The 144179-nt window shown below is 31.1% G+C and overlaps 3 protein-coding genes across 8 annotated transcripts; all 3 read right to left on the reverse strand.

Annotated features, from left to right (window-relative positions):
- Positions 1-4735: 4735 nt before the first annotated feature.
- On the reverse strand, positions 4736-72846 carry LOC141534865 (solute carrier family 7 member 14). 3 transcript variants are annotated; one of them, XM_074254471.1, is made up of 11 exons: positions 72205-72846; positions 49416-49582; positions 46724-46877; positions 46195-46425; positions 39254-39462; positions 27748-27919; positions 27490-27673; positions 26797-27418; positions 11972-12210; positions 11764-11891; positions 4736-11685 (listed from the first exon to the last, which is right to left on the reverse strand). In XM_074254471.1, exons 2-11 carry the CDS (start codon positions 49560-49562, stop codon positions 11360-11362), a joined length of 2412 nt encoding a protein of 803 aa, XP_074110572.1. In that variant the 5' UTR covers positions 49563-49582; positions 72205-72846; the 3' UTR covers positions 4736-11359. The 3 variants fall into 3 exon arrangements, with proteins under 3 accessions (XP_074110572.1, XP_074110570.1, XP_074110573.1); XM_074254469.1 differs by lacking the exon at positions 72205-72846 and adding an exon at positions 50738-50850; XM_074254472.1 differs by lacking the exons at positions 46724-46877; positions 72205-72846 and having other exon boundaries at positions 49416-49496.
- A 14052-nt stretch (positions 72847-86898) lies between these two features.
- LOC141535371 (uncharacterized) lies at positions 86899-88896 on the reverse strand. The gene is made up of 3 exons (XM_074255267.1): positions 88113-88896; positions 87352-87948; positions 86899-87164 (listed from the first exon to the last, which is right to left on the reverse strand). Exons 1-3 carry the CDS (start codon positions 88588-88590, stop codon positions 86899-86901), a joined length of 1341 nt encoding a protein of 446 aa, XP_074111368.1. The 5' UTR covers positions 88591-88896.
- A 6125-nt stretch (positions 88897-95021) lies between these two features.
- Positions 95022-141584, reverse strand: LOC141534981 (very long chain fatty acid elongase AAEL008004-like). 4 transcript variants are annotated; one of them, XM_074254669.1, is made up of 8 exons: positions 141129-141584; positions 120791-120923; positions 104610-104800; positions 103347-103427; positions 102622-102705; positions 100609-100665; positions 100431-100536; positions 95022-96948 (listed from the first exon to the last, which is right to left on the reverse strand). In XM_074254669.1, the coding sequence occupies exons 2-8, from the start codon at positions 120846-120848 to the stop codon at positions 96485-96487; spliced, it is 1041 nt and encodes a 346-aa protein (XP_074110770.1). In that variant the 5' UTR covers positions 120849-120923; positions 141129-141584; the 3' UTR covers positions 95022-96484. The 4 variants fall into 4 exon arrangements, with proteins under 4 accessions (XP_074110770.1, XP_074110772.1, XP_074110771.1 ...); XM_074254671.1 differs by lacking the exon at positions 102622-102705 and having other exon boundaries at positions 141129-141583; XM_074254670.1 differs by lacking the exon at positions 103347-103427 and having other exon boundaries at positions 141129-141581.
- Between the last annotated feature and the right edge of the window lie 2595 nt (positions 141585-144179).

Consider the following 144179-nt stretch of genomic DNA (forward strand, 5'->3'; position numbering starts at 1 on the left):
AGACACTCAGCTGTAATAGAATTTTGCCGTTGTCGTCAATGAATAAATAAATATGGGCAAATTTTTATAGTTCTACTCCTGCGAACCGAAAAATAATTTTGATTAATTTTTTTCAAGAAAATGGCGCTAATTTTTATCAATTTAAGAACAAAGTTGATTTTTACTTTAATACCAAGTAAAATTATTTACTTAATGATAAAATGCATTCAAATATCTTATTCACTATAACAAAAAAAATTTTTTTTTTTTTTACAGAAAGATATAAAATAAAAAAATTAAAAAATGTAAAATACAAGCATTTCTTACTGAGATATTGGTGTTTGAATAGAACAAGATCACCTTTAAGGAGTACTTTTCTTAAAGCTGAAAGGGCGTATATCTTGAGATACGCTCTTTCAGCTATAGGATACCAACTTTTTTTTTTTACAGATTTTTACGTTTCAGACAATTTTAAAACGAATGGCAAAAATAGAATATTCTACACCGAGGGAAGTAAAGTAAGAAATGTCTCAGATCACAAGCAATTGTTGGCAGAGGCGAAGCCGAGGTCAACAAACATGTGATCTGAGACATTTCTTACTTTACTTCCCTCGGTGTGTAATATACTATTTTTATACGCCCTTTCACCACAAATCCCGATTAACCCTTAGTTATAAGCCCTTTTACCTTTAAGCACGCGATATACTATGCATTGGCGGGGTGGAATGGTAATAGAGAGAGAGAGAAGGAATGAGAGAACGAAAAGAAAGAGGGAGAAAGAGAAAGATATTATACACTATTCGCTGTGTATACGACTGTGGCGCCTGCGCACGTCTCATTTAGCGGTTTTATTCCACGCACTTTTTCTTACGGTTTTACTATCACTTTTTTTTCAGTTCGGTCCCCCAGCAAAACCCCTATCTCCTCCAAGCCTGCCGTAAGGAACTTCGTTCCAAAAATACAAAAAAATTTTTTCGAATTTGGTTTTTTTGGAATAACTTTGTAACGGAGTGATTATTACCCCATGAAAATTGGTTCATTCATTCAAAAGTTGTTGCGGTTTGAAAATTCAAAAAATTGTGTTCTATTAAACTTCCATCTGAGTTTTGAGCTCGAAGAGCTCAAAAACGTAATGTGCAATTTTGAACGCTTTACAAAATGAGCGGGAAGTTGCAGGGATGGCCTCTAGGGTCAACCGTCTTCCTAATTTTTGTGCCTTAATGCCAAAAGGGCGTATACAAAAAAAAATTTTTTTACACGCCCTCTTGGCTCTGTAGAACTAAAAGGGTATAGATTTTGAGATGCGCCTTTTGGCCTTAGTATCGTGATACGGGATTCAAGAAAAAATTGCTAGCTTTATATCTTGCGCCAATAGGTCTTTTGCTGAGGATATCTGCCTGAATTACTGCTTCATAAAGCAGGATTTTTAGTTTCTCTTTTTAGTTTGTGAACCCATCGTGTTTTCCATGATTCTCGATAGGATGGATATTGTCAGGCTGTCTTTTACGCATACTCTTTCTAGGTGCTCGCGAAAGAACAGTTTTTCGTCGATAATCATTTTCAGATAGCGCAGTGCCCTGGTTGACCATAATGGAGCCTTGTAAATGTCCACGTTAAAGGGTTTTGAAAACCATTTTTGGCGGGTCAATTATCTCCATTTTATTTTTGGCTAATTTCAGCTGGTGTTGCTCAAGCTAGCTATAGATGATGTTAATATTCGACTGAACCAAGAGTTCGGCCTCCTTAACGTTGACCGCCATTACAGTAGCGACGTTATCAGCGTAACCCGCTAGATGTACTTCCTTCAGTACAAAAATTTACCCAGTGGATCTCGAATGTCATCCCATCCTGCATTGTTGAAGGCGTTTTTCACGTCGAGAGTAAAAGGATGCAAATTTTGCGCGATTTAAGGTTACCAGACCACGCTTTAGCTGTAATCTTAATTAGCTCTTAACCGTGAAAAACCATGCCGATCGGCTCCAAGAACATTAAAATCGGTTCATTGGTTCGAGAGAAATCGTTGACGAAATACTTGGAAAAACGTGTTTTTCTTACATAACTTCGACATTTTTTTCGGATCGTTTTTGATGTAACAAAATAATTATTAGTGCTCAAGAAACTATGTTCATCGTTACCAAGAACCTGAAAATCGGTTGATTGGTTCGAAAGATACAGTTGACGGAAAATTTGGGAACAAGTGTTTTTTTTCATATACCCTTGCAGCCTTGAGTTCACGGTGAATTCACGGTAAACTCACGGAGAATTCACGGTGATTTCACGGTGATTTCACGGTGAATTCACGGTGAATATACCGTTTGTTTGTGCCATTTATAAACGGTCGTTTTACGGTGAATTCATCGAGAATTTACCGTAAGTTCACTGTGAATTCACCGTGAGTTTACCATGAATTCACCGTGAGTTCATGATGAACTCTTATTGAAAAAAAAAATTTTTTTGAATTTGAGCTGAAATTTCGTGAAATTATTTATTTATTTTTATGGTAATGGTTATCTGAAGATTAATTTCATATTTGATGGTGCATGGGAGATTGATGAGCCTGAAAAAATTTAAAGATTACCCTTGCGACTTTCAAATCATTCTGAAATCAGTCTGAAAAAATTCTGGAAACATTATGGAATCATGATGGTTCCAGTCTTTTCAGAGTGGTTTTGTGCCTATTTTCCAGCATGAAACCAGAGTGCACCCAGACTAAAGCCAGAGTGGAATCAACGTGAACTCAGAATAAAATTAAAGTGGAACCAAAGTGAACCCAGACTAAAGCCAGAGTAGAATCAAATTGAACTCAGAACACAGCTTAATTAAGCTGTGGCGGGATTCGAACCTGGTCTGCCTGCGTGGAAATCTCGACCCCTACCAGTTGCGTTGCGTGCTGTTGTCAACGGTTACAATGTAGTTTAGCTATTTAAATTATCAGCAATAGTTCTGTGTCAATACATCCAATTTGATTATATATGTCTATTTATTCTTGAAAAAAAATTCTCCCCAAAGAGTAAATTCTAACATTCTAATTAATAATCTAAATCCGCCTTTTTTTTGCATATGAACTCCACACTAAAAAAGTACGGTAAAAGCACTTAAAAGTAATTAATTTTTGCAACACTGAGATTACCGTAAATTAATGATACTTTCACGATAAATTCACGATGAATTCACGGTAGTTTCACGGTAAATTTAAGGTGTTTTCACGATAAATTCAGGGTGATTTTGCGGTTGCATAACGATCGTGAATTTATCGTGAAAAGACCGTGAATTCACCGTAAAACTATCGTGAATTTCTATGAAATCTACTAAAAAATTTCATTAAAACAATGCTATTATTTCTACAATAAACGACTAAAGCTAATGTATAGATATGGAAATTGAAGCTTAATTAATGAGCTTTAAGAAACAATTTACACAAATAAGATAATGTGAGGCATTCAAAAGTTATTGAACCGAGAACAAAAAAAAATCACATTTTTAGCGAATTTTTGACAGCTTAAATCAGCTTTAATGAGTGATTTAATTAGTAAAAGAGATCAGATTGGCACAGAAATTAAAGGTTATTGAATAAGCTTTAAGATACAATTTACAGAACTGAGAAAAATCGACGCGATTTGAAGTTATTCAAAATGATTTAAAGAAAAACTGAAAAAAATTATGTTCATTTGGCTGCGAAAACCATGGATAAACATAGGCTATAACATAGCTCACCACAACATATATATATGGAATTTGAAGCTTTTTTGATAAGCTATAAGATGCATTTCACAAAATTTAAAAATTGTAATGCATTCAAAAGTTATTGAAGAGAGAACCAAAAAAAATCGAATTTTAAGGAATTTTTTGAAATTTTCAATCGGCTCCTATTTCTAGACTAACCTACCGATTTGGCTCATCTAAGAACTTAAGTTTAGTAATTGTCGGTAGAATATTTATACTGAGTTTTATAAGGATCGGTTGAGAATTGTTAGAGTGAGCGTGCCCACAAGGCCAATATCGTATATATATATATATATATATATATATATATATATATATATATATATATATATATATATATATATATATATATATATATATATAAATACATACATATATAAACTTTTGAACCAATAGTGTTTTCTGACTCAGCTCGGCGAGCTGAGTAAGGATTCATGAAAATTTTTTGTAAATTCCGACATGAGAACCGCTGCAATAGTTAGATTTTTATGAAATCTAATAATCAAAGGCAAAATTTTTCGTCTAAAGAGTTAAGCTTTGTATAACTTATCTGCTTTTCACTATTTTGAGGTATTTTGCAAAATATCCACTTAAAGTTGTGATCAGTCTTAGAAGCGGAACGATTCTGGTGCGGGAGATCTTAGGAACTTCCTAGAAACAAATTTTTTTTTCGAGTGTACTTATTGACCTAACATCTACATTATAATCTTCACCGATTTAACATTGTCAATGCACTAAGATTATACCATATACACATCGTGAACTCATCGTGAAAACACAAAATTTTCACTGTATATATACAGTACGTTAATCATATATTCACCATACATATACTATATACTTACAGTATCCCCTTCCCGTTTTAACACGGTTTATTCACTATAAATCTACTGTATATTCATCGTGAATTTACTGTGTAAACATAGTATATTCACCATTTAAATACCGTTTACGAATGTCACAAATAGACCATATATATACGGTACATAAACGGTGATTGATGAAAAAATAATTGACTCAATAATTTTGAATAATCATTTTTATTTGAATTATTATCAATATAAATAACGCAATTATGGAAGGTTATATTTTATAAGAAAAATTATCATCTCCATTGACTCACATACTCTATAAAGTTGTCAACTACATAAATTTGAATGCATTTAAGAAAAAATCTTCATAAAAAATAAATTTATCAAGATAATAAATCATAAAAAATAATCTATCTATTTTAGTTAATGTTATTATGCACTTTCTCTGTTAAACGAACATATATTGTGATAGATGGAGATGAACATTTTTTTTATTTACTTTTTTATCATTTATGTTCTTACAATTCAAATTTATTCATTTTCATTACTTTCTTCTTCTGTTCAATATTCGCTCATTAATACACTATTTTAAACGATTTATATATATATATATATATATATATATATATATATATATATATATATATATATATATATGTATATATATATATATGTATATGTATATATAAATATATAAATATATATATAGTAACGTTAATATAACTTGTATACTAATCAATTTCATAATATCTGTGCGTTAAAATTCAGAGACAACATAATCTCTTTACAATGAATAATAATAGATATTCAACGCGATAATTCACGCTTTCAATAATCTATAACTATCTTTCCAAACATGTACAACCATTCGAATGTAAAGGAACAGTGGCTATTGTACAGACGTACATGCCATAGTATAAAATTATATTAAATTAAATTTAAATAATTTAATGGAAGTACGATACAGCTTCTCTTAGCCCCGACACAGTTTAAATTACAAAAAGGTATTTACTCGATTCGTTTGCTTACGTGCTTCAATTTATTTTTTCTCACTATTATTAATAACATAATTTGAATAAATCACGATATTTTTCTCATTTTTTTTTCTTTCTTATGGTTCATTGAAATCAGGGATTATCAATTTGATATTCTATCTAATCTTTTAATCTTTTATAAGAATATTCTTCGTCAAAAAAAGGAAAAATTCCATCTCCGTACTCGAACTGTAAATTCATTAATTTAGGTACTTTTCAAATTACTCTAAAAAATTTAAGTTTAATTTACCAATAATGTAAATAATAGTCATTCCAATAAATATACTACACATTAATTGACGAAAAATGTAGAACTTATATTTCTAATTTATCTACTTTAAAAATAAATTAATTTCTTTTACATTGTTTAGGGACACGGTAGTGTCATGCACTAGGAACATAATGTTCCTACTACCATCTGGTAGTATCTTGCGTCAAATAGAAGTTCGGAAAATATGAAATAAACAGTGACCCGGTACGCTACTAAAATGAATGACAAAAAATTTAGCAAGACTTTTATTTTATTAAATGCATGCGCAGAACAACTCCTATACAGTATAGATTAGCAATTATACTCGAGTCAATTACCGTTCTTTAAAAGTAATAGCTACATTGAACGATAGAATTAATGAAAATTAATATTTACAAAAAGTACACGCCCTCTAGCGTATGGGTCAGCCATCATGTTACGAGTGATGAGTGAATAAATTAGGATATTACTACGTGCCAACAAAACAGAAATAATAAAAGTTGTATTTATTTATGGAGCCACCTAATTATTAATTCTCGATCATAAATTTTATATTTCGTCAAAACCACTTGATAAATGAAGTATTATTTTTTTTCTTTCTTTAACGAATATTTCTTCTCCATTCATTCGTTAAGAAATTTTATTTTTTATAATTATATTTAAATAGGCCTCTTCCTCCTACCTAAGAATTTGAAAATCTAACTAAAGTATCAATGCAAGTATCAATTACTGCGTACAGTCATATTTTGTAATTATATTAATTTTTTCGCGACAGCCAATTATACAAAGAAAATTTCTGTTTTTATGATCATACTTTATGCATACACTCTAATTAACAATCTGATAATAATTGAAAGATAAATATTCGTTTTTTGAACTATTTTTAGTTTTACTTAAAATTATGTTGAAATGAAAAATTAACGTATTTTTTTTCTATAATTAATAATTACGTATACACCAATTATTATTAGTAAAAGAAATATATGTATGTATGTATGGAATATTAAACTTTAAATTATAAAGATCATGACTCTAAGCATAGCCATACTACACGGAAAAAAATAAACTGTAAAATTTACTCGGATTCCGGTTAATTTTTATAGTTTCAAACAGTAAAGCGGGCATCGGAGAGGCAAAAATATAAATATTATAGAACTTAATTTAGAAAGCGTAAAAACCACAATTTATAATTTCATATTGAAAATGAGTGATTAGTATACATTTAAAAATTTTGCGTCATTGCGTCAAAAATTTTTATGTTAAAATTTAACACGTTTTTGTGTAAATTTAACATTTATTGTGTTAAATTAACACAAAAAAGTGTTAAATTTAAACAAAAAATTGTTCAATTTTAACATAAAAATTTTTAACACAAAATTTTTCGACGCAATGACGCAAATTTTTTTACTGTACACTACAGCTGTCACTACAGTAAATAACGACTTTCTCATCTTGAAAAATTACAGTTTCAAACAGCAAAAATATTGCCGTTTCAACATACAGACTATACTACGAGAAGAAGGGGAACTCAGATGAGGACAAGGAGTTTTCACTCTGGGAAAATTTAACATTTGAAAAAGTAAAAATTCTACTCTTAAAATATATATTTTACCAGTCCAAGTAAGTCAATAATTATAGTTTCATTTTCAGAGTTGCATTTAAAATTTACCATTTTACTTTGTAAATATTGACGTTGCTTGTATTGAAAATTTAGTAACTGTATTTTATACTTTTTACATCTCATGCGATCATTTTTTAGGTACGAAATGATAAATATCAAAGTCAAAATTCTTAATTATTGTACTTTAACATTTTCGACATTTACGTAGCAAATATTACTGTTTGAAATAGTATTTTCTTTCATGTAAAGAATAAATTGCAGCATTTAATTGATACATATTACATAGTGATTATTAAAATCACGATTTTACTGTTCGAAATGGTAATTTTTAGTAGTTGATCATTACTCATTATAAATCGACTATTGTTTATTACAGTTTACTTCTTTCCGTGTAAGGATAACAATTGTTCTGATATGTTTAGTTACAGTTTAATAGAAAGAAGTAATTTCACCTATGCAATGTCGCGTTGAAAAAAGAGATTTATAGAGAATCTATTTTTAATGGCTTTTCTTCATTATTAATTAGTTTTATTAATCAGTGTGTTCACGTACTAATTAGTAGTATGAATCAGTACCATTAATGACTGAAAATATTTTGTTTTTTATTTTCTCTCACCATTTCAATTTTAATTGAGATTTAAACAGTACTTATTGTCATATCCACTAAAAAATGTGATTTCCCTGATAACTTAGGCTATTTTATTCGAATACGCCGTTAAAATAATAATAAATGCAAATGTTAAAAAACAAAATTGGTTAAAAAAAACCCAAATTGGTGAAGTAACTAGAAGGTGCAGCAAGCTTGACCGTACAAAAGGCAGAAATCAATCATTATCAAATTAGTGGGTTAAAAACTTTCATTCTTCATTTCCCGTTGCACGACTAAAAAATAAAAAAAAATTTGGCTGCACATGTTTACACTGTAAAATTGTTGTAATGGAGAAATGATCCAAGTGAAACAATTGCTTTTCAATTTCTAAAAAGCGAATGACAATATTTAAATTTAATTAGGTCATGATCTGAATAATTTTTGAAGTAACATATATATGTATAAAAAAAGCTTAAGCGCATTGTAAATCTTGACAGGTATCTTAATAAAATCTGAAAAGTTAAAGTTTCTATCTCAAACATTTTCAAATTAATAAAAAAATTCGACAGCGAATTTTTTTATTCAAATTATAATTTAACCAAACTGGAATTATAGTGGAATAATTTAACATATTTTATGATCATAAAAATGAAAATAAAAAAAAAAAACGTGTAGTCTTAGAATACCTTAAAATTTTGAAATGAGTATCATTAACGACTACATGTTACCATTTTGCCTGAATTTCGATTAAACTGTACACAGAAAGAAAGAAAGTTTTGAGTTAAGCGTACATTTTCTTAAATCAAGAAAATTTTAAGGAAGATTACAAATTTCTTGAATGAAGTTAAAATTTTTTGAACGAAGTTAAATGTTTTTAAGCCATGAAAATTTCTTCTTGCTCCAAAATAACTTCGGTCTTCCTTATAATTTTCTTGGTTCAAAAAATTTTTTTTTCTGTGTAGTAAACTTGAATTTTTCATGCCTAAACTAAAACACTTGTATATTTATTACATCGTTTTGTTTTACTAAAGTAATCCAGAATGGAAGATTTAACACAATAGAATTAAGGTACAGGCACTGTTTTCTTCAAAGATAAAATTTTGTGGCTTTTTAAAAATATTCTGTCATAAATGGAATAATATTTTTCATCAATATGTTCAAACAATGAACAATCTAACTATTATAAATATTAGTTCAGAAATTTAACTTGATATGCATATTATTTTTTGTTTTATGTAGTTTAAAAGAAAAAAATCACTTTTAAAAAATGTAAATTCGCCACTAAAAATAATACTGTCGTCCCAGCCAACAGTATTGATATGCTGAATATTTTATCGGTAAATTATATAGAATCAAAGCTTTCAAATTTCAATAGTAATGGATGTGCGGTAATATTGGGCAGTATATCTACGTAGATTGTTTATAACAAATAGTTAATTATTATTTTATTAATATCGGCGATTAAAATTTTACTTGTTTAATATTTTTTTATATCGATTATATTAATATATTAATTTTTCTGTCGACATGCTGTATAATCATGACTCACTCTTTAATAGACATAAAACGTGCTTAAATGTAGAAAATTCATATAAGTTGTTTCCAAAAGTTAATTATTATTTTTTTTTGTTTTAATTGTTTCGTTAATTCAAAAATTGTTGCATTTCAATAAGAAGCTTGATTATAAGATTATAATTTATAATATTCAAATTTATGAAAGAGATTATGCATAATTATGTAAAACTTAATGTAAAAAGTTTAATAACATTTTATCGTTCATTCAATTACGTTCCACATTATTCTTATAATATATTACGTTTCAAGTGCAAACAGTCAATTGCTTTTACTTATTTTGTTGTTTTTAATTAATTTAATTAACAATAAAATTTATTTAACAGTTTATATTAAGGGCGACGCAAAAAAAAAAATTATTTTCAAGTTTGGTATTAAAAAATACTAGTTTATCATGTTCTATTACCACGCTCAAAAAATCAGTTGTAGTTAAAAATTTTCAAAGATCGTTTGAGATTCTTTAAAAATTTTTGGAATCGTGAAAAATTGATTTTTTTGGAATTTATTTGGAAATTAGGAAAATATTCCTGATATTTTTAACATAATTGGAAGTATTTTTCACAGAATATCAACTTCTTAATTAAGGTACCCGCGGGTAATAAGGCCTAAGTTATAGAAATGCTATTTAACATAACCGCTTCCGCTAAAGACTTCTCTAGTAGAAGCGTCTAGAATAGAAATGTTGCTTTAAGTTTATAGAGTCCCGATACAACGTTCCTTGTCTTCTATATTTCATTAACCGTCATATGCTGAAGTAGCGCAGAAGAATTTCTAAAAAAGTTTTGAGTAAATGGTAAACATTTTTTATAATTTAAAATCATTGTTCTATTTTTTATCAACATCTTAAAAAGTATTGTTGCTCAATTTAAGTGATAATCGATCTCTACTACCAATTTTATCAAGTATAGTATAACTATTTCCAGTATGTATAATCCGCAGGCCTTATTACCCTACCGTAGTAAAATAAGGCCTATTCGCAAGGTTTTTGAAAAAATTTAATTTTGAGTTTGTTTATGGTGAAAATTCCTATTACTCCATTATATTTTATGGCTAATGTATTAATTTTAAAACCAATGATACATTGCAATAATTAAATGCAATATTTTCGATTTTTTTCAAAATCTCCCTTAGCTAGGCCTTATTACCCGCCGGTACTTTATATTACCTATAAATGAGAGTTGAAAGATTTTAAATTTATTTATTTGAAATTAACATTTTAAATAAACGATGAGATCTAAATTTAAGAAAAAAAACCTTATAAGATTTATATATGACAGAAAGACAAATAATTATTCAGCAAATGATGCGTTCAATTCAAACAGCTACCACAGTTTCTAATCACTTGTTAATTGTTATTAGTACATTTCTTTGAACAAAAAAAAAGTTTTCAAGCATCCTCAATAATAAAAATGCTTTATTTGGGCTCATATTTAGAAAGGGCTTCTAAAACATGATAAACCAACATATATTTTCATTGGAAACTCAAAATAAACTATTGTTTTTTTTTTTGCATTATAAAATAAAAATTGACAATAATAAACTGTATTTGTTACCATTATCTTACATCAAGTGAAAATCAATGGAAGTCGATGGATTAATTAATGAACTCCTAGGCATAAACTTTAATCTCATTTGGAGTAACATCTCATTAAGAAAAACCTTTCTGCATTAATATAAGACTTGGTTTTACGTAAAACAATTATCTCGTATTTTTTATTATGACCACAACGTTAACGCGTATAATACATGCTAGCCCGCGTAAATATTTTAATTTTATCCTTAATCATCCCAAGAGGGAAAATTATTTTCAGGAACAAAAAAACCTTGGGATGTAGAATGTGATTGCATTGTAGAACCGGAATTACTTGGTTTACCACCAAAGTTAGTGCTACCAAATACAGGCTGCCCAAAAGCATCTAGTTGCTGTCCCTCGTAAATACTGCGGTCTGATTCATTCGCGTGTCGATGAGATGGAGATACGCCTGCATGATCAGTAATTTTTAATTCTATATTTCCAACATTTTCGCTGGAATTAATAATATCATCCGAATCTTTTTGCTCTAAAGTGCTGTTCTTTATTCCGTAGTAGAAATACACAATAAAACCTAAAAAACAAAAAAAGACGAAAACATTATTTAACTATTCCATCAAAAATAATCATAAACATAATCATTATAACTTACCCAACGTCATCCAAATAGTAAATCTAACTAGAGTCAAAATACTGAGTTTAAATATGAGGTAAATGTTAACTGTTACTGCTATCGCTGGTACGAACGGAAGTCCTGGAGTCATAAACATAACTGAGCTTCTAAAAGTTAATTTTATCGTTTATTAGTTCAATTATCAATTGTCAGAATAAAAGTTTAAATTTTTATAAATGACCATTACCTATTCTGGGGTTTTCTACTTATTGCTAACAATACTCCAATAATGGCAAACAAAAAAGAAAACAGAAGAATTGTCGTAAAAGTGCCCATATTGCCCATACCGACCACTACAATGAAGTCGAATATCAAAATAAGTAAATAGAGTATCGCAACCATCTTCATGACGTAGCGACCCGAGGCTTCAGTCGCAGGTCCTCGATCTACCCATGGAAATATTGCTGGACATAAGTATTGAGCAGCCTATAAAGTAAAGAAAAAACAGTCATTAATTAAATAAGTCAATATTTGACAGACTATTTTGGATTAATCATACTTAAAATGGATATTATTAAAATCAGAGTGAGTTTAGGGGAGGGTAGCCTAAAGTGAGTACCTCGTCCAAAGCGGGTAGTTGCTGTTTTATTGTGGCATTATGTGTGAATGTCAAAGTATGTATTTGTAAACATCATGGGAACACTCCTGAGTATTTGCAAGTTCTGATTGGGTGTTCAAGTTCGGACAGAAAGTTACAAAATACAAAATAAAGAAATCGCTAAATTTGTTAAAATTACGAATGGAATGTGTCATCGGGATATTCAAAAACTAGTATACTTATGACAATGTTGATAAAACCATATTATTTTGGTACCATTTACTCTTTGTTTTTTTAATTTTATAATTGTTTAGCTAAAAAACATGTAATGGGGCAAAGCGGGTAGGGAATGGGTACCTACTTGCGCTGCTCTGATCCAATTCTATACTCATTTTGTCTTATAATATTATTAAGTATTACATAAATATGAGAAAAAAGCGGAAATACATTCTTGATTGAATACTTAATATCAATTTCAATAGAAAAATGCTTATTTTGCGTAAAATTAATGAAATAAAAATAAGATCATTATTTGAATAATTGCAATGCCTAAAAATCTTTTTTTTATGTTAGTTAAATACACAATTTTATTATCCAAATTAGTTTTATTATTAGATTCATCTCTTTGTAGTGCTTATCCGCTTTGGGCTAAGGGGTAGGGCAAAACGAGTTTTTATTTTTTATTGATAATAATTGTTAGGCCCAAACTAAGACAACATTCTTATCTAATATTGAAGTTCGATCACTACTATATCGGATAGAATAATATTTAGTTAGTAAGTCGAAGAAAAACTAAAACTTCTAGGCCTTCTTCGTTAGCTTACCCGCTTTAGGCCGCCCACCCCTAATGTTCGAAATGAAAAAAACTTTTAGTAATGTTACCAATAAATGTGTATACTGTTTTGCAAGCTATTTTCTGTTTTTTTTCTTTTTAATTATCAAAGCTGTTTTAATTTTTCAGTTATTTAAGTTTTTGCTTTTTGATTTCTCAAACATAATACATCCTTAATTGAGTTTGAATGATACTACTCTAGATCAAAATTGCTATATATATATAAAACAAATTACAATTGTTTTTAATCAGTATTACACTTTTTTCACTTGTAAGCCATAAAAGTAATTTCAAATTATTTAATTATACGTCGTCGAATCATTTTTTTTTAGTTTTTTGAAGTCAACAAAATTTTTTATTGCTAGTATATGTATAAACTTTTGAACCGTATGTATTTTCTGACTCAGCTCGTCGAGTTAAGTCGCAATCTAGCAAAATTTATGAAAAGTCATGAGGACAAATACAATAGTTATTTTTATGAAATCTACTAAAAATATGCCAAAAAATCAAAGCTAAAGAATAAAGACAAAAACAATATTACTAAAAGGAAAAGAAATTTGAATTTTATAATTTGTAAACAATTAAGTGTTCAGCTTCAACTGACACATATATTTTTAGAAAATTCACTGATCTACAAAAAAAAGCCGGTATGATGAAACTACTAAGAATAATAGAAAAGTAGTCTCAACATTCTTCTAATACTTTCCGATTACAGATAGATTTAAATCCAGTTGTCTGAGGCAAAAGCCTTTCTGTTATTAATTCATCATACGGAGGTATTTAAATTTTGTCAGTACATGAAAAAAAATAATAAGTGAAATTCTTATACAATATACTTATATAGCGTTGCTGTCAGGAAAACCCGGTAGACTTGCTTTATAATTTGATTATAAACTGTCATGTAATTGCCTCGGCAGATGCGATTAACGAGCAGTCGGAATTAACCAGCCATTGGTCTTTAGTATTTGATGACAATAGTTATCAACAACAACATAGTTATCCAGAACAGATATATCTGCCATTCAAATTATTAAGTTATACGTTGATTGATATTATTAGATTACTATCCCGGGTCAAAAAATTTAATCAGTTTTATGATAGATAAAATTTTTTAATGTTTTTCATTCAATTTATTTTTATTATCTGTATCTATTTTATATACCAATTTGATCTGTTTTAGCCCGTACTATTTCCAATTCAGACCAATTTCAGACCATTTTTAATGTTATAATAAAATTATTTTCTATTATTTCAATAGCAATATCAGACTTTTTTCACAATAATTTAGCTGGTTTTGATCGCATCAAAGTCAAAAAACAGACCAAAACGTTCCATAATTTTTAGTCAGTTTTTGATCGCCTGTAGATTAAAAACAGAGCTTTTACGAATTTGATAATGATAATGATAATAATAATAATAATAATAATAATAATAATAATAATAATAATAATAATAATAATAATAATAATAATAATAATAATAATAATAATAATAATAATAATAATAATAATAATAAGCGGTGCTTGTTACGTGGCCTCCTAGTGGCGCACCGCGGGAAACGCAGACCGCAACATCTGGTCTGTAGGCTAACAACGTAACCGGAGCAACGGGCCAACTACCCGTTGCACCGTAATATCTGAGTTCCAAAACAGTATAATCTCAGAAGTGCTCCCCACAACCGGTCCTCTTCGGATGAGGACCAGTCATCAGGTGGGAGGAGCACACCGGACCCGATGACTTATGACGACCCCGGCGCTTATAGGATTAAGTTTAAGTGGACGGAGGAGCTTCGCGCCGATCTCTTGGTGTGCTGGCAGAACAGCGAGCCGGAGGTATCAGGGTATATAGCCCGGATGCACACACTTTGGTGTGGCATGCATCCGGAGCACAGACATTTTACGCCCAAACACCTGCGTAATTACGCCTCATACCTTCGGCATAATCGACGATCGCTGCTGCCAAATAGAAGGCAGTCTAATCGGCCTTCATTTCCAGCACCGCTACACCAAGAACGGCACCGTTTCTCCGAGGACAACGACAACCTCTTTACAGGTCGACAAGTGAGCATCTCCAAAAAGATGACTCACTCAAAACAACAGCTCGACACGGTGAACGAAGATCTCCCCACACAGCTTCAAGAGGGACTCCACTCTGCTCACTGTCAACCAAGTTGTCTACGGTGCCGCGGCTTCGCTTCTGCCGATAGAGAGAAGACATTCTCTCTCCTTCGAGGCGAAGTTGAAGCTGCGCATCGCTCAACTTGGACACAAAATTGACATTTCTCGGAAACAAGTCTCCCGCATTCAGTGTGTGATAGAGTATGTTAGTACTCAAAGACCGTACACGCCAAAGTTCGTCGCCTGGCGGCAGAACTTCGAAGGCGACATCACACACTGAACAAGAGTACTCTTCTTGTCATCAAAGAAGAGTCTCTTAACAGGTTGCGGGCTCTGGTGGCTTCCAAGAAGTCACTAGAGAAAAGGCTGAAGCGGTTGATCGACAACTCTTTGTTTCGATCCAACCCTTCACGCTTTCTGTCACCTAAGACCGCTGTTCCCGAGAATTATCCATCATCTGAGCGAGTGGAAGCCTTTTGGAGTGAATTGTACGGAGATCAACCAAACGTCAACCCGGATACTCCAGCTCTGCACGACTTCGAGGCATTCTGTCGAGAACACCGACGGCAGGATATCGCCGAAGAGAGCCCTGCAGTCAGTGTGGAAGAGGTTCGTAAAGCCCTGAATGGCAGCAAGAACTGGGCTGCCCCGGGTCCAGATGGCATAAACATCTTCTGGTGGAAGAAATTTTCTTCTACACATGCTCATCTGGCCCGGATTTTTACATCATACATTCAGGGCGACGAACCAATTCCAGACTGGCTGGTAGAAGGGCGAACCGTACTCATCCCTAAAAGGGTGACTTGTCCGACCCAAAGAACTACAGGCCTATCACTTGCTTGAATGCGGTTTACAAGATTTTTACAAAAATCTTAAATAACCGTATCTTGCAGGAGATAGAGCCTGTGTGGCAACAGATATACGAACAACGTGGCAGTAAACAGGGCGTGTCAGGTTGCAAGATCAACTTGTTGGTAGATAGATGCGTCATTCAAGACGCAATCTACTACCAACGCAACCTGTCTATGGCCTGGATTGACTACCGTAAGGCATTTGACTCAACTTCACATGAGTTGATTCTCTATCTGCTCAAATGCCTCGGAATCAATCGCCAAACAGTGGGATGCATACAACGTACGATGCAGCTCTGGCGAACGCGTTTTCACATAGGAAGTGGAAATGCATTGCACGTAACCGGAACTGTTCAGTACAAGAGAGGCGTCTTTCAGGGAGATTCTCTGAGCCCTCTGTTGTTTTGCATCTCACTGCTGCCAATATCTGTTGCCCTCCGACAAACTCGTGGGTACTCTGCGGGGCTACCGAGTGATCGAGTATACTCGATCACTCACCAACTGTTTATGGATGATCTAAAGATATACAGTGCCAACAAAGATCATCTACAAACGGCCATCAACATCGTAGCAGAGTACACACGAGATGTCGGAATGTCTTTTGGGTTGGACAAGTGTGCGGTCGTACACCTGGCGAAGGGTAAGTGCTCTGATACGGGTGGAGATGTCGAATTAGTGGATGGGAGCGTCTTAAGAGAATTAGACGCCGGAGAGTTGTACAGATATCTAGGGATTGAAGAGCGGCAAATGCATGCCGTCTCTGAAGTCCGAACAACTCTTCGCAGTGAGTATATTAGGAGACTCCGGAAGATCTGGTCATCAGAACTTTCCGGCAAGAACAAAGTCTCAGCTACTAACATGCTCGCTGTCCCGGTCCTACTTTACTCTTTTGGGATCCTGAAATGGCCTCGAAATGAGTTGAAAGATCTCGACATCAAAACCCGTAAAGTCATCAATATGAATCAGAGCATGCACCCTAACTCATCAGTCGCCAGGATGTACCTCTCCCGGAACATCGGAGGGAGAGGATTGCAGAGCTTGGAGCGGCTTCACGATCGTTTGGTTCTGGGTTTAACATACGAGGTTGCCAATTTCACAGTAGACGAGGACGACTTCCTGATGCAATTTGTTCATAGTCATGAAAATGCGCGGAAGGGGTCGTTCTTGTATAAGGCAGCAATCTACGCGGCAAATACCTTAGGTCTCGGAGAAATAAACGCTCTCATTGAACTCCCGAAAAAGGAGTTCAAGAGCGTCGTCAGGATAGCCGAGGAAAAAAAACTCCTCGGTGAACACATGGACAAGTCCATGCACAGCGTGTATTACAAACACGTCCGTGACCATGGCTTGTCCACCCAGCTGACATTCACCTTCTTGAAGTCAGCTGGCCTGATGTCCGAGACCGAAGGGTTTATATTTGCCTGCCAAGATGGTGTTATCAACACTCTCGAATACCGTAGCAAGGTGCTCCAGGCGCAGCTTCCGGACACGTCCTGTCGGACGTGTAAACAACATCCGGAGACGCTGATGCACCTTTTGTCGGCATGTCCTGTGCTGGCAAGAGGTGCCTACATACAGCGTCACAATGCTGCCTTGCGAGTACTCTATTATCATCTCAGATATAGCTGCGGTATCGATGAGACACCAGTGCTGCCTTATCTGCCAGGAGATATTCCGCAGGTTGTTGAGAATGACAGTTCCAAAATTTATTGGAACATACCATTCGCAACAACCCGGCGGATTGACCACAACAAACCTGATATTGTGCTCTTTGACAAGGCTACTCGTGACATTTATGTCATTGAGTTTTCGGCCCCAGCCGAATACAATATCTCGGCCAAAGAAGAGCACAAACACCAGATATATCAGGATCTCCTGTTTGAAATTGGCAAACTGTACCCAGGTTACCGTGTCAAGCTCGTCGTTTTGGTTGTCGGCGTCCTTGGAGGGATGAAACAGTCTTTTGTGTCTTCACTTGCGAAGATACCGGCTTGCAGTTCAGCAGCCGTGTCTCTAGCAGTGCGGATGCAAAAGGCTGTCATTTTGGGATCCCTGCGTCTACTTAGGCAAATGAATTTGGCCTGCTGCACTCACTAACCGCCTTGTTGTGTGGAGTGGTGCAGCAGTAATGGATGGCGCTCAGGCTGGGCCCTCGGAGAGTCGGACTCCGGGGAAAACCCCCCTGAGCAATTAATAACAAATAATAATAATAATAATAATAATAATAATAAGCGATGCTTGCTACGTGGCCTCCAAGCGGCGCATCGCGGGAAACGCAGACCATAACATCAGGTCTGTAGGCGAACGACGTAGCCCGTGTAGTGGGCCAACTACCCACTGCATGGAAATAACTGAGTTACCACAAGATACCAACTCAGAAGTGCTCCCCACAACCGGTCCTTTTCGGATGAGGACCATTCATCAGGGGGGAGGAGCATGCCGGACCCGATGAATGATGACGACCCTGGCGCCTTAAGGACTTACTTTAAGTGGACGGAGGAACTGAGAGTCGATCTCTTGGTGTGCTACCAACGTAGTGAGCCGGGGGTGAGCGGCTATATGGCCCGGATGCACACTCTTTGGAGTGATATGCATCCGGAGCTAGCGCATTTTACGCCCAAACACCTGCGTAATTATGCCGCTCATCTTCGGCGAAATAGAAGATCGCTTGTGCCGGACAGAAGGCAGTCTAATAGACTTTCCTTTCCGGCGCAACTACACCAAGAGCGACGCCGTTCCTCCTTGGACAACAACAATCCCTTTGTAGGACGGCAAGTAAGTATATCTAAAAAGATAACTTACTCCCAACAACAGCTTGACGCGGTAAACGAAGATCTCCGTGCAGCCATCCTGGAGGACTCCACCCTGCTCACTGTGAGCCAGGTTGTGTATGGTGCAGCAGTTTCGGCTTTTCCGAGAGAGAGACATTGTCTCTCGATCGAGGCAAGGTTGAGACAGCGCATCTTACAACTTGGCTCCAAAATTGACAGATCCCGGAAACATGTCTCCCGCATTCAGTGTGTGATTGAGTTCGAAACAACTCAAAAAGCATACACGCCCCGAATTCGACGCATTGATGCTGAACATCGGTGGCGTCATCACACACTGAACAAGAGTACTCTTCTTGTCATCAAAGAAGAGTCTCTTAATAAATTGCGGGCTCTAGTGACTGCCAAAAAGTCACTAGAGAAAAGGCTGAAGCGGTTGGTCGACAACTCGTTGTTTCGATCCAGCCCTTCACGGTTTCTGACAGCAAAGACCGATGTTACTGGGACTTATCCAACACCTGAGCGGTTGGAAGCTTTTTGGACTGAGTTGTATGGAGATCAACCAAACGTGAACGCCAATACTCCAGCTCTGCACGACTTCAAAGCATTCTGTCGGGAACACCGTCGGCAGAATGCTGATGAAGAGAGCCCTGCAGTCAGTGTGGATGAAGTTCGTTCAGCTCTAAATGGCAGCAAAAATTGGGCTGCCCCGGGACCAGATGGCATTAATGTCTTCTGGTGGAAGAAGTTTACTTCTACCCACCTCCATCTGGCACGCATATTCACATCATACATTAGAGCTGACGATCCGATTCCGGACTGGCTTGTAGAAGGGCGAACCGTACTGATACCTAAAAAAGGTGACTTGTCTGACCCTAAGAATTTCAGGCCTATCACCTGCTTGAATGCGGTTTATAAAATTTTTACAAAAATTTTAAATAACCGTATCTTGCAGCAGATAGAGCCTGTATGGCAACAGATATATGAACAACGTGGCAGTAAAAGAGGCCTGTCAGGTTGCAAGGAGAACCTGATAGTGGATCGATGCGTCTTACAAGATGCGATCTACTATCAACGCAACCTGTCAATGGCTTGGATTGACTATCACAAGGCATTTGACTCAACTCCACATGAATTGCTTTTATATCTACTCAAATGCCTGGGAGTCAATCCCGAAATAGTGGAATGCATTCGGCGTACAATGCAGCTCTGGCGAACGCGATTTCACATTGGAAGTGGAAACGCATTGCACGTAACCGGAGTTGTAGAGTACAAACGAGGGGTCTTCCAAGGCGATTCCTTGAGCCCTCTGCTGTTTTGCATTTCACGGCTGCCTATATCTGTTGCTCTCCGTAAAACTCGTGGGTACTCTGTGGGGCCTCCGGGTGATCGAAAATATTCGATCACCCATCTGCTTTACATGGATGATTCGAAGCTATATAGTACTGATGAAGATCATCTACAAGCAGCCCTCAACATCGTAGCAGAGTACACACGAGATGTCCGAATGTCTTTTGGGTTGGACAAGTGTGCGGTCGTACATCTGGCGAGGGGTAAGTGCTCTGATACTGGTGATGATGTCGAGTTAGTAGATGGGAGTGTCTTAAGACAATTAGACGCCGGGGAGTTGTATAGATATCTAGGAATGGAAGAGCACCGCATGCATACGGTCTCTGAAGTCCGAACAACTCTCCAGAGCGAGTATATTAGGAGACTCCGGAAAATTTGGTCCTCCGAACTTTCCGGAAAAAACAAAGTCTCAGCTACTAACATGCTCGCTGTCCCAGTCTTACTATACTCTTTCGGTGTCCTGAAATGGGCCCGAAAGGATTTACGAGATCTCGACATCAAAACCCGTAAGATCATTAATATGAATCGGAGCATGCACCCCAATTCATCAGTCGCCAGATTATACCTCTCCGGTCCATCAGTGGGAGAGGTTTGCAGAGTTTGGAGCGGCTTCACGACCGTTTGGTCCTGGGTCTAACACACGAAGTTGTCAATTTCACTGCAGACGAGGATGACTTTCTTATGCAAATTGTACATAAACATGAAAATGCGCATAAGGGGTCATTCTTGTATAAGGCAGCAATATATACGGCAAAAACCCTTGGTCTTGGAGAAATAAACGCTCTTATGGAACTCCGAAAGGAGGAATTTAAGAGCGTCATCAGGAACGCCGAGGAAAAACTACTCCTTGGCGAACTGATGGACAAGTCCATGCACAGCGTGTTCTTTAAACACGTGCGTGATCATGGCTTGTCCACCCAGCTGACGTTTTCCTTCTTAAAGTCAGCGGGCCTGATGTCCGAGACTGAAGGGTTCATATTTGCCTGCCAAGATGGTGTCATTAACACTCTTGAGTACCGTAGCAAGGTGCTCCAGGTGGAGCTTCCGGACACGTCCTGTAGGAGGTGTAGACAACATCCGGAGACGCTTATGCACCTTTTGTCGGCATGTCCAGTGCTGGCGAGAGGTGCATATATCCAGCGTCACAATGCTGCCCTGAGAGTACTGTACTGCTATCTTCATCATTGCTACGGTATTGACGTGACACCAGTGCTGCCTTATTTGCCAGGAGATATTCCCCAGGTTGTTGAGAATGACAGTTGCAAAATTTATTGGAACATGCCATTTGCAACAACCCGGCGGATAGATCACAACAAACCTGATATTGTGCTCTTCGACATGGCCACTCGTGACATTTATGTCATTGAGTTCTCGGCCCCGGCTGAATACAACATCTCAGCCAAAGAAGAGCACAAAAGACAAATATATCAGGATCTCCGGTTTGAAATTGGCAAACTTTACCCAGGTTACCGTGTCAAGCTTGTCGTCCTGATTGTTGGCGTCCTAAGAGGGATGAAACAGTCTTTTGTATCCTCACTTGCCAAAGTTCCAGCTTGCTCATCAAAAGTGAGATCTTGGCAGTTAGGATGCAGAAGGCTGTTATACTTGGTTCTCTCCGTCTCTTAAGGGAAATGACTTTGGCCTGCTGTGATCACTAACCGCCTTGTTGTGCGGAGTGGTCCAGCAGTAACGGATGGAGCTCAGGCTGGGCCCTCGGAGAATCGGACTCCGGGGATAACCCCCCTGAGCATTTAATAGCAAAATAATAATAATAATCAGGGCCTGGAAGTTGGGGCCAACAATTAAACTTAAAAATAAAGCAAATTTAAATTAATAATCACAAGCGAAATGACGATCGCGATTTTATTGTGTAAAATTTTTTGAGCTTGTCTGAGCCAAAAATATTTCGAGACTATTTTGTAGAGAATATGTTTTTCTAGATCTACCAGCGAAAAGTTAAGCCTAATCGAAAAAAGTGTAAAAATATAAAAATTATATTTTTTATAAATTTCAAGTATTTGACCGGAATTATTTTAAGTCAACTATTTTTTTTATCTACTGTTGTCTACCACACAAGTATTAAAATCCGCTTCTAAAACTTTGCTCCTCTTTCGTCTAGCCTAAATCTGTACGCGGAGACTTTTGCTAAAAATTATCTGAAATTTCATGAAACATTTGTAAATATTTCACATTATCCTGTACTTGTGATTTTTATTCTATAGTTTTGTCGTTGATGTCAGATTGTATTGTTCAAGCCCACGTGTTTTGATGCCAACCTCATTTTTATTTTGACATTTTATGCTTAAAATATAGTATAGTATTTAAGCGCTTGAACTTGCTCGCGATCATCAGTTCGCTTGTGATTATTAATTTAAATTTGCTCTATTTTTAAGTTTAATTGTTGGCCCCAACTTCCAGGCCCTGATAATAATATATTTATTTATTTATTTATTATTACTTTATTCATGTCTTCGAAGATCCTCTACAGGGTACGGCTTATCATTCTCTGAAACTGAAATAGTGACTATTCACTATTTCGTGGTGCAATGTATACCAAACGGTATACTTCGTACTACCCAATAGTGAATACCGTTCATTGAATGATGTGTGAAAGTATAAAGCTTAATATTAATCTTGTCATCTTGTCAACATTTTAATCTTGTCGATGGATTGACATTAAGTTTAATATCGATAATTAGAAAACTCTAGATTTAGATCCAATGAAACGATGAGAACTATTTTACGTATGTTATTACTAATTTATTAGTCATCACTGCAACTTAATATTCGCAGATTTAAAACTTTTATAATCCATGAATTGTTAAGTTATAACAAATAAATATGACAGATGTAAGATTATGTTCAATTATCAGTTCACAAATAAGAGAGCGCATGAATACATCGTAAATTATTTTATTTTTTCAAATAAATGCAACTTAGAATAATTTTTAATAAGATACTTAAGACAAAAAAATTATAAGTCGCCATCTTAGTCGACTTTTGGCCTTCGAACATTTAGAATTAAAATGGCAGATCAAAAATAGTATAACATTTCATATTGAATTTGAAAACAATACATAAAGTCCAAGTACAAATTATCTAGACTAAAAATCTATCAAACTTTTTAGTCTCATTAGATTAGAATCAGCATAAAATATTCATAGCTGCTCAATTCTTTTACTAAAATGTTGTTTAAACTTAAAACAGATCAAAAATAATAAGAACAGTAGATTAAATACAAATGAAAATGTTTTTGATAGTTCAGATACTGATCAATAAGTTTAAAAATGTAGATCATTTTGCTCAAAATCAATTTAAATTTTTTGACCCGGGATTAGCAAAAGAAAATGATAAATTTATTCACGAATTTTTAAATTCATATTGATTAATAAGCACGGCCAAATTAAAGTTTTATCAAATAGTCTTTGTAAAGAATAGAAATCATTTTTTTATCCTCCTTGATATGAGTGATATTTTTGTTAGTGCTAGTTTCTCGATATTCAACCTCAGATTTTTCTTTCATTAATTTTAATGTTAAAATAATAATTAGTTAAGAAGTTAATTCAAGATGCTAGCTATAAAAAAGTTCTGAAACCATCTGTTTTGAGAAACATTTGGCAACTCCCTCTATTAATATCTTTCCTCAATACTATCGTCTGGTCTGAAGTAGGGGGAATGATCAGATTTTATGACTTAGTATCATATAAGAGTTCAGTAAATCATAGATTGCTCTCAGATACAAAGCTTTATCCTCAATTCATCACATCTGCTCAAGTATCTAAAAGATTAAAAGCAAATCACATCATCAATTATCAACGCTTTGATAAATCGTTCGATTGTAATTAATCAGAACTTTTCTGTCACCAATAATACGTATTCAGCATGTTCGGAAAAAGCATGTTATTTTAGGGATCATTCTTGTTTCTAACTTTTGAAAAAATTATTTTTTTTTTCACATTTTTCGAAAGTACATATATATATTTACTTATATTAAAACTTCGAACGCATTTATTTCAGAACTACGTTTTTCTGGTTTACGTACGTAATATCTCCGGAACCACTGAGCCGAACTTCATATAATTAAAACTAAATGTTGGACATGGAAGTAGCTGTGGGCCGAATTACAACCAGATCGAAATTTTGATTTTTACTATTTTTTAAGGACTAAAAACTGTAAAAAAATCTAGATGGTGGTTAACCCTCGACACCATCCGTATAACTTCCCGCTAAGTTGAGTTGTTCTAAGCTATAGGCATTCAAAAATGTTACTGTGTTTATTTTTAAGTTTTTTGAGGTTTTTGATCTCTAAACTTTAAAAATCTAAAAAAAAAATTAGGAAAACGGTTGACCCTGACGGCCATCCCTGCAACTTCCCGCTACTTTCGTAATTAAGCGCTCGATATTGCACTTATTATGTTTTTGAGCTCTTACAGCTCAAAAATCTAATTTTCGTGTAGTTTTGAGCTCTCCGAGCTCAAAAGTTTGATAGGAGTTTATAAAATCAATATTTTTGGAATTTTCAAATCGTGATAACTTTTGAATGGTTCAACCGATTTCCATGCGGTTGGCGGCATTCGACGCAATTTCATCATCCTCATAAGTTATTTTCAAGTTTTAATTGATCGAACCGAAAATTTCAGAGTAACCCCGAAAAAACACTTTTTTCGGTTTTCTTTCGTTCACGATAACTCACGAACGAATCAACCGATTTTGACCGGACTGGCGGCAATCGACGTGGTTTTTTGATGTTAAGAGCTGAATAGCTTTTGGAATTTATCGGTAGAGCCGTTTAAAAGTTATTCCAAAAAACCACGTTTCAAATAAATTTTTTTTGTAGTTTTTTTACAATTTCTCAAAATCTACTGGTCCGAATCGGTTCAAATTTTCAGGAAATCTAAGTTTGGTTAAGCCCTTTCGAATGGCACCAACCGCGATGAAATCGGTCAAGCCGTTCAAAAGTTATAAGAGGCACACACACACACACACACACGCACACACACGGACATCATCGCGGGAACAGTCAGGGAAGCTTCCTAGGACCTCACAACGTCAAGATCTGATGAGAACTCGATTTTCGAAAAACGGGGTGAAACCAATAACTTTCCGATTTTTGAAAATTTTCAATTTTCTTAGCGGGAAGTTAAAAATCCTAAAATTACTGGTAAAAACATCACTTCAATTTTTGAAAAACTATAATTTTTGAACACCTTGATAGATTTCAATTTTTAACACGGCATCTGACGCAGTATTTTGGGCTCTAAAGATATTGTACGAAGTGAAAAATCGATTAGTTAAGAAATCCTGAAGTTATTATCAACGAGTCGAACAAAAAAATAATTTTTTCGAAATCTGCTTACTACAATATTTCACTAATGAATGAACTGATTTTGATTTGTTAAATGGCATTCGACGTTATTTTTTAAGATTAAGAGCTGATTAGGTCATGAAAACGATTTGTTTAGCAGCTCATAAGTTATTTAAAAAAAGTTAGGAAAACGGTTGACCTTCAAGGCCCCCCCTGCAACTTCCCACTAATTCCATACCTCGGCGCTTGAACTTGCACTTATGATGTTTATGAGCTCTTCGAGCTCAAAATACAATTTATGTGTTATTTTGAGCTCTCCGAGCTCAAAGAGATAGCCTTAATATGTTTTTGAGCTCTTTGAACTCAAAAGTCTGATAGAACACTATTTTTTGAATTTTCAAACCGCAATAACCTTAGAATGAATGAAACGATTTTCATGTGGTTGACAAAAATCAACTCAGTTTTTTAAGCTTCATAAAGAATCTTCAAGTTTGATTTGATCGAACACGGAATTTCAGAGTAATTTCGAAAAAACACTTTTTTCGGTTTTCTTTCGTTCACGATATCTCTCGAACGAATCAACCGATTTTGACCGGTTTAGCGGCGATCGACGTGGTTTTTCAATGTTAAAAGTTAATCAGTTTTTTAGAGTTGATCGATAAAGACGTATAAAAGTTATTCCAAAAAAACCATATTCCACGAAAACAGCACTGATGAAGGGACAGTTGAGCAACGTTCTTCTGAAGAATGAAGAACCTATCGCGTCCTTCACTGTTCATGCATAAAGAAAAAGGATTAGCTCTCTACCGACCGTCACTAAACCAAAATGCTTCCTTCGCTGGCGCTTGCAAAGCATTCCGTAAAATGTAAGTTAAGTTAACACACACCAAGAAAACAAAAATTTTGAATTTTAGTAGACGTCATAATAGTATTATGAGTCAAGAGTGAAATAAAATGAAACAAATCGTGTAGCTGTTCCCGCCAAACGGAGCCTCATGATAAAAATGTAGCGCGTATGGATTTGTGTGCATGTAGTGAATGGAGGATGAGATCGTTTATCTAGTTTTCATGTTTAGAATTAGTTTTCGTCCGTATTTCGGGCGATTAATTGTGTGTGTTATTATGAATTATCTGTTATGCTATGAGTGTTCGCTGGATATGCTGTCGGTGGTATCAGTTGTCGTAGGATCACTTATCGTGATATTCAGATTTCTAAATAAATCTAATGGAGAGAATGAATTTTTAATTTACCTGCAATCGTCTTTGAATGTAATTCAATGGAGGTCCAATAATTGGAGTGGTTCCAGGATACTGATGAGCGCTACTACAACTAGAAGCAGCCGCGGCAGCATGAACGCTACCATAAAATTTATTTTCTGTCCTATCGCTGACTAGATATTGGTCATCTTTACCCAAGCCAACGTCATCTTCTTCTGCACCGTATGTATCGTCTGATTCTGGTGACGAACTATTCGCTCTTCGAACACGTCGGACAGTAACCCGCTGACCATTACTATTCGTTGTAAGTTCTGTTTGAGTTGCATGTATTGTGTTCAAAGCACTGGTAAGTTGATCAGAACGTAATTCTTTGCTGTACGTGGTTGAGCTATTATTTTGGGTCTCTTTTGGTGGTGATCGACAAGGTGTACGTAGGCTTTGAGGTAGCAGCTCAATTAAATTTGTTGAGTGGGGCTGATAACGGAGAATAAGGACGCATGTTGATACGAGTGTATAAGCCAATAAAGTACCGATTGACATCATTTCCACCAAGACATCCAATCGGATTAAAAGTGCAACAAAAGCAGCAGCAACTCCAGAAGTGAAGGTCGCTAAGGCTGGAGTGCCTGTCAAAGGTAAGAGTTGACTGAAAATTCTGAAATCATAAAATTATGTTAACTATATATTGGATTGTGTGTTACATCTAATTGGATTGTATGTATTTACCGAAAAATAAGTCCATCTTGAGCCATAGCATAGACTATTCTAGGCATTGGGAACATGCTACCAAACATAGAAACTGTTAATCCTGCTACTGCTCCAACTGCAACAATATATTTGCATTTGTTTGCTCCAACTTGGCCAAACATGTCTACTAGCGCTGAATCTGTATCTACTTGATCATATGGAACTGAAAAATTTACATAGTATAGATTTTATTGAAAATTGTAGGTGGTAAACAAATACACCCTGGATGATTCTTACCAATTAATGTCAAAACCATGCTGCTTGTTACGTATGCAGTTAAGATGATAAGAAGTGATGTAACTATCGCTAGTGGAATACTTCGTTTTGGATTGGTTGCTTCTTCGCCCGTTGTCGCAATAATATCAAAACCGATGAAAGCATAAAAACATGTGGCGGCACCAGTAAATACCTAAGAAAAACGAAATGAGTTAGTCATTAGATAAAAATAGTTCAACATAATAAGAAATAACTGCTTTTAAGAAAAAGACTACTTGATTTAGTTTTTAAAATTTTGCGAATTCGATTTAACAAAATATTATTTTTAGTTATACATAGACTAATTATCTGTTACCCCGAAAAAAAATTTTTTTTTAAATTATCGTTCAAATTTACAGAAACCGTGGGATAGATGGCATGACCTCATCATTTTTCGATAAGCGAGATCATTTTTTAAGGCTTTTTCAACAAATTTCACCGTAGTTTGCCGTAAAATTTATTAGGTTTTCCATAAATTTTATTTCATTTACCATATACTAAATTAATTTTTTACGTAATTTTATTTTAAAAATGGTAATAACTTAAGGGCCGCATTTTGTCCCACAATTACAGTGAATTCAACAGTAATTTTTTAAGAATGCTTATTTCTGTATAATTTCTAAAGAAAACGGTTGGTTTTGTAGGTCAATACCCACAGAAAAACAAATTTGATTTTATACGTACACATTCTCTCGACTTTTGAGTATCACGCGACTGCCTTTCTTAAACCTAACATAACTTATTACAAAAATCTGAGATAAGCTAATGATAGTTGAGATTAGCTAATTAAAAATCGAAGAACAGTTTCAGGAGAGCATTTTTGGAGTTTACTCCTTAAGAATCAATTTTCATATAAGGCCCCCGGTATGAAAAAAATATGAAGAGTAAAATCTACTGAACAAATGACCTCGTTACGTTTTTGTGCACAACCTATTCTGCATACCTTTCACTTTTCAGGCGTGAGTATTAAGACGTAATAGGGTATGTAGTCTGGTCAACAAGTGCCTTTTTAGTAAACTTTTTTTAGCAGTCTCCGAAAATTATATGACAATTGAAGTATCATTCAATTTGGAATGGCATCTAGATAGTTTTTGAAAAAAATTAAGTTCCGCTCGCGAAAGTTGCAAAAGTTATTAATAATTAACTAAAAAAAAAGGGTTTAGTTTTTTGCAAATATCTCAAAAACTAATAAAGATTTTAAATAAATTATAAAAAAGTTTAAAAAAGAGGAGGAAATTTCCTTGAAAAAGTCCCGAATTTCGGAACTCTAAGTCCAATATTTATAATTTTCCCAGGAAGATGAAAATACAGCCGAAAACGGGTGCTCTGTCTTGCGTAAGCTACGCCTATTTTGGACACTTTATTAATAAAAGTTATTCTAACCTATTAAAGATAAAATTTAAGAAATGAAAAAAATCAGGGGTCGACTGGATAAATAATTAAACCATCATCTGCCTAAAAAAAATTTTTATCTCATTTTTTCAATTAGTTATGCAATAGTTAATTAATAATTTTTTCTGTGCAACATTTACATTGCGTGTGATAATTGTTAAACTATAAATTTGAAGATTTTTTCCTCTCTTGGAGCAATTCTTGGAAGGCTTCAGAATAGATTCCCGTTCAAAAAATTAAAAAATTTCGATTTTTCAGTTTTTTATCAATAACTTTCGTTGTTTCAGAATTAAAAACTTCAATTAATCATCGAAAAAAATTACTTTTTCAAAATATTATTAATGATCCGTTTTTATGTTGTCCGAAGCTGCATGAAAACAATTTTCAAAAATTTTTATCTCTTATTGTTTAAAAAATTGTTATTCATAAACAAATGCATTGTTCATAAGGTAATTGAAAATTTATTGATGGAATTTCAATCTTCGATACAAATAATGATTATTAAAAGAGAAATTGTCCCTTAAACAAATTTCCGGAGTTTATTGGAGTTTACACACAACTTTTTTATTTACATTTATCGATATTGATTTGTGATTTAAAAATATTAACAAGTTAATAGAGTGAACTATTTGAATGAATTAATTGTATAATTAATGTAAAAAAATATATCATGTATGTTTCGAGTAAATAATAGTTAATTTTATTTACCGTACTTTACTAATCTATATACACGATATAATCGTTCATAAAGAGTAAACTCCAGCCGTGCGTCGGAGCTAACACACACAAATTGTTTTTTTTTTTTTTTTCTAATTTTCAAACTGCAGAATGTTTTCCACGAGTCGTTTAATTTTGATTTTCTTGACAGCATTCGATGCAGTTCTTTAAGCACAAAAAATTTATATAAAGTCTTGAGTTAATTGGTCAAAGAATTTGAAAGTTGTCTAAAAAATAAAGAAGTATTATTTTAGATTTTTATTTTTTAATTGTTCAAAATCAGAGTACAATAAATAACTGTCTATTTTTGATAATTATTTATTTTCAAATCGGAAGATAAAAATTTTTGTATAAATAAAAAAGTCAAGTTTGTTCAAGTCATTTGATGTAGCAATAAACGTTGCGTAATTATTCAATAGCAAAGACTGTCGTTAATGTATCAATTTATTTATAGACATATCATTGTAAAATTGCTATAGTCTTCAGATGTAGTTCTTGTTGAAATTACTAATATATCATTATTACAATACATCCATTTAATAAATAGTTATTGACTATAAATTATCTCAGTAGAACTGTGAAAGATTCTATAGTCTGGTTGAATGATATTTATGTGCATGAAAAAAAAAAGATGATTTAAAAATTGCACCACTAATGACTTAAAAATCCGATTGTACGAGTGGCGTTAGTTTTGGTTTGAGGTGATAAGATAATATATAAGAAGGTATTCCAATCCTGCAATGCATGATGGGAAATGTGTCAAGCGGTTGCGCCACCACGAGTGTGTCAGGCACACTAACTGGCAACTAAAGTACTTTCATGCTAACTCCGATAATAATGAAATATTATTTTTAATAATAAATCAACGTTTAAAAAAATTATTTCCACCCTCCAATAACAATAATAAATGATAATAATTAATTAGAAACTATTAATTCAGTTTTTTTATTGTGTCCTCAATTTCTCCGGTTAAACCGGCTTCTCTTAAATGCGGCTTATCATTTACCTTTGATTTCATTCTAAGTGCTCATTTAGTAGCACGAATGATTTTTGCTTGATTGTCTATCCATCAGACTGGGTTCGAAACCTGGTCACTGCACGTTTTTTTTTTTTAATAATTACTTTTAACTCCTATAAATAATTTTAATTATTAATAACACTATTATAAAATTATAATAAGTATTATGATAAATATTATTACTTATAATAATTAGAGCATGGATTATTGTTTATAACCGGTGAGTAATTAGGGTATATATTCATGTTAATTATTCAAACAAGTAATACAGTATTAATTATATTGAACAATAAACAATTGAAGTACGTAAAATTACAATAAAAATTTGATAAATAATAGCAGTATACATAAAATATGTTTAAAATTTTCAAATCTCAATTTTATTGAGAAAGAATATAAACAATTAATAAAAAGTAAATAATGCATGCACGGACATTTTTTGTAGAAGTACGCATGTATGCACTTCGAGAGCTGAATATTACTAAATTCGGATTGTCTGGCTGCACCGTAATATCTTTAGCAAGAATATGTAGTCGCAATGAAATAAATTTTCCAAGTACTTTATCACGAATTTCATGACACTTTGGAAAAATTATGGAGTCATTAACAGCTTCTTGGACACTCTTCATTAAGACCTGATGGACAGACTGCAAATGTAGAAGTGATTTTCTGTACGTCGTAAAAACTTTTTCAGCAGTCTTCAAAAGCTGATACACTGCTTCAGTCGGATGTTTCAAATTTCCCCGATTTATTGCATCCGTCCAAGCACTGCTCGCATTCGACAAAGGTACCGGAGAGATTATTGCAGTTTCGCAATCACTGCAACTATTCGCAGAAACAAACACTGCCCAACCACAAAGATAATAAAGTCCATAGTTCTGGATTTCAGATAATTCACTATTCTGTGGTATTTCGATGCAACTTTGCGTTTCATCATCATCAGTTTGAAGTTCAGTCTTCTTTTGTTTGAGGAACTCTACATAGTACGGTTCATCATCATCTTCATAAGATGCAGATGATGGAACTCGTAAATACTGAGCCACTGCAATCAAGCGCATTCTATAGCGTAATTGACGAGGTTTAGGGTGAATATCACCACCAGCTCGAACCTGAGAAAATAAATTTTCCACAGAACTAGAAGTTAGTCGCCCGGTAAGAAGATACTGCAATTTTCCAGAGATAACTAAATCTTCTCGTAAATTCAATGCAGTAGTTGTAGCAAGAATTATGCCTCGTTGAATCGGTTTCCATTTATTGTCAGAGCTAAATTGAAGTTGTCTGATAATTTCAATGAAACTCTGTAGAAACTCTACTCGTTCTAATGATGCTTCATCAGTTCCAAGTGAGTTACTTTTATGTCGATATACCATTGACTCATACCACTGACTGCACAGTGTAATAAACCAACCGGTTGTTACAGCTTCTTGAGGAAGAAGACCAGTTTGAGCAGACAGAACCAACGCATGCCCCATTTCATTGCTAAAATTTTTTCTAGCAAGTCCTACATGCATTTTATCAAATTGTGATGGATCCAGAATTGCAGCAGTAAGACCTTTGACCAGTACAGGCCCACCAACTGACTGTAATTCCATAAGTCGCCGAACATGCGTTATATCCACTTCGGATGATGGTAAGTTGTTTGCTTCAACTGTAGCTGCGCTTAAAATGAATTTAGTCTTTAATAATTGTGACCAAATTCGTTTTAGTACGTGCGGAACATCAGAAGTCCAATGAAGACGTTCCTCGGAGTTTGATGGATGCTGACTAAATGAAGAGATAAAAAAGCGACTGGATGATATGCTATTAAGTGTCCACATTCCAACATTGGTAGATCCTTCATCCGTAGCAATGCATTTTACAACAATTCCGTGTTGGTATAGCAATTTAATTATTTCTTGAACATAATTCCAGAGAAGTGTCGAAGTAACAGATTTTCCAGTCAAAGCATAACCAATTAACTGCTTCCAATGACTTTTCAATCCACGAGCGACAAATGCTATTGCATGATAAGCCATTGAGTCAGCCCCAGCTGAATCTCTCGCTAGTTCTGGAGTCACTAACCCAATAAATTTTCCTAGAGCACGATCATACTCAACAGCCGGGTGAATAGACATCTCATCTAAAGCCAATATACAATAATGAGCAGTCTGATCGTGTTCTTGTTGAATTTTAACCCCTAGCCATTCAATTATATTATTGAAAATTCCAGGAGCAAAATTAAAACCAAACAATCGATCATATAAGGTAGAAAAAGCAGGTAAGGGAAACCCTTCAGTGTCCCTTAAATTTTTGTAGGCTTTAGTACCCATTAATAATCGAATTCGTAGACCTTTCTTTATGGTTTCTTCAGACCAAGGTTTGGAGTTTGTAGCAGCATTACCTTTTAAAAATGACAGCTGATCTGGATTTAGGAACTTCTTCAAATTCTTATCGAATGTTGTCGACCTTTTAGTCATGTGAATAACCTGAAATTAATATTTTACAGTAATTAATTAGGTTTTTAATATAATAAAATGTATATTAGATTACTTTAAAAACCTTCAATCGCGTAACAAAAAAAATCCCACTGAGTAAAGGTCCCCCCTTTCCCTTTATCCTTTATTTCCCCAACTCCAAAAAGTTTGTCTTTAATGACAAATTTAGCTATGAATTATAGCTAAATTACATTGTACTCATTAATAAGTTTTTAAATAATTAAATTAAAAAAAATTTTAATTTTAATATTTTATTACCTGGCTTTTCAATGAAGCATTTTCGTTGAGAAGCTTATCAATCTGTTGCTCTAGCAGCAACTCTCGTGGTGATTTATGTAGATTGTGAGGTGAGTGGATGTCAGTGAAATTATTTGAAGCTTCATCTAGTAAACCTTCTCGAATGACTTCAATATTTTCATCTGCTGAGATGCCCAATCCTAAATTATAGACGAAATAATTATTAGTTGAATAAATGAGTAATAAAATATAACATTAAAAGATCAGAAGTTACATTTGACAGAGTAAAATAAATCTCAAGTATAAGTGCAGATAATGAGTGTACATTGAATGTTATAAAAATAAACAGAAAAAAGGTACACTTGAGCCAAGAAAATATTTTTCTTCTTAATTATTTTTTTGAGCGAAAAAAAAATTTTTTTGACAAGAAATTTCACTTATTTAAACCAAATTAATTGTATTAAGTATTTATGATAATTTGAATCAAGAAAAAATTACTTCCACTAAAAATAAATGTTGGAAGTAACGCCTAACGGTCTTACCCCATGAGTAGTGGGGAGGTCATGTGATGTCATGATCCCTGCCTGAGATGAGATTTGAGAACTGTACCACCACTTACTTCCGATTGAGTTTTGGTAACGTGCGGATGCACATATTAATAAATACTCTTAACTATTAATTGGTATTGTTTATTTAACAGGCCCTACCTAATTCTAACAATAAAATTTCAAGAAAAATTTTTACTTCAGCCAAAACAACTTCGGTCTTTTTTCAGACACCAGAAACTTTTCTTAAACCAAGAATTTTGTTCTCCAGTCAAAAAATTTTTCTTTCTGTGTAATAAGTATATTTGTTTATAAAAGCCCATACCAATAACTTTCCAAGAAATATTACTGCCAGATTTAATATATTTTACGTTTAGCCTTTTATTTTTATAATTAGAAATGTCATGCTATCAAAAATGAGAAGATACAGATATAAAACAAAACAACAGTTAACATTTTTCCTACTGATATTTCACTTACCCAACTGACATTTAAATATATATCAAAAATTTCCAAAGGCTAGCTGCTTTACATGAAATAATATATTAAATTTTAATAAATTGTTATGTTATCCTATAAAATATATTATAATTTACTGAGAAAATAGTGCAGACTCACCTTCAGCCAAATCAGACACTCCAGATTTGCGTCTCTTACTGCTGAATGAATAATTATTATCATTATCATCATCAGCATCATCAGTATCAACAGCATCGAAAGGTTTAGGAGGAGATGGATTCAAAATATCTGGGACAACATTTTTCCTCAATTTATATGAATGATTGTCACAATCAAATAAGCCTTTACTAAAATGGCCCTGTCAACAATTAAAACAAAAATTTACCAAACTAATTATTTCAATTATTAAATTACCTGAAAAAATATTATTAAATAAAACGACAGCTTTGTAACTATTGCAATGTACCTCACACAGGCGGAAATTATCGGTAATAGGTTTCGAAATATTGCAAGCAGTTGCCCATTTTCTTCTCATGTCAACTGATCGAGAAAACCGCAACATTTTGAAACCTTTTTCGCTGCTGTTGTGACAATTAGAGAAGCTGCATCCACCCATGATCTATTAATAAATCTTAGTTCTTAAATTGTTATAAACAATGTTAAATCACCGTACAGCTGATTAATTGAGAAAAAATATCCATACTTACTTTATGTTACTTCGCTAAAAACACTATCAACAACAAAACGCCATTAACAACGACTTGAACTTTTTAAATAAATGACGATCGCTAAATTTTTTACTACTTTCATCAATTAAATGAATTAAAAACTTTTATATTAATCCGTTGACATAAAACAAAACGTATATTTTTAATGCTTAATACTAAAAAAAAATCATAAATAATTATGATAATATTTTATGATTTTTATTATTATAAATCTATTATTAATAAAATTTATGTTAAACATTTATGATTAACGTTGTATTCTAAATATTTCCCGCCATTCATAATCGTATGTTAGTGAAAAATTTATTATTTTTACAAATAATTATAGTTCATAATTGTGAAATACAATTTCCACAAATTGAAAAATGTTGCTTTTCCCATAAAAAAAGGACATAAATAAAAAACATACCCTAATTACTCACCTGTTATAAACAATAATCCATGCTCTAATTATTATAAGTAATAATATTTATCATAATACTTATTATAATTTTATATTAATGTTATTAATAATTAAAATTATTTATAGGAGTTAAAAGTAATTATTAAAAAAAAAAAAAATACGTGCAGTGACCAGGTTTCGAACCCAGTCTGATGGATAGACAATCAAGCAAAAATCATTCGTGCTACTAAATGAGCACTTAGAATAAAATCAAAGGTAAATGATAAGCCGCATTTAAGAGAAGCCGGTTTAACCGGAGAAATTGAGGACACAATAAAGAAACTGAATTAACAGTTTCTAATTAATTATTATCATTTATTATTGTTATTGGAGGGTGGAAATAATTTTTTTAAACGTTGATTTATTATTAAAAATAATATTTCATTATTATCGGAGTTAGCATGAAAGTACTTTAGTTGCCAGTTAGTGTGCCTGACACACTCGTGGTGGCGCGACCGCTTGACACATTTCCCATCATGCATTGCAGGATTGGAATACCTTCTTATATATTATCTTATGAGGTGATACAAATATTGTAATAAGGCCCCGATGTTGGCTGAGCGGTTCAATGCGTTGATCCGTTCATACAACTCTAGTGGCAAGGCGCGGGTTCGAATCCCGGCGAGTCGAAAGATTTTTCACATGCTGATATCTTTCGATTCTCTGAAGTTCGCTCCAGCGCCGCCTAGGTTTAAGGCAAGTTCTTAACCAACACAGCTCCCTTACCACAAATCACCCAACGGCCGTATGAGAACATACTCTCGGTGCCAGTATAATATAATAATATAACAAATATTGTAATTGCTACACAAGCATGCGCTTGAATATTGTATAGGTTATATCTGTTGTTAATGTTTTGTGTCGTGTATATTTTTTTATTTATTAAGAATTTGTTGTAAAAAACGTGAAAATAACATGGCCGATGATTTTGTATATTCAATACTAGACGAATATTCTCTTGAAAAATTTATTTCAAGGTCAAGAATACGTATATTACCGTCAAGTTAGTCCCATTTAAAATACATTAGATTAAAAAATTATATCACCGGGTGATGTAAATTTAGGTTCACCTCTGTTCACTTCACAGGTGATACAATTTTTATATCGCTTGATGAGCTTTTAAAGCCACTTTTTGTCCGTGTAGTAATCGAATCCACAAAGTTGTATGAACTTTGTATTTTTAACAAGGGTATTAATTTGAAACTTTTATTTGAATACTCACATATGAGTACATTGAGTAGGGTCATTCCATGTCAAATCGACCAATAGTTGGAATCGACCCCTTTCGCTTTGGTCAAATCTTGGTAAGAAGCTTTCTTTTATTATAAAATGAAGTTCTGTCAAAGGAAAATAAATGAAAAAATTTTTTTCAAAAGATATGCAAATTAAAAATTTTGTGATATTTCCAGTTTTTCAATTTTTTTTTGTAATATCTCGAACGCTAATATAGATATAAGAATGACCTTTTGTTTGTTCGAAAGGGGACACTTGGAGTTATTAAAAAAAAATATTTTAGAAAAATATTTTGAAAAATGCCAAATTTGTCAAATTTTGAATTTTTGAAAGTCGTCAAAAATGACGGTCAACAGTAAATTTTTGGCTCAAATTTTTTTGTGTACTACCTTGTACCAATCTTAAAAGATCCTGAAATTTTTAAAACTGTGTTTTTTAAAAAATGTGAATTTTTGAAATTTGTTAAAAAAAATTTTTTTCTTAAAATGTTTTTTTTTTATTTTTATCTTAATTGAGTTTGGCAAATCGCTTAATTTTGATTTTTGAACAGTTAAAATTTCATTTCGTGGTATAATAATAAGAAAAAAGAAATTTTTTTTAATTGTGTGTCAGCTCCGACGCACGACTAGAGTTTACTCCTTACGAATATCGTGTATATAGATTAGTAAATGATGGTAAATAAAGTTAACTATTATCTTACTCAAAGCATGTATGATATTTTTTTACATTAATTATACAATTAATTCATCAAAATACTTAACTCTATTAATTTGTTAATATTTTTAAATCACTAATTAATATTGATAAATATGAACAAAAAAGTTGCGTGTAAACTCCAATAAACTCCGGAAATTTGTTTAAGGAACAATTTTTCTTTTAAAAATCATTATTTGTATCGAAGATTGAAATTCCATTGATAGAAGAGCTACCATTTCTAAACTTATTGACGGATTTCGCTCATCTTCGAGCTTATTGAAGGTTATTATCTATAGAATATGTGTGACCAATTTCATCTAGATCCGTCAAAAACTGTAGACACAATCGTGGCAACATCCCGCGTTGTATTTCATATCTTAATGTATATAAATCTCCTGTCACGATGTTTGTCCGCGATGGACTCCTAAACTACTTAACCGATTTTAGTTATTTTTTCTTTTAAATGTGTGTTTTGTTCCAACTTGAGAGATAGGATAGTTTTCATTTCAATTCATGGTCGCAATATTTATTAATTAAGAATAAAATGATTACTTATGTTGATTATTGTTATTAATTGTAAGTTTCATAAGTTTGAAACAGATGGTGCCTTACAGTTAACTGTAGTACTGCCTGACATAAATATATCATAGATGGTGGTACGTTTTAATTCAAATTATCTCAGTGTTGTGCACGTTTTCTAAATCACTCAGCCAGAGCAACGCGTGGCCGGGTCGCTAGTATATATGTATATACAAATTTAAGTCGCTAGTAAATATATATATACAAATTTTTTAACTAACGTTATTTTTGAGGTTTACTCTACTAGTTAAGAGATATTACGAAAAAATTCTGAGTAAACTCCGACATGAGAACCAATGCAAAAGATTGATTTATATGAAATCTATCTAATTAAATCAGATGTATCAAGAAGATAAGTTTTAGAATTTTTATTAAAAAAAAGTGATCATCATTTGATGCAACTCAATCTGAAACAAAATCATCAACTGCTCGCTACCACCATATCCACCTGCATACTATGTACGTGTAAATTTGCAACAGTTTTCGAACAGTTTAAATGTTCAGTAAACTTAAAAATGCTAACGAAAATTTAGTCGTTTGAGTCGGGTGAGACCCAATAGTAGAACTTTGAGGCTATCCTGTAGAATCAACTGTTCTTGAGGATTGTTTGTTGCTTTCAAATACGTGCAGGACTAATTAATTATAAAAAATATGACCTAAATTATTCTTTTTTAACGGTTTTTATTTAACATGTGAATATCGGTTAATTATTGTCTACATGAAAATTTTTGAAATTAGTAAAATCACTTATAGACCTGCAATTATAACATATAAAACGATAATAGTTTGAAAAACTTGAATATGCTTTGGAAACTTTTTTGTTAAGTTATTGAGCTGAGAGTTTCCTCTAAAATATTGGCGCTCGTAATGCAAAACATATTTCATGTGTTTTTTCGCCTAATGTTAGAAAAAGACTTCGGTAACAAAGTTTTTACAATAAATTCAAAGAAAATATAATAAAAACTTACCCCACTCCAACCATAAGGTAGAAATCCTTTATGTTCAGACCAGTTACTTGAATCGACGTAGAACATTCCGGCGGCCATTATGAATACCCAGGAAGCGAGATTAATAGCATTTAAAATATTGTTAAATACTAAGGATTTTCTGACTCCTGCTACTAATAGTAACATCATCAATAATGTAATTACAAAGGCAATGAAATCAGGTGGTCGTCCTGAAACAGATTAATGATTAAATTTAATAGTTGGATTTTACAATGTACTGTTTTAACGTTTTTTTATAAAAATTAAGATAGCCGGTATCAAAAAATTTTTAGAATTGTTTTTCTAATTGTAAAAATTAGTACAAGAAAATGAAAAAAAAATTTCATTCATTAAAAACTATGATTGCAATTTAAAAAAAATATCATTTAGTTCTAATTTAATAATTAAAAAAAACTAAAAAAATTCAAAATATAGGCTAACTTTAGACAGAAAAAAAAATTCTTGAGTACACAGAAAAAAAAATTAATTTGAATCAAGAGAAAAATTCTTAAACCAAGAAAATCATTTTGAAGAGTTTCACTGTCTTGGATCAAGACGAAAATTTTTTAAATCAAGTAAAATTTATTTGAACCAATAAAAATTTCTTAGTTTAAGAATTTTTCTACTCAAATCAAGAAGATGAAATTCTTCAAAATTATTTACTTGATTTAAGTAAATTTTTTTTTCTGTGTATTTTTTTTTTTTTTTTTTAACTTCTCGCTAAGAAAATCGGGAAGTTATTGTTTTCATCCCGTTTTGCCAAAATCGAGTTTTCATCAGATCTCGACGTTTGAAGGTCTCAGGAAGCTTCCCTGACTACTTTCGCGATGCTGTGTGTGTGTGTGTGTGTGTGTGTGTGTGTGTGTGTGTGTGTGTGTGTGCCTCTTATAACTTTTGAACGGCTTGACCGATTCTATCGCGGTTGACGCTAATCGAAAGGGATTGACTGAACTTAGATTTTGAATATGGTTTGGACCGATTCGGACCGCTTGATTTTCAGAAATCTCGAAAAAACTACAAAAAAATTTTTTTCAAATGTGGTTTTTTTTAAATAACTTTTAAACGGCTTGATCGATCAATTCCAAAAACTAATCAGCTCTTAACATCAAAAAACCACGTCGATCGCCATCAAGCCAGTCGAAATCGGTTGATTCGTTCGTGAGTTATCGTTGACGAGAAAAATCGACAAAAAGTGTTTTTTTCGAATAACACTGAAATTTCCTGTCTAATCAATTTTTTTGAAAGTATATCATAGAATTTGTAAAACTGCGTCGAATGCCGCTAACCGTGTGAAAATCGGTTCATTCATTCAAAAGTTATTGCGGTTTGAAAATTAAAAAAATAGTGAATTATTGAACTCCTTTCAAACTTTTGAGCTCGGAGAGCCCAAAACTACACGAAAATTAGATTTTCCAGCTCGAAGAGCTCAAAAACATAACAAGTGCAATTTCGAGCGCTTAATTACGAAAGTAGCGGGAAGTTGCAGGGATGGCCTTCAGGGTCAACCGTTTTCCTAAATTTTTTTTCTTTTCATGTAAATTAACTCTCTTCATAATATTTTCATAAAAATTTGTTTAGTAAAAACATTTTAATTCATTAAGTTATAAAAACTTTCTTTGAAAATCAGCACGTTTAAAAATTTTTTAAGGATCGTTCAAAATTCTTAAAATTTTCAAAATCATAAAAAAATGAATTTATTGTTTATAATCCTATGTCTTCTTTTCAAACCATTTTTCATCTCAAAAGTCATGTAATGCATTATAGATATCATAAGGAGGACCCAGTATGTATAGCTTGTATAAAAAAAACTCTGTAAAAAAATAACTCGATGCCACAATAATACGGTTAAAACAACTCAGTTATTAAACAACCCCGGTTAAAAATACTCCAAACAAAATATCTTGGTAAGAAAATATCTGAGGAGAAAGTGATTCCAATGATGAAGTGATAATATTGCTATACAAATGTTGATGGAAGTATTTTCATTTTTTTTAGTTCTATTTTTATTGTGAATTGGAGCATATTTTCATTTAGTTCGAAATTTAATTTTCTGCCAATTCCCCTATTTTCTTATGCTACGGTCATTGGTTTTGGGTTACCTCTCTTTTCATCTCAGAAAAATTTGTCTCAGCCGAAATATTTCAATAACAAGGCATCAGTGAAAAATATCTCAGGACAAAAATACCTCTTATGTTTTTACTTATTGGCGATATCGGGGTCCATCATCAGTCATCATCATCATTATTTTTTAGTCCTTGAAATATTTTGTCGAAGAATATTTTGTTGGTGATAAAGACGCTCATTACCAAATATTTCACAAAAGTATCGATTTCAATAAATTTTAGCAAAAAATGCACATGAATATTATCCCAACGATAAAATTACCCATTTAGACATTTTTACTTAAAGTAGGAAGGGATCCACCCCCTTTCCTAACTCCCCACTGGATATCACTTCTGGACTCTCTATTGCCCCTAATATGGATATTAAACTCATTGGAATTTTATCACATTGGAGATTTTTGCAATGGATATTTTGCCAATTGGGTAATATTGCACTGAATATATTTTGGACGGCTACCCCTCTTTACATCTCTGAAATTACGTCCCGAGACAATAATATTTCAGACATAATAATGTCTCGGTGCAATTTTTAATTTGTGTGCAGATTTTATGTTCGAAAATAGGCCAACACAAACGCGCGTAATAGTGTTGCGCCTTTTTAACAAGGTTTTTGGGTGTATTTATGCTCGAAAATAGGCCAACACAAACGAGATATTATTGTCTGAGATAAATTTGCCAAGATATTATAGGCTGAGAAATTATGAGGGGTCACCATTTTGGACATCGACGGATGAAAATTTCAACATCGACATTATTCCCTTGGATATTCCGACCGGTTACTTGGCTCACCTCGAAAAGTTTTATACGAAAATCGATGCACCACACGTTTCAAGCAAACACATCATAAATTCAATTCGAAAAACTTTTAGCGGTAGATATGAAACAAACTTTTTGATATATCGATACTCACGTTCTAAAATGCCGTAACCCTTATTTGAAAAATTTAACAGCTGACGGTAAATGATTCAATTCTAATGTTAGTTGAGTGAGATTTGACATTATTAAATTATTTAACTTCTAAATTTTTAATAGGAAGTCAATAATAGTATTATAATTTTTTCATAAAAAACATTAAAAAAAACTTACATTGTAATCACCGAAAGTTTCAGCTGGGTTACATTTATAAATTGGGTCATAAAACTTTTTTTGATTTATAACTTTGATTGATAAATCGAAACAATCTGTTTATATTCTATAAAACGATTTCGATCAAGAGTTTTAGTAAAAAGAAAAGCTTCCTAATATTATGGGAATCATTCCTATAATCATAGTAATTGTTCCTATAGTCAGTATAGGAAATTCTATAATATAAAATTGATGATTCAATTGAAGTTAGTTTAGTATTGAAGATCTCAAAAATTTCAAAAGAATGGTTACTGATTTTTTATTGGTTAGGATTAAAGCCCGTGCGTATGCGCGCAATTTGAATTCCTATTAATCCTATAAATTTACATGAATAACATCTATATTTTTCTTTCCGTATATATTTACGTTTTTGACAGTAATTTTTAAACGCTGATGTTTAAATTCTACTTACTACCTTAGATAGCCACTGTTATAATTCCTGATAGTAGGGGAAAGTAGCCTAAAGCGAATACCTCGCCTAAAGTGAGTAGGTGCTGTTTTATTATGACATTAAGTGCGAATGTCAAAGTATGCATTTGTAGTGATCATGGGAACACTCCTGAGTATTTGAAAGTTCTGATTGGGTGTTCGAATTTTGACAGAATGTAACTAAATACAAAATAAAGAAATTGCTAAATTTGTTAAAATTACGAATGGAATGTGTCATCAGATGATTCGAACACTATTACACTTATGATGATATTTATGAAACCATATGATTTTGGTACCATTTAGCTCTAAAGAACGATACAAGTTCGGACGGTTCTTATAGTATATATATATCTTAGTATATAGGATATATCTTATAGTATGTCTTAATTATTAAGGAAAAACATGTACATAATAGGTGAAAAAGAGGATTATTTTAATTCGAAATTCTTTTGATAAATTTGAATGAATACGTCGTGAAATGATTATTCTAGAACTAACTAATGGTTTATAATATATTAATAAAAATCTGATCATAAATTTTTAATTTCTATACCCAATGAGATAAAGATGATTGCTCTTTCAAATAATAGGATATAAATGGCTCTTGATATTAATCAAGTTGACGGTGTAATTTCGAAGAGTGAATCGATTTATCAAAGCAAATGTAATTCATTTTTGGTTCACTGTGGTTGGGATTACTCCATGTACAATTCTAATGGGGGTATTTATAATTTAATTATTTAATCAGCGCATTACAGTTCAATAATTACTTTCAATAAAGTTAGTCATTGTAGAGCGGTAAAAAAAGAGGAATCAAGAATGAAAATATATTTTAGTAAAAAGACAATGACGAAATGACATGAACAAATGTAGTGATAATCGATATAACACTTTTCTTGTATAACCGAATCGGATCGATGAGGTCCACAGGTGCTAGACATTGAGTGTCTTGCGCAAGCGTTCGTCTCTCTTCTATTTTTTTCGACCCCATTGCTTATACTCAATCATTTTTGGAAACAATAACTAACCAATTACAAAGAATTCAATTCATCTAATTATTCACCTTGTTATATATTTAGTTATAATTTCATTTATCAATATCTAATGTAATTTTACATTAGATAGTAGATAGACAATTCATATTTAGAATGTCTATCAAAAATAATAATTCATCCTCGTTATAATTTTCTCAAATATGTTCAATTTTGAGTCATGTTACGTACGTTATAAACCATTTACTATAGTGTAAGCTAGAGCATGATCATATCTTCAATACCACATGTTTTTTCTTTTTGATTAAGACGAGATATTTTTTAATATTGAAAGATTTTTAGGGCAGTTCCATCCCTGAAACTTTTCAGTTTTGAGCTCTTTGAGCTTGAAAATTTAATGGTTGTAAATACATACTTTTTCAAAAATTTTAAATTGTGATCGAATTAATCGTTTTTCATAGGATTTGCAGCATTCAACACAGTTTTTTAATCAAAAAAATATTATTTATTAGCTGCTAAATGATTTAACGTAAAATTTTGAAGTTATGTAAAAAAAAAAAAACACTTTTTTGGAATTTTTTAAAATTGAATATTTTTTGAACAATTTGAACGATTCTGATGCGGTTTGTGGCAATCCATGCAGTTTTTTGAATACAGAAAGATTATGTATTACTGACTAAGTGATCTGGAAAGAAATTTCAAAGTTATATAAAAAAAAAAATTAGGAAAACGGTTGATCCTGAAGGCCATCCCGGCAACTTCCCGCTAATTCCATCCCTAGGCACTTAAAATTGCACTTATCGTTTTTAAGCTCTTCGAACTCAAAAATACAATTTCTGCGGTATGAAATTTTATGCGTCACTCGAGTGGTTCGAAAGATTTCATACTAACTTTACCATCTTTCTATACCTCTGCGTGTAAATTATGTAATTTCGAAAATTAATTACTCAAAAACGGTGTGGTGAATTTATTTGTAATTTTGGTGGTGAATTATTAACATATTTATCTTTCAATAAAAGAAATTTTATAATTTTCTTGAAATCTGCCTTGCAGGACCTAACTACTTTAATCATTTTTCGTTTCATGTGAAGTGATATATTTGGATTAAATAAATCCGAAACAGTATTTTTCACCAGTTTAATACCACAGATGGTTTTTGAATTTGTGCAACATTACCTCAAAAATTTTCTTATCAGTCACCCTGTATTGATACACAGTCTTGATATAATTTAAATCTTGGTATGGAGCTGATGCTGCAAGAGGTGCCACAAACCAAAATGACACAAATAAATACTACACCTATAAAAAATTTAACTTGACTCAAGAGCAAGAATTTTGAACCAAGAACACCATTTTGAAGAAAAAAAATTTCTTGAGTTAAAAGGAAAAATTCTTTAGTCAAGATATAATTCTTGGTTCAAAAAAATTTTCTTGATTTAAGAATTTTTCTTCTTGACTCGAGAGTGTTATTTTCTTTAAATTGGTGTTCTTGGTTCAAGATTCTCAATCTTGAGTCAAGTTAAATTTTGTATCCGTTTATAAATAAACAAATATCCAAAAGAATTTGTTGGGTTTCAAGATCTACTTCGAAAATGTCTCGAAAAATTTATATTTTCAGCAAATTTGATTTCATCGACACTCTAAGAATGCGACTAAAAATTACTTAACAAATAAATGTGAATAGATAGAAAAAGTACAAATAAGCGGCAATATTATTAAAAATATATTTAATACATAGCATCGTTAATGTTACTGTAACTGTTAATATTTTTAATAAAATTTTTGAAACATTTATAGATGAAATAAATGACTATAACATATGAAACTTCGTAGCAAGACTGAAAAACTATGATAATAATTAAAAACACAACTTAAACCACAAATAACTTTTAAAGGATTGATTTTATCGAAAAATTATAAGATAACTTCTTTGTAAAGCATTCAATTTCCCATTAGAATATCCATCAGTTATAGTCGTAGTGGCATTTTTTTGGAAGGAAAAAAACTAAATCCAAAAAGTTCCAAATTCCCATATTATTTAAATGGGAAATGTAACTCGATTTCGGCATGGTTTAATTTGGTAATTAAGAGCTTATTTATGTAAGATATTTTTTTTAGGTCAAGAACTAAAAATCCAAGAGGTGGCATTGAAAAAAAAAATCAACTTGAGAAATCATGGACACCCTAGTAAACACGACCTAAACTTAGTTTACTTTTTTTTCTTTTCATTATTGTCTTTCCAGTTACTCACCAAAAAATGTTCCAAATCCATTGCCGATTGCGCTAGAAATAGCGCCATCCACCAGGGCATCCAAGCAAGCACTCAAGGCACAAGCACATGCACTTGTACCAATAAGATATTCGAGAACCATATTCCATCCGATTATAAATGCTATTAACTCTCCAACTGTCACATAACTGTACATATATGCACTTCCAGTTGTATGAGGCACTCGGACACCGAATTCGGCATAGCACGCACCTGAAAAGCAAAGAAGAGATTATCAACAGGATCTTTAATTTTTTTATAGGAAAATTAACAATATTCCTTATTAATCTATAATCTATAATCTATAATCTTTATATATAAATATAAAATGCTTCGTTAGGATATGTTAAGCCGGGGTTTTCTCTATCACTACCAATTCTAATTAACTTCCCGTTGGGCAGGTAAATACAAAATAAGTTTTTATCCCCGGGAGTGATATTGAACTTTATTACTTATTAGTTATCATAATTGCATGAGAAAGAACTAATTTATGGTTTTATTTTGTACTCGCCAGAAAAAATAGAAGCGATTGCTGCTATTATGAATGAAATAACGACTCCGGGTCCTGCGACACTTCGAGCTACCATTCCCGCTACCAGGTACATTCCTGTCCCAACGCAGGAACCAACTCCAAGGGACGTCAAGTCTAAGGTCGTCAGGCACTTCTAGAATGTTAAACATTTTTTATGAATTATATGGTAAATATGTTGTATACGTTAATAATTGCTTCTTCTCATAGCTTTTACTAATTTTCTTTAAAACTTAATCACTGCTCAAGGAAAAAAAAATATTCTTCCAAGGCGGTTCTCAAAGTATCACTAAGCTAATTATGTTTCAATCAAATACGTTTTGTAGTTGTAATAAGAAAGAAAGTAGCGCAAAGGATCTTCCTAACAAAAATTTCATACTTATTAATTACACTAAAAATGTGGTAAAAAACTGCAAGAATTTACGAGTTCTGCATTCATAAAAGAAAATATCAAAGGAGTTAAAAATAAATTGAACAAACTAATAACCATAATTTACTTTCATTGATATGAAAATTATCTAAAAAACTCAATAAAAATTTTTTATTCAAAAATCTACGTATAAATAAACTTCTTTTTCAATAACGGCGATCAAAACAAAAGAAAATTTTTTTCTCAAAGAGCTAGTTTTCGTACAAAATTTCGTACAAATACGAAATTTTAATTTCTGAGACTACGGCAGTTGATGTTCGGATTACTTTGACATCGATTAGTGCTTTGCGATTGGTACCTGAACTATGAATCTGAGCTAGGATGTGGAGTCTACCCTAATTTCAATTTCGAAAAATTAAGTTTTTGAATAGTCATTTTTTTTTTTTTTATGTATTCAAGTCCGTGAGTTTATAACTTTACAAAACTTCAAGAGCCAATTAGTGAGTTTATCGTATTAACTTAAAAAATATAGATTTTTTCGTATTTTCAACTAACCAATTTTTGTGAATAAAATGGTCAAAGACTAATAATGTTCTAAAATTTGAACAAATTGAAGAACGATTAATTGAGCAATAAAGTATAAAATTCACAAATAAAAATACAAGAGTGCACTAAAAAGAAAAAAAAAATTTTGCTATCGCAACTATATCTAAAGTATTGTTACAACACAACAATAATAGAGTTTCATCATGGGAGTGATTGGTAGAGATGTTAATAACAATTTCAATCACTACCACAGCAATCTATTTCAGTGTTCAATTACTAACTAACCTCTCGATAACTAAACTTGTACAGCGTTACAGCAAATCGTATTGTGTGGATCATGATTTTTTTTCGCAGTTGCCAGAGTTGAATAAATTAAACAATATAATAAAATATTAAATTTAAGCCCATCTAAGTACATTTTATCGACTCGGGTGTTCAAAAATTTTGATCATATTAGTAAATAACCATTTTGTGCAATTAAAAAAGACTATAGTTAAATTTTGAAAAAAATCTACCTTAAAACAAAAGAATTATATATATATATATATGGTTGCCATGGTTAACGTTGCTATGGTTACCGTTACTACGGTTACCGTTGCTATAATAACTGTCAAAATAAATAAATTGTAATAACAAATTCGATTGTTAACTAAATTCAGAGAAATGATTAGAACGAAAGTATAAAGTTACTAAATACTAATATTCTATACAATGTTAGGTAAATATATTTTGATTTCAAATTTTATCGATTGATTGTTGGGACAGTAGGAATTTATAATCATAATTTTTTTAAGAAAGAATAGCTAAATCATTAATAACTGAAATAGCTAATATGTATTTTAATGATCATGAAAGATAAGCTCCATCATATTATAACACAGCTAAATATAACATAAATATTATGAAGTTGATATTGATTGATTGATTGATTATACTGACTTTAATGATTAAAATGAAAATGGTGAATTGTGTTTGATATATCTTCTCTAAAATTTCACAAGGATATCGTTAAATTATGATAAAAAACGGTCGATTTAAAGTAATTCTTAATAAAATGAATAATCGGGATTGTGTCAACTCATACGTCACATGTCTTAATATCCTGATAATGTTCTAAAAGTGGATGTTGGATAGGAAGTATGTATCGGATAAGCATATTCAATATTCCAAAGACAATGACAAATCCAATTAAATAATATATCATGAACATACAATAACCTGTGAAACAAGTCCATTAATATTTATAATCATTTGATCAATAAGTATTGATTTATTGATACTAAGTGCTTTACTACATGTGATTAAATATATATTTATATAAATATATATTTATATAAATATATAAAATATATTAAATATATATATATATATATATATATATATATATGTGTGTGTGTGTGTGTGTGTGTGTGTGTGTGTGTGTGTGTGTGTGTGTGTGTGTGTGTGTGTGTGTGTGTGTGTGTGTGTGTGTGTGTGTGTGTGTGTGTGTGTGTGTGTGTGTGTGTGTGTGTGTGTGTGTGTGTGTGTGTGTGTGTGTGTGTGTGTGTGTGTGTGTGTGTGTGTGTGTGTGTGTGTGTGTGTGTGTGTGTGTGTGTGTGTGTGTGTGTGTGTGTGTGTGTGTGTGTGTGTGTGTGTGTGTGTGTGTGTGTGTGTGTGTGCGCGTGCGCGTGTGTGTGTGTGTGTGTGTGTGTGTGTGTGTGTGTGTGTGTGTGTGTGTGTGTGTGTGTGTGATTAAATTTATGGTTTTTATTAGGTTACCTGTAATTTCTGTTTAGCATCACTAGAATCAGCAGGTTGATGGCTTCTTTGTTGTTCACCTTGTAGATTTTCTATCTTTTTTGTTCTGATGAGCTTCCCAAAAAGTTCAAGATTCTTCTCTCGGTTCATGATCATTTCCAGCTTCATTTTTGAAATATTCTGTAAGTCTAGTCACAATCATTTAAAAAGTCTGTATTTCATTAAGGTTTTTAAAACAATAATTTGTTTAGCACGTTATGATAAAATAATGAGAGTGTGTTTTCATGATGCATGCAATACTGTGAGATGAAACGAGTGGTTTAAAAAACGAAAGATAATAATCTAGATGATGTTTGCCAATTTAATATCTAATTTTGACTCGAAGTTGTTAGTAGTTAATAGATTTAAATCCCGAATAAAATTAAATCATTGACTAAAACTTTAACCCCTAGTACAAAATAGTACATTTATACTAAAGCAAACATATCTTGGCTAAGTTAACTCGTAAATAGAAGATCGGAGATGCAACCATAATAAGATTAAGGAATGTAAAGTTTGATTAGCATATATCATTGTCAAAACTTGTGGACAAAACAACGAATTTGAGCAGACTTGAATTTAGAAAATTGGTTTAAATTTATGATTTTTTATAAATTATATGAATCATGAAGGATGTCTAAATCATACTTCGTCTCCGATCAGTCTCAAGATAACCTTATTTCTAGGTGGGAACTTCCTGCTATCTCCATAATTATACCTTACGAATATCTAAAGATATGAAAATATCAAAGCTTTCCTAGCTCAAAAATATTTATGCATATTTCTAAGATCTTTGAGCACAAAAACCTAAAAAATTTTTTTGAAAACACCTGTTTTAAAATTTTTTAAATTGCGACAGTTTTACAATAAATTTACCGATTTTTATATGATTTGCAGCATTCCAGGCAGTTTTTCAAGTAAAAATGAAGTTTCAATGGAGAAAATTGATCTATCCTGAAGTTCAGAAGTGATTAATGAAAGAACGCTTTTTTTTTTTAGTTTTTAGAGTGATATTAATAACTTCCTGATTTTCTTATCATTAATTTTCAAAGTGGGAAGTAGAAAATTATCTTTTAGAATAAATTTATTTATTGTAATTGATTTGGACAGTTTTAAAGCGCAAACTCAAAAAACTAGAAACATTTTTATATGTCTTCTTGAAAATATAGAAAGCTAGCCCTTTTAAAATAGTTAATTTCTGAAATGAAACTTAATAATTTTAAAAAATTAGGAAGTTATTAATTCGGTATCATTAATTTAATGAATAGAATTTGGATAGTGTAAAAAAAAAATATTGAAAATACTCATTTCTTCATGCTTCGGACCACCCTTAATCCTATAAGAGAAATTTATGAGTTGCACATCAGAAAATGTTATTCTTGGTTAAAAATACTGATTGAAAAGAATTTAGAAACGGTCACTCCATGCAAACTATATATCTATGTATACAAACAAAAGAATTGAAATTATCGAACAGAATTCGAATTTCATCATTTTTAATTCTTTTCAATCAATATTTTTAAACAGGGATGAAAGTCAAATCGTGGAAAGAATTAATTTCGAAATTAATAATTGATCAAATTTTTCAACACTTTTTGAGTATAATTAAATTGTTAATAAATATTTTTAGGAATTAAAATTCACAAACTCTTTAAATAAGTATATTTTTTTGAATGGACCTAATAATATATTTTTTACTCAATTAAAAAATTAAAAGAAGAATCAAATGAAGGTGATTTATGATTAACGAACGTATCATAGAATTTATTGAAAAAAAAAAAAAAAAAAAGATAATCTTAATGTACCTTTCAGTTCATTGCTCGTGAGAGCATTGCCAACTTCAAAGCACGTAACCTTGACGATGTTATGTCCACCCCAAAATTTTTCCGTAAATTTAAATCACCCGCGCAGATGGAAGTCTTCTCCATGCGCGAAAGCCACAATAAAATATAAGCTACGCGACTGCTGGTTGACTAGCGGGGACTTCTGCAATCTCAGCACCGCGAGTATTTAAAAAGGCGATCAACAGCCAACGCCTGGTCTTTGAGCAATTAATTCGACTTCCGCGTTTAATTGACGGACCCGTGCCTTGTAAAAGTCCCTTATCTTAATTTGCGCTGCACTTAAGACGAGTTCAGACTCGGTTCAACCGGCAGGCCACGTATTAGTTATTAATTACAATCTTAGAGAACCGGAATCTCAAAATTCTAATTTGCTCTGCACTTAGGCGAGCATCCGGGCAGTAAGTTAAAATATCATTAAAAAGCTAAATTTGCGCACTTTATCCTACGGGGGACTGCAGGACGTTAGCTAAATCAATTTATTAAAATTCATTAAATTAAACGACATAAGAATCAATTTGTGAAAGTGTAAGTTTTAATGTTTATAAAATAAATCTCAATAAAAGTAAAATCAGTTTTCAATCAGTTCATTTCACGAAATAAGAAGCCTTTAGAATAAGCAGCCCAAATCCATCCAACTCCATCCGCTGCGAGAACCAACAAAAAGGGCCCAAGTCAGGAAAAGGCGCTAACAGCAGCCCCCAGAATCACGGATCCAATAACAACTAAAATTCCTGCAGAGAGTAAGTACATTTATTCTCATAAAAATCCGAACAGTCTCAAACGAAGGCGTGGTAAATTCGTACTTCGAAAACGTCCCACATAAATAATTAAAACAACGGAATTAAAACCTCTGTTGCGTATTCTTTAAACTGTTAGTCCAAACCTCCACCGTTTACGCTACCGCTCTAATAACGCCCTTGGACATAACAACGACAAGGAAAACTAATACTGCAGTATACTCTTTGATCTTTGATTCCTACACTACTATTGTGACGTCTCTATCTTTATATCTACAATGAATCTCAATAGTCGACATCAGCATTAAAAATAATGAGTTCGTTGAATTCGTGCTTTGAGCAACGATTAACAAAATAGATTTATGCTATCTTACGCATATATCAATCATTTTTAGTAAATTTCATAGAAATCTAACTATTCCATTTGTCCTCATGATGCAACTCTTGAAAAATTTTGCTATTTTCTGACTCAGCTCATCAAGCTGGTTCAAAAAATACTATCCATTCAAAAGTTTACATATATATTTTATATAACGCTGCTTATCCGGACGATAGCGTCTCTAATTAATCATGGATCTTTTTCAAACTCAACATACCTACTCTTTAGACGAATACCAAGGTCAAGTTAAAAAAATGAGCTTAATTGATCAAATAGTTTAGTAATTACAAAGTTTCAAAATTTTCAAAATCAGATAAATTCGTATTTTTTCATATTCTTTCGCGGATAACTTTTTAACGAAATAACTTATCTAATTTTTGTAAATTTCATTTTAAAGCCCATCACACGAGCTTCATTTTTTCTGCCATTTCATCCTTCTAAACTGATTATAACTTATTTGTCTGTACATGAGAAGAAAATTGAAGAAATTTTTACTATTTTACTAAGGTAATTTTTATTTCATAAAATAGTAACGGTAGACTATACTTTTCATTTACTAATTTTTACGATCTACTATTGTAAATTTTATCCAACAAACAAGATCAGCGAGAGACTCAAAAAGTCCAATAATATAGAACAAATTATACAATATGTGTTTGTGAACTTTACAATTAAACTATTGTAAAAATTGATAGTCGGTTTTTTTTTTAAAGAAGTTTTAGAGAGAGAGAGAGAGGTTGGACTAATTGCTACTTTTACAGTAACCGTTATCCGAAATAAACTACAGTCAAGCCCTCTTAGTGTCTCTCTCTTATTAACGCGAGTCTAGTTAGGAGATGAAGACAACTAGCCGGGCTCATAACGCAACTTAACTGTACTACCAAAGTCCTTCAACATTTAGATAAACTCGGAGTTTAGCGCTGTGCATGGTCATCACTCACAAGAAATTCGATCTTTTTGATGATTTTTTGTTTTTTTTTTTTTTTTTTAAATCAAATATTTTGCGAACGAATCCAGCGGTTTTAACGTACTTAGCGGCGTTCGACAATGTTTTTTAACATGCTTACCGAGGAAGGATCAGTTCTTTACCGACCGTCACTGGCCAACAATTGCCAATAGAGCGACTCGGTAGCAAAATGGACGAGTTAGTCAACTTCATTAAAGACAAGAAGAATCTCCATCATGAGATAAAACACCAACGATATCGGCGTCAACCACCCAAACATTTCCGTGAATGACAACAAACCCTCAGCCACATCTGGTTACTTCAACCAAACCACCATGGCAAGAAAAAAACAACAGGAAGAGGCAGCTGTCCACGCCCAGCCCTTCTTTAGCAATTGCCAAGCCAGCATAGAAAAAGACAGCCCGAGAGGATACCTCGACCATAGTGATTCGGCAAAAGAAGAAGGAAACAGAACAGGAGCCAGCGGCTCAATCTACTAAAGCCCAAAATCAGCCAAGTAAGGGTGGCTCTAAGAAACTGAGGAGGAAGAAGACAAGAACTAAGACTATCCTTGTCCAACCAGTAGAAGGCCATAGTTATGCAGATCTCCTGAAGAAAATCGAAGCTAAGGTAAACCCTGTTGAGACTGGTGTAGACAAAGTCTATTAAACGGACGAAGCATGGAGGCGTTCTCGAAATGGCTCGAAAGAACAAAGACAGCAGTGTTTTTGCCAACGCGGTAAAATCAGCTACTGCTAATATTGGTATGGTCAAGACGCTCATACCAATAACAACGATCGGGATCCTCGACTTGGATCGAGTCTCTACTGAGGGCGACGTCCATAAAGCACTTAAACGCGACTTCATCAACAGCCCAGAGATCAAACGTGTAAATTTGACAACACTTACGCCATAAGGCCAACGGGTAGCCTTCAGTGAGATAGACGAGGCCAGCGCAACCAAGGCCCTTGGCAAAGCCCGTATAAAGATCGGATGGGTTAACTGCTGCATTCGCCCAGTTGCGAAAGTAACTCGTTGCTTTAAAAGCCTTGGTTTTTAGCCATCAAACGCGTAACTATACAGGACCTGACAGAAGCAAGTGCTGCAAATGTGGCGGAGAAAACCACATGTCTGTAAATTGTCCAGAGAAGCCGAAACGCTTCCTTTGTACACCGGACAAAGATGCTCAGGGTGGCTTATGTCATATTTAAGGCTCCGAGGCTTGTGAGGCATCCCGCACCGCACTTGCCGAAGTTAACAGAGGGCAGAGATGACGCTCGTACTACAAGGAAACCTGAATAGATGTGTGCAAAACTTACTGCGTTCGCGATTCTTTGGAAAAAAAGATCGACGTTTGCTTTATCTGCGAGCAACATCTAAACCACCAAAATAGAATAACATGGTTCGCAGACAAAACTGGAACGGTAGCGATTTGGATTGTGAAAACAAAGAAAACAAAGGTAAAGGAAATCCTGTAACATCTTCGTCGTTTAGACCACTCGGCATATTGGGCATTGCTAGAAAACTGCTCGAGAAGTTCATACAGGGAAGACTTCGTAACAATATCGATCGTGTCGGAGGATTTGCCACTAACCAATATGGCTTCCAGAACGGTCGATCCAAAAAGTCATAGAGACAGTCACAGAAGCATAGTCTAGTAGCCTCAGAGCTCGCAAGGTGTGCCTCCTCTTTACGCTAGACATCAAAAACGCCTTTAACAGTGCGAATTGGGAAGATATTTTAGATGCTCTGGAGTACAAATTTGACACAAACCCAGAAAATCTAATAATACTCGATGATTACCTCGACGAAGGACGTTGATTACAGAAACCACGGTAGACTCATAGAAACATGATATAACGGCAGGCGAGCAGCAAGGTTCAATTATGGGGCCTGACTGATGGAATGCGGACTACGACGAGCTCCTAGAAATCCCGTTGCCGAAACAAGTAGAGGTTACGGGCTTTGCTGATGACATCGTGGCCACGATAATGGAAGACAGTGGCAAAACTCTATCCCGCTAAAATGAACGGTGACAAATCTAAGGAGACAAGAGTGAAGATGAAGAAGGAAACGTTACATGAGCGGCAAAACCGATCGACACCGGGGGAGACGGGTAGATGGACAGCACGCCTGATCCCAATCATCAACGTCTGGCTTTCACGGAAGCACGGGGACATAAACTTTTTCCTTACCGAGCTATTGATGGGATATGGACAGTTTAACACCTATCTCTTCAAGATGGAACTGCACTGCACGCCTATGTGTAAATACTGTCCAGACCAAATCGTCGACGCCGATCACACGTTTTATGAGTTTATACGGTAAAAAGACTATAGAATCAGCGCTGAAGAAATTATAGGCATAACACTGTCCCCTGCAAGCTTGGTAACCTGCAAACTCGAACAGAAAGATAGCTGGTCAGCTGTCGTAGCTTACGCTCAGTGCCTTTTAAAAGAAAAAATCACTGAAAAAGAGCAGTGCTCAGGAGCAGGTGTCGTGAGACAAACCACGGGCTGGATTGAAGTAATGCTAACGCGGTTCCAATCCAGTTTTCCTTGCACCTGTTCGGTGAACTAGGAATGGGATAGTTTAGTGGATAGAAATTCCATACTACCGACTACGTAAAAGCGTGTCTGTATTGGTCGACCGTCTAGTCTCAAATCGTCTTCTCCACGGAGAAGTATCCGCTTCATTCTTCGTTGAAGTTGGCGGTGCTGGAAGTCGTTTCCCTTAGAATTTATTCCAGTCGATAGTTGACTTAGGATAAGGACCTCCTCGACAGTTTTTAGTCACCTCTACTCCAGCAGTACTGACTAAAGAACTGTCATCGATGGTGATCGTCGTATTGGGAAATGCGGTAATGCAGGAAATATCATATTCAAGCAGAATAATACTTTATCATCATATAAATTGATTTATTTAGGTTAGAAGAAGAAAATAATTCTATCAACATATATTAGACTTCACAGCACAATCATTATATAGAATGAAAAGTTTTTTTACTGCTCGCTAAGAAAATCGATGATTTTCGAAAAATCGGGAAGTTATTGGTTTTACCCCGTTTTGCAATAATCGAGGTTTCAACAGATTTCGACGTTTTGAAGCCCTAAGAAGCTTTCCTGACTATTTTTACGATGATGTCCGTACGTCTATATGTATGTACGTTAGGGTGGGTCAAAAAAATCGAATAATTTATTTTTGACTTTATACTCTGAAAAATAGGTTCGTAGACACCTAAAAAGAATTCTCTCCAAGTATAAGCTCTTAATTATAACGGGAAGGTCCTCCGCTTTGCGGGTTTCTATTTTTTTCGAATAATCAGATAAAAAAATTTATATCTCGCTTCCAACTGCTTGGAAAAATATTCCGTGGCATAGATTTTGTGAGAAATTGAATGCTTTACAAAAAAGGTCTCTTATGACTTTTTCAAAAACTCAACCGATTAAAAGATATTCATAGTTGAAGTTTGGCTATTTTAAGGAAAATATTCGTTTTTATTATGAATTTTATAAGTCGATGAAAAAAATTATTTCGGATTGCGGAACTCATGATTTTGTAGGAAATTTACTGCTCTACAAAAATGGTCTCTTATGATTTTTTGATTAAGTGAAGCCGTTACGAGATATTCATCGTCAAACATTAACGAATATCAATATTTCCAGTTTTTGATCAATAATTCGATAAATTTTAATTTAAACTATGAGTTTCAGGAAAATTTACATAAATTTGAGTTTCGATCGATAAAGAAATGTTATAAACAATTTTTTTAATATTGTTTTCAGTCTTGAGCTTGTTTGATTGCATTAAAACAAGAGATTAGAGCATTTTTTTCGACATATAGCCAATGATTAGTTTAATTTGAAGTGAATGACATATTTCTTTGTCAAATTTAATATGAAAAGTATTGAATCAAGTGAGAAACAACCAGTATTTAACTTTTTTATAGATAAATTTTTTATTGAATTATCAATTGCAATATAATTGTCTATATTTTTAACATAACAGTACGCTATTACTATAAATAATTTCTTTTATTACAATTTGGGAATGTTTTTGATGTTCTTTGACAACTTGCAATAAGTACTGGAATTGTTCTTCATTTTTGTCAAGCATTGATTATATTCACTGACTAATGCAACAGCTCGCTCTGCTGAATCATTGACAACTTTTAGTTGTTGAAAGTATTCTTTATTTTCGAGATAACTCTCATTAGTAGGCCATAATTCAACATCGACATCAAGAAAGTCATACGGTAGATCGAAGATTTTGAAAAGATTTAATGACTTTTAGACACAAAGTCACTCAGAGTTCTCTGCGCCAATGAATTCAAATCTTTTTAGCAATTACAAATCTTTTAGCTTTAGAATCTGTACCTTCACGAGTATTAACAGCTTCAACAATACTTTTTTTACTTCTAATGGAACGCCATCGTCAAACAGTGATAAAATGGCAAGTTCATCGCTCAAATACCATAAGTGCGAAATCATTTTTTCACACGTAGCTGAAGAAATCAAAGGATTGATATGTTTGTACTCCAATAAATTTTTCATAAACTGCAAGTCATGATAAGCAGCAGTTGTTGCAGAAGTTGATGAAAACCAAGCTTTTAAATACAATGTGACTATAAAAATACAGAAATGACGAAGACCATGCAATTCTTTCTGAGAGAGTTTGAATTCATCTCTGAATAGATACATTTTCAAACTATAAATGGCCTTAGCCATCCATCTAGCATGATGAACAGCACCAGGACGTTTGAAAGAAATCTTTTCTTGAGGCATTTCTCCAAGGAAAATAAATGATAATTCCAATAATTCTTTATCTAACTTATTATAACATTTCTTTATCGATCGAAACTCAAATTTATGTAAATTTTCCTGAAACTCATAGTTTAAATTAAAATTTATCGAATTATTGATCAAAAACTGGAAATATTGATATTCGTTAATGTTTGACGATGAATATCTCGTAACGGCTTCACTTAATCAAAAAATCATAAGAGACCATTTTTGTAGAGCAGTAAATTTCCTACAAAATCATGAGTTCCGCAATCCGAAATAATTTTTTTCATCGACTTATAAAATTCATAATAAAAACGAATATTTTCCTTAAAATAGCCAAACTTCAACTATGAATATCTTTTAATCGGTTGAGTTTTTGAAAAAGTCATAAGAGACCTTTTTTGTAAAGCATTCAATTTCTCACAAAATCTATGCCACGGAATATTTTTCCAAGCAGTTGGAAGCGAGATATAAATTTTTTTATCTGATTATTCGAAAAAAATAGAAACCCGCAAAGCGGAGGACCTTCCCGTTATAATTAAGAGCTTATACTTGGAGAGAATTCTTTTTAGGTGTCTACGAACCTATTTTTCAGAGTATAAAATCAAAAATAAATTATTCGATTTTTTTGACCCACCCTACTATACATAAATACTCAAAATATACATTTAACTATAAAAACTTGAAGTAAAATATCTCATTATGTGCTATTTTACACTTTATGTTACTTGAGTATTTATTTGTTTTTTAGTATTAATTGATTTCTACTTATAACAAATAAACAATGAATAAATTATGTTTCAGGATGAAAATGATCTATGTGTGAAACTTGTTGAACGTAAAAATAAATTATTGAAGTATGGTTTAACAGAACAGCCTCTACCAGTGATAATTGGAACAGAATTAACAACAATTATTAAAAGGCTTGTAATCATAAACGATATTCGATACGAAGCCAATTCGAACATCGAATGTATTGATTACTGTTTCAAAAGTTTTTTCGCGCTTCAACTTGAATACTCCAAAGAATCTTCGTACCCGTGGTTATTTTTACAAAAAGCCATATACAAAATAGATTCCGAAGATTCAGGAACCATTCCAGCTCTTGACACTTTCATTAGAGACTTAAATTTAGGTTAATATTAATGGTCTGAATATTTTTATTTTAACAATGTCCTCCAACAATATGTCAAAAAATACTTTAGATTGTAATAGTACTGTAATCAATAACTTAAACCATTCACAATTATTTGACTTTACTCGTAAAAACTTAATTGAGTCAATATTCCAACTTCATAGTTCAAAAAATATACCATGGAACCAAATACAAAATTTTTTCGAAATTATGAATAACATAGTTGGTTCTGAGTTTCAAATGATTGAAAAAAGCCTCGAAAATAGTTATCAAAATAATCCTAACGGCAAAGTAGTAGTTTCAGATATTAAAAATCTTTTTAAAACAATCAATAACGTCAATCAATTACCTAATGTATTTAACACAGTTTTGGATTATGTTAATCAGTTAAAAAATGAACCAGCACTTTCTAACTTTATACAAAGTAATTTATGGAAACATAAAATAAAAAACTTCCGTTCCAAGTACGTTTTACCTCTTTTTTTATTCAGCGATGATTACGAAGTAGGTAATGGTCTTGGTAGTCATGCTGGACAACACAAATTAGCAGGGACATATGTATCTATACCATGCTTACCACCATATTATCAATGTCTAAACTCGATATTTCATGCTGTTATTTATAGATCAAAAGATAGACAGGAATTTGGTAACCATGCAGTATATACAACATTAATTGAAGAACTAAAATTTATTGAAACATATGGCATTGAACTTGATTTACCTCAAGGAAAAATAAAAATTTATTTTAAGCTAGGCTTAATATTAGGCGACAATTTAGGTCTTCACTCGTTATTAGGATTTGTTGAAAATTTTAATGCGAACTATTGCTGCAGGTTTTGTAAAATGACTAAATTACAACGATCTCTCTCTCAACCATCGAAGACAAATCGTTATTACGTACACATACTAATTATGAATATGACTTAAATATGAACAATATTAATTTGACTGGAATAAAAAAAACAATGCATCTTTAAATCACTGCCTGGCTATCACGTCACAGAAAATTTTGCCGTAGACATGATGCATGATCTGTTAAAAAGTGTTTTTCATTTTGACCTAATTGCGATAATAAATTACTACGTTAACAAATTAAAATTATTTCCTCTAACCGAATTGTCAAGCCGCATGAAAGCGTATGACTACGGAATCTTAGAAACTAAAAACAGACCTCCTGAGATTTTACCTGCTCATTTACAAATTGATAATTTAAAAATGTCAGCGGGAGAATTATTAACTTTTATTCGTCATTTCGGTATAATTGTGGGTGATTTAATTCCTAAAGATGATATAGTTTGGCGAGTGTATTTAAACTTGCGACAAATACTCGACATTGTTTCCAGTAGATTTATTCAAAAAGACTGTAAAAGTATATTGGATAATTTGGTTACTGAACACCATTTATTAGCTCGACGGGTATTAAAACGGCAATTAAAATTTAAAGATCATATTCTCTTACACTATGGGTCTGTGCTTGCTGCATCGGGTCCTATTAATAATACTTCGTGTATACGTTTTGAGGCAAAGCATCAAGAATCAAAGCTGGATGCCAATATTTTTCATTCAAAAGTTAATGTATGCCAGACTCTATCAAAAAAACATCAAATGAAACTCGCTTATCAATTATATTCAAATACATTGTTTTCATCATTACTAACGACTGGTCCCACTTATAAGCAAATACTAAAAAATTTTAATCTTACTTTTGAGTGTTCTTTTAAGAAATATCATTTATTATATAATGAGTTACTCAACTTTTACAGTTGGGTAGAAAAATATAAAAACTTATTTAAACTGAATATGGTTTTATGTCTATCTGAAATTGATGATAAATATAATTTTGGGATTATTAAATATATTTTTATAAAAAATAACACACTTTTCTTCATATGTCAAAAAATAATAAATGTTTTTGATAACTACGTACATGCTTTTAAAGTTACTGCATTTTCAAACGAATATTATATAATAACCTATGAAATTTTATATGATACTTATCCAACTGCTCTAACAAAAAATCAAAATGTAAACTACATATTATATTAAATAAATGAAATTTTTTACTATACAATAGAATTTTGAAATAAATTATTTTATCCTGTAAGTATAATTTTTTACAGATTAACTGTAACTCTATCTTTTCTAATTTGTTATTTTGTAAATATTCATTTATATGTGATAAATATATATATATATATATATATATATATATATATATATATATATATATATGAATAAATAGATAATTTAAGTTCATAACATTAATTTAAATATTCATTTACATTAACCTTAAATTACAAAACTTAATATTTACTAATATAAAATAGCTTTACGTAGTATCGTTATCATGGCAATTTAGAAAATAGTTACTATCAGAATACGAATTGTAATCATAGCGATACAGTCTTACGATATCGAGATCTGATAGAGGTTTCATAGACTTCTACGACACAGAATCCATGGTCATTATATACGCGACAAAATAGCCGCTACACTACATCTGCGATGTCATATCCTCAACATTAACATTCACCTAAATTTAGTGACGCGTGGATATAACTTCGCGGATATTATATCCGGAAATATCATCATCATCATCAATTGCACAACACTGACTGAGTCGTACACGCCTTGCCCAGAGGATTAAACCAAAGTATACTTGGGCACATTGTCAACATAGTATTAATAATCCACAACAATGTTAAAGTGATGATCATCACAATGACAACTACAAATATAAATACGCCTTTTATATATCAATTACAACATACCCATGTACAAGTATGCTACATTACATTCATATATAACGTCATTAATTTTTCAACTGGGGGGGGGGGGCTTCGCCTCTGGACCGCGTCTAATTTTTTTCCTGTCCTATCAGATATAACATCGAGGATATAATGGCACGGATATAACGCCAAGGATTTTTTGTCGCGGATATAATGGCCTCAGATTGTATGTCATGTTACCGTTTCATAGAACACAATTTTTTGAATTTTCAAACTTCAATAACTTTTGAAGATTCATCATGAAATGTAATTTTCAGTTATTTATTCATGCAATAATGAGATTATTTGAAAATTTTCGAAAAATTTTAAATAATCAATGAAATATTTATTAGTCTGAAAACATATTAGTTAGTTACAAAGACATCACCATGGAGCAATCACATGTTTCGCACTGTCGAAACTAGTATTAAAAGTCTTCGATAGATGGCGTATGGCAGCGGAATTGTTCCTTTTCTAGATACTTGACTTTGAAGTGTTAAGTTCCAAAAAAAGTAGGATTTTTGTACTCTATTACAAAGTGTATTTGTTTTTGAATAAAGTCGTACGAGAAACTGAAATAAATTTTTATTTACTACGAATTAGTGACATTCATATTTTCTAAGCAACAAAATAAAATCATAAATAATAAATTTCATTTATCCTTCAGGTTTTTCTACATCTTGATATGACTATATCAATCCTGATCAGGCTATATCAAATTTAATATGGGCAATTTCCATTTATCAGGCCTGATATGAATGGTCTAGATCAGGCCATATCAGGTTTGATCAGAATATTTTATCACGGGAAGTTATAAGCGAGTCACATAGTCACACACACAGACTCTCTCTCACACACACACACACACAGACAACTCGGTGGGAATAGTCAAAATGGCTTCCTGGGACCTTAAAACGTGAAAATCCGATGATCTCGACTTTCGAAAGTCGGATCAAAATCAATAACTTCCCTTCAGTGGAAAATTTTCAATTTTCTTAGCGGGAAGTTAGAAATAAAATTATTTTCGTCAACGAATGCAATAGCAAATTTTTTAAAATGATATTAAACTGATGACGTAATTTTAGGTTTAAATATATATTCAAATATGGTAAATGAAGCTTATTTAAATAGCTTTCAGGTGCAATTTTCAGAAACCTGATGAGATATTGCATTCAAAAGTTATTCAAGGAATTTAGAAAATTTTGACATGCCGTCATTTGTAAACTTTTTCGCCGATTAAAGCTCATCTACGAACTTGACATTGTTCATTATTGATAGATCAAGTATGTTGAGTTTAGAAAAGATCGGTAATTAATTCAAAACGCTTTCGTCGTGACAAGCCACGTTCTATCGTATATGCATACATATATAAACTTTTGAACAACATGTATTTTCTAAATCATCTCAACAAAATGAGAGGGAAAATGGCACAATTTTTCGGATGCTCCGTCATGAGGACCAATGCAATAGTCAAATTTCTATGAAATTTACTAATAAATGCAATCTTATTACATAATATATGAAGCTGAAGATGTGAATATGATAGAGACTTGGAATTTTAACATGTATTCTATTCAATTCTTCTATCACATTTTATGAATCATCCAGTAGATTAAAATTCATTTTATTGATGACTGATGAAGCATGGAATTAATTCTTAAAACAAAAGGCGTTACATGTTATGATTAAATGTGAAATTTTACAGTTAAACAAGAAAAATTACTGCGTTTTTGGGTTAAAGAAAAATAAAAGTACTAATCATAAGTAAAGAAATGATAAATTATATAAAGTTATATTACATGATGGCATTGCCACTGCATTAATACAATCAATAATTCAAAAGATTAATTTGACGATTCCGGTAAATATAAATGTCGTTTGATTTTAATAATAACATTGAAGTTTATCTTATTTTTGTAAGAACTTATGTCATTGCTTAATGTTTATTTTAATTTCACATACACTTGTTCAATGTCTCTTTACGATGTTTAGTGATCGTGTTACCATTTTTTATTAAAAAATACTGGTAATATTAACGGATTAAATTAGGGTATGTCAAGATTGTCTGGACTCAATCAAGCTTGGGTAAGTTTCAATCAAAAGCTGGAGTTTCGATGTTACGTTACTAGATGTAACATAGAGAAATTTGAAAAATTGTTGACCTTGCAGGCCATCCCAGGAACTTCTCCGTTATATGTGACGATGTTTTGAGCTCATGGAATTCTTGAATACAGTTCTTACACGTTTTTGAGCTCTAAAAGCTCGAAAATCGAGTAGTTATACTGGTAAAAACATTTGCTTGAATTAACATTTTAAATTGCGACATTTCCCAAACGAATCAATCGATTTTGAAAAAGTTTGGAGCAATCGAGGTTATTTATTAAAATTGAGGGCAAACAGCCCTCTAAATAAGATTCGGAAATCGATCGATGCAGTAGTTTGAAATTTATTCAAAAAATACATTTTTTTATAATTTTATTTTCGAAATTTCTTAGAATCTAGAAGGATAAATTGGTTCAAATTCACATAAAATTGAGGTAACTCATATTACTATCTTTATAATACTTGTGGCTGTATAGAATTCTCTCGAAAGTCGCAAGCCGCGTTTTGATTGTTTAAGCTGTTTAAAAGTTATAAAAAGTTTACGTACATACACACGCAACCTTTTATTCTTAGCAATGGGGGACATTCACTATCTGTTAAATTTTATGTAAATGGTTTCTGATTACGATAATTGCATCTTTTGGAACACATTAATGAGAGCTGAAGCTGCAGAAATTTTGAAATGGATCATTTCAATTTTATTAACTTATTCCCGCTAAGAAAATCGGGAAGTTATTGTTTTCATCCCGTTTTGCCAAAATCGAGTTTTCATCAGATCTCGACGTTTTAAGGTCTCAGGAAGCTTCCCTGACTACTCCCGCGATGCTGTGTGTGTGTGTGTGTGTGTGTGTGTGTGTGTGTGTGTGTGTGTGTGTGTGTGTGTGTGTGTGTGTGTGTGTGTGTGTGTGTGTGTGTGTGTGTGTGTGTGTGTGTGTGTGTGTGTGTGTGTGTGTGTGTGTGTGTGTGTGGAAGTAAACCTCTTATAACTTTTGAACAGCTTGACCGATTCTATTGCGGTTGACGCCAATCGAAAGAGCTTGTCTGAACTTAGATTTTGAATATGGTTTGGACCGATTCGGACCCGTAGATTTTCAGAAATCTCAAAAAAACTACAAAAAAAATTTGTTCAAATGTGGTTTTTTTAAATAACTTTTAAACGGCTTGACCGATCAATCCCAGAAACTAATCAGCTCTTAACATCAAAAAACCATGTCGATCGCCACCAAGCCGGTCAAAATCAGTTGATTCGTTCGTGAGTTATCGTTGACGAAAAAAATCGACAAAAAGTGTTTTTTTCGGATTACACCGAAATTTTCGGTCTAATCAATTTGTGTTTGAAAGTATATAATAAAATTTAAAAAACTGCGTCGAACGCCGCTAACCGCGTGAAAATCGGTTCATTCATCCAAAAGTTATTGCGGTTTGAAAATTTAAAAAAATGGTGATTTATTAAACTCCTATTGAACTTTTGAGCTCGGAGAGCTCAAAACTACACGAAAATTAGATTTTTGAGCTTGAAGAGCTCAAAAACATAATAAGTGCAATTTCGAGCGCTTAATTACGAAAGTAACGGGAAGTTGCATGGATGGCTTTCAGGGGCAAACGTTTTCCTAATTTTTTTAAACAATCTGTTGAAGACCCTCTTTGGTACGACATTTTTACCTGGAGGGGATATAATTAAAAATCATTTTAATGAGCTTTCTTAAATGCTTAAGAAACTCATTTACTATAAGTAACGGCGTTGATAATTCAGAATGGAATTTTAGAAAATCTTTTCAAATTAATCAACTGAGTATTGAAAATTTAATTATAGGATACATTTTCACTCGAAATAATTTTGTTATTAGGAGTCTCAAGTGGTTAATGAATTAGAAGTAAAAAAGACATCAAAATAGTCCAAGAATAATCAAATTTTCGGAATAAATAAAATTATTTAATGATCATCGATATAATTTTTTGATAAAATGGTGGGATAATTACTTTTTTAAAATATAAATTTTTGAGATGCAAGGTCATGTCAGAGTATTCTCGACTTGTGAAAATCAATATTGAGACATAGAAAATATTTCACGTCGATCTTACATTTATTTTTTATGTGGATACATGTAGGTGTGAATAAATATAATTTATTATTTGTATAAAAACATTGAACAAGTGTTTTTTTTTTCTTTCATGAGAAAGCATTAAACATCTAAGTAATGTAAATTCTTGTAAAAAGATAAGTTTTAATTTTTTAATTTTAATGAAATTACGGTCATGATATTTATTTGCATCATCAAAAATCTTATGATTCACATTTAAAGTATCACCATTTTTGATTGTATTAATTATTATTATTCCAAACTCTTTTGACTTCATACAAACACTGTGAAGAATCAGTAGTGACTTCAGAATAAACTTTCATTTTTATCATGTAAAGTACCGATTGCGAAATTAATATTGATTATAATTAAAAAAACATTCGAGTTCGGAGTTTTGATACTAAAATTTTTATGACTGCAACTTTTCATTAAGCATATTAATGACTTTGATGTTACTAAAATCAACAGACATCTGATAATTTTTTTACAAATAAAATTATCTTAAAAAAAAATATTTTTGTAATTTCACTTATGGAAATAAAAAAAAATAATAAAAATGCAATTTTTGAAAAGATTTTTATTCGAAAAATCTAACGGTGATAGATTCTTGATAATTTCAGTATAATCTTTATTGTTATTATTTGACGACTTTCAATGAGAACCAGAACAAATTCCGTTGATTGTTTTATTTTGTGTAGTTCCAAACATTGGAACTTCGATTTTCGATACAAAAAATATAAAAAATATAGTCATAAGCAAGTGATAAAACATGACTACTTTAGACCAAGGTGATCACTGCCCTCGCCTTCGTCTGGAATCAACTTGTTTCATCTTTTGTCCTACAATGTACTATTCCCATCAATAAAAACAAAAGATCCATTATTTGTTATCTGTATAAACAAAATACCACTCGGTTTCTCTTACCCCGAAAATATTTTATTTACCCTTCTACTTACATTCAATATCGTTACCGTTTTCGATTACCCACACAACCACCCACAGTAACCCACGCACCCACCTACGCAAGTTATTTTACGTAATTTGGCTAGAATATACAATACATATTGTACTTTCGTTAATTATAGGAATTGTTCTGTTGTAACGATAGGACAAGTTTGTAGAATTTAAGGGACTCATTCTACAGTTACTCCAGAAAGAATAAATAATTGTGTGTCCGACAACGAAATACATGGACTTCTGTAGCTCTGACTCAAGTAATTTCAAACGTATACTTGGCAAAAGATCCTACCTGTATCTCATATCTCCAAGTATATCTTACATTTTCAATTTCTCGGGTTATTGTCCGCCTAAGACAGCGTAACCTAGCTTAGTCAGGTTTATAAGATGTGTTAACCTCCCTTAAAAGAGCTCTTTCCTTACCCGCAAAAGCAGGATTAATTCCCCTATTTGAACTATATTAGATTGTGCTGGCTGTCATAAAATTGAATTTCTACACGTCAAAAAAATTTTACGAAAATTTCTAATATAACTATCGAAATGTTGAACTATACTCGTAGTATCGGTAACTTTCAAATATTTTAGACGAAAATTTCCAGCGCTGCCTCTGGATCTTTTCAATAGAAATAATAAATTTTACAATAGTTAAATTGGAATGTTTTTGAATTAGTGCAAATGTTGGCCGTGTACAGCGCTAAGCTCCAAGTTTATCTAAATGCTGAAGGACATTAATAGTCGTTTACCTTGAGTAGCGTAGAGGGAGAGTCTCTGACTACCAACCAAAAGTGTTGGGTTCGATTCCTGGACAAAAATTCCGATTAGTTTTTTCGGTAACTGTAAAGTTACCAATAAATCCAACTTCCTACCTTCTCCCTCCCTAAAATTTCTTATAAAAAAAGCGACTGTTAATTTTTACGATGTTGAGTTGTAAAGGTGACTAATACTTCTTGTATAATTTTCTCTGTAGTATTGGACTTTTTAAGTCTCTTACTAGTATTATTTATTGAATGAAATTTATGATAGTACATCGTAAAAATTATTACATGGAAAGTATGGTCCACCGTTACAAGTCTATATAAAAATAGAAAAATTGCAAAAATTCCTTTAATTTTCTTTCCGTGTACATATTCAAAACACTGTATTGACAAATAATAGCGAGAAGACAAAAATAAAATTTTTTTGTAATACCAACCGCGAAATTTGGATTTTTGAGCTACAGTTAGGAGGGGTAAAATGTATGATATCTGGCCAATCATAGTTGAAGTCTACTTTCTTCGTACACGTATCGATAACTGACATCTCTCTCACTCTCTATCTGTTTCTAAATTTCCGCATGGATGCTAAAAAGTACTATACAATATTTAGTTTCGTTTACTTCTACAATCGTCCACCTGGGAGAACATGAATCGAAAAAAAAAAAAAAAGTTCCTGGCAACAAGTCGATTCTTGTAAACAATTTTCACTTATATTTTAGCTAGTAATTTATTTATGTGTGACAGTTTTATTTTTATTGACAAGATTTTTATATCCGCTTAAAAATATTGCTTTAAACTTTAGTAACTGTACTAATCTTGTACGTAATAAACGGTCTTGTTTCACTCGACCGTATAATAACGCGGCTTTGTTGAGAAGGCGCCCATAATTTCAGCCTCGAGACGTCACCAAACTTACCAAAATATCCACCCTTGCGCATTCGCATCGAAAACAACTATTTTCTATGTTATTAAGGCACTGATATTTAAACCTTGTAAACCCGCTTTGGCCCAGCTTTGGTAAAAGTCTGGGATGACAACAGGGTGCCAGGCTTGGTTGTTATCATTGGCTCAGGCATGATCGCCAAGGCTGTCCCAAGCTTGTCAGCCTATCTTGGCCCAAGCTAGGTAATCAAAACTGCGCCACGTTTGGTTGTCACTACTAGCCCATGCCTGGTTACCAGAACTGGACCATAGTTAATTTTCAAGTCTGGTCCGATATTGGACCAAGACTGGCAACCTATCTCCGAGTATCGGCCGAGTATCGTGAAATGTCGTTGGGCCAAGACTGGGCGAGCATTGGATGTTAACACCAAGGCAATATAGACGACTGAGCGTCGGCCGAACATAGTAATCAAGCATTGGCCGCGCATCGGCCAAGCATAGGCAAAAAAATCCAATTTTAGCTAAGATAATGAAAAAAAATTCATTTTCGTTTTTTATTTGGATTGTTATTATTCTGAGGTGATGAAATCCTGGTTGATAGAAATTTATTCTAAAAAAACTCGGATGTAGAGGGATTCGAACCTGGTCCGTCTGCGTTAAAATCTAGAGGGGTGTCACGGGCGCTGCGAACTGATCTGCATGTATAGTTCATAGTTTAACTATTTCAATGTTCAACAATCAATTTTTCTCAGTATAATTGAGTTAACTCGATTGCTGTTACGAATTGTTCTATTTATTTCATAATTGAACAATTTCTGAATTTTAATAATAAAAAAAACCGCCCAGTTTTTTAAAACTTTTCATTTTTTGAGCAAGAAGTTAAAAAATAACGGATTTATTAGTAAATAAATATAGATATTTTTATTTATATCCATAAATCTATTTATTAGCTGCCAGTCTGGTGTCAAAATCGGTTGATTCGTTCGTGAGATAACGTTGTCGAAAAAAATGGAAAAAAATTTTTTTTTCAGAACTTCTATGAAATTTTTGGTCTGACTAGTTCGCACCCTAAGTTTCTTCAAAGAGCTCAAATCGGTTGATTTATTCAAAAGTTATTGTGGTTCGAAAATTAAAAAAATAGTGCCGATGAAACTGCCATCAGACTTTTGAGCTCGAAGAGCTCAAAAACACAGAAAAGCTATCTTTTTGCGCTCGGAACGCTCAAAATAACACAAGAATCTTATTTTTGAGCTCGAAAAACTAAAAAATAAAATGAGTGTAATGTTACACGCTTAGCAATGAAATTAGCGGGAAATTGCAGAGATGGACTTTAGGGTTAACCTAATTTTCCAATTGAATCTATATTAAAATCATAGATCATCTACTATTTCAGTTAATTTAATTATGTTAAAAGTTTTATATGTAGTATTCATTTATATTTGACTCCGTACCTTTTGTTTCGCATATAATATTGTATTGTATATAAAGATACTAGTTCATACTAAATTTAATCTAAAACGCATAATAATTAATTCGTTAATATTCTTAGTTCTTTTATACTAATAATAAAAAAACATAATTAGGTGTTAAACTTTCAGTCATTCAATGATTCAGTAATTAATTATTTCTTGTGTACTGACTTTATTATGGGTCGAATGAACTATTAATTGAACTTATGGAATCAAAGTAAACATCTGCGTTGTCTGATCTTAAACCTCTCGTGTTTAGTCATACTACTATTAAATGATTTCAATTGTGCAGCGAAGAATTAATTACTTGTTGTCTGTTACTCACTTTTAGAGTTAATTTCAATTTTTCAGAAACGCACTTGTTTGGTAAACTTTAAAAAAACAACCAAGTTTTCAATCAACACATGCATTATTTATCGTTAATTTTTTCGTTTTACACTGAGAAAAATCACTTTTGTCTGAAGAATTCTTTCTTGTCTGGAAATTATTCGAATTAATTAAAATAACTCAAGCAATTTTTCTTCAATTCAAGTGAATTTATTCGTTTGTTTGCTCATAACAATAGAAACAGATATTGATATTCTTTTATCCACAAATTAATATATTAAATTGTACATTTTAACAAATTCTCGAGTCAAGAAATCCTTGTCTGAATGTAATTTGTATTTTTTCTCAGTGTAACTGGCTACAGATATCAAAAATCATAGTTTTTACACAAGAAATACAAATTTGTGCCTCATAAAATTAAGTACGATTTTCGACGCATTGAATTTTCATTGTAAAGATAATAATTGGCTCTCTCTTCTCGAATAGGATAGGAAATGTTACTTTATCAGCATCATACACATTGTTGAAGCAAAATGGCAAGTGTAATTAGTATTTAACATAATCGATGCAATTTTACAAGTATTAATATAAGTTTTAATGAATAAACCTATTAGGTATTTTAATTAAAAAAAAAAATAAATAAATAAATAAAATATCACTTTTTCTAATATGAAAGTTGTGTAGCCATTCAACTAATACGCTTTATTACAAGTTTTAAACAGAATAAAAGTAAATTCTGATTACTGAGACAAGTTTTAATCTTTGAATAATACAAAAGTTTGGTCATTATATAAAGAAGTCTGAGGGGAAAAAACTTTTTTTTACTATTCTTAACTTTACAGAAGTTTGATTTTTGTGGAACTTTTCCGTGATATTTGTGATTAAATTAAAAATTTTCAAAAAAAAAAATAATGTTATTGTTTTCGGTACAATTTTAGAAAATTAGGTAACTTGAAAAATTAGATGCCGACATTTTTGTCATGAAAAACTACCTCGAATATTCTTAGGCTAATATTCAAGTTTTCACGAGCAACAAAATCTTTTAAAGCAAAATAAATTATTATTTTATTGATTAACGAAAATTATCTGAGATCAAATAACTTTTAACTACATTTCGAAATTAAAGTTAACTTTAACAAAACTACCCAGTAAAAAAAAAAAAATTTTTTTTTTTTGCAAAGTCTAAAAATTTAACATTTTAGTGTGTTGATTTAACATAATCATTTGTGTGATTCGATCGATCCGTTTTGCATCCGTTTTGCAACACACCAAAGTTTTATTCGACACTTAAGAAGCACTTTTTTGATGTTACATTAACACAAAGCTGTATCACTATTAACACGGAGCTGGTACTTTAAATATAGAGCTGTATTACTTTATCGTTATACACAGATTGTGTTGAATTAACACTAAGTTTGTTTAAAAAAAGTCATCAACGAGAATTTAGGAGTTACATTTAACGAAAAATTTTTTACTATGTAATTTTTGAATAATTATTTAATTTTTAAACTGAATTCGAGATGATTAAAAACTATGAAAACCGAAAATGATTGATTTTTATAAGCTTTTGTGATTTATAAGAGTTTGTTATTAAAACTTACCCTCTTACGTATTTAAATAGAGTTTTTAGTCTTAATCTGAGGCTTTTTGTCCGGAATGTCAGGAAGCTCGTCTCAAGTGGAGTTTTTTAACCTTAGCCCTTGTAATTATTCTGACACTTTTGTTGTAAAAAAAAAATTATTTTTTGTGATAATGAAAAGCTAGCCATGGTTTTCACACATTATCGCAATTCACTTGCGTCACCAAAAGCTATTTTTGTTGAATAAATTTATCTTTAAATTAAATAATTAAAAACTCTCACTCAACAATAATCTTCGGCATGAACTGTGCATGAATACTTTTTAATAGTAACCAAGGGCATATTAGGTTAATTTTATGTAATGGCACGGATTTTTTGCTTATCACTCACATTAAAGGTGAAAGGTAGTTCGTCCAAGTTTATTACACAATGTCGTGGTAAAACGAAAGAGAGAAAGTTATTATCCGATTTGCGTGCGCAGTGCTATTCTAACTAATGGAATCAAATAGAGAAATATATATATTATCATTAGCCACGATTCACATTTTATAAATTTATTTCTCGGTGCCGGTTGCACCTTCGGACCATCATCGTAAGTCCTTATCCGCGTGACGTTCCTCCCCTATTTCGGCAGTATCTACCCTTACAAAATATACCCCTGACTTTCGTTCCCACTTTCAAATCCAAGTATACTCACTCTCGTATCTGTTACCACTAACCGTACGCGCCTTAGATACCACCCCATGACGTAGCTTGATTCATCCCTGCTCATTTCTTCATATATGCGCGCGGTTCAAGTTCTTCCACCTCACTTCCATAGTCTCTATTTCTCTGTGTTTGCACCCTTCCTGTTTCCCGTATACAGTTCCCAATCGTTGCTTCTATTGACGTTCTGTCCCCACTATTTTCCTGTCCTACTCCCACTCTTGTTCAGATCAGTCTTTCTTACAATATCATTATGCATTCTAACATAAATTTTTGGTATATTCAATAGACTCCTACACGAAACACGCATAAAAACACAATCCGAACAAAAAATTTGTTGAAAATTTAAAAATTAAGAAAAAATTTTTTTATCGTACTTGGCGCGCGTCATTGAGTACCTCAAATTTTTTCAGGATACATGAACATCCTTTTAATGTTTCAACATTTATAAGTAAGTCAACCTATAAAATGCATAAATGTAATTAATGAAATATTATTTTATGATACGTTTAACAAAAGTTAGGTAAAATCAACATGGCATACGTATTTTATTTGAAATTTTTAAATTCTCCGCACATCGTTTATGATTTCAATAAAACGCCCTCTCCTGTTCGGTTATGCAATTTGCTTACAAGTGAATACGCCTGCATACGTTGACTCTGTAGTGGAATCACTGCGAAAATTGAGTTGACTAAAAAATAAAACGTATGGCCGACTAAATTGAGAAAATGCGGTGTGATTGCCAATCAAAATGTGTTAATTACAATTAAACGAAGCACGATCAAGTTTCTTCATGAAAGCTTAATGATGGAACTGAAAAAAATTGAATTAAAAAATTTTGTGTTATTTCAGATATCTTCACCAGACTACCATATTGACAGTTATTTTCACTAAAAATCTGAAAAAAATTTTCGAAACGGATTTTTTCACTGAAACTGATATTAATCCAGTAAGCAGAGTTTTTAATTCGTTGAGTATACTTCACTGATGTGAATCTATAAACATAACAATGTATGAAATCATATATTATATAATTAGAGTTGATAAGATATAATATATATATATATATATATATATATATATATATATATATATATATATATATATATATATATATATACACACATATATAATGAAAATGGTCTTCGTTTGAGGCTCAATCACGCCTAAACCACTGATCGTATCGACATGAAACTACCACCATTCGATGCGAAATTTTTCCTAGATGGTTTATGGCTATTTATTTTTAGAATTCTAACGTTCCTTCATTTTTTTATTGCTGTTTTACTTTTATGAACATTTATCCCGCTAATAAAAACAAAAGACAAGCGTTTTCTCTTGATTCTTTTGTTTTCATGGATTTCAACGGAGTTTACTAAACGAATAATGTTCTTTTATATTCAGCTAAGAATCTACTTACAAACTTTCACGCATCCACCCACCAACTCCCACGCACCCCTGCACACCCACTCTCATTTTTTGATAAAAATAAAATGCCGTATCTATGATCGAGTATCACTTGAGAACGGCTGGACCGATTGGGTTAATTTTTTTTTGTTGTCTTCAGAATTGTCAGGAGAATGTTTATAAGTAAGAAAATTTAAAAAAAGTCTGCTAAAACGTTAAAAATTTCGATGATAATCGAAGTATTCCAATTTCTATAGTTACTCATCACGAAATCTCGGGAACTATAGGACTTAGAAATGTGAAACTTGGTAGGAATATTACTTTCGTTATGTAGAGGTCAACTAAAAACGGATTTTAAGAAATTCATCCCCCAAAGGGGATTGCGGGGGCGTTATCAATGAACAATTCCCGTTTTTAAACTATAGCTCCTATAAATTCCAAATTTGGTAGGAATCTTCTGTAAGAGATGTAGAAATAGTCTATGAACGAATTTTACGGTAGCTCACCCCACAGGGGGTTGCGGGAGTGGTTTAACAATGAAAATTTTTATTTTTTAAGCCATAACTCCTACAGACTCCAAATTTAGCTAGAGTCATCTATATGTGATGCAGAAATAATCTAAGAGCAGATTTTACAACAACTCACCGCTGAAAAAGTTTCCGGTGGTGGGTGTTAAAATGTGAAATTTCTATTTCCAAACTGTAACTTCTACAGACTCCAAATGATTATTTTTTTACTGTTTAAATAGAAATAAAGGTTAAAGTTAATTGTTTTTTTTTTTTATTTAATTAATTTCATTTGTTTTATATAACCTAATTAATCTTATGATAAAACGTCAGTTCATAGGCGGTTGAGAAGTGAAATAAAAATGTCCGACAGAGAAAGTATTGAAAGTTTATGTTTGTGTGCTGACTATGTGTTTGGTTCTAAAAACTGGTCTCATGAGATAAAAGCTCAAACTTTAGGTAAGTAATGATTTGTAAAATATATTGATATATAATTAAATTGTAAATTACAAATTTTTATTAATAATTCGACATTAACTATCAAAAGAATCAAGAAAGTCTTATATTGGATGTTTCACAACAGTCCGAATCACTTTATGTGACAGAAGATTCCATGAAGGGATTGGTTGCTTTGAAGAATACGATAATATAAGTGAATTTTCCTTTGCAGAGATTAGAGAGGTAAATGTGCATAAAAAATAAAATAAAGTGATGATAAAGGTCAAGAGTTAATTATAAATGTAATAAAAATTATTTGAATTTATCTAGAAATCGTTAATTGACGGAATTTACAACGCTTTATTATACTTTCAAGAAATACGAACTTACTTTGAGAGAAAAGAACAAGAACGAATGATGCGTTTGGTTAAACAGGCTAAACAACAGCAGGAGTGGAAATTAAAAAGTAATTTTCTATTTGTTAATTGAGATATTTATATAAAACATAATAAATAAATTTAATTTTAATACAACCCCATCAGATGAAAAAAACATCGCGACGGAATCAACTGAGATAGAAGACGAAGAAGTCATAGAAGGAAGAGTAGGTGAAGAAGTGGATAAGGAGAAGAACGGAGGAACAAGGGAAAAAAGGAGAAGATTGAAAAAATAAAGGAAGAAAAACGATTAAAAAAATAAAGAAGGAAGTTAGAAAATGTCCAGAAAATAATATTATTGATTTACATTGTCGTACATTTAGCTCTAAATTTCGGTTCATTTTCAAGCTACCTTCTCTATTTTTAAAAAAATATTAATGTTTATTATTATAATTGTAATAAGATTATTTAATATAAGTGCAGCAGTGATAGCTATGCAGCTGGCGTATGATTCAGTTGATCACCCAATCTATGCAGCTTTTAGAGTGGTTAGTACTTTGATGGGTGATCTTCTTAAGAATACGATTGGCCTGCATGAACATCATTGTTGTTAGGTATAAGTTAAAGGCTCATTGATCACTACAATCCAGAATTTTAGTGATTAATGAAAATTTGCCTATCACCGATTGTACTGGAGTGAGTTTTCTCTGTGGTTTCCTCATGTCACTGTGTTCCGCCGTGTAATGGGACACAGGGTAGATACGGTACAATAAAGCACATGTCGGTCCACAGCCGCAAAATATTTATACATACAAAAAATTAAATAAATTTTGTTTGTCATTGATAAATAATTAATACCGTAATATATATATATATATATATATATATATATATATATATATATATATATATATATATATATATATATATATAGGAGACTTTCTATAGATATAGTCACTCATCACGATATCTCTGGAACTATACGACCTAGAGACTTGAAATTTAGCAGGAATATTCCTTTCACGGAGTAGAGGTCAGCTAAGAACGGATTTTATGAGATTCCACCCACAAGGGGGTCAGCGGGGGCGTTAACAACGAAAAATTCCCGTTTTTAAACTATAGCTCCTATCGACTTCAAACTTGGTAGGAATCTTCTGTAAGAGATGTAGAAATAATCTATCAATGAATTTTACGATATCTCACCCCACAGAGGGTTGCGGGGGTAGGTATTAACAATGAAAATTTTTAATTTCCAAGCTATAGCTTCTATAGACTCAAAATTTAATAGAAGTCGTCTACATGTGATACAAAAATGATCTAAGAATGGATTTTACATCGAATCACCTCCAATAAAGATCGCGGGGGTGGGTGTTAACAATAAAAATCATAATTTTTAAAATATAGCTTCAAAAAGCTGTAAATTTGGTACGGATCTTTTATTTGTCATGCAGAGATCATCTCAATATGGATTTCAATAAATTCTACTTCCGATTCGATGGAATATGGAACCTGTGCAAGTCAAAATAATACTCCAATTGAATTTCAAGTCTAGATCTAAAACTACAATTCTATAAAGTGCCCAGCGGAGCGGGCGGGCAACAGCTAGTATATATATATATATATATATATATATATATATATATATATATATATATATATATATATATATATATATATATATATATAATTATACATATTTACATTACATAAATTCAAGCGAAATCGTTTTTTCTCGGTTTGAAATTCGTCCGAAAAAATTTGGGGTACTCAATGACGCGCGCCAAGTACGATAAAAAAATTTTTTCTTAATTTTTAAATTTTCAACAAATTTTTTTCAACATTATGACGTTTCTTGGTATTTTTTTGTATTTAACTTTTTTTTGTATAGAATAAAAATTATTGTAACGAGTCTTATTTTTTTTGCAAAGTGCAGATGTTATTGAGATGAGTTTTATGAACGTGGACTTGGCGCAATTTTTAACAGTGAAACTGTTTTTGTTCGGATTTCATATCTTTTTGTTAAGTGTAATTTTTTGCTCGCCTCTTAATTTTAAAATTGAACTTTTCCCGCGCAAAATTAGAAATATGAAAATAAATTAATTAATGCAGGTAAAGCTATTATCATATAAAAGGTTATTTATTCGTTAATTTTGAAAATCAAACCCTAACAAAAAAATTAAAATTCTGTTTTTCTCATAGTAGCTAGTAGCATTAAAAAACTTAACGTGACTGACCCGTGTAAACTCTTCGGTTTCAATCAATTAACTAGCTTATCAATGGGGATTTTAAATTTTTTATGTATATATAGTTAAAGTTTAACATGTTTTTGAATTAAAAAAGTTGTTAATCTAGATTTAATGCTCTACTACACATTAATTTAACAATAACAATAATTATTTTGGTAATGATAAACAATGATAATAATACTTTTAACATCAATTTATCATTACCGATATAATAAATTTCATTTTTACAATGATTATTATTGTTATTGTTATAATGACATTATTGTCAATAAAGAGGACAATGCATCATACGCATAATTGTAATACCTATGGCCTAAAAATTACAATTATTTGAAATCCACTCGATTGAATAACAATGCCACCTACAGGCAACGACTACAAAGTCGTAGAATGTGTACACTATCCAATGAGAATTTCCTAAATCTTGAACTGCTGGCCTGAAGGAAGAAAGTAAAACTCAAACAATCTTTAGCCTGTTGTGTATTTAGTCTAGTTAATAAATGAAATTCAATAGAAAGAATAGGTTTGAAAACCATCCACATATGAAGTTGTTTGATAGTTTGTTCTAGAAATTTTGTATTTATAAAGTATTTTAACATTCTTAATTTCAAAATTAAATTTTTCCCGCGCAAAATTGAAAATTCATAAATGAATAAATTAATGCAGGCAAAGCTATTCTAATATGATAGGTTGTTTATTCGTTAATTTTGATAATCAAATCCTAATAAAAATATTGAAATTCTGTTTCTCTCATAGTAGCTAGTAGTATTAAAAAACTTAACGTGACTGATCCGCGTAAACTTCGCGGTAAAAAGCGATTAACTATCTTATTAATAGGGATTTTACATTTTTATTTATATACAGTAAAAATTTTAACATTTTGTTGAATTAAAAAAGTTGTTGATTTGAATTTAATACTCTAATACACATTAATTTAATTATAACAATAATTCATTCAATAATAATAATGATAATGATATTTTTAACCTCAATTTGGTATTACCGATATTATTAATTTCAGTCTCATAATTTTTATTATTAGTGTTATTGTTATTATGACATTGTTGTAAGTAAATGACACAATACACCATGCGCATAATTGTAAGACTTTTCACCTAAAGATTACAATTATTTGAAATCCACTTGATTGGATAACAATGCAACCTATCGGCAACGACCACAAAATCATAGAATGGTACACTATCCAATGGGAATAACCTCTGATTATGATTGTTCATGTACAAAAAACCTTTGTTCCAACTTCAAATTGTTTATTTCTTGTTTAATTAACATTTTTAATAAGCTGATTATTTGTATTCTAAATATTTGCACTGCGCATGCGTCAACTTTACGTTTAGACTTTCAGCGCGGACTTTTGAAAATTATATTGACCAGCACAGTGATTAGAGTAAATGTATTTTTCTTGTAATTTCAATTATAGAGGTCACAGGATAAAAGGGCAACGTGTAGTTTTTAATAATTTTATAATAAGTTTTATTTTAATAAAGTATTGAAATTTTTGTTAATTGTTATGGATTTTTTTTTTTTTTTTTTTTTTAATAGTTCGTAGTATTCATGAAAATAGAATTGATGAAAATAAAAAAAAAAAATGTACATGTATTGATTAATAATTCTGTCGCGATATTTTTAAAAAGTTTAGAATGAAATGAATATTTATTAGTTATTTATTTATTTACTTAATGACATTGATATTGGCTGACGTCTAACAATTTTTTTTTTATTATTTGAATTAATTAAATAGTAATTCCTAAAAAATTACACTCGTAAATTTTTTAATTTTTTACACATGAGATGTGCTTGTCACTATAATTTTCAAAAGACCGCGCTAAAAGTCTATATACGTAAAGTTGACGCATGCGCAGTGCAAATATTTAGAATGCATACATACAGCTAATTAAAAATGTTAATTAAACAACAAATAAAAAATGTGAAGTAGGAACAAATGTTAAATATACATGAACAATCAAAAATAGAGGCTTAATGACCCAAATTTCTACCAAAATATTAAAAAATGCGACAGGGGGGCTAATTTAAAGGTACATTATTAATAAATTCTTTTTAAAATAAATAAATGGAGAACGATCAAATGTTGAGAGTGAATAATAAAGAACAAACGAAAAGCTGAAAACGTGATAGAAAAAAAAATCAAAAATTAAAAGAAAAAAATTTGGGGTTCTAACTTCAGTGAGCTATCCCGTTGAATCTACAGTTTATGTAGAAATAATTCCAGTGTACTCTGGTGGTTGTAGATGCAAGCTGTGAATTAATTTTTTTCAGTGTAGTTGCGTATCTATAGTAGGATTACTACACATTTTTATTTTATCTAGTCTGTGGCGGTGACTTTTCTCCATGAAAAAAAAGTCAGGATCGAAATTTCTGGGCTTACTATAGTTTGTGCTGATAAAATTTAATAATTTTAAGTGAATTAAATGTTATAATTGATTATAATTAATTAATATCAGTAAAATAGAGTATGACTTACTTTTATGATATATCATTTTGGAAAAAGGAGTACCATATAATTAAATAAAATTTTGCAACCTCGAAATCCCATTCTGCTTACAGTAAACACAGTCGGTAGTCTGGCGCTCCGTTTACAACGGAATTTTTGAACGGAACTTGGCGCCAGATTCTACCGAATCTGTGGATGACAACGTAGGTAGTGACATCTGAAAGCGACTAAAAATATCACACTGATTTTTAAGTATAGTCTAAAAATATGAAACATTGGAAATTAGATTTTTAGTTAAGAAGTGTTTCTATGCAGAGATTTTTGAATAAAAAAATTTAATTTAAACAGTTATATTCAACGTTGTCTGAATCGAAATAATTCTGATTTATAAAAATAAATCATTTTTTCATAAAAAAATTTCTCCCTAGCACATTTGCTATTGAAAAATGAAAAGATGAATTTAATTTTTTAATTTTTATATTTTTGTAATAAAAAGATAATTTTTTATTTTTCATTTTTTATTTCTGTGATAAGAAGAATACTTATCATTCAAAATAAAATATAAACTTATTTCACGAAAAAATATAAGTATGAAATGAAGAATAGTTTATATTGATGAACTAAATTATCAATTAGAAGCTTTCCATTTCAGATAAATTTTAAAAGAAAATTAAATAACTTTGAAATTTTTTATAATTAAGAAAATTATAAATTTGAATTTAATAATTCAATGATTAATGATTTAATAACAATCATGATAAGAATAGAGATAAATATTTTTATTCCTATTATTTTTGTCATTAATTTAGTATTACCATTATTATTATTTTCAGTATTATCGTTACTATTATTATTATTATTATTATTATTATTATTATTATTATTATTATTATTATTATTATTATTATTTTGCTATTAAATGCTCAGGGGGGTTATCCCCGGAGTCCGATTCTCCGAGGGCCCAGCCTGAGCTCCATCCGTTACTGCTGGACCACTCTGCACAACAAGGCGGTTAGTGATCACAGCAGGCCAAAGTCATTTCCCTTAAGAGACGGAGAGAACCAAGTAAAACAGCCTTCTGCATCCTAACTGCCAAGAACTCAGCTTTTGATGAGCAAGCTGGAACTTTGGCAAGTGAGGATACAAAAGACTGTTTCATCCTTCCTAGGACGCCAACAATCAGGACGACAAGCTTGACACGGTAACCTGGGTAAAGTTTGCCAATTTCAAACGGGAGATCCTGATATATTTGTCTTTTGTGCTCTTCTTTGGCTGAGATGTTGTATTCAGCCGGGGCCGAGAACTCAATGACATAAATGTCACGAGTGGCCTTGTCGAAGAGCACAATATCAGGTTTGTTGTGATCTATCCGCCGGGTTGTTGCAAATGGCATGTTCCAATAAATTTTGCAACTGTCATTCTCAATAACCTGGGGAATATCTCCTGGCAAATAAGGCAGCACTGGTGTCACGTCAATACCGTAGCAATGACGAAGATAGTAGTACAGTACTCTCAGGGCAGCATTGTGACGCTGGATATATGCACCTCTCGCCAGCACTGGACATGCCGACAAAAGGTGCATAAGCGTCTCCGGATGTTGTCTACACCTCCTACAGGACGTGTCCGGAAGCTGCACCTGGAGCACCTTGCTACGGTACTCAAGAGTGTTAATGACACCATCTTGGCAGGCAAATATGAACCCTTCAGTCTCGGACATCAGGCCCGCTGACTTTAAGAAGGAAAACGTCAGCTGGATGGACAAGCCATGATCACGCACGTGTTTAAAGAACACGCTGTGCATGGACTTGTCCATCAGTTCGCCAAGGAGTAGTTTTTCCTCGGCGTTCCTGATGACGCTCTTAAATTCCTCCTTTCGGAGTTCCATAAGAGCGTTTATTTCTCCAAGACCAAGGGTTCTTGCCGCATATATTGCTGCCTTATACAAGAATGACCCCTTATGCGCATTTTCATGTTTATGTACAATTTGCATAAGAAAGTCATCCTCGTCTGCAGTGAAATTGACAACTTCGTGAGTTAAACCCAGGACCAAACGGTCGTGAAGAATATTATTATTATTATTATTATTATTATTATTATTATTATTATTATTATTATTATTATTATTATTATTATACGGCTCCGTATACATGCGAAGTTTTTCGAGTAAAATTTGAATTTTCCGGGAATTTATATTGCTCCGTACACATCCGGAGCCGTATCGTTCATTTGCCGTACCTTTAGGCACATTCAATTTGAATTTATTAATACTTTCTCGCTAAAAGTTTAAAGTAAATCAAAGCAATTAAATAAGAAGGTAATTGTAAGCGAATCACCGTAGTTAATTAGAACATATGTGTGTGAGTCCCTTCAGGATTGGAGTTTACTTAAAGCTACAGTATATGTAGAAAGAATTTCAGTGCATCCTGGCGAGTGTAGATCCAAGCTGCGAAATATCTTTTTTTAACTGTAGTTTCCCATCTATCGAAGGATTACTATGCTTTCTCGAATTATTTAGTCTGTGGCAGATCACTTTGCCCATTGAAAAAAAGTCAGGATCGAAATTTTTGCGTTGCTATAGTTTGTGCTGATTAAAATTAATAATATTAAGCAGATTAATTGTTATAATTGCATATAATCAATTAATATCAGGAAAATAAGGTATGAACTACCGTTATAATACAAATTTAAGGAAAAAAAGGACCGCAGAATTAAAAATAAATTTGCAACCTCTAAAAAACGTGATGCTTACAGTAAACACAGTCGGTAGTCTGGCGCTCCGTTTACAACGGAATTTTTGAACGGAACTTGGCGCCAGATTCTACCGAATCTGTGGATTTTCACCCACTCAACACACGATTTTGATAATTTTTCTACAAAATTTCTTATTGTAAATTCTTTTTATCACCCTGGGATCACAACGTTTGATTTTCAAGTCTATAATTGTATTGTTTCCGAAATACAGCGATGACGATTATGATGTTATCGATTTAAGATAAGGTGAGAAATAGATTGTATCTAGAATAGCAATTACAAATTTACATGAAAATCCAAGGATTGATAACTGCAGAGTTGTGACGTCAATTCATAAGTGGATGTGAATGGTAGAGATAAAAAAACAAAAAAATGTCAGTTACCGACAGTAACTGCTCAATAGCGCAGGATTCAGTTTTACCATTGTATGACACATTTTAAGTAGATTTCTTTAGAAATTTTACCTTTATCATCTGGTAACCTTGAAATTTAAAAATATTTGAACAATTCAGAGTGAAACTATTAGCATTTTTTACTTTGAACTCTATTAAAAATGCGGAGAATTGTAAAGATTTTTAAAATCCAAAAATGCGAGTCTCACCCCTACATTCATATTTACAATGGCATACCTTCCATTAATTATCTGATTGAAATAAAAAAAAAAAAAATTAGGAAAACAGTTGACTCGAAAAGCGATCCCTGCAACTTCCCACTAATTTCATACTAAAGCGCTCAAAATTGCACTTATTACCTTTTTGAGTTCTTCAATCTTAAAAATATGATTTTCGTGTAATTTTGAACTCTCCGAGCTAAAAACCGTGATAGAAGTTTAATAAAGCACTATTTTTTTTAATTTAAAACCGCAATTTTTTGAATGAATGAATCGATTTTCACTCGGTTGACGGCATTCGACGCATTTTTTTAGATTCTATGATATACTTTTAAACACAAATCGATCAGACATTAAATTTCAGTACAATTCAAAGAACACTTTTTTTTCGATTTTTTTCGTCACCGATAACTCACGAATGAATCAATCGATTTTGACCGGCTTGGTGGCGATTGACGTGGTTTTTCGATATTGAGAGCTGATCAGTTTTTAGAGTGGATCGGTAAAGCTGTTGAAAAGTTATTCCAAAAAAACCAATTTTGGAAAAATCTTTTCCGTAGTTTTTTTGAGATTTCTTAAAACATAAAACATAAGCAATAAAAAAATGTTTATCAGTTATTAAAAAAATGCGAGAGTCACGTTCTTTTATTACTTTAGATTTCGTACATCGTTCTGTATATTTTTAATATCTTATTATAAATTTTAATGTTTAAAATTATCAATATTAAGAATTCAACTGTAAATTTTATATTTTAATTTTCTAAAGATTGTATAAATTTTGACGGTATGCAATTGTTTTGCTTAAATAATAAATTTTAAATTTTAGCATTTGCTAACAAATATTCGTTGAACAATAAATATTTACTGTTAAAAATTCTATTATTTAATGATTAATTAACTTTGGATTTCCCATTGAATGGCCAAGGCTAGGTTACCCAGTCCTGGCCCAAGTCTGGGCCGCTATTGAATGGCCGTGGCTGGGAGATCTAATTCTGACTCAGGCTCGGGTAATCATTGGGCCGGCCAAGGCTTGGTTGCCCAGTCTTGGCCCAAGCTTGGGTCACCAATGAATGACCAAGGCTACGTTAGCCAGTCTTGCCCCAAGCTTGGGTAATCAATGGCATGGCCGAGGCTGGGTTAAACAGCCTTGGCCCAAACTTGGATAATCGTTAGCATGGCCGAGGCTGGTTTAAGCAGCCTGACCCAGGCATGGGCCAATACAGGTACGCCGAAGCTAGGTTTCTCAGTACTGGCTCAAGCCTGACCCCTTTATTAACTTTAGGGGTTTCCTGTATGGGAAGTCCGTAAACTGCACGGAAAAGCTAAAATGCTTCCTCTGTACTCCGGACAAAGATGACCAAGATGGTTTATGTCATATTTCTGGCTCCGGGGCTTATAAGACATTCCGCACAAATGTAACATACAGTCGGTTTGTTATGAAAAAATTCAAGGAAATTTTTTTCGAATTTTGCTTTACGTTTCAAAGAAATTAAAAATCCAGCAGATTATGGACGGTGTGGCTTAATGTATATTAGGGTGATTCAAAAAAAAAGAATATTTTATTATTTACCTCTAAGAAAGCCTCTCCAAGCATGAGTTCTTAATTGTAACGAGAAGGTCCTCCTTCTTACAGTTTTCTATTTTTTCTTATTATCAGATAGAAAAATTTATATCTCGCTTCCAACTACTTGAAAAAATATCTTGTTCCTTAGATTTTGTAGGAAATTGAATGCTCTACAAAAAAGGTCTCTTACGATTTTTTCGTAAACCCAACCGTTTAAAAGATATTAACGGTTAAAGTTTGATTATTTTTGGGAAAATTTTTTATTTCTTATGAATTTTATAACTCAATGAAAAAAAATCATTATGAATGATGCAACTCATAGTTTTGTAGGAAATTTACTGCTCTATAAAAATGGTCTCTTATGATTTTTCGATCAAGTTGAGCGTTTACGAGAAATTCATCGTCAAACATCAATGCATATCAATTTTTCTAGTTTTTGATCAATAATTCGAAAAATTTCAATTTATTCTGTGAGTTTCAAGGAAATTTAGACAAATTTGAGTTTCTATGAATAGAAATATGTTATGAACTATTTTTTTAATTAGTTTTTTTAGTCTTGGACATGTTTGATTACATTAAAACAAAAAATTAGTGCATTTTTTTAAATATATAATTCAATTTAGTGTGTTTCACATGTGTTTTACTTTTTATCGAAGAATTTATTTATTTAATTATCAACTGCCATATAATTTTCAATATTTTCAACATAACGGTACACTTTTACTGTAAATAATTTCCTCTATTGCAGTTTGGGTAGTTTTTTCGATGTTCTTTGATAATTTGCAATAAGTATTGGAATTGCTCTTCATTTTTGTCAAGCATTGATTATACTCACTAACTAATGCAACAGCTCGTTCTGCTGAATCATTAACAACTTTCAATTGGTTAAAGTATTCTTTATTTTCAATGTAACTGTCATTAGTAGGCCACGATTCAATATCTTTATCAAGGAAGTCATATGGTAAATCAAAGATTTTAAAGAGATTTAAAGACTTTTTAGAAACAAAGTCACTCAGACTTTTTGCGTTAATGAATTCAAATCGTTTTTATCAATTATAAATTTTTTAGCTTTAGAATCTGTACCGTTACGAGTATTAACAGCTCCAAAAATATTTTTTTACTTCCAATGAAACGGTATCGTCAAATAATGATAAAATGGCAAGTTCATCACTTAAATACCATAAATGCAAAATCATTTTTTCACAAGTTGCTGAAGAAATCAATGAATTGATATTTTTGTACTCGAATAAATTTTTCAAAAACTGCAAGTCATGATTAGCAGCAGTTGTTGCAGAAGTTGATGAAAACCAAGCTTTTAAATACAGTGTAACTATAAATATACAAATTTGCCGAAGACCGTCCAATTCTTTATTAGAAAGTTTAAATTCATTTCTGAATAGAAACATTTTTAAACTGTAAATTGCCTTCGCCATCCACCTAGCATGATGAATTGCACCAGGACGTTTGAAAAAATTTCTTCTTGAGGCATTTCTCCAAGGAAAATCAACGACAATTCCAACAATTCTTTATAGTCATCTCGGGGTTGTAGTAACTATCAAAAACAATTAAAAATTTGTCAGAAACAAGAAAATTTTTTTCTTAAAATCGCAGTTAAATCATACCTGTAAGGATTGTGCAATTAAACTAGATATTTCATTTTTTTATCCAAAATGATATCAGCAACAACAGTATCTTCAATTCCAGATTTATAATTAGTTTTATTTATTTCATCCCATGATTTTTTAAATCTTCCGAACATTGGTACGTTTGGCCCAGATGACACAGGCCAATATACTTCAAATGCACTTCTCAATATGATCTCAAAAATGTGGTGACGACATGGTAACCAGATTAACTCTCTTCCCAAAGTCTTTTCAATTGCCTTACATGTACCGTTATAAATTCCTGTATAAAGAAAATAGATAACTATCGTTAAATTTAATATTTTCAACAAATTGTAGATTATATTTAAAATCCAAATGAGTAAATAATTCTCAATAATTTCAAAAGTGAAATTCAGTAAGCAATAAAAATTAAACTAGAACGTTAATAATTAAATATTTTTTAGATTAAATTATCATTGATAAGTTACCTGTATTAACTGCCGTCGTGTCAAAACACATCGCCTTAACATAATTAGTAATACCCCATTCACTCAATGTCGATAAAATGGCTGATGTTTGATTGTCTGCCGTCCCAGAATTCATTTTTGGAACCCCAAGTAATTGTTCGGTACCAAATACAGTTAAAATAACTGGTAGCCGTTCCACAGATTTTGATCCAACAAGGTCATTCAGCATTTTTCCGTCCCAATGCACAACGTATTTATCGTGTGTCTTAAAGTTGTCATTAAGTCCTTTAGCAATGTCTTCTCTTTGAAGCATACGAGCTCGTTGAATTGAACTATAACTGAGCGTTGTATCTTCAATTTTAATACCTACTGCTAGTAAAACCGGAGCAATAATAAACATCGCATTTCTACTGCTGACATTAGCTCGGTCGAGTCCAAAAATGACTTCAGGAGTTAAGACATCAAGTTTTGCTCGTTTTGTCGGAATTGGAGGTTCATACTCTGAATCAGATCCAAAATTTGTAACTCCACTTAATGTATACGTAGAGAACGACTCTGATTTTTCACTTGGAACAATCGCACGACTGGTAGACGGTTGATCTAAGTCTGGAATAAGATCTGTTTTATAAATTAAACGAAGAAAATGTATAGAATTTATTCATTTTGATGACAAATAATTAAGAAAGGACTCCAAAAATTGTCTAGTCAAATGTCATCTAGTCATCTATGAAAAGTTACACTACTACCTGACTTTATAATAATTAAATATCTCAGATACTTACTACTCTCATCTATTCCCATCATAGTTGTGGTTAAGTTTGATACAGGTACATTATTAGAAAGAATCTCTTTATGGGTACCGAATTTTTGATCCAAATACAACTTTCTAATATTATCATCAAGCACTTTTAAGGATTTTTCGCTCACAATGTCGAATAATTGTTCAAGATCAGTCTGAAATTTCATTTCCTTTTGGTTTTGCGCTGAATTCTTTTTATCGAAATTTTTTTGTAATTTTAACCATTGACTGTGATAGCGAAGAAATTTTTTGACTGCATTAGGAGCTCCACTAGTTGGAATCTGATTTTTTCTCCACAGTTCAATAACTTGGTCAACTGAATTTTTAGCACTTTGTTTGATTGAATACTTTAAAATTTTAAGTTGGTAGAAAAACACACGCATAACCTCTTTCACTTTTGGTAACTTACGTTCCGAAATTCTTTGTAGAGGTATTCCGATAAAACGTATTTCTTTATTCATTGTAGGTTAATTGATGATAAATAAATTTATGTGATGATTATAAGACTTATTTAAAATGAATTATTTTATTACGTATTCAAGATGATCAGTTTTAGGAACACTGAAAATACGGTATTAAATGGGTAGATACTGAAGATAGTTGAGAGTAAAAAACATAGATGGCGTTAGTTTCAGAAGACAAACAGAAGAAGAAATGGAATTCAAAACAAAAATCCCCTCGAACGAAAATTTTATGTATATTTTGTGAAAAACAATTTAAAAATACGCACTGAACAAATTTCATAATAATAAATGACAACGCGATTAAGATTTTAAATTATTAAAGATAAAATTAAAAAAATATTATTAGAATAAAAACTTTCAAATGAATTTTTGAACAGAAAACATCTATAGGAGTTGCTTTTATAATAAAAACTCAAATTTGTCTAAATTTCCTTGAAACTCACAGAATAAATTGAAATTTTTCGAATTATTGATCAAAAACTAGAAAAATTGATATGCATTGATGTTTGACGATGAATATCTCGTAAACGCTCAACTTGATCGAAAAATCATAAGAGACCATTTTTATAGAGCAGTAAATTTCCTACAAAACTATGAGTTTCATCATTCATAATGATTTTTTTCATTGAGTTATAAAATTCATAAGAAATAAAAAATTTTCCCAAAAATAATCAAACTTTAACCGTTAATATCTTTTAAACGGTTGGGTTTACGAAAAAATCGTAAGAGACCTTTTTGTAGAGCATTCAATTTCCTACAAAATCTAAGGAACAAGATATTTTTTCAAGTAGTTGGAAGCGAGATATAAATTTTTCTATCTGATAATAAGAAAAAATAGAAAACTGTAAGAAGGAGGACCTTCTCGTTACAATTAAGAACTCATGCTTGGAGAGGCTTTCTTAGAGGTGTCTAGGAACCTATTTTTCAGAGTACCAAACGAAAAAAAAAATATTCTTTTTTTTTGAATCACCCTAATGTATATGGAGCATTCCACGCAAAATCGACCACTTTTGATCCTAACCCCTTTACCCAACCAAAAAAAGCTATAAATTTTTTAACAAAACCACTTTTTTATTTTTAAATTGCCATAACTTTTTCAAAAATTGACTTATTGGGACATTTTTTTTTTCAAAATTTTTTTTATTTAATGTTCATTTTGGGTGAAAATGGAAAAAATTATTCAAACCTATCTTCATCGTTATTTTTTAGATTTTCCGAAAAAACTCCGAATTTCTCGATGATTAACCATTTTTAATTTCTTTTTTTTTCTTTCATATGAAACTTAGACATTTTCTAATATACATGATTATGTTTCAAATGCAATAATTCTTAAACTAATTAAGACATTTAGCTTAGCTAAGCAATAAAATGTTCTTTAACTTAATCTTATTCCCGAAAATGGCACTTAATCAGATAATATTTTTTCTATTTTTTCCCAAAATGAACATTTAATAAAAAAAATTTTGAAAAAAACAAACGTCCCGATAAATCAATTTTTGAAAAAGTTATGGCAATTTAGAAATAAAAAAGCGGTTTCGTTGAAAAATTCATAACTTTTTTTGGTTGGGTACAAAAATTTGAAAAAATTATGAGAGCCGTTTTTGATAAGGTAGAAAAGGAGGAAAGATTTTCAGCCCAATCAAAAGGGGTCAGGGTCAAAAGTGGTTGATTTGGCGTGGAATGCTCTATATACATTAAGCCACACCGTCCATAATCTGCTGGATTTTCAATTTCTTTGAAATGTAAAGCAAAATTCGAAAAAAATTTCCTTGAATTTTTTCATCACAAACCGACTTTATATCACTGTAGATCACTGTTTTACTTTTAAATTATCTGACATTGCTTGAATGAGAAAAGTTTTATGTTAATTTGTAATTATTAAATTAAGTTACATAACTTTAGTGATAAATAAATTTTTCTTATGTTACATGGATATTTCTATCATGTTTATAAAGAAAAATTCCCATGTTACCATTGGAAAATTCCTATGTTGTCATTGGAAAAATTCCTATGTTAACATTGGAAATATTCCTATGTCAACATTGGAAAAATTCTTAAGTCAACATTGGAAAAATTCCTATGTGACATAGAAATTCTTCCTATGCAAAAATAGGAAAAATTCCTATGTTTTTTTCTACGTGCAGGAAACCTGCATAGGTGTGCGTTGGCGCAGAACTTACTTCGCCAGCGAGCCTTTGAAGAAAAGATCGACGGTTGCTTTATCTGTGAGCAACATCTAAGCCTTTAAGATAGAGCATGGTCCGCAGACGAAACTGGCACAGCAGCAATTTGGATTGTGAACACAAAGAACGTTACTGCGAATAAAAGCGGAAGTAGAGCAGGATTTGTCTGGATTAAAACTTCCACAACGTGCTTCATGGCTTCCGGAAAGGACTATCGAGAATCGGCGTGATCCAGAAAGTCGTAGGGACAGCGAGAGGAGTATGATCTGGTAGCCTCAAAGCCCGCAAGGTGTGTCTTGTCCTCACACTAGACATCGAAAACTCTGTAACAGGTACTTCTCGACTTATTTTACACCCGCTCGATTTAGCTCGCCGGAGTCCAGGATTCTAACGAGGATAAATTTTATTTAAATCAAAACTCAAAATTTAAACATTAAATACAAAATCGAACCTCTTTATTCTGATTGAACAAAATAAACTTATATACATTTTACAATAAACAGCGAATTATCAAAATCCCACTCATACACGGTATTGCAAACTTTAATTTTGCCGTCGTCGGTAAAGGAAAACATTCCCCCGTCGTACTTACAAAAACGCGTCGCTAAACCTCTTCGTCGGCCCTCTGGTGCCCATCTCTTGACGGGTGGCTAGTGCCGCCCCGCAGGCTCTATTCGCGATACCCAAGGGGAGAGCGAATATAATCCACATCTCCCCCACCTATTCGGCTGTGGATGCCACCCTTCGGCGGAAGGCCTCCAGATGGAGAGTCGCCTTTACTCGTGGGTAGACAAGATCACTTACCTGTGGTAGTCCGCACCAGGTAAAGTGGACTCTCTTCTCAATTTACTCGGCTAGAAGTCTCCAGAGAAGGTTGGGCTTCATCAAGACAAAAGTTTTTACTACAAGCGAAAGATCTGGGCGAATTGTCGCCATCTATCGCTCGCCGTCGAACTTCGAAAAATTCCCAAAAACGTTATAAATTTAAATTAAATTCAAAATCAGATTCACACAAGTAATTCATCAATTTCCACAGTTTCAAACAGATTTCATTAAAATAACATTCCCATACTATTTCTCTCCGGGACTTAGAAAAAAATAATTTTCGAAATTAAAATAATTAATTAGATATTTCGAATTTATTCGAATTATTTAATTAATTCTTTATTTCAGATAAAGTAAATTTTTGTTCTTTAAAAGAACAAAAATTATCGCTACGCAAATTTGATTATATCAGCTCGGCGATTTTTATTACGAGCGAACAAACGACGAAATTATCCGCCATCTATCAGAGCGATGGCGAATTAATCCAAAAAATCTTTACTATAAATATTCTTAATGGAGCGACGTGATTATTAATATCCTTTTTTTCCATAAACCATTTCTAATAATACTTATAATAATAATCATAATGATAATAATAATAATTAATAATAATCAACATAATTAACTTCCTAAACAAAATTGAACTAAACACAAAAGTTGTAGCGGTGGCTCGCGTTCGTCGATGAGTCCCGCGATGTCAGCTCTCGCTGCTCGCGGCACCCCTCCGCCTCTGTCGAAAATTGGCTTGAGAAACATCACCTGAAACTCGCCAAGCAGTCAACCGAGATCGTCGTCCTGACTCGACAAAAGTGCTTACTAAAACCTTTCGTAGTCGACATGGGCAGGACAATATTGACATCTAAAAGAGCACTGCGTTATTCAGGAGTAGTGATCGATGAGAAGCTCTCTTTCCGAGAACACCTCGAAGACCCTTGCACAAAAGCTAACAAGACAGTATCCAACCTGTCAAGAATCATGGCCAACACGTTGAGACTCCGAACCAGAAAAAGAAGGGTGCTTCTAAAAGTAGTCTACTTGGTATTACTCTACGGAGCGGAGATATGGGGAAATTCCTATTTTTTTTCATCGAGTACGATTTTTTTGTGAAGTTAACTCATGTAACCCTTTAACAATAAATAAAATAATAACTTATTTTGTTAAATTGTGAATCTTATAAAATTTTTAATTATTATTATTATTATTATTTTGTTATTAAATGCTCAGGGGGGTTATCCCCGGAGTCCGATTCTCCGAGGGCCCAGCCTGAGCTCCATCCGTTACTGCTGGACCACTCCGCACAACGAGGCGGTTAATGATCACAGCAGGCCAAAGTCATTTCCCTTAAGAGATGGAGAGAACCAAGTAAAACAGCCTTCTGCATCCCAACTGCCAAGAACTCAGCTTTTGATGAGCAAGCTGGAACTTTGGCAAGTGAGGATACAAAAGACTGTTTCATCCCTCCTAGGACGCCAACAATCAGGACGACAAGCTTATTATTATTATTATTATTATTATTATTATTATTATTATTATTATTATTATTATTATTATTATTATTAGCAGTTATTTATAGTAATGAGCGAGCATTATCCATTACTGGGTTATTCTTAAAGGTGATGCTTGGCCGATCATAGCTTGGTGTATCTGGGTCACGCTATTTAACTATGCTTGGCTGACGATAGTTTGCTATAACATTTAAATAATGAGACCCGTGAAAAAATATTCTGATCAGACTTAATATGTCCTGATGTGGAGTTATTAAACCATGTATTTTAAAATGATTTAAAAATTTTGGAAAAAATTTTAAATAATTCATAAAATATTTATGAATCATATTAGTCAGTAACAAAGGCATCACCATGGAGCAATCACATGTTTCGCACGGTCGAAACGAGTATTAAAAGTCTTCGACAGATGGCGCATGGCCGCGGAATTATTCTTTTTCTAGATACTCGACTTTGAAGTGATAAGTTCCAAAAAGAGTAGTCTTTTGTACTCTATAACAGAGTGTATCTGTTTTTTAATAAAGTTGTACTAACAACTAAAATGAATTTTGTATCAACTACGAAATAGTGTCGTTTACATGTTCTAAAATGATATCAAAATGATTATATTAAGCAAAATAAAATCAGAAATGATAAATTTTATTTATGTTTCAGGTTTGTTTACATCTTGATATGGCCATATCAGCCCTGCTCAGGCCATATCAAGTCTGATGTGGCCCATTTCCATATCAGGCCTCATATGAACGGTCCATATCAGGCCATATCAGATCTGATCAGAATATTTTTTCACGGGGATTTAAAAGTAGGTTAAATTATCGGATTTATATAATAATTTCTAGTGATAAAATAATCTGATATTCTAGTAAATATTATTAACTCATTACTATCAATTGAAAGCAAATTTATATTATTTTTAATCTGAGGTAGTGTTAAATAAAAAAAATTAGGATGACGATTGACCCTAAAGGCCATCCCTGCAACTTCCCGCTCATTTTGTAATTAAGCGATCAAAATAACACATTACGTTTTTGAGCTCCTCGAGCTCAAAAATATGATTTTTGTGTCATTTTGAGCTCTTCGAGCTCAAAACTCTAATAGCAGTTTAATAAAACACAATTTTTTGAATTTTCAAACGAGAATAACTTTCGAATGAATCAACCGATTTTCACACGGTTGGTGGTGATCGATGTAGTTTTTTAAGATCTATAAAAAATTTGAAACAAAAAAATTGATCTGATAAAAAATTTCGAAGTTATTACAAAAAAACACTTTTTTCAATTTTTTTCGACAACGATATCTCACGAACGCATCAACCGATTTTGACGTTTTTGGTGGCGATCGATGGAGGTTTTCAAAATTAAGAGCTGATTAATTTTTGAAGTCGATCGGTTCAGCCAATTCGGAGATATTTGAAAAAAATGAAAAAAGAACAACTTTTTTTTCACTTTTTTTGCATTTTCTCGAAATCTATCAGTCCGAATCGGTTCAAATTTTCAGGAAATCTAAGTTTGGCGAAGCCCTTTCGAATGGCACCAACCGCGATGAAATCGGTCGAGCCGTTCAAAAGTTATAAAAGGGTTACACACACACACACACGGACATCATCGCGAAAGCATTCAGGGAAGCTTCCTAGGACCTCCAAACGTCAAGATCTGATGAGAACTCGATTTTAGAAAAACGGGGTGAAACCAATAACTTCCCGATTTTTGAAAATTTTTAATTTTCTTAGCGGGAAGTTAAAAATTATTCATTATTTCAAATATTGAGTCATCAATTATTTATTTGACAAAAAAAATATGGATTGAGATCAATAATATTAACAGAACTTTTGTTATATATGTTTGCTATCAATTAAGTAAATTACATCTTTGAATGGATGGGAAATTATGATCTGGAAATTCACTCAAGACATGAATAAAATATAAGAAAGAATTTTATTTCATTGTTTTAGATTATCTAAAAATTAATATAAATTTAACTGTTCATTTAATATTTTGGTAGTTTAAATAATTTTACCAATCTATTAAAACAGTATATCTATTGTAAGATGTTTACATAAATTGTGATTATTATAAGAATGTAACATTAAATTCATGAGCATAATAAGTCCAACGGTTACACGACTGATGATCCGAGGACAATTGATCTGCAACCTTTTACTCACACGAAAATTGACCTAAATCACAGTTTATTTAAAAGCGAAGAAATACGATTGACACAATATCTAATAAATATTATTTGAACCAAAATGACAGGAAAACATCTTTGTGATTGAATTGTCTTAGATCAATTATCAAACAGATAAATAGTTATTGATTGAATAGTCCTCGAATTGACGGTTATGTAATTACTCAACCAGATACTTGCGAATGATAAATTAAATTAATTAACAATAAAATAAGTTTACCTAAACTAAGATCATTGCAACAAAATAACTTCAAGTACTTAGAGAATAGGTAAACAAATCTCATTTTTCTCTCCAAAAATATCTTCGATTTCATATATATACAAATATAAATTTTCATAAATTAAAAATACATAATTTGTAACTTGAAAATAATCATCCCTATTTTATTGAAAACTTTATATATCTCATTTGGAACTTATTGAGTTATTATATGTACAAAAGCCACTTATAAGTGAAAATATATTTGAAAATATTATGTAATCGCGCCATCGTTTCATTTAAATAATTATTTTTTCATATAAATTAGAAAATTTAAGATTTTTTTATCATTGATCACACAGACCGATAAGTTGGCTCTGCTATAATGTTAAAAATATATTTAACTCCAACACAGTAGCAGAGTAACTTTTTTTGATCAATGATTAAAAATATTATAAAAAATACATTTCATTATATTCTCCTAATTTCCATATCCATAATAATTAATAAAACTAATCTATCTATTTACAAATTTTTTTTACCTTATCGTTTTAATATTGTAAAACGTTACAAAATAGTATATTTTTTTTTCTTTCTTGATCTAAATATAAATTGACAAATATTCTACCTTCATATACAAAATTTTATAAATCGATAATGTTCTATATGTCGAATTTTTATGAATGCGTCAAAGAAGTAAATAATTCTAAATATTTTTAACAAGTCAATGTTTGTTAAACTTTTTAATTCCACCGATTTCGTTTAACATTTAAAAAAAATTTGTTTTTTTCTATAATAAAAATCAATAAAGATGTATGAATAAATAAACCATTGTTGCGGATCTTTCTTCTCATATCTGATGGAAAAGATATGAAGAAGCATCGACACTATAATTTTCCAGTGATTTAACCGAGAAAATCGAGCGATAAATTATGGACGAAAACTCATAAGTTGTGGAATATTTTTCTTTGTATATCGTCGTGATGATCCGGTCATTCTGTTATCTTGTATGGTTTTCGAAGATTAACATCATTTTCAGCACCACTATGTGAACTTGTCCCATTAAAAGTTACATAGCTCTTGCCATTGGACAGACCATTAGGAATGCAGTTACTTGTAGCAGCGTTCACAGCTGCCGCTGCTGCATTCTTAGCTCGAATGCTTGACTTTTTATCACTGTATTGCTGCTTGTAGAATTCATTGAATAGGAAGAAGAACATGACTGCATGAAGTCCAATCCACCACACAAACGCTTTTGGATAATTACATTCAATGAAGAGTAACTGGAAGGCATGTATCATAATGGCTATGAATTGTATCATTTGGAAGGCTGTGAGGTATTTTTTCCACCAAAGATAAGGTTGTACTTGGGGTCCAAGAGCTGCTAAGAGGTAGTAAGTGTACATGACGATGTGGACAAATGAATTGAGCAAACCGAAAAACGTTGAATGGCCACCTACGACAGTAAACATTTATTATCGTAAGCAATGTTGTGCATTCATTTTTACTTTAATGAAAAAATATTCAAGTGGCACAAAAAATTAACTATCTTTTCGGATTTTTTTATGAAAACACGTCAGTATACCATGCTTCAAAAGTTTCCTCCAAGAATCAGCATGATTACATTTTTCTCTCAAGATTTTAAAACATTTCCAAATCATCAAAAATTAGATTTTTTTTTTATTTTTAAGGAAGTTTTTTTACTGCTAAATGATATATAAAAAAATGTTAAATTACGATTAAAATACACTTTTTAATAATAGTTCAATCAAACTTTATCGTGAAAATATTCAAAACAAAATTTTTAAATGTACGTATTTTTTTTAAAACCTTGTAAGAAATTAAAATATTAACACTTATCTGTGAATTATACTATCATTCATAGGATAGATGAGGTTAATCAAAGAAAACTAAAAATATGCGTGTTTCACTTTTTCCAATAAAGTATATCGTTTAATATCAAATTTTTGGGGACATAAGTTTTAATGATCTAAGAATTATAGTTTTCGAATGCACAATATATTAGTTATTGCTATCGCAATGGTAATTATTACTATTACGATTTTAATCAAGAAAATTTTAGTCATAGAATTAACTAAAAAATAGAAAATATTATGAAAAAAATGACGATCGTCATAAAAATAAACATTTTATTGTCTACGTGATACATTTTTTTTGACTTAACTGAAGCGAAAAAACCGCCTCCATTTAAAGGTATATTTCATAAAAATCTAACTATTGCATTTTCTTCATGAAAAATTTTATTCTTCTTTTGCTATCTCACGTCCTAATTAGTCGAATCGATTTCAATAATACCAATGTTTAGAAAATTATATTACTGCATAGAATGATTTTAACAAAATTGATGCACTTAACTGTTGAACGATTATCTTAAACGAGTTTGAGGGTGAGCGAAATTGGTAAGTTTGTTTCAAAATGACATCAATTTTTAATTTTGACAAAAGTAGTTAGTTTTACAAGATCTATCTTTCATCTCGGGTTTGACACTCGGATCTACCTTTCATCTTCAAAAACACTGTCAAGAGATAAATTTACTAATTTTTCGTACCATATAATAATATAAAATCTATTGAAATATCCATATTAAAAAAAAAAAAGGAATCATATTAACCTTATTAGCTCTTGGTAACTTTGCATGAATCAGAAGCAAATTTGAAAGTAATTAAAAATAATGTATGAGATCAATTTTAAATTTTGTTGGCGCAAGTATATTTTACATGTTTATTCCACTAAAGTGAAAATTTTAATTATTAATGAAATTTCAGCTTTATTAAAGCTTCATGCTTGAAAATCTAACTAAATGTCGATTACTGAGCTCCTCAAATCTTCAAAATATTTTCGAAATGCAAATGAAAATCAATTAATCTGAAAGTTTTTAAAGATCTCAAAATATCGAAATTGGATGAGAATTTGACTATCCAAAATCAATCTGAATTTAATAACTTCCTCATTTCTAATCATCCGTGACTTTATTAGTTAATTAAATAAGCAAAAAGCTAAAAATTAACTCAATCAAATCTTTGGGAAAAGCTTTTTGCTAAACAGTCCATAGGTCATTTTTTACGAATTGTTAAATGATAGTTTCTTTGTAACTTTGGTTTTTACTATAGATCATACATTATTTTTAAAACAGTTGAATTGATTCTTTTTGAAAAATGTTGAATCTATATTTTTTACGTTCAATATGTGAAACTGACGTTTAAAACGTTCAAAATGTTGAATTTACGATTTCAATGTTTATTACGTTCAACTAACATTTTTAACATTCAATACGTCGAATTTCCGGTTTGAACGTTGAATACGTTGAATGTAAGACTTAAATTTCGACTTGGGTCGTTTCAGAGATATCGCTATCGAAACAATTCAAAAGAAGTTTTTTACATGGCTCCAAAATTTTGTGCCAGATCGTTTTTCAAGTGAAATATTATATTTTTATATATATTCAAAATTCAAAATTTTAAAAAAGTGTTTTTCGAACGTAATTTGTAGATTTTCGAGCTTAAAGTGCTCGATTTGGATTAACGTTGTATTATTGAGCTCGACAAGCTCAAAACTTATCATGCAAAATTTGTTAAGCATTTTTGCTCGAATATAGTGGAAAATTTCAAAAACGGGCTGCAGTGTCAATCGTTATACGGATTTTATTCTTCGTGCCACCAATTTACACACGGAAAAAATTGTACGAGAAATTACAATTGTCACATCGCAATCCAAAACCCAACTTCAAATATTTTTACTTACACAATTTTGCATTTTTGAACTTACTACTTGCATACACAGAAAAAAAAATTTACTTGAATTAAGTAAATAATTTTGAAGAATTTCATCTTCTTGATTTGAGTAAAAAAATTCTTAAACTAAGAAATTATTCAGGGTCTAAGTAAATTTTACTTAATTCAAGAATTTTTTTTCTTGATCCAAGACAATAAAACTCTTCAAAATTATTTTCTTGGTTTGAGAATTTTTCTCTTAATTCAAGTTAATTTTTTTTTCTGTGTACGACTTTTTATGTCGTTAAGGAGTAAACTATTTAAAAACAAAAATGCCGCGAAATTTTAACCAAATTTTTCATTTTTTCGTAAAAAGCTCAGCCAAAATTTCAATTTTCACTTTTTTTTTTCCTTTGTCCAAGTTCTAGATTAAAGTCTCAACTAAAACACATATTTTTTTTTTTTTTTTCTCACTTAAAATGACCCTGCTAGGAGTTCTGTTGTCAACGCGGACGTATTTTTTTCGAGGGCTTGCTGGAAATGACCTCACAATAGCAGAGGTTTTAATATTTTTGTTTCGAAAATTTCAGTAATCCGTTATTAAATATATATCTTTGAGACAGTAAAAATTTTGAATCAAATATTTCATTATTTACATTAAAAAAAATTGTTACATTTTTTCCCGAAGGAAACCCATGTAACCCCTTCAGCCCTCAAAATTCATCTTTAAGTAATAAATTCTGAGATAGAAAGTCTGAACCTGAATTACGGAGTGACAATCGTAATTTTTTGTGAAATTGTCTTTCCATGCAAGATAAAATTTTTTTTTATTGAAATTTCATATAAAATCATTAATAAATTGTCAACAATGTTAAGGTTCTGATCAAAATAGTTGTTTTTTTTTTTCGCAAACTCCAAATCGGCGCTTCAAGCTTACACATTTTATTTTACCAGATGATTAAAGTTATTTTACTCAATCTGAAAATCTACCGTAAACTCTGGTCTCTTAAATACATCGCTAGAGTCTATTACTTTAAAAGTCAAACAAAATCTTGAGCAACTGAAGAAACTTATAATATCTTTTTACTCAAGCTGATTCTCGAAGACCACATTTGAAGCATAATGAACTTACATATTTTCATGTGAAACTCGTATATAAACATAATAGGCTATTTTTTGCACCACTTTATGGAACATAATAAATTACCGGGAGTGAATTTAACTCCAAACCATACTGACATAGGCATACACCCATGGTGAATTACGTGAAGAGTTGATATGTGATTATTCTTCTTTCGAAGAACGAAGAATATCTGTGGAATGTTCAATAAAATTTTTGTATTAGAAAAAAAATAAATTTTCATCAGTGAAACATTAATATTTACCGTGTCAAGAAACTCTGTAAATTTCGAAAAGTAGTACCACCAACTAGCATGGACCATCTAGATTTTAATAAAATATATTAATATGTTGTTGAATGATTAAAAATGTATGATTACGCAATTACCGAGATTTAGTGTAATAGAAATATTTCGATTTCATTCATCAAAATATTATGTGCTATGTTTATGAGGTGCAATTCGAAAAACTACTAATATTAATGTGAAAATCAACCATAAGTAAAATCCATTAATTTAAATGTAAAGAATTTTTTGAAACAATCAAGAGTTTTTCTTATGAAAATTTTCAAAGATAATTCACATGGAACATTATAATTATTTTTATGATAATATTTTCTTTTTAAGAATTGAATGAAAAGTTATAATTTTCTTCAAATATTATTTTTTCGTTGAAAATTAATGTATATGGGGTATTCCACACCAAATCGATTACTTTTGAACCTTGCTTTTTTGTTTTTGACCATAATTCATAATTCATATGAATTAAAAATAATAGGTATTTTTGCTAAATTCTAATTTATGAAATTATGTCTCCTTTTTGAGTAAAGTTCGTAACTAAAAAATCACAAGTTTTCAACTATTGATAATAGCAAAGTTGTTGCATCTAGACTATCAACGAAACATGTTAGTATACTGAAAAAAAAATTAACTTCCATCAAGAAAAAAATTTTTGAATCAAATAAAATTTACTTAAATCAAAAAAATTTTCTATTTTAAAAAACGAAATTTTTTATTTAAATCAAGAAGATAAAGTTCTTCAAAATTAATTCCTTGATAAAATAGCAACATTAAAATTTTAACGTCTTGAATGAAAAATTCATAAATCCATTACATATATGACAATTTTTTTTAAATTATTTCATCAACAACTGAATTTTTCGATTTTGATAGTCAAAAATACGTGAAACCTCATTATATATGTATATATATTCAATATTACACCTATATTAGAGTGGTAAGGCTTCAAATAAACTCATTTGATGAATCGGCTGATTTTACGAATTTTTAAGTTTACAAACGGCTGATTTCACGTCTGTCTAAGTTTAGAAACGTCCAATTTTAATGAAATTTAATTTTAGTTTCGGCTGCATTCAGCGTCTCAAGTTTTAAAGTGGCAATATGTATGACTAAAAAATTTTAACGGTCGTAATTTACAATAACTTCATTTTTCATATGCATTAATTTAGATGTTCAAGCTTTTAGATTATTTGTTTTTTAATTTGAAATATTTTTAATGACTCTTTATTTTTAATTTCGTAATTTTTAAATTGATAACATTTTATTGAAGCTTTTACTTTAAATTGCTGATTTTACAAATAAATTTATTTGTGACTTTCATTATTTTCAAATAACTGTTTTTTCAATTCTTACATTTTACGAAACATTTAATTTATTGTAGACATTAACTACGTTTCTAACATTTAAGAAAAATTATTTTTTATATTTAGCTTATTTTACAAACGGAAAAATTTATGATTTTCAAATTTTAGACTTTAGAATGCTTTAAATCTAAGGTTGGCAATAAATCCTTAAATATAGAAACCGACTTGAATTAATGAACCCGATTGTATGTAAGTTGCATTACACACAAAAATTTCTTCACTTGAAGTTGTTTATTACTCCAAGCAATTATTTAAAAAAATAAAGATAATGATCATATCTAAATTAAAATACTGAATAAAATGAAATGAAAACAATTCCTATCTAAAAATTTAAAAGGAATAACTCTTATATATATTTATTTTTTCAAAAAATCCTTTTAATTAAGTATAATGAAAAATAAGATAGAGAGAGAAAATAATGACGACTGGTACGTACTTGACCAGTTATCTCGTATGCTAATAGCCTGAAGCACATTTATTTTTGAGAATCCAAAATATGAATTTTTTGTGTGCACCAAAAAGTTAAAGCAAGTTATATAAAAACTACTCTAGGGTATGTTACAAATCAAGCTGTTCTCATTTTCTCGATTGATAGTTTTAAATCCAGGACACCCACCCTCAGTACTTGAGGTCGGTCGCTGTAGTCTACAGGTTGGCACTTTAGCGAGTAATCTCCCGTCAGCCATCCGGACATTCCTATCTGTAACCACAACCAGCAAGGTGTCGTTTTCCGATCAGACAATGTATTTAAATACCATCACCATATTATAGCATATGCATAAGTCATATCATTAGGAAATAATTATTCCTTTGATACTATATTATTATTTTTTAATGTCTACATATTTACAACTCAAAACAAAAAAATCAAACGCTTAAAAAAATTTTATATTTTATTTTAATAACGCATAACATTCGGAAGTAACAGCCATGATGCGAATTTATTTCGCTGTAGACTAAGCCCAATGTTGAGTAAGTTCGGCGATGAATTAATCGATTATAATTATTATTTATTGCATCATAAATTCTACGAGTCCCCAGTAATAATCTATAATAACGTTATAATGCAGCTGTAAAATTGGTTAGTAATGATTATTATTTCTAAAATGTCCATTATCGAAAGATTAGATTTTTTTTAAGTCCTCTTAAATAGCTGTAGAAAAAAAGCTACATAAAGCCGCTAACTACAGTAGTTTCCATGAAATTTTCAATATCGCCAAGATCCCAGCCTATAGGAATTTTTAAAATTATAGATCATAAGATTATTAAGGCCATTAGATGATCATCTGTGATATCACGGGGTGTTGCCCTGTTGAAGACATAAAACAGTTATATACTTACTCTTATCGCGATCGGATTGTCTGAATAGTCCACTGGTTGACAACGGAAACTATAGTGGCCCCACCAGCCTCCCATCAGACTCTGTGTTATTTTCAAAGTTTTAAACAAAAATATTTCCAAATAACTTGATTATGTTTAAGTTTAATAACTAGACGATATTGCTGGTCATTAATAGTAATTATTATTATTATTATTGTTATTATTATTGATATCATCATCATCATTTTTTATTAAATCATATAATGCGTTTGAGTAATTTCAAGTTTTGTAGTTGAAGAGTTGAGTTTTAAAGGGGTATCTTTTCATTTTTGATTAATCGAGACAAAAAACTGGTTATCTCTTATTATAAATATTTTTAGTGAACTTTTTTAATTTAGCTATGAAGTGCTATCGGTTATGAAGCTACAATTTGATTCTCATTTAGAAATCTTTATAATTTTCGAAGTAATTAATATTTAAAAGTTAAAAAAACTGCTTTTTTAAAATATGAAGATACCCTTTTGAAAATCAGCTCCTCAGTTTGCTTCTTGCAATTATTACTGATAGAAAATAACTAAAAAATACTAGATAAAAAAAATTTTAAGGAATGTTTCATTAAAAGATTTCTTTCAAAAGTTGATCAGGTCAAAATATTTTAAAAATCCTTACTATGTTGCAATGAAATATTCTAGTCTTTTGCCAGATGAATTAAGAAATTTAAATCAAATTAATAAAACAACCAGAATTCCTCTAGGTTAATTTAATGAAAAAAAATTGATTATATCAAATTTCTTTTATTTCCTTAATTAACATTCTTAGATTAATGATCATTACACGTTAGCTGACCTATGATTTCTACATTACAATTCCTAAGATTAATTTCGTTATAGATAACGATTAATTATACTTTGAAATCCACTGAGAAAGGTCCTACGAAATAACAGTTTAGCTCTTTATCATTTTTTTTTATCTACAATCAGATTGTTAAAGCTAAACGTTTGCAACTCCACGTCGAATTGTTTAAGGTCAAGTATATTAATAATGAAAACGAATTTATTTGCTCACTTCGTTCATATTTAATAAGATTGAGTTGAGAATCGATGGCACAAATGTTTAAAGCTGATTAATTAAAATTTGACATGATGTAAATGATCAGCATGTGATTATTGGAATATGATTATCAGCTAAATTTTTTTAATAATTACAATATGATGTTGAAATATCTTGAATTGTATTAAAAATCAATAAATGTAAAATTTAACAAACTTGAAAATTTTTCATTACCTCGTAAAATATCCATGTTGAGAATATAACTTGAAACAAATTATAAACGATCAAAACTTTCTTTAGTTGAAATGGTTTGCGATTCTCCATCAGTTTTGGTCCTAATACTTTTACAAGGTAAACATAAGTTAGGCATATCATTAACGTTGGAAAAGGTGAATGCATTAAAAACCAATTGGTCGTCCGAGCGTCTGGAATTAAAAAATTAACGTCTTTTATCAATAATTTGTTAAATTTAAATATTAACATGGCATGTCAATACAAAACATTATGCTTTACTTAGCATTTACAAAATTAGATTGTCAACAGAACAGTCGGATAAGTATTCTATATTGAATATGTATAATACAACTCCTTACAGAAAAAAAAAATGCTTGCAGAAAAAATTAAACTACAATGAATTATAAGGAATTCATAAAATATAGTCATCGATTGATAATAAATACTATTTCAAACCGTAAAGTCGCAATTTTAATAGTTTGTTTATGACATTTATTATTCGAATGTTACAGTTCAGTAATTATATTGAAAAAAAAAAAAAACAAATTTATTTCAAAATTATGAAAGTTATGCAAAGGTTGAAAAAGTTATAATAAATATAATATTAAGTACATAAAGTATAATAATTAATATAATTAATTAATAATTCTGATTGAATGTTTGTCATTTTGCACGTAAAAGATTATCATGTGTAAAAAATATTAAGAAAGGTTGCTAAATTTCTATCGTAAGAATTTCACATTTTAATGTAGCCAACATTTACAAGGTAAAATAGTAATTTTTAAATGCCACAATAAGAACGAAACAATTATTATTGACTTGGCGCGTTTTACTGGCTGAAACGATAATTTTAAAAGAGTGAGAGTCGTTATTTACAACAGTAACCGCTACAAATCACTTTTTTCAATATAAATGTTGGTTTTTGTATTTTTTTACATTTTTATGTTTCATAATATTCAATTTTATGCCACTCCGGAGTCTGATGTACTGTTTCAAACACTAAAAAGTGCCATTTGGCAGCCGAAATGAAAGTACATTTCTTGATTAAATAAAATTAATACACGGATAATTCATAAACTGTAATTACATATTTAGAATACCTTTTCCCGTAGTAAAGTAAAACTTGTAATATCATTGAAACGAATGCAATAGTAAAATTTCATTAAATACCGATAGACGAGTAGTTTATTTTCAGTTTAGAAAATGTAATGATATGAAAATTGTAGCTTATTTCAAAGACTTTCAGATGCAATTTACATTCATCAGCTAAGTTATTGCATTCAGTAGTTATGTCGAGTAGAATCGACAAAAATGGGATTTTTCGAATCCTATATCTCCTTACAAGAGAGTTAAGTCTAAAGTGTATAAAGTTGTAAAATAAAAATAATTTTTTTTCCTTGGGAGTTTGGCTAATATTAATATTTCGTTAAATCAACTACACAGAAAGAAAAATATACTGAAAATTACTATTGAAACATCGTAATTTTTAGTTTGAATTCTTTTTAAGGAATTGTACTGTTTAATTTTACACACAGTCTTATACACTTTAAGAAAAATTACGATGTTACTATAGTAATATTGAAAAGTCGATATATCAATATTTTCTCAATAGCATAGTAATTAATACGATCGGTAAAGGGAAATATTTTCCATCACTCAAATTGAAAAGAAAGAAAATTTGTAACCACATTTAATATGGTAATTTATCACTACGATAAATTAAGGAAAGATGAGAAGAAGGGATACAAGGAAAGAGAGGATTTTAATTAGTCTCTTGTCTCTAGTCTCATTTTTCGAGAAAGATAGTTACCTAAACTGAGTGAACAATTAATTATTTCATTTATGTTTATGTGTTGAATTATTGAAATAATTTAATTTATTATTATTATTGTTGTTTGTGTTTGTTGTTTGTGTTCGAGTTCAAAGAGTTTTTCTATGCTTTTGAGCTTTTCGAGCTTAAAAGTCTCATAGAAGTTTCATAGAACACTGTTTTTTGAATCTTCAAATCACAATAACTTTTGAATAAATCAACCAATTTTCTCGCAGTTCACCTCAGGTCAGACTAAAAATTTTATAAAAATTCTGATTAAAACATTTTTTTCAATTTTTTTCGACAACGATATCTCACGAACAAATCAATCGATTTTGACAGGACCGGCGATGATCGACGTAGTTTTTCAAGGTTAAGAGCTGATTAGTTTTTGGAATCAATCGACAAAGCCGTTAAAAAGTTATTCTAAAAAAAACAGTTTTTCGAATTTTTCTATTTATGAAATTTCTTAAAATTTTCTGGTTGGAATAGATTCAAATTTCACGAAAATCTGAGTTTGATCGAGTCCCTTCGAATGGCGCCGACCACGATGAAATCGGTCAAGCCGCTCAAAAGTTATAAGAGGGTCACATACATAAACATACACACACACACACACATGCGCGAAGGCAAACCCTCGTAGAAATAGCCAGAATAGGTTCTTAAGATCTTATTAAAACGTGGAGATCTGGCGCAAACTCGATTTTGTCTTTGCCGGAACTATCTATTCCGTATGATCGAGATTTCTTATCGACAATTTGAGATTTAGATGCTGCATTCCCGTCTAAAAAAACATACGCAAATAAGACTAATAATAATTCTCCTATCATCACTGACTCGACATCTCTGAGGAATCCTTCAACAGAAGAGTCAGGCAAAAGTGCGGATAAATTTTCAAAGGATGCTGTTATTGCACCTAATTCATCTTCGGAAGTTTCCGTTAATTCTACTCCCGCAGCTATATCTGATGTTTTGTGGACCGTTGATGATAGTGTTCTTCAGATTATGGGTGCTGAGCCTACTGCTGATGAATCTCAGCTAGTTTTACGCTCTAGTGTAACAAACCACTGGAAAAAATACATGACAGACGGTCTTAAAAAGGAGGATAAGGAGTCACTATTGGAGAAACACCCGAGAACTAGAAAGTTCTCTCTGAAGCTTCCTATTTTCAATGAGAAAGTATCAAGAAGCCTGAAGGATTCTGCGGTAAAAAGGGATAATTATTTTTTTTTGGACGCCGAAGTTTTCGGGTTAAGCATTGTCAGTTCTTTCTCCGGTCATTTATGCGTTAGAAGCTCGAATAGAAATTCTTATTTCGGATAGGATAAAGACATTAAAGGCAGGAAAGATTCAACAACTGCTTAAGATTCCCTTTTTTTCTTGAAAAGCCGGGATTATGTATTGCTAACATCTTGATTCTATACTTTGAAGTTACTAAGGATTATAAGAATAGCAATGATTTCTCATATATTCCGTACAAGGAAGTCAAAAGTGAAATAATAAGTCGATGGATCTGGTCAGCTTTGGTAGATTTGAGAGTGGATAGAAAATATACGGCTCATTCAACCAAGCATGTGTCTACTTCTAATAATCACTCCCTCTCGATCCCAATAATCAAAATTATTGTATTTTGATTCCCTTAAACATTAATTGTGGCAATGCTTTGAATAAATGAGGTTAGCTGGGCGAGGGGCTGGGTTCACAGCGGTAATAGTATATTACACCCCTTGGGAAGAAAAATAAGAAAACATGTAATTGTTGGCCGAGGCGGAGCCGAGTATATAAAAATAGTAATATACTATTTTTTACATACTTTAAATTTGTGGCACAAACTGCAGTGTCATGTAGACAGAAAGAGTACTACTAGTGATCGTTTGGAAGAGGCGCATCATACACGGAAAAAAGTAAACTGTAATAAATAACAGTCGATTTATAATAAGTAATGATCAACTGTTAAAAATTACCACTTCAAACAGTAAAATCATGATTCTACTACTCACATTGTAATATTTACAATTTAAACCTTACAATTTACTCTTTACATGAAAGAAAATACTATTTCAAACAGTAATATTCGCCATGTAAATGTCTAAAATGTTAAAGTATAATAATTAAAAATTCAGACTTTAATATTTATCATTTCGTACCTAAAAAATGATGTTATGATATGTAAAAAGTATAGAATAAAGTTAGTAAATTTCTAATACAAGCAACGTCAATATTTACAAAGTAAAATGGTAAATTTTAAACGCAACGCTAAAAATCAAACTGTAATTATTGATTTGCTTAGACTGGTAAAATGTATATATTAAAAGTATAATTTTTACTGTTTGAAATATTAAATTCTCCCAGAGTGAGACCCTCTTCTCTTTCATCTGAGTTCCCTTTCTCTTCATAATATGGACTATATATTGAAATGGCTATTTTTACTGTTTGAAACTGTAATTTTTAAAGATAAAAGAGTCGTTATTAACTATAGTGACAACTACTAATTACTTATTTTGGATATTAAATTATAAATTGTGGCTTTTATACTTTCTACATTAAGTTCTATAATATTTACATTTTTGCCACCCCGATGTTCGCTTTACTGTTTGAAACTATAAAAACTAATCGGAATCCGAGTGAATATTACAATTTACTTTTTTCCGTGTACAATTAAGATAGAATTTTACTTATAAGTAGGTTCGTTTAATCATTAAATTTAATGTTTGTAACTATTTCCCTATGACCGGAGTCAATAACTTGTGCGCCTGCTACACAATAAAAAAAAAGAAGTTGTAGGAAAAATTACAATTGTAACTTCGTAACCCAGCACCAGAATCTCTATACGGTAACTTTGATAATCTTAAATTTCAAAAATTACGATGTTACACTGTAAAAAATCCGGAGTGAATCGGGAGTGAATTTCACTCCCATTTCACTCCCATCACTCGGAGTTCTGGAGTGAAGTAATTAATCACTCCGCGTAGGTAGTGAATCCGGAGTTTTTGTTTGCGGAGTGATTCCGGAGTGATTCCGGATTTCACTCCGAAAAACATCCGCGTTCGGAGTTTTAAAAAAAAATAAAATAAGGATGAATTTTCGTTCTACAAAAAAATCTCAAAATTAATTTACTATAAATGATTTATTATAAATCAAATAATAATAATAATAATAATAATAATAATAATAATAATAATAATAATAATAATAATAATAATAATAATAATAATAATAATAATAATAATAATAATAATAATAATAATAATAATGATAATAAAGTCTCAGCTACTAACATGCTCGCTGTCCCAGTCTTACTATACTCTTTCGGTGTCCTGAAATGGACCCGAAAGGATTTACGAGATCTCGACATCAAAACCCGTAAGATCATTAATATGAATCGGAGCATGCACCCCAATTCATCAGTCGCCAGATTATACCTCTCCCGGTCCATCGGTGGGAGAGGTTTGCAGAGTTTGGAGCGGCTTCACGACCGTTTGGTCCTGGGTTTAACTCACGAAGTTGTCAATTTCACTGCAGACGAGGATGACTTTCTTATGCAAATTGTACATAAACATGAAAATGCGCATAAGGGGTCATTCTTGTATAAGGCAGCAATATATGCGGCAAGAACCCTTGGTCTTGGAGAAATAAACGCTCTTATGGAACTCCGAAAGGAGGAATTTAAGAGCGTCATCAGGAACGCCGAGGAAAAACTACTCCTTGACGAACTGATGGACAAGTCCATGCACAGCGTGTTCTTTAAACACGTGCGTGATCATGGCTTGTCCATCCAGCTGACGTTTTCCTTCTTAAAGTCAGCGGGCCTGATGTCCGAGACTGAAGGGTTCATATTTGCCTGCCAAGATGGTGTCATTAACACTCTTGAGTACCGTAGCAAGGTGCTCCAGGTGCAGCTTCCGGACACGTCCTGTAGGAGGTGTAGACAACATCCGGAGACGCTTATGCACCTTTTGTCGGCATGTCCAGTGCTGGCGAGAGGTGCATATATCCAGCGTCACAATGCTGCCCTGAGAGTACTGTACAACTATCTTCGTCATTGCTACGGTATTGACGTGACACCAGTGCTGCCTTATTTGCCAGGAGATATTCCCCAGGTTGTTGAGAATGACAGTTGCAAAATTTATTGGAACATGCCATTTGCAACAACCCGGCGGATAGATCACAACAAACCTGATATTGTGCTCTTCGACAAGGCCACTCGTGACATTTATGTCATTGAGTTCTCGGCCCCGGCTGAATACAACATCTCAGCCAAAGAAGAGCACAAAAGACAAATATATCAGGATCTCCTGTTTGAAATTGGCAAACTTTACCCAGGTTACCGTGTCAAGCTTGTCGTCCTGATTGTTGGCGTCCTAGGAGGGATGAAACAGTCTTTTGTATCCTCACTTGCCAAAGTTCCAGCTTGCTCATCAAAAGCTGAGTTCTTGGCAGTTAGGATGCAGAAGGCTGTTTTACTTGGTTCTCTCCGTCTCTTAAGGGAAATGACTTTGGCCTGCTGTGATCACTAACCGCCTTGTTGTGCGGAGTGGTCCAGCAGTAACGGATGGAGCTCAGGCTGGGCCCTCGGAGAATCGGACTCCGGGGATAACCCCCCTGAGCATTTAATAACAAAATAATAATAATAATAATAATAATAATAATAATCTATATTATTAAAAGAATAAGTAAAATTTTGTGGCCAGTGTATTTATATGATGAAATGGGTTTTTATGGTTAAATTTGGTATCGTTGGAAAAGTCTTGACTTGGAGTTGTGCCTTTTCATGGTTTCATATTATTCTCACCAATAGCCAATTTATTATGATAAGTATTTACTATTTAGACTGCAGTCGAAAATACTCTATCTCTCGATACATAATTAAGAAATGACCTTGCATCTCGTGAGCTATTAACATTTTTAAAGATATAAGCTCACCCCGACATTACACTCATCGAGACCTTTCATTTGAGTACCCACATCAATTTTTCATATATTTATATATATCATATATATGTATATATGAAAAATATATCAAAATGCATGTGGGTACTGAAATGAAAGCTCTTAATGAGTGTAACATCAGGATGAGCTTATATCTTTGAAAATGTCAATAGTTAAAAAAGTACAGTGCAAGTCTTACAAAAATCATTATTTAATAAAGCAAAATTTTATCTAATTATAATTAATTTATGAAAAAAAAATATAAAACCATTATAATAATAATTAAAATTAAATATTATTAAAAATAATAAATTAAATTTTTAATAATTAAATATAAAAAAGGTTTATAAAAATATTTTCTTTACAAAAATTTATTTATTTCTAAATTCATTTATTTTGGGAGTGAATGCGGAGTGAATTTTATTATTAATAAAAATTAACTCCTTCTCGGAGTAAAGATCACTCCCGCTGGGAGTGAATCAATTAAAAATCATTCACTCCGCGTTCACTCCGCAGATTTTTTACAATGAACATTGTAAAAATACCTATAAACGCATTAAATATCTGAGTTTTTACGATGTAACATCGTAAATTTTTATATGGACAATTATCAAAGGGACTATTTTGAAAGTCTGATCTTGGATTACGCTATTACATTTGTAATTTTTGCCACAATATTTTTTCCGTATGCCTTCCTTTGATATGATAGCCGTTATTTAGGCTCTCATTAGCAAATTTAAAAATCGCTACTTCCGACGATCCTGGTCAGGATTATAGACAAACATTAAATTATTGTATTGTCATCGACCCTTGATAAGTGTGTCAAGTTTCAGCTTAATCTGCCGTTAGAAAGTAGTAAAAATCACCTTTATGATTCTGATACATAAATAGATAGTTAGAAACAGGCGAAACTAATAAAAGCGTGTTTAACATTTAAAACAACGTCATTCCATTAAATAATATCCACTATAATAGTTAAATATTTGAAATTTTCTTTTTTATTTGGCTCATGAATGTTTTTAAAATCTCACAATATTACATGAAATTTTTCTTATAAGATTTCATTAAAAATTATTAGCAATCATAATTTTGTAAAAGCTTATTTCTGGGTGATTAAAATGTGATTAACTGACTGTTGAAAATTTCAAAATAATTATCATCAAATTTGATCGCTATTGGGCCAATATTAATTTCGATACAAAAAACTCGTTCTTTTCTGGATTGCATATTGAAACATGTTTGAGACAAACAAAGGTTTTTCAGGGTCGTAATAAATAAAACCTCCTTTCAAGGTTAGTGCCGGTTTTATGACCTTGAAATCCGGGGTTTCCTCTCACTGTCTGCATGATAAGTATTCAATGTGTAAATACTCCTACTACACTACGATAAATGAGTTCATAAAAAATTTTTCAATGCACCGATTTTAAATTGACGATATGAATAATTTCATTGACTTTCAAATATATAAAAACAATAAAAACATTTCTTTTAAAGTGTCCTGTAATCGATAGCCTACGTAATATAAAAAGATAAATCGGTCTAAAATTAGTCGTTTTAATATAAATCGGATTTTTTTTTGGTTCGACAAAAAAATTTTTTTTCCATCATTTCGAGGCCGAAAGTTCGATTTTCTTCTATTTTTTACGGGAAGTAAGTTATACATATCAGACTGCTCACAATTACTTAATTTTTTTGTTTTATTTTTCCTCCCGTGACCTTACTGTCAACGCTATTATATACGCGGCAATAAAATTATAATTTAATTATATTTGTAGTTTAAATAATATAAATTTGTTTCCTTATATACACAGAATAATTGAATAAAATATCATTAAAATAATAAATAAAATAATATAATAAAAAATTAAAATTGTTTATATAAATTAAAATTTTTTATGATTTTTACGAAAATTTAAATCAAAATATCACAAAATAAACAAACTTGTCTATAAAAAAAATAAATAATGAGTTCATCGGTGAGAAATTTACTATGCATACATAGTAAGACTGAACTTCAATGACTCTATTCAAAATATTACCATAAAAATATAAGAATATCATTTTGTACCAATCAATAGTTACTAGAGACTATAGTAAATTTAGCAATGCAACTGTTACATAAACATTTATTAAAAATTTTCGTAAACTGACAGAACAAAAACTGTTAGTGTGTTTAAAACTTTTCACTATAGTTCCATAGTAAAAATTCTATTGCTCACTCGACAATGAAAATTGATAAAACAGTTTCACGTATTCTGTTTAAATTTAAAATTGTGACTATAAAATTTTCAGATGTCCCATAGTAAACGTATCGCGTCAGTCGTGACGCACGCTCTTTCATTTTTTCGTGGTGCTTTATTTTATAAACATAAGTGTACAGACGCTATCAGTAGTGGTTAACGGTGTAATAAAAATTGCATGAAACATAGTTTTAAATAAATATTAAATCATAAATCCATCAAAACATCAACAGTTAGTAAAAATTTGTAAGATTCATGAATAATAAAGGTAATTAATAAAGTATTTAATAATTTACCGTTATAAATTTAAATGTAAACAAACATCTGTCGGTTAGCCTGCAACCGATATTTTTCTAACAGTAACAAGAATGTCAGACATCCTACAATTGTTAATTTTATCAATAGAAAAATTATAAATCAATTTTATTTATTGTTTATCGTTCTTTTTACATATTGATTCATTTTTTAACAAATTAATTTTGTTGGATGTTTATCATTTTAAATGCTACGCAGTTCTCGTCATATTTGGAATTTCCATACACTGTAAAAAAAGCGGTGTTAAAATGGACTCATTTTAACACCGCTATGTAACACCTGGATATTAACACCGGTGTAGCGGTGTTCTTTTGCGGTGTTAAAAATCCGGTGTTAAATCGGTGTAATAACGGTGTAACAGTAGAATAAATTTACACCGTATCGAAGTATGAATATTACATGATCCATAAAACACAATTATTATTCAATATTTATCAAAATGAGACAAGCAAAATTCATTAAAAAATTTTTAATTTATAAAATTACGCAGAAATCGATTTAATGAATGTTATAAAACAAGCTAACAATATAATGAATGTTTTAAACGTAATAAATTAAAAATTTGATAACTTTGCTTTTTTTTTCTGATATTTCATTTGCACATAAACTCATATTGTAACACATAGTCTCCCATAGCTTACATAATAGCATTATATTATCATTATACAGTCAACGCTCTCTGTATTTGACTCACCCGTACAAGACCATTCTCTGTATTTGACTCGTACTTGTCCATAAGAGCTGTGTAAAATGGTCAAATATAGAGGAAGAATGTGGTCAAATACAGAGAGCGTCGACTGTAAAAGAAAATTCTTTGAATTTCACCGTGAATGGGTAATTCGTAAATTCTTAAATTGTCCCAAAAACGCCCTAAAATTGTCCAAAAAATTTTTCATCCATTAATTACGGGACAAATCTACAGCTGTGCACTGATAAAAATTTTAACTCGACTCAAGAGCAAAAATCTTGAACCAAGAACACCAATTGGAAGAAAATGAATTTCTTGCGTCAAGAGGAAAAATTCTTGAGTCAAGATAGATTCTCATGAATTAAGAAAATTATCTTGACTCAAGAATATTTCCTCTTGGCTCAAGAAATTCATTTTCTTCCAATTGGTGTTCTTGGTTCAAGATTTTTGCTCTTGAGTCAAGTTAAAATTTCTATCGGTGTGCAAAAATAAATTATCTCTATGAATATCATTTAAGAAACGTTCAAAATTATCGTAAAATTGTTCTAAAAATATAATATGTTTCAAATTTGTTGTAAAAACACTCTAAAATCCTCCAATAAATTTTCCACAATTGTCTCAAAAATATCCGAAAAATGTCTCAAAAGTATTCAAAATTTGTTCTCAAATTGTTAAAAAAATGACTTAAGATTATTCAAAAAAGGTTCCACGTAAGATTTAAGGACAAAATTTCAACTAAATTGCTTCAAATAAATTGCATTGATTCTAAAATTATCTTAGAAATATTCCGAAAATCTTAAAAAAAATACTTCAAAGTTATGATATAATTACTAAAATGCACTATTTTGAAGTTTCCGATTATTCATATGATGTTCTAGAATTGTCCTTTAATAATGGTGTTAAAGTAACACGGATCGAAAATTTACATCGAGAGAATTTCACCCATTTTTACATCGAAATTTTTTACAGTGTATATATTTTAATTAAAAATTTTTATCGACTCAATATTTTATTATTTCAAACTTTCTAAGTTAAATATTTACTTTTTTTGATTATTTATTTTTAATTATCAAACATAAAAAGTTTAATTATAAAAATTGTGTCAGTCAAAATATTATCAACACCGGAAAATCTATAACACCGATTTAACACCAAAAAAAAATATTTACACCGCGAACGGTGTTACTACTACACTGATTTCGGTGTTGAATTTAACACCGGAATTATTAACACCGTACACCGCATGGACTTACACCGGTTTTTTTTACAGTGTAGTTGCATTGTTTTTTAAATGAATTGTAATTGTGAATTAATAAAAATATTTGTGTGTCATTGTCTTGGTCGTGGAAACAGACAGCATGAACTATCAGATTTTAATTTTTGTCCTCACTTTGAAGCTTTTGTTCTCCAGAATGAGGAAACTTTTCAATGGGAGTATTGGTCTCTTCATGAATTAACCACCAAAAATATTTTAATCACTGTTAAAATTACAGCTATTGATGGTAACATTCATACACCTAAAACTTGGGTATAAGACATAATAATTTTCATTGTACTCAAAGTATAATCTTATCAGTAAACGTTTTTCTTTAGTCGTTAGTCTTTGTGTTGTGTTTGGTATTTTTATTATAAAAAAAAAAAAAAAATGCAACTTACTTGCATGTTATTCTTAATTAAAAAAAAAAAAAATTGAAAATAGATTTGTTTTTGACTTTAAATTTATATTAGCCGTAAGCTTTAATTATATTAAAACTGTAATAATATGTATAAGTAATGTATTGAGTTTATAATTATGTATAATAAAATTAACAATCAAAATACACCCTATGTTCATTGTTGAAAACTACAAAAATTAGAAAACAAATAAAAAAACTACATTTAAAAAAAATATTTTTAAAAATTATTGCAAACAAAAAAAAATGTTGTTTGGTTTAATATTTTTTGTGATTGCCAAAAATATTTTTTACTCCAAAACTTTTCATTTTTTACAGGCGTTTTTTTATTTTTTTTGCTATGATACGTTCGGAACTTTAAATTGACGCATATTTCATTTTCGGAAATCACTATGGGCTATTATAGAATTTTGTTCTGAGTCAATAAAAATCACTAGTAATATGCACCATTGTAAAATCTAAAATCCATGCAGAATAAAAAATAGTGGAACTTTCTCACCATGTGCGGAAGCTGCTGAATCATCAAAAATTTAGCACCCTCAAAATCTGAGCAATGGTACAAAAATTGCTATGATCATTTTATCAGTGGGAAGGCTTCAAATTGTATAAATCTTGTAACCAGGGTATTTAACCCTCGTTCAATCTGTCGACCCTTTCCTCTTTGAAAAGGGCGCTACTGGGATTTTAGATACGGTGCCCCAGAAACCGGGAAAGCATGAGAGGGGAAATTTAAGGTCGTGAGAAGTTCGAGATGACTGTAAATAACACTGAAACAATCATTTATAATAATGAAATTATTTATTTAATTTCAATAATAAAAATTAACAAATGACAAATTTATTCCTCACAATAACTTTCAAAATTTAACTTAGTACTTAACTGTGAGAAGCTCTTACATAATTTTTCCACTAACAACTTACTAAAAAATCTTACAACTAAATATCGCTCAACTCTTTAATTTTATAAACCTCGTCAACCTGACGGAATACCATAAAATACCACAATTTACTTCGTCACGGACTACCATATAAAATAATATAATATCTCAACTAACAATTAAAACCTTATTCCCGACTGCGCCCCCGACTCAGGCGTCTACGCAGTAGTTTCCTAACTTATTCTGTTGTACCTCCGACGCGGGTGTCTATACAACGTTTTCTAAGTGACTGTCTAGGAAACAGAGAAAGATACCATGAATACCTAGACAGCACTGTACCCACACGCACTCACTCTATTCCATATAAAAATCGTCCCCTGGACGCTAACTCAATTCGCAATTTTACAAATTACTAAAATTCTCTTAATTACTAATCAACTAAATTCACGGATTTTAATACTCTCATAAATTACAAAACTCAACACTTAGCATTTATTCAATACAAAATTTTGATTCACTAAATTAACTATTACTAAATTCCTCAACTAAATTCATTATTCAAATTTCTTAACCTCATTCTTTAACCAAATAAATTTATAAAATTTATTAACCAAATTCATTAAGTAGATTCATTAAATTAAATTCAGCCGAACGGCCTAAAATTAATTTTATAAAATTCCTAATTTTAAATACTACAAACTAAACACGTGTTATTATATTTTCGAACTACAGAAATTTCCAGAAAGACCTTCACTATCCAAATTATACAATTACTTTTATTATTTCAAATTTTGTCGGGATAATTTTAACTAAAATAATTTAATAATGCCAAAAGGCTTGTGACAAACTAACTAAATAACCTTGACGAATAATTTACGTATAAAAGAACCAATCAAAATAAAACTAACGCCTGAGACGGTAGCGATCATTAATTTACGAAAAATAATTACAATTATTCTAGCCTCTTAATTTACCAAATTAAATTTTGGCCTAAAACAATGGTAACAATACCTTAGGCTTAACTTTTACTGTTTCTAACGGTGACTGGTACTCAACGAAGTGGCGGGATCAACGGTTGGCTGGTCTACCGGACTTCCATCGGTGTGTTGGGCTCCAGTGATGATGATCTCTACGTTGAACACTCCTCCTTCACACACTAGTTTTCCCAAAAGGTACTGGCTCCAGAAACTTGAGCAACAGGCCACCAGTTTCACTTTACACACTAACCGACTTCCCAAAAAGCCTCACTGGCTCAAAAAGCCGGCCCTTTTATACCCTCGGGCCCGTCCACTTCTCGAATGTTCTAAGCCCACCACATTGTCCGGGGCAGCGGTGAGGGGATTTTTCGACTTACACGCCCGGTGACAAGTCGAATAATTACTTGTCAAAAATCGAAAGATTAGGGAAAATCCTTACCTACGTGGCGTCAATTATGTGGTTGATAAAGACCGCGGGAGATAAAGTTCGTTATGTCATGAATTGCCAAACTGGTACGAGATAACGGTAACCAAAAGCTCTATCAAAATCGAACTTGACTAGGTAATTCTGTGGCAAGTCCTCACTTTGGTATAATATCGGAATTCCTAACTTGAGCGTTGCCAACGGTAACCGAATCTTTGCCGAAGTTTCGAGCTTATAAGTATCTTGAGGCAAGAGGCCGCTAATTATAATTTTACAGTGTAAACGTTAATACCCCACTCTCACCGCGCGGTCTTTTTAAAAATATTAAAATCAATTAAAATTTATGAAAAAATTGAAAAATGAGTATTATTATTATAACTATCACAAAAGCAAACTTTATACCGAAAAAAGATATTTTCTTTTCGTTTTTGTGCATAACTAACTGAAAAATAATAGTATAAACTTTAGGACAAAGAACGAAAATTTTTTTTGTAGAGTCGTGTTATTGGCATAGTGTCGCGGTATGGTATAGGGCTCTCGTGCGTTGGGTACAGTGTTAAAGTCTCGCGTTCCACATGTAAAATTTTTAATAATTATAATGACAGTCAAAACCGTTTATAACGACATCGCTTACAACGAAGAACCGGGTAAAACGACGAAATTTCGAGGTTCCGTCTTAATACAATATAAAACCTTAAAGCTAAAAACCGTTTATAACGACAAATCGCTCATAACGACCATGGTTGAATCATCATCGAAGAAAAACATCGTTTATAACGTGTAAGACATGCTTTTGCACTTGTAGTTGTGTCTGTATTTGTTTTTCAGTAATTCTGGTTTAGGCACCAGAGGTTGAATAATATACCAATCAATGGACCTACTTTACAAGAAAAAGCGAATGATTTTGCTCATCAATTAGGAAAAGAGAATTTTAAATGTACTTCTTCTTGGATACAACGTTTCCGACTTCGTCATAGCATAGTTAGTGGAAAAATTAGTAGTGAAGCGGCTGATGTACCAACTGGGACCAGAGAAGAGTGGTTGTCAAAAAAGTCACTGTTTTTTGTAAAGGTCATAAACCACGAAATTTTCGAAAAATGGCTTCGAGATTGGGATATTCAATTGAAAACTCAAAAATGAAAAATTCTTCTTGTTGCGGACAACTGTCCTGTACATTGTGCCGTTGAAAATCTACAATTTATTAAGCTAGTATTCTTACCGCCTAACGTGACTTTTTTCCTGCAATCTATGAACCAAGGAATTATAAAATCCCTCAAAATGTACTATAGAAAATTGCTAGTGATGCACTTACTACAAAACATTGAAAAAAACAAAAAAAAATAATTTCACGATTCTGGATGCGATGTTAAATAAATAGTTGTAATGTATTTGTGAATGTAATGAGAACGTTTTTGATTGTTAATAATAGATATTGGTCATAACGACCATCGGCTATAACGACCATAATTCATCGATCCCTCCAATGTCGTTATAAACGGTTTTCACTGTACTCTTAAGGCGAGTGTGAAAAAAATTTGAGTGTTGTATGTGACTAATGTATCTAACTCCATCATCTCCTTCCCCCTTGACTTATAAAATCTACCAATCGGAAAAAAATTCTTCATAGTAAGAAAAACCCTAAAAAGCGAAAAAAAAAATTACCGAACATATAAAAAAAAAAATAATACTGAATAAAAGAAAAAAAAAATTTTTTTTTTTTACTTAATATTTAAAAAATTTCGTTCTAAAGTCAATGTTTATATTTACACAATGATTTCGGCTTCGCCTCGACCAACAATTACATGTGATCTGAGGATTTTCTTATTTTCCTTCCCAAGGGGTGTAATTTTTCCGTAAAACTATTCGAAATTCGAGAACTATTAGAAACGTTATTTTTTTATGATTTTTAACTTCCCGCTAAGAAAATTGAAAATTTTCAAAAATCGGAAAGTTATTGTTTTCACCCCGTTTTGCCAAAATCGAGTTTTCATCAGATCTCGACGTTTTAAGGTCTCATGAAACTTCCCTGACTACTCCCGCGATGCTGTCTGTATGTACGCGCGCGCGCGTGTGTGTGTGTGTGTGTGTGTTGCAGAGATGGCCTTTAGGGTCAACCGTTTTCCAAATTGTTTTTCGTTGTTACATTAATAACAACTTCACTAGGATTTACTTATAACATTGGTTCGTAACTCCTCTAAATCTATGCAGAAATAATTATTTTAAAAACATATAATAACTTTCAACTCACCTGCATTTTTATCCAGAATTTCATGGAATCGATCGACATACTGCATTACAATTGACATTGTGCCAGGAAAATGTGATATTTGTCTAAGTTTACTTACTTAAAAAGCTAATTTAAATACTCTTATAATACAATTCTGAAAAAGAAAAAAAAAATAATAAATTAGTTTGTCATCAATGTAAGACGTATATGTTTATGTAAAGAAGACTCAAGTTTAAAAGTTTATAAACACCCTTGCACGTGTAATGTTCAAGCAGATTCATAATCTTTTCTGATAATGATTAAAATTTTCATCAAATTTATATCGATCTTTCCAAACCATGGCCGTAATTATTTTCCGTATCAAGCATAGAATATGAAGAATATTTATAGCCCTAAAACATACTTCGTTTATTTTACAAAAAACTGCAATTCAAAGTTTACCGCTATACCGTAAAGGTTCGATTAAAACGAAAAAAGTTCTATTCGGCCTCGCCCAATATGGAAAGGTAGATAAACTTAAAAGAAATTATACATTTAATAATAAAAATTTATAGCTTGTGTATTGCTTGTTTTATGAGTTATAACATGCAATTTACAGCATCGCTATAGGATGAGTGACGCAGAATTTATTTAATTAGAATGCCGTGAAAGGAATTATTTTCATGTTTTTGTTCATTTTAAAAGCATAAAATTATAGAAAAAATGTTATGAGAAAAAAACAATATAAGATAATTACATCTGCTTTAAAATAAATTTGGAAGAATTTATTTATTAATTATAAGTTTAAAGTTTTTCAGAAAAATCTCGCAAAATTATGATTATGGTAGAAATCAAAAAATTTTACAAATATTCATAACTTTGGAACTAATAGAATTGCTGATCTTTGAACTTGATCTTGGTATTAAATCATAGGATAAATCCATAAAAGTTCACAAAAATCGGTTATGAACTATGAGCGCAATCTTGTTAATATGCATGAAGAGAAAAGAATAGAATTTATTCCTATGTAGAATGGTAACAATTACCATGTTACATAGTAACGGAAATGTTTGTGAGAACCCTGTGTAAATTTGGTAATAAAAATCTTAGAAATTGTGATAAAAATATGACAATCTTTATTGAATTAAATTCTGAAAAGAATGCTGTTGTTTTTTTATTTTTTTGATGAAAATTTCAATTTGTTATTAACAAAAACATAACCAAAATGAAAAATCTCAGTTTTTCGTAAATAACTCAATAACTATTGGTGATATCAAAAATCGAAAAAAAGATTCTTAAATAGGAAGAAATTTCTGAAAAAAGTCTCGACTCCCGGAACTCTAGCTTCGAAAACAATAATTTTTATTTAATATTAAAATGCATAATGTGCGAAATTTGAGAAAATAAAACATATTATAACCAAATTTTATTCAAATTGTGACATAAGACTAGCTACAATTGTTGGATTTCTAAAGAAATCTACCTAAAAATAGCTAGAACATGTTATCGTATAGTTCAATGATGTGGTTTAATTGATGACCTCGACTAATGATTCAATTGTCAAATGATGCACTGGGCTTAGTTAAATCAATTTACGCAATGAAAAGGTCATACATATATTTTTACGAAATTTCGTTAAAAGTCTAACTGTTTTATCTAATTCCATAACATAAGTTTTCAGAAACTTCGTCATTTTATGTTCCCAATAGATTTGTAATTGATATTAGATCGCGATACGGCTTGTGTCTCAAGGTTGAATTTCTTGACCTTGGAACACCTGAAAATAGAAGATTTACGCAAATGCTAGGAGGTTAACTTATGAATGAGAGGATACTCCACGTCCGAGAGGGAGATACGAAAGAACACATGGGGTTACACCTGGCATTTTTCATTTGCAACTAGGCATTTTCTAGTTTAATGGAGAGTTCTATGGATACAAGCCGATTTAGGCGCAAAAAGAGTGGGCATAAACCGCGGACGATCAATATTGTTACTTAATAACAACTCTATTTATTCTAAGAACTGCATCAAATGCCGCAAATCGGAATAAAGAGTAGTTAATTTGAACAATAAACATTGTTGAAGATAAATTTCTTTCGAAGTCCAATAATCTAAAATGGAGATTATTCCAATTTCCAAACACTTTTTATAAAAATACCATTTCTATCTATCACGGCAGATTGCACCTCGATGACACATTGAAACGTTATATTTTTGAGAATTCAAAAAAAAAAATTAAATATTTTTATTCAATTATATTCTCAAAAGCATAACTATTTTTATATTTAATTCATCTGTCAGCATATACGAATTCCTAATATATTTGTCATTTATATGTCATTGTCATAAAATGTATGTTTTAAACGTTTATGATAGTGGAATATTATTTTATGAAAAAATGGTTATTAATATTTAAAATTCAGGAGTTCGACTTTTTTATACTAACCAATATTCATGTAAATAAGATTTCAATCAATTTGTCACCAATGATAGTCGCAAAACAGAAAAATATCAAAAGACATTTTCAATAGCACTAAAGGTTAATGTTTAGCCTTTAATGAGTAATAATTTATGTAAGTGGTTGTAACCTTAATCTTTTTGTTGCATCAATCAAACATAAAACTAAAAAAAAAAAAGAAAAACGTTGCAGCTCATCGAGGTCATTTTGTGTACTTTGTAAACTAGTGAATACGCACGTTATAACAATTACGCCTACATGTTTCCTCACTTAGTATAAATTCAAGTATTGTATGAATAATTGGTCAATGAATTTGAAAAATACTATCGTGACAGAAAAGTTTAGAAAAATGTTAAATTACTCATAAAATTATGTTTTACATTAAATTTACTTAATAAATTCATAATGATAGTTATTTATGAAATGGAGTTTGTTCTTTATTACAATGAAAAAAAAAAAAGAACTCAATCGCAGATCTAAAATTCCAATGCGTTAAAAACAAATCTTCGGCGTAATCAAAAATTTGGAATTTTTTTGCCAAATGCACGTTCAAATTTTCCGCGAAGAGAGCCTTAGAAGCGGTTACCACATCCAGAGAAGGCAGCTGACACTCAAATTACTCATTCCTGAGTTCGGAGGTAAATACAAACTAAAAAAAGTGGTAATGTTCTAACAAATTATATAAATGATAAAAAATCTTATTTGAGATCATCTTAGATGCAAATCATCGTTATAAAGGAAATTCGGTTCATCAAATTTGGGTATAACTAGTAAAACTTGTGGCCAAACTTTACTTATTAGGTAAGATATTATCGGAAAGCCTGCATTCTGCCAAGTAATGGTAACCGAAGGCTTACTGATGCTAGGCCTACATAAGTTGGACCGAAATAAGTAAATCGTTCGCAAGATCATCGTTTGACTTACCATTGGAATTCTTGACTGGTATCAAGTAACTGTAACCGAAGATTTGGTGGTTGGGCGTACCGACGTCGAACGTAACTAGGAAAATTTGTTGCAAGGCCTCACTCAGACATATCATTAGGAAGCTTAACCCTTTAACGACGAATTTGAACTAAGTGAGCCGCGTGGCATCGGAGTAGGGATCATGTAAAATAAATGTGGAAGGGGGCGTTTCATCAAGAGTGGGGGAAACGTCCAGAAGGCTCAGAGGGTTAATTAGTGCCAAACAACAACAATCAAAAGTTCGAGACATTCGTTTTTCTATTGTCGGCGTAGCTTCGTGGTAAGATAAAGAGTCCTCGTGCGTTGAGCACTGTGTTCAAGTCTTGCGTCAGATATGTGGGATATTTAATAATTACTTTTAAGGCAAGTATGAAGTAGACCTAAGTGTTATGTGTGACTAAGTTATTTAACTTCTCTATCTCTTTTCTTCTTGACTCGTAAAATCAATCAATCAAAAGAACCTTATCCACCTTCAAAAATCCCTCCAAAACGAAAAATAGAAGAATTTAATTTTTTTATCTCTTTTTTATTTACCTGCTATTTAATCAATTTAGCTTTAGTCATAGTCGTAAGTTCAATATTAATCTTTTACATAGTAAAAATAAATAAAAAAAGTAAGCAATGGTTATTATTAATTTTTAATTTGTAATAAAAAAGCTAAGAACAAATAAAAAATTATATTTGAGTCTTTAGTCACAAGTTTATGGCAGTTTACTCCGAGTTCCTGCTTATTTAGGTAGCCAAACTTTAGCCAGATTAAGTTTAAGTTATCATCAGTAAGTTTACATTGTAAACAACCTCCAAAGCAGGGAGCTAAATTGCAGAGGGTCTCGGAACTACGTTACTTTCCAGATTCCGGACTTATTCGACTGCTTCACTTGCCGTAAGTTTAGAATTTTGGCATGCCAAGTTCAGCCCTAATCTCTGCTTCCCTAAGGTCACGTTTTTAAATTAATGATTAAAATTTAATTATAATTGTGAACATATATACATGCAATCGCGTTCATTAATTTAAGTCAATTTCTATAATTGGGGATTGATTGTCAACCCTAAATTTGAAGGATCTCTGTTTAAAATTTCCAATAGGATCCCATCTAAAGTGACAAAAGCCACTTAGAAACCCATAAATTTTATTGGTTTCTAAGTGGCTTTTGTCGTTTTTGATGGGACCTTGTTGGAGTTCTTCAACAGTGATTCTAAACTCTAAAGTTTAAGGCGAATAAATTCGAATGTATTGTAATTTTTTGAAATTTTAAGTAATTTCAACAGTAAAATAAGTAGATAGAACGATTCAATTGTTTAATTAATCTGAAAAAATTGAATTTTCAGCGGAAAAACTAAAAGTTTTATTTTGTCTTTAGGTATAACCTTGAATACCGATGTTCAAGGTATGATTATAAAAAAGCGGTTCATCTAATGAAAAATTTATATTCTACCTTTTATGAACAGCATTTCATTTTTTATAAAAAAGGCAATGAAGTTGATTTTGTTCATGGCGATAATTTGGAAGACATGAGTCAAAAATGTGCTCAGAATAAAAAAATCAAAAATTGCGATAATAGACTTTAATAGCTTAAATACTCAGAATACCTTTTTTTTGTCATGCTAAATAATATTTCGAAGTGCCGTTAGAAAATACAAAATAGTTGATTTTTTCGGCCTAGTCTATTAAATATATTCATCATGATAATTAAGTTTTCATCATTGACTGCAAAAATGTCCCTTTTCTCGTTGGGGTACTTTGTACTGCCGGTATTACTTTCGAAAGTGATCAAAATTTTTTTCTTTTTTAGTTAGAAAAGCTGTGGCGACGTTACAGTAAATTTCATAGAGCTGAAAATTAGTACAGTTATTGGGTTCACTATTACGAATGAAATTTGAAAAATTCTCATCGATTACACGTTGGTTAAAAAATGTTTTCAAGGTTAAAATTTAAAGGTCAAAATTATGCAAGTTATTTTGAATCAACATGTCTACGTAAATTGAGCTCTCAAATTTCATTGAAAAGTGAATATAAAACCAAAAATTAAAAAAAACGTTTAAATAAGTAAATTTTTGAAAAATTTGTTGTAATTTTTTTAGATTGTCGTAATTTTTTTTTTCAATGAACTATAAAAACTTGGAATCGGAATAAGAAACGTTTTCAATATAGAAAAAAAACATGAAATATTCTTAGCGAAATCGAAAGGAATCGAGTTCTAAAAATCTATTTATACAGATATTACTGCATGTAAAAAATAAATTAATCTATTTACACTAGTCACAAAAATTAAGGGATATAAAAAAAATTCCAAATTTTTTGGTGATTTTCAGCGAGCTGTAACTCCGAGGAAAATGATCGCACAGAAAAAAAAAAAAAAAAGCAAATTGTAGCTCCAAGTGTCTAGTTTTTAGATATGATCATGAAAATTTTTTGTCATCGTCAGATCTGGAGAAATCCTAAGAAAACTACTGAAAAAAAATTTTTCGAAATTTTTTTTCGTCTTAAAAAAGGTCTACGGGCTTCAAAAAAATTTTTTCGATTGTTTCGTTTAAAAGCTCTTTTAGTAAATTTAATACCCTTTAATTTGACGTAATCAAAAAGCCTGTACGATAATTTGCCGCGGAGTTATCGTCAATCAAAGCAAAAAGTTTTTTTGACTTTGGAAATCAATAACTCTGGAAATAATGACCGTATAGGAAATCGAAGGAGGGTTTTGAAAACTACACAATATTCTCTATAAGAAAACGTAAACCGCTTTTGAAGAAAAAATTTTTTTGAATTGAAAACTCGGACTGAAAAAAGACAAAAATTCGCATAATTAAGGATATTTGGATAACTTGGTATAACTTTGGATAAAATGGATGAACGAAGGATATCGTTGGTAATTTTTAACTTCAAAGTGTCCCCTAAAATCCCTAAGAAATTCAAAGCGCTGCGATTTTTTGTTCATAGTGCCCAGAAGCTTCAAATTCTGTGTTTTCGCAAAAATCACCATTATGAGCAATTTTGTGATTTTTATTCATTTTTCCATTGAAAAAAATTTTTTTTTTCAAAATTCTTTATTTTTTCGATCAAAGAGATTGATTTTTCAAGAAATTTGAAAAAAAAAAAAAAAAAAATTTTCAATTTTTTTCGAAAATTTTTTTCGAAATTTTTTTTATCAAAAATTTTTTTTTAATTTTTTTTTTTCGTCTTCAGAATGCTTCACTATTGTCAAAAAAATTAACTCAAATTTTTTCTGTCCGCTACAACTGCCTTAGTTTTATATCTCATTTTAAAAATTCAATAAAAACAAATTGATATACCCCCCGCGGAGTTCGGCTTTTCCTCACACAAAACTTGAATTTTACGTTTTCTTTTTAGCCTAAATTCCTTACGTGAATTTTATGTAAGCTTTTCTTTGATAAGCACCTTTTGATATGCCTCGTCGACATTTAGCTGCCACAGATGTGGCTCGCATTGTTACCCTCCTTCAAGAGGGCTACAGTCAGGTGGAAGTAGCAGCTTCTATGGGAGTGAGCCAGTCCGTTATCAGTCGGGCCTATGCCCGATTTAACGCGACTCAAAGTTACGATCGTCGTCCGGGTCAAGGTAGACTACGAATCACTACCGAGCGTGATGATCGAGCTATCATTCGAGAAGCTCGTCGAAACCCTACTGCGCATGCCCACACGATCGCTCATCAATTTCGCAATCGTCGACAACGTCCTCCCCAACAACACATATCGGCATCGACGGTTCGAAATCGCTTTCGAGAGCAAGGACTACGCGCTAGACGCGCAAATCGCGTGCCTATGCTCACTCCACGACATCGCCGAGCCCGATTGGCCTATGCTCATGATCATCACCATTGGGGTCGTAGACAGTGGACCAGTGTATTATGGACTGACGAATCTCGATTTTGTCTTCATGGCAGCGATAGACGATCTCTCGTTTGGCGCCGTCGTGGAGAACGAGATCGGGATGGTTTTACGAGACCAGTTACAGCTTTCAATGGTGGATCAGTCATGGTGTGGGCAGGCGTGTCCTTCAATACCAGAACCCCGTTGGTCATCGTTCGTGGGACGTTGACTGCCGATAGGTACGTCGACGAAATTCTGAGCCACACGTCCTGCCTATGCGCACACGCATGGGGGCAAGACGGTTCATTTTGATGCAGGATAATGCTCGTCCTCACACTGCAGTTCGTATGCGAATTTTTCTCCGCGCCAACAACGTAACAACGCTTAATCATCCAGCGATGAGTCCTGATTTGAACCCAATTGAGCATGTTTGGGACATGCTTGGGCGTCGATTGCGGCGAGACTATCCGCAACTGCACAATCTTCATCAGTTGACTCAAGCGTTGTTACGTTGTTGGCAAGGAATTTCGCAACGTGATATTCGACGATGCATCAACATGCAAGAGCGTTTACGAGCTGTGATTCGGAACAGAGGTGGCAATACACGGTACTGAGCAGTTACTGCCGTGCGTACAGAGGTCATTCGGCAGCTGCAAACAGACAAACACGCAGACAAAGACACACACACACACACACACACACACACACACACACACACACACACACACACACACACACACACGTGTGTGTGTGAGAAGCGTAAATCCGACCGAGCAACCTCCACGTGGTACGCTTTGGGTAACGCTAATGCCGGCGGTAAAACAACAGTCGAAAAAAATTGAGAAAATTTCGAAAAAAATTTTCGAAAAAATTGAAATTTTTTTTTTTTTCAAATTTCTTGAAAAATCAATCTCTTTGATCGAAAAATAAAGAATTTTGAAAAAAATTTTTTTCAATGAAAAATGAATAAAAATCACAAAATTGCTCATAATGGTGATTTTTGCGAAAACACAGAATTTGAAGCTTCTGGGCACTATGAACAAAAAATCGCAGCGCTTTGAATTTCTTAGGGATTTTAGGGGACACTTTGAAGTTAAAAATTACCAACGATATCCTTCGTTCATCCATTTTATCCAAAGTTATACCAAGTTATCCAAATATCCTTAATTATGCGAATTTTTGTCTTTTTTCAGTCCGAGTTTTCAATTCAAAAAAATTTTTTCTTCAAAAGCGGTTTACGTTTTCTTATAGAGAATATTGTGTAGTTTTCAAAACCCTCCTTCGATTTCCTATACGGTCATTATTTCCAGAGTTATTGATTTCCAAAGTCAAAAAAACTTTTTTGCTTTGATTGACGATAACTCCGCGGCAAATTATCGTACAGGCTTTTGATTACGTCAAATTAAAGGGTATTAAATTTACTAAAAGAGCTTTTAAACGAAACAATCGAAAAATTTTTTTGAAGCCCGTAGACCTTTTTTAAGACGAAAAAAATTTCGAAAAATTTTTTTTCAGTAGTTTTCTTAGGATTTCTCCAGATCTGACGATGACAAAAAATTTTCATGATCATATCTAAAAACTAGACACTTGGAGCTACAATTTGCTTTTTTTTTTTTTTTCTGTGCGATCATTTTCCTCGGAGTTACAGCTCGCTGAAAATCACCAAAAAATTTGGAATTTTTTTTATATCCCTTAATTTTTGTGACTAGTGTATTTATAATTTTTTAAACATTCTATTAATATTTAAAAGTAATTTATTATAAATCAAGACTTAGTAGGACTAAATTCATTGAGAGTTATCGACTTATACGAAGACTAAACTACTATTATAAGTATAGAGCGTTACAAGCTGTAGTATAGATAGATATATAGGTAAATGTATGAATACGTGTGATTGTTACGAAACATTTATTACTGACTACTTGAAAGTAATCACCAGTTAGCATCTGACATTTACATATTATGTCGATATTAGATAACACGTACAATCACTCATGTATTGATGATATTGTTGTACAGAGAATAAGTCGATTCACCTCGTCCCTAGTTGCAAAACTGTGGGCGTCTGACAAATCAACCAAAACGCGCTGAGCAAGCAAAATACTTTGTAATTGCGAAAATTGTACATATTATTGCTGGGAATAAAGGGGGCTAGTCAGGCAGCCTATAGCCAAGACACAAGATTTATGACACAATTTATTTTTCACCGGTGAAATTTAATCCGGTTTTTTCAAATTTAATATTTTCAGTTTCTTTTTAGAATTTAATTATCATTGAATATCAATATTGTCCTGTGACAATAATATATTCAGACTGTTTTCAATAAGGTACAAATATGCTTGTATATATGTTTGTGTACTTGTCGATCTACACAAGCGAATGACTTACAACTTATAACTTTTATATTAATGAGGAACTGGAACAATTCAGTTCTCATTTCTCATATTTATTTGCTGACCTGTACACTGATAAAAAATTAACTTGATTCAAGAGCCAAAATCTTGAACCAAGAATACCATTTTGAAGAAAATGACTTTCTTAAGTCAAGAGAATAAATTCTTGAGTTAAGAAATTATTCTTGGTCTTAGAAAATTGTCTTGTTTGAAAACCTTAAAAATAAAATTTTCAAAAACATGTTTTTTTAAGATAACTTTTATATATATATACAATGAAAACAGTGTTCCTTTGACACTCAATAACATCAAAACTATTGAATCTATTAGAATGGGACTGCAACCATTCGACGTGGAATTTTTCGTAACGGTTATAGGTTATTTTTTGAATTCCATCTACCCTTGGCCATTTTTTTTTTTTTTTTTTTTTTAATGAATTTGCAGTCATTTTTTCCCGCCTATAAAACGAAAGACGATCGTTTTTTCGTCATTCCTTTTTTTCTAGTTTATAAGACAGCCGGAAAAATTTCTAACATCCCTACACGGAAATTTTCTTTAAAAGTTACCATTAAATTCATTGTAATCGTGGGACATAGTGCGGCTCTTCTATTTATTACCATTTTTGAAATAAAAATTAAGTTAAAATTCATTTATTTTGTGGTATAGTAGTAAAGGTGCACAAATATTATTTTTAAAAGCAATTACATTAAATTCAAGAACAAAAATGTAAAGTAATAATTTTTTTTTAATAACTACACATAGTTCAGAGAGCGAAAAATGAGTTTTTGAATTTTTGTATTAAAAATAATAGTTAAAAAAAAATTTTTCAATTTGACGTCTCGAATTTTAGTTAAGAGAGTGCCGTCCACGAGTAAGTATGTAATAGCTACCCGGTAAATGTTATTTGTTATTACTATTGAAAATAATGAAAAAAGTAAGGTATGAGCATATGATTATACTTATATTTTACTAAAAAAGCTATAAATGTGGTTATTTAATAATAAAATAAAAAGAAAATTGACTGTCTATATATTGGTGACCCATTTATAACCTCAATCCAATAGATGAACATTGTGTTGACATGTATACATGGTGAATTTTTTTAATTCTTTTCAATTTTATTTGTTAAATTAAAAAAAAACAAAGATGAAATGAAGAAACAGAAAAATAAAAAAATTAGAGAAATGAAAAAATAAAAAGAGAAAGAAGAAAAAGCTGAACGTAAGAAAAAAATTGCAAGAAGAAAATTTAAAAGCAAAGGAGAACAGACCTGTCAAAAAGAAAAAGTCAACATAAAATATTTTCAACGTTGTGTTTTATGAATTTATATAGATTATTAATTAATAATCTAATTATATTAGCGCGCTATTATAGACGCGTATATTTTACGTAATTTACATGAAGAAGTACGACGTGTTAAAGAATAATAAAATTAATTCCCAATATTTTTCGAAAACTACTATCCCATTTGTCACTTTTTTTTTTCTAATTCTATCAAGCTTTAATTTATAGAAGAAGAAATTAATCAATTCATTATTTCTGAAATAAGCAATAAGTTTAAAATATTATTTGTAAGGAGTGTTTATCTGTTGGTATTAGCAGTCCATCTCCTGGCATTTTGGTATTTTACTTCAATTTTTCTTCTCTGTTGAGCACTACGAGATTTTACCAAGTTTTGCTTATTTTTTTCTAGTTAAGGACGTTCATAAACAAGAAAAAGACACCAATAGGTTATGGCTATTGGTTTCTTTCTTACGTACTAGTGCTGCCTCTCTTTACAGACTATCGCTCACTTACTTCCACTCACGCAAAATATCGAAAATCACTAATTTCAATCATTTTTTATAAAAAAGTAAATACCGCTCGTTTATATTATTTTTGATAAAAAATACTTGTTATATCTTCAATTAATGATTCTTAGTTTTTTAAAACAATCCTAAGAAAAGTACTATTGATATTTAATAAAACGTTCGCTTGAACATCGGTCATCCTAGGGTTTGTATGTAAAACATACAAATTTTAAATGCCAATATTTAAAAATTTAGTGCCGCAAGGACTATTTAAGAAAATTCCTCCGTGTAGAGGATACTTATGACTATAAGTACTCGAAATTAAAAAAAAAACGGTTTTTTATCGGAACGTCCTTAATCTCATATGTTTACATAATTAAAATTTGCTTTATTACAAGTTATTTATATTTTATTATATTGTTTTGTTAAAAGAACATGCATGTAAGTTTCCATGGAAGATTGCTTAACCGTCGATCTATTAGGGCGCTTACCCTACACACATGGATTTCTTTTTATACTCTTAAAAACTTACAAGCTTCCTCGATTATAAAATGTGCATAGAATGACGCAATTAAAAAAGTTCTTTCTTATTACAACCGCGGAAAATTCAATCGAAGTCAGTTCAAGCTCAGAACAAATCTTCAATACTATCAATGAATCACAGTTTTCAAAATTCCTTAAAAATTTAATTTACAGCTGTATTTTCTTAAGAAAAAAAAATACTAAAATGGTAATAATAAGACCGTGATGCTAAAAAATCATCATTATCTATTATTAATATTAAAGTAGGTGACCCTCTTGGAAGGTTAAAAAATGCATCATATTCAATCATTTTTTCTAAGGCCCTGTACAAGATATTACAATGATATTTTTTGAACATTTATTTGAAGATTATAAAATACAAAAACACTTGATTCTTTTTCATTTCGTTCTTCAATAACTATCGAGGAGACGCTCAAGTCGGGGGCTCAAAAAAATGCTGTCCTACTGCGGCTAGATTATTTCAGATTGATGAATTTGAAAAATCAAAAAAACACAGCATCTTTAAAAGAAATATTTCTTACGAGCCCCGCCATCTAAATTTGCCAAAAAAAAAAAAAATCACATATGTTTGAAAAAAAAGTTGAAAAATACCCCTTTTTTCACTGTTCTCGGTTAAAAAGAAAAATGTTATAATTAACTTTTTTTGCTAAAATGTGGTGAGTAGGTATACAAAACATCTCAACAACAAAATAAGACCAAAGACATTGAAATCGGTCGAATAGTTTCGGAGATAATCTGTCCGCAATTTGAAAAAAGTGCCAATCGACAGCCGAAATGGAAGTAGATTTTCTACTTAAATGAAAATCACAACAATAATAATACAACTACTTCAGTCACATTTATGGAATCCCTTCTACCTAAGTTGAAACGAATGCAATAGTAACATTTCATTAGATATCTTCAGACGAATAAGTTATTTTCAGTCTAGGACAATAAAATGACATGAAAATTAGAGCTCGTGTAATGGGCTTTAAAATGCAATTTACGAAAATTTGACGTTATTTGATTGAAAAGTTATCCGCGAAAAAAACTGCCAAAATGTGAATTTTCACGATTTTGAAAATTTTGAAACTTTGTAATTTCTGAACTACTTGACTGATTAAGATCATCTTCAAACTTGACCTTGGAATGCGTCTAAAAATAAAGTATGTTGAATTTAGAGAAGATCCATCATGAATAAGACACTATCGTCGCAACAACCCGCGTTATATATTGCATATACAAATATATATATATATATATATATATATATATATATATATATATATATATATATATATATATATGTCGGAGGAAGAGTGGTTCGGGCATCGTTAGGGTCCTTTGGATCATTATCAGCCATCTTTATTTATTTTTACAATAATCAAATATAATAAAGACTTTGATTTAAAATATAACGTACACTAACTCGTACAAATAATAAATTTAATTACAAATATTCTACTGCGATTGATATAACAGTTAAAGACGTTTTGGGAATAAGACCGAGAACGAATCCGGGGTCAGTAGGATGTATGCGATCCTTACTTGATCAATGCTCAACGAGAACTACCCTCCCAAGTACCCTAAGTACTTATTCACTCAAAAATTATTTCGACAGCCCTCATTGTCTGTCGATATTTCTAACTATATACTTTTTACTTCTATCCTGTGACCTCGGCTACGTTTGGTGACCATTGTCACTCCGGACTTAAGCCCATCGTTATAACCATAAAAAATATAACTAGCTTAAATCATAAATAATATCTAAATATTCTATGCTTTACGATTTTGCTTAAAATTAACAGACAAACTAAAATATTGGGAATTTCCAATCTCTGGGAAAACCCAGCTCGATATTATCTCCGACATATATATACATACACATATAAGCTTTTGAACTAGATATATTTTCTGAATCAACTCGACAAACTGAGTCAGAAAATGGCTAAATTTTTTAAAAGTTCCGCCATGAAGATGGCTGTAATAGTTAGATTTTTATGAAATCTACTAAAAAAATAATTTCGAAATAAACGCGTTTAAAGTTTTTACTTTACCTAGAGTACTGGAAGTGCGCGCAAACTTTCACGAATTTCACTATGGTAGATTTTAATTTTTGAAAAACAATTTTTGGGGTCAATTTTTAAAAGTATAAATATTTAGAAAATAAAAAAAAAATTAAACCGATTTTTTTAACTTACAAGGTAGTCCTTGTCACCTTACTTCATTTGTTAATGAATAAACGTAAATGTTAATATCTAATTAGTCGATAATCTGATAAAAGTACCGACAATAAAAATCAAATTAACAAAACAAAAAATATTTTTATCAACACTTGAATAGTAATATCATCATTCAAGTCATTTTTGTATACCAAACCCATTTTTCTTAAATCTATTTTTCGTAATTTTATTTATTCTAATTAACTAGTCTTTATAAAAGCTTTATATTCTCTAACATTGCCTTGTCATATGATTGAATTGTCGTAAGGTTGAATAGTTTGCGATTGATTTATCATGCGGTTGAAATGTCGCGGTTGAACTGTCCGTGGTTCAATAGTCGCAGTATGAATTAGCGATATGTATCAACACTTGAATAAATTTTGGAATGAAGAATGATCTCTCGAAACAATACGTGATAGCGGATTCTCGAAATTTTTTAATATTATTAAAAAAAAATTTTTTTTTACATTCCAGAGTGAAATAATGTAAAATTTTATCAGACGATTTAATTAGATAAAATTATATGAAATTCCATGAAAAATTTTCCTATCTATTTTATTTATCTATATATAGTATTATTACTTTTAAATGGCGTCAATGTTGTCATGATGATCAAATATAACGTAACAATTAGTTTTTTATATACTGATCGTTACGATAGAATTAAATGGTTAAGGTATATTCCCATTTATTAAATTGGAGTATACTATACACGCATGATTAAATATGTATGTCACGTTTAGTAGAATAATTACCAAAGAATGTTTTTCTGCATGTAAACACATTGAAAGACAATGATGTATTGCTGCTTTTTTATTGTAAATCATTGATCATGATCTTAATTACGAGTAACAAAAAACGTAAATCGTTTTTTTTTTTATCATCAAGTGTTTAAGGAGATAAATAACTGTCTTTTATTCAAGTTGTTTTAAATGTTAAGCCTTTTTATGAACAAATAATTTGTTATTATGTTCAATGATTTCGAGATAATTTGTGCGCTCACAAATTAAAAATATAATCAGTTCATCACTAGACAGGCGTGAAACTATCAGATATAATTCGAATAGTACTGTCGTCAAAAATACTTGTAGAAAAAAAAACGAAACACGTTGCGTAAGGAAAAGTTTGATGTAGTAATAAAACAATCGACGAAATACTTCGTTGAAAGAGTATAAATTACTGATATATAATCTCTCAAAATTCGCTATTTGTATGGTTCGTGAGTACTGAAATTTACAATCAATTCGATCCAACTTAAAACTTACACATAAGCAATTAATATTATTGGACTTAATAGAAGGATACAAAATACTGATATATTATCATTTTCTATGACATAAACTGTAAAAAATTTGCGGAGTGAACGCGGAGTAAACGCGGAGTGAACGCAGAGTGAATGATTTTTAATTGATTCACTCCCAGCGGGAGTGATCTTTACTCCGAGAAGGAGTTAATTTTTATTAATAATAAAATTCACTCCGCATTCACTCCCAAAATAAATGAGGTTAGAAATAAATAAATTTTTGTAAAGAAAATATTTTTATAAACCCTTTTTATATTTAATTATTAAAAATTTAATTTATTATTTTTAATAATATTTAATTTTAATTATTATTATAATGGTTTTATATTTTTTTTTCATAAATTAATTATAATTAGATAAAATTTTGCTTTATTAAATAATGATTTTTGTAAGACTTGCACTGTACTTTTTTAACTATTGACGTTGTTAAAGATATACGCTCATCCCGCTGTTACACTCATTAAAAGCTTTCATTTCAGTACCCACATGCATTTTGATATATTTTTCATATATACATATATATGATATATATAAATATATTAAAAATTGATGTGGGTACTCAAATGAAAGGTCTCGATGAGTGTAATGTCGGGGTGAGCTTATATCTTTAAAAATGTTAATAGCTCACGAGATGCAAGGTCATTTCTTAATTATGTATCGAGAGATAGAGTATTTTCGACTGCAGTCTAAATAGTAAATACTTATCATAATAAATTGGCTATTGGTGAGAATAATATGAAACCATGAAAAGGCACAACTCCAAGTCAAGACTTTTCCAACGATACCAAATTTAACCATAAAAACCCATTTCATCATATAAATACACTGGCCACAAAATTTTACTTATTCTTTTAATAATATAGATTATTATTATTATTATTATTATTTGTTGATTTATAATAAATCATTTATAGTAAATTAATTTTGAGATTTTTTTGTAGAACGAAAATTCATCCTTATTTTATTTTTTTTTAAAACTCCGAACGCGGATGTTTTTCGGAGTGAAATCCGGAATCACTCCGGAATCACTCCGCAAACAAAAACTCCGGATTCACTACCTACGCGGAGTGATTAATTACTTCACTCCAGAACTCCGAGTGATGGGAGTGAAATTCACTCCCGATTCACTCCGGATTTTTTACAGTGTACTTTGAGAACTATTTGGAGATTAAATTTAACTATTCAAGGTATTCGATAAAACGTCAGCTATATTTTTTTTAGACAGGAATTATCACTGACCTTGCGTTTTGTTCGCTTCAATTATGCATTACGAAGTAAACTAATCATGAGGTTCAGTTTTGACGTATGAGACAGTCATCAATTATTTATTTATTTATTCTTTAACAAGAGAGCGACGTAAAAATTATAAAAAGTCATCAATGACTATTTTATGATATTCGGTAATAACTTCAGGCGTTTCAAGATTACCAATACGATAATTTAACTTCGATAATTCATTCGATTATAATTATTTTCTAACTAAAATTAAATATTAAAATTTATGAAATCAATGATGCTGAAATCAACATACGTCTAATAATTTTTTTGTTAATGTTTAAAAACTAAATTATTACTAAGAATATATTTTTAAAAAAGTACGTTTATAGTTTTTTAAAATTTTCAGATGTGAAATATTAAATTTAATTTTCTTTATAATAATTTTTTCGCTGAAAAATTCCTAAAAATTGTTAGGTTTCTGTTAAATGCAGTTTATTCAAAATTTAACTCAATACAATAACTAGTATATAGATTTAATATATTTCATTATTTTATCATGAAATAATATGTTGCAATAGTGAAACGTATACGTATTTACTAATCAGAATGTATATTTTTTGTTGAGTACGTAATATATATATATATATATATATATATATATATATATATATATATATATATATATATATATATATATATATATATTATTTACTTGAGAATAAAAGTTTATATTTTTCGACATTGCTCAGTATTTAGAATTAGTATCTTAGTTCTGATGTGATATATAGTAAATATAGATGTATATAATTTAGAAAAAGTAAACATGTCTTACAAGATAGAAATATTTTGTGAACCTCATACTAATTTGACTATAAAGAAATTTTTTTTCTATTTACATGCTGAGTTTACGTCTTCTATTAATTTAATTTTAAGTGCAAGTCATGTCTTTTTAAATTTAGATAATTAACAATTAAATGTATTATTATCAAGTCAGTAGACGTAACTGAGAGTCCTGACAACAATCGTTCAACTCACAACTGATCGTAAAAATTATTTCTTGTGTATGATGTATGATAAAATAAAATAATTCAATTAAAATTCTGTAATTTATCTGATAACAAAATACCTGCAACAAAAACCCAACGAAACTAATCGTAAATATTATAATAACATTAATCAATCATCATCATCATAATTATTTATTTCATTTGTATCATAATTATACAACGTATTTATTATTATTATATTTGTTAAAAAAATATTATTAAAAAAAATAAAGGAATATCTTAATAAAACTTTATAAATTGCAAATATTTTGTCGTCAGGTCAAATCTCGTGTTACCGTATATAAGTGATTCGCATTGTTGTGAACAAAAACATCGAGTTGAAGAAAAAAAAAATTATTGTCAAATAATTTTTTTCATCGCGGGCAAAAAATTTTGTCGTAAAATTTTTTCAGCATTAATTAAAAATTTCCAAATACTTTTCTAAGGTTCAATTCAAGTTCAATACGTTCACAATACGTCAATTTAATTTCTTACGTTCGTGATAAAATTAAATTTAATTATGAACTTACTGGTAATGAAATGAACCTCTAACGAATTTTACATGTGGTTAGGCTAAACGTATTAATATCTACGTCATATAGATATGTCATTATTTCCGAGAATGGCTTACACGTCAATTAATTGAATTATTTAACGAGATAATTTTACTTGTAAATATTCGTCTAATTATCTATATAAAAGTTTTCTGCTATCAAATTTTTTTTTTTTCATTTTTGTGCAAGTATTTTTTTGAAAAACATATTTCTGTCGTGAATTGTTTTGGCTCTATTGCATAACGAAGTTAAACAGTTTACTAATAAGAAAAATATATTGCAAATCCATTATAGTTAAAGTTACTAAAGATCAGGTTAAAATTAAACATATTCAGCTGAAATAGAATTTATTTTTTTCTAATAACCTATCTGGGACTATCGTAAATACATATACCCACATACATATAAGTAGAGGATACATTTGTATGTAATATGTACATCATCACAAGTGAACAGGTTGATTGTCGAGAGTGAAAAATACTGGAATTATACGGAGTACAACGTCGAGCCAGTCAAACTACCAGGGAAAGTGCATAGTTTTGCTATTAGGTTGTCGTTTTAACACTTTGGACTTGTATAGACCTCTCAATACTGGATCGTTAGTAAGTAGAGGTGGAATCTTCTTATATAAGTTCCAATATTTTATTCTTTAACTTATCTTACAAGGTAAAATATTAATATATAGATACAAATAATTTTTGAGAATTCTGATCTTTTAATCAACAATTACTCAGAATTTTGGAAAGAGAAAACATGAACTTGCGTCATTCAAAAAATTTCGATTTTTCATTGCATCTAATTAAAGAAAATTTTAAATTCAATTGATTGAATATTTAAGTTGTTTTCTATTTTTCCATCCATCAAGTAAATTGTCGATTACAACTCCATGAAGATTATGATGTTTTCAATTAAAATACAATTTCTTATAATTACAGCCATCAAAATATGCTATAACTATTTACCTCATAGATTCTTGACATAACTCTAAATGTACCGATTAAATTTTTTCTTATATAATATTTTCATACACTTCTAACATTAATTATTTATTAATTATAATTTTAATGGATGAAATGATAAGTCGAAAATACAAGACGATTATAAAAATTTAATTGTTGATAATCAGGAGAACGCATTAAATATTGTTTTATTGCAATTTTGAATTATAAATTCTTATACCGTTCGAGCCATTTTCAAACCGCATCACGCAACTGGTATTGTGGGAGCAAAATAGAATTTAAATAAATATACGATATTGTTGAGCCGCTAAGCAACAAATTATATTTATGTAAGCATTATTATATTTCAAGTGACGATTGGCTAATTCACGATACTATTAAATTAAACTAAAATCTCTATTAAATTTTTATTTAACTAATTTAATTTTATAATAGCTATAAAAATTATATTATCATTATATTCGAATATTTATTTATGTATTTAATAAAACACATTAACCTCCACGATGAGCCATTATTTTCGCAAACTTCCGCTTTTGTCAAGGATAACATGTTTTAATGAGAATACGAAAAAAAAAAGAAATAAACATGCAGAAAGAAAAAGAATAAAAAATTGTGAATATATATCCGCATTGTACGAAGTACGAGTAACTAGTGTCAGTGTCTAAGGCTAAAGCAAACCCACGTGCTTTGAAAATGAATGAGCTGAGTAAAGCTGAGTCATATTTTTTCAGTAGAGCTCCATTAACAGTCGAAAAAGAGAATGTGCCAATTTGTCAAGTTTATTATGACCCAAAGTACTGGTTGACACACTTTGTCGCTAGTACTCGTAACTCGTGGATAGATAATCATTATTGCGTAATCAGACAATTGTTGCCGCACATAACGTAGAAGGGATCACGCGGTGTGATTATTACATCTTCACTGAATAAAAATGTTTTAAATAATTATTTCTAACAGAAAATTACCAATATGTATAGAAAATAATATCCAAAGTCATTATTCTATTGTTACTCGTTTATTATATAAAAAAATTCCATGCGTCATTCCACTTGATAATTAATGATCAAACTCTAAAATAATTACGTGAGCTAAGTGAGTACTATACATTGACAGTATTTTCTTACCTTGACAGTATTTCCTTTAGTAACTTATCAAAACTCACAGCACTATCTTCTAATACACTTGTAGTTGTTATTGTTATTTCTAATTCTTTTATATTATCTTACATTAATTTAAATATTTAGTTATTCACACGTTTTTATAAATGTCAAAAATATTTATTAAGATATTTGTGGCCGTCACTGGTTATGTATTAATTATTTTTACTAAAATAAAAAAATTTATGTAAAGATATAAACTGAGGAAGCCTCGTGGTGCGATAATCATTAGCAAAAATAATTAGTTTAATGGTAATGATAGTTGATAAATAACAGACACGATAGATGTTATTGTTATAAGGCGTTGATTAAACTTTGCACCGACGTGGCTTTGTCCTCTTAGCGATAGCGTACTGTTGAATATTAGGCTGGAACATTGCTTTTAACCTCACCGCCATATTGGTACCGTCAACTCTCTCCTTCTACTTGTCACTGACAGTCAGTCGGTTTACAGTGGTAATACCTCAGCGACACTCACCACGATCCCCAATAATGTGGACATGTGTTAGCGTATTTTAGTTTTTCCTTATTACCTCAAGGTGTTGCATTCAATCATCGTTTATTTACCAACGACGATTGCACCGTTGGCATAGTGTTGATCTTTGAACTTTCATCAACCTATCAAATATCCTGTTTGAGCAAACAATATATGAATTTATTTTTCTCTTTAAGGTTACCGGAAGTAATATGACCTTTACTTCTTTAGAATTTGCAAGGATAATTATTTATTGATTTGTATTCTATTAATATGTAAAAATATATATATATATATATATATATATATATATATATATATATATATATATATATATATTTTTAATTCTAAATATTTTTAAATTTTATCGGGTGTGTTTTTGGTTTAATGACTTACTCGTTTTAAAACATACATTAATATTTTATTGATAAGCAGAAACAGTCAAGATGATTTTTTAATTAATCCTTACTATTTGTTGAATAATTACAAACTGTTTTTATTTGTTTTCTGCTTAGGTATTTAACATAGTTTTAAATTATATTGCACTTGTTACGAATATTTTCTATCATATGACTTAAGATTGCTGAATTCTTATGTAAGACTATCATATTTATTGGTAATTTAAATTACAATAACAATTAATTACATTTAAAAATTAATTTTTTATTTTCATTAGCAGATAATTAGTATTGCGATACTTTTATTAGTTAAAAATATTCCATTTCTTTGGATATATTAATGAAAAAATTAATTTGATGCAAGAAAAGAATAACTTCATCTAAAAACATTCTTTTTCAAGAATTTGATCATCGCTGAAAAATTTTTAAATTAAAAAATTTACGATTATTTAAATAAATTTTATTTTATTTCAGAACTTCTTTGCTTGATTCAACACAATTGTCTTTCAAAACAATATTTTTATTGGAAATTTTTTTTACTTAATTCAATTTTTTTATCCGTGTACAAAAGAATTTCAATTTATTAAAAATTCAACTTACATCATAGCAAAATGTGGGATGTTATATATACTAGATGTAATTTTTGAAAACATAAATGTAGGCTTGAGTATTTTATATTTATCACGTGGTTCAATTGAAAGTGTAATTGCGTTATTTTTTTTTATTAAGTTACAAATATGTCGTTTTTTAACAAATGAAAAAACGTTTTATATACAACTTTTTCTTTTAAAACACTCGGAGGTAATGACATTGATTTTAAATAATGTCAGTAAAAGTATGATAGGACTCAAGGTGAAGCACCTCAATACAAGAAAAATTAATTTTATAAAACGAAAATAATATAACAATTAAATAGTAAAAAAAATTTTTTTTTAACTTATATTTTTTTCCAAATTTCGTTAACAAGGTCATTTTCTTCCACAAGAATAAAATTTTTTTTGAATGTATATTTAGAAATTTTTTTAATCAATAGATGGTTTCTTGAAATCTCCTCAACCGCTTCAATTCTAAAAGATATCGATAAAATCTAAATGAAAAAAAAAAATTCAAATTACTATAAACTGCCGACTATCTAATTATTGTAAATTACTATAAAATAAAATGTTTTAAAAATTTTAGAAAAATGTTACTTTTTGAGTAAACTGTTTAATTTTGATTAGTTTTGCGGCAATCAGTGTAGTTTATTGATTGTATAGTTGGCATCTGATTTGAATTCATGTATCCAAGACTAAATTAAAGCAATAACATGGTGAAGTTTTGAAATTTTGATTTTCATAGGAAGCTTAAGAAATTCATTAGTAAAATTGGCGATATTAATTGAGTTAATTAAAAGTGAAAAGTCTCAATTTTTATATTTTATTACTTATAAATTGACAACCATTTGGATAATTGTGTTTAAACAGATGTGAACATTTTATTCGAGCTACTATAAGTTTACATGGCAAGTTTGTGAATACCCTCAAGCACACGATATTTATGCAGTCAAAATCGTTTACATTGATAATTTTATGTCGGCAATTTTCAAAATTCATTTAAAAAAAATGCTATTTCAAGAAAAATAAAACACCATTTGGCCTCACCCGAAATGAAAGGTATTTAACTTTTTTCTTTTTTAATTTATAAGTTTTCCAATTTTTTTTTTTAAATTTGTGAAATTTGTTAAAATTGTGATAACTAATTTTTTTTTTAATTTTTCATTTTATTATGTATTTTTCAAAAATGCAATGCAATGCATGGATAAAAAATATTTAAAGAGCATTTAAGCACAATATTTTCGAGAATTTGGGATTGAAAAATTTTTGATAAATATTTTTAAGTGGGGTCACCATTTCAACTTACTTTTTTGAACGAAATTTTTATTTGACTTTATTGATATATTTTTTTTTTTAAATACATAAAAAATAAACAATTAAAAAAAAATTGATTTTCACAAATTTTCAAAAAAATTTATAAATTAAATAAGAAAAAAGTTGAATAGCACAATTTTCGAAAAAATGGTATAATCCAAGATTCTACTTAGTATTATTTAAATTATACGAGATATTTTTTTGGATTATATCCAGTGTAATCTTACATGGTATAACC

This window comes from Cotesia typhae, unplaced genomic scaffold, assembly GCF_013202065.1.
Source record: "Cotesia typhae breed Kobodo isofemale line unplaced genomic scaffold, CoteBio_Ctyphae scaffold_13, whole genome shotgun sequence".
NCBI classification, from domain to species: domain Eukaryota; kingdom Metazoa; phylum Arthropoda; class Insecta; order Hymenoptera; family Braconidae; genus Cotesia; species Cotesia typhae.

What these genes read in the sequence shown, in the direction of transcription:
- LOC141534865 (XM_074254469.1), bottom strand. An exon ending in TGGATTTGGAACATTTTTTG is followed by an intron (nt 39,463 to 46,194) that starts GTGAGTAACTGG and finishes AATCTGTTTCAG; the next exon opens with GACGACCACCTGATTTCATT. An exon ending in CAAGATGGACTTATTTTTCG is followed by an intron (nt 27,419 to 27,489) that starts GTAAATACATAC and finishes TTATGATTTCAG; the next exon opens with AATTTTCAGTCAACTCTTAC.
- LOC141535371 (XM_074255267.1), bottom strand. Translation starts at nt 88,590, where the DNA reads ATGAATAAAGAAATACGTTTTATCGGAATACCTCTACAAAGAATTTCG. An exon ending in GATGGGAATAGATGAGAGTA is followed by an intron (nt 87,949 to 88,112) that starts GTAAGTATCTGA and finishes TTTATAAAACAG; the next exon opens with ATCTTATTCCAGACTTAGAT. An exon ending in CACGACGGCAGTTAATACAG is followed by an intron (nt 87,165 to 87,351) that starts GTAACTTATCAA and finishes TTCTTTATACAG; the next exon opens with GAATTTATAACGGTACATGT.
- LOC141534981 (XM_074254669.1), bottom strand. Translation starts at nt 120,848, where the DNA reads ATGTCAATTGTAATGCAGTATGTCGATCGATTCCATGAAATTCTGGAT. An exon ending in AATTCTGGATAAAAATGCAG is followed by an intron (nt 104,801 to 120,790) that starts GTGAGTTGAAAG and finishes TTTTAATTCCAG; the next exon opens with ACGCTCGGACGACCAATTGG. An exon ending in CAACATGGATATTTTACGAG is followed by an intron (nt 103,428 to 104,609) that starts GTAATGAAAAAT and finishes AAAATAACACAG; the next exon opens with AGTCTGATGGGAGGCTGGTG.